This window comes from Gigantopelta aegis, chromosome 9 (assembly GCF_016097555.1).
Source record: "Gigantopelta aegis isolate Gae_Host chromosome 9, Gae_host_genome, whole genome shotgun sequence".
Lineage (NCBI taxonomy): Eukaryota > Metazoa > Mollusca > Gastropoda > Neomphalida > Peltospiridae > Gigantopelta > Gigantopelta aegis.
The window spans coordinates 27,077,206-27,221,384 of record NC_054707.1 but is presented as its reverse complement, the minus strand read 5'-3'; the positions used below and the strand labels follow the sequence as shown (position 1 = coordinate 27,221,384).

At 35.4% G+C, this 144,179-nt stretch overlaps 2 protein-coding genes across 3 annotated transcripts in view; one reads left to right on the top strand and one right to left on the bottom strand.

Annotated features, from left to right (window-relative positions):
• The window catches only part of LOC121382189 (harmonin-like), a 63,850-nt gene extending 14,426 nt beyond the window's left edge, over nt 1-49,424 (bottom strand). The window contains exons 1-17 of the mRNA XM_041511711.1: nt 49,286-49,424; nt 33,578-33,645; nt 32,061-32,144; nt 30,212-30,339; nt 29,556-29,629; nt 27,561-27,669; nt 26,648-26,672; nt 26,226-26,286; nt 24,070-24,164; nt 22,432-22,576; nt 17,182-17,238; nt 15,719-15,825; nt 10,323-10,510; nt 6,389-6,562; nt 3,415-3,524; nt 1,870-2,007; nt 1,153-1,206 (exon numbers count right to left, since the gene is read on the bottom strand). Coding sequence (XP_041367645.1) covers nt 1,153-1,206; nt 1,870-2,007; nt 3,415-3,524; nt 6,389-6,562; nt 10,323-10,510; nt 15,719-15,825; nt 17,182-17,238; nt 22,432-22,576; nt 24,070-24,164; nt 26,226-26,286; nt 26,648-26,672; nt 27,561-27,669; nt 29,556-29,629; nt 30,212-30,339; nt 32,061-32,144; nt 33,578-33,645; nt 49,286-49,321 — 1,653 coding nt within the window. The 5' untranslated portion in view covers nt 49,322-49,424. The remainder of the gene's footprint in view (nt 1-1,152; nt 1,207-1,869; nt 2,008-3,414; nt 3,525-6,388; nt 6,563-10,322; nt 10,511-15,718; nt 15,826-17,181; nt 17,239-22,431; nt 22,577-24,069; nt 24,165-26,225; nt 26,287-26,647; nt 26,673-27,560; nt 27,670-29,555; nt 29,630-30,211; nt 30,340-32,060; nt 32,145-33,577; nt 33,646-49,285) is intronic.
• Nucleotides 49,425-58,830: 9,406 nt separating this feature from the next.
• On the top strand, nt 58,831-143,239 carry LOC121380911 (sodium/hydrogen exchanger 10-like). 2 transcript variants are annotated; one of them, XM_041509942.1, is made up of 28 exons: nt 58,831-58,898; nt 69,950-70,092; nt 72,560-72,826; nt 74,638-74,775; nt 79,262-79,378; nt 89,262-89,423; nt 93,298-93,406; nt 95,159-95,302; nt 97,182-97,353; nt 98,051-98,132; nt 99,135-99,237; nt 103,292-103,370; nt 104,035-104,178; nt 105,516-105,613; nt 106,813-106,873; nt 111,578-111,619; nt 114,873-115,067; nt 117,005-117,206; nt 117,861-118,009; nt 118,689-118,814; nt 119,022-119,120; nt 126,901-127,032; nt 127,348-127,488; nt 129,330-129,438; nt 133,903-133,982; nt 135,419-135,613; nt 136,849-136,886; nt 140,422-143,239. In XM_041509942.1, exons 2-28 carry the CDS (start codon nt 69,957-69,959, stop codon nt 141,050-141,052), a joined length of 3,951 nt encoding a protein of 1,316 aa, XP_041365876.1. In that variant the 5' UTR covers nt 58,831-58,898; nt 69,950-69,956; the 3' UTR covers nt 141,053-143,239. The 2 variants fall into 2 exon arrangements, with proteins under 2 accessions (XP_041365876.1, XP_041365875.1); XM_041509941.1 differs by having other exon boundaries at nt 111,578-111,832.
• The last annotated feature ends 940 nt before the right edge of the window (nt 143,240-144,179 follow it).

Genomic DNA, 144,179 nt, shown 5'->3' with positions numbered 1-144,179 from the left:
GAACTGGACACCGACTTGCCAACTGACGGCAAGTCAGTATGGCGCACGACCCCGGAGGTTGCCACTGTGCTCCACCCATCCCGTTCACGTCTAATCATCCTCTCTTGACAGCTTCTTAACCTTCCACCCCCAAAAGACCTCGTATGACAGAGTAAGTAAAACAAAATTACAAATTAAACAATTTGACAAAAGTTTACTAGAGCAAAACTCAAACACGACTGCAATTCCGGACTTTGAATCAAAAACGAGGATATACGGTCTACCCATGCGCGGGTGTAGGTCATACATCCGGCAAGGGGAGATAATTCTGCAGTGGAGGTTATAACTCAGGGTCGTATAGCATTGTTGTTGTGCTAGTACGGTAGGTTGAATAAGACTATTAAATTCTAACACAAGATGGACAAGATGGATTAAATTCACTGTTGTTTTGTCTATCCTTGAAGCAAACTAGAAATATGTGTGTTATGGATATCAAAGCTATCGCTTGATCTTTAATTGCTTAATAGTTATTTGCTAACCATACCCAGTCATATGTAACATAACATCTAATAGCTAACCTGAGCATACATGTGCATATTGTACCAGATATGTTTGCATTCAGGTTATCTGGCCGAAGATGGCGAAGTGACAATAAACAAAACAATTAATGGCGCCATAATGATTGACAACGGTCTGGTCATCGGGTTTTTGGAATAACAAACTGCACTAAATAAAGAGTTTGGGACTGAATTATTTGTCCGGTGTTCAGTTTAAAGAGGTTTCTTGTTTAGAGAGGTAAACTTTAGTGTTAAAAGATGCGTAAGTCTTGGGACAATGGAAATTTTACGGTTTTGAGAGAATTCTGGTTTTGAGGAGGGTCCAGTCTTGAGGGTTTACTCTGTACTACATTTGCATGACATATTCTCACAAAAATCATGCAAACAATGAAAGTATAGAAAGGTCCCATCACCACAATGGTTGCATTCTGGAGATTGAAACATTGTTGACTTGTGATTATAATCACAGAATTCTCAATTTACAGTCAGTGTGCAGCTGAAATTAAGGCATTCTTCCTAAAAACATTAACAATGAATGTACTGCAAAATATTAATACAAATTGTGCATATGAATTAACCACTGACAATGTCCTCTGTTGAGAAACTTGGTACTCACTGTGATCAGTTCCACAATACACAGCTTCTTGCCTTCTACTTGGTCTTGGGGAAACTGAGGAAGAAAAGTCCGTAACTTACTGTTCATATCCAGGATGAATTAAATACAACAAAAATGCAACAGAATATACCCATCCCACCTCACATCCATACATGTAACTGTAATGAAAATTTAAAAAATAAATATTATAAATGCCAGATATGTGTATTAACTAATAAATGATATTACACAAAGAATTTTCAAGTAAAACAAATGGACGCAAAGTGAAGACTTCCTGCTTGTTCCAGTGCAGGTCTATCATGGACATTAATCAAGTATTAGGCCAGCTTTCCATTAAAACAATGACATGTGCAAGTTGATTGATATAGTGCATATCCACAGTACCTTTTCCATATAAGCATTTCTACACATGTTCCTGTCCCGAGTCGGGCTACAGATCTTATCGGAGGTTGGACTCGGGATGGGCTTGTTCAAAACCCTAGTGGCATGTTAAACTAGATATCTATCTATCTATCTACACATGGGCATTCAGTACACAGAACAAAAGCTGATCAATGAGTAATTTTTCGGGGAGTGAGTGTTCCATGTGACGACATCATTATACAAAGTGTTCATTACCAACTTAAAGTAAACATCAACAACATCAAACTTATATAAAACATCAAGATGTATAAAACAACAGATTAATACATGACAATGACTACATTAAATAGTTACCAAAGCATATGGATCATCTGTGCTGTCCATGTTGGCATGTGTCTGTACATCTGCCGCACCCAGGAGTGTTGGGCCTCCTTTAGCCAGTCCAGCCTGGCGTGCAGCCAAGATAGCACCACGACCACCAAGAACTCCAGGCTATGTCATACGAATTACAATTAACTGTGTAACCATGCATACTGCATCCAGCTCATGTATCCACTTATAAAAGGATTGAATGCAGACTAGCATGATCATGAATGTTGATGAAATGAAGAAAAAAGTGTCATAAAAAATACATTTTAATACTGGATAAAACTCATCATTTAATTTTTGTTACCATGACCATCTAGGTACTGTAACTTCTCTGTCATTACATATATACTCAGACCAGAAGAACAAATATTAGGTACTTAGTTTGTAATTATTACCCACCACTGGTCACTCAAATGGGGAAAGTATCTTTCAAATTTATTCCGTGATGATTTGCTGCTTACAAACCAATGACTTGTTGATACTAATTATGTTATCACGATTTAGCAAACGTACAAATATATATCACATAATTTACAGAGTTTGTACTTATGCCTCTTTGCTTCTACTGTTACATTTGTCCCAGTAATGTTAATTTAACCTTCTGTCTACTGCAGGTGAGATATCTCGCTCGATGTCATGCAAGCTGACAGTGTAATAGAGGATACTCCCTAAGTGTTTTGTGATATCATAATTTATCAGTACGAGTTGATCAAAGTATGAAATCCGAGGCTTGCTGAGGATTTTTATACTTTCTTCAACGAGTGCTGATAAATTATGATATTACAAGTCACATGGGGGTATTCTTTTTATATTCCATTATCATTCTTTTCATTTGTAACAATTGTAAACAATGTCAGCAATGTAGGCTGAATGTTACTATATTTGGCAGCGGTAGACTCGTTAACTAGCAGAACGACAGTTGTGTGACATCACTAATGATAGGTTTAGCATTGAAACACAGTTACGTAACAAAATAATGTCTTGTGACATTTGACCAAACAAGATTATAAGAAGCGATATCTCCAAGAAGAATATCGTAGGAGATATCGCAAATATCAGTGCCAGCGATATCTCCTACAAAAGCCTTTAATGGATGATAATACTGTATACAGTACATGCACTCATTCATATTTCCTACCCTTTTACACAAGACACTGACCGGAAATAATAATAGAACAACACTGATCGAGACTAATCATCATAATGGACGCTTAGCTTTCTGTTTTTGCATGAGAAATATCTTAGAATTTTGAGTTGAAAATGTATTTTTCGGCAAGTATTTTCACTTGACAACAATGGTGGAACTTTGCAGTTATTTTCAGGAATTGATAGCTGATTGTGACAGTTAATTTGATAATAAATTTGACCATTTTACCAACCAAGAAAATCATGAAATATTCGGATATGTCTTGTAGTTTATTTTCAAAAACAATTCTAGTCAGAAAAGCAGTTATTGTGAATAATGGTAAAGACAAGACACAAAACTAGTGATGTTTAACTGGAGACTGAAGACAAAGAACTGAAATAAACCTGTTTTCGATAAATGTCCGATGTCTGTGTCTCCTGTTTTGTACTAGTCTTCACATCTTCACTCTCAAAGGTCATCACCGACTCCTCAGGCTTGGAAAAATGGGTTATTCCTGCAAAATCAAACTAATGTGTGACTTAACATTATGTATATGATGTAAGCATTATACTGGGACGTAGCTTGGCAGGGCTAATATCTGTTTCCATTGAACATGCTTGATAAAATGATCACACTAACCAGAATTAATTATTTTACATTCCAAATAGTGTCCCACGACTAGTAGATTAAAGACCAGGATATATGAACCATCACGTTTCTCAGATCACTAACCCTCTAGTTCAGTGCCGTGTGATTTGTTATCTAAGGTGGTTCTGAGATCACTAACCCTCTAGTTCAGTGTCGTGTGATTTGTTATATTACATGGTTCTGAGATCACTAACCCTCTAGTTCAGTGCTGTGTGATTTGTTATATAAGGTGGTTCTCAGATCACTAACCCTCTAGTTCAGTGTCGTGTGATTTGTTATATAACGTGTTTCTGAGATCACTAACCCTCTAGTTCAGTGTCGTGTGATTTGTTATATAACGTGTTTCTGAGATCACTAACCCTCTAGTTCAGTGTCGTGTGATTTGTTATATAACGTGTTTCTGAGATCACTAACCCTCTAGTTCAGTGTCGTGTGATTTGTTATATAACGTGTTTCTGAGATCACTAACCCTCTAGTTCAGTGTCGTGTGATTTGTTATATAACGTGTTTCTGAGATCACTAACCCTCTAGTTCAGTGTCGTGTGATTTGTTATATAACGTGTTTCTGAGATCACTAACCCTCTAGTTCAGTGTCGTGTGATTTCTTATATTACATGGTTCTGAGATCACTAACCCTCTAGTTCAGTGTCGTGTGATTTGTTATATAACGTGTTTCTGAGATCACTAACCCTCTAGTTCAGTATCGTGTGATTTGTTATATAAGGTGGTTCTCAGATCACTAACCCTCTAGTTCAGTGTCGTGTGATTTGTTATATTACATGGTTCTGTGATCACTATAACCCTCTAGTTCAGTGCCGTGTGATTTGTTATATAAGATGGTTCTCAGATCACTAACCCTCTAGTTCAGTGCCGTGTGATTTGTTATATTACGTGGTTCTGTGATCACTATAACCCTCTAGTTCAGTGCTGTGTGATTTGTTATATTACGTGGTTCTGTGATCACTAACCCTCTAGTTCAGTGTCGTGTGATTTGTTATATAATGTGGTTCTGATATCACTAACCCTCTAGTTCAGTGCCATGTGATTTGTTATATTACGTGGTTCTGTGATCACTAACCCTCTAGTTCAGTGTCGTGTGATTTGTTATATTATATGGTTCTGAGATCACTAACCCTCTAGTTCAGTGTCGTGTGATTTGTTATATTACGTGGTTCTGAGATCACTAACCCTCTAGTTCAGTGCCATGTGATTTGTTATATTACATGGTTCTGTGATCACTATAACCCTCTAGTTCAGTGCCGTGTGATTTGTTATATAACGTCGTTCTGAGATCACTAACCCTCTAGTTCAGTGCCGTGTGATTTGTTATATAAGGTGGTTCTGAGATCACTAACTCTCTAGTTCAGTGTCGTGTGATTTGTTATATAACGTGGTTCTGAGATCACTAACCCTCTAGTTCAGTGTCGTGTGATTTGTTATATAACGTGGTTCCGAGATCACTAATCCTCTAGTTCAGTGTCGTGTGATTTGTTATATAACGTGGTTCCGAGATCACTAACCCTCTAGTTCAGTGCCATGTGATTTGTTATATAACGTGGTTCCGAGATCACTAATCCTCTAGTTCAGTGTCGTGTGATTTGTTATATAACATGGTTCCGAGATCACTAATACTCTAGTTCAGTGTCGTGTGATTTGTTATATAAAGTGGTTCTGATATCACTAACCCTCTAGTTCAGTGCCATGTGATTTGTTATATTACGTGGTTCTGTGATCACTAATCCTCTAGTTCAGTGTCGTGTGATTTGTTATATACGGTGGTTCTGAGATCACTAATCCTCTAGTTCAGTGTTGTGTGATTTGTTATATTACGTGGTTCTGAGATCACTAACCCTCTAGTTCAGTGCCATGTGATTTGTTATATAAGGTGGTTCTGAGATCACTAATCCTCTAGTTCAGAGTCGTGTGATTCGTTATATTACGTGGTTCTGAGATCACTAACCCTCTAGTTCAGTGCCATGTGATTTGTTATATGACATGGTTCTGTGATCACTCACCCTCTAGTTCAGTGCCATGTGATTTGTTATGTTACATGGTTCTGAGATCACTAACCCTCTAATTCAGTGCCGTGTGATTTGTTATATAACGTGGTTCTGAGATCACTAACCCTCTAGTTCAGTGCCGTGTGATTTGTTATATAACGTGGTTCTGTGATCACTAACCCTCTAGTTCAGTGTCGTGTGATTTGTTACATAACGTGGTTCTGAGATCACTAACCCTCTAGTTCAGTGTCGTGTGATTTATTACATAACGTGGTTCTGAGATCACTAACCCTCTAGTTCAGTGTCGTGTGATTTATTACATAACGTGGTTCTGAGATCACTAACCCTCTAGTTCAGTGTCGTGTGATTTATTACATAACGTGGTTCTGAGATCACTAACCCTCTAGTTCAGTGTCGTGTGATTTGTTATATTACGTGGTTCTGAGATCACTAACCCTTTAGTTCAGTGCCATGTGATTTGTTATATAAGGTGGTTCTGAGATCACTAATCCTCTAGTTCAGTGTCATGTGATTTGTTATATTACGTGTTTCTGAGATCACTAACCCTCTAGTTCAGTGCCGTGTGATTTGTTATATAACGTGGTTCTGTGATCACTAACCGTCTAATTCAGTGTCGTGTGATTTGTTACATAAGGTGGTTCTGAGATCACTAATTCTCTAGTTCAGTGTCATGTGATTTGTTATATAAGGTGGTTCTGAGATCACTAACCCTCTAGTTCAGTGTCGTGTGATTTATTCACAGAGAAGCTTGTGATTCCTTCCTCTGCAGTGTCAACAAGTGGAGGTGGGGGTGGTGGAAAGTCTGGCTCTACAGTTGGTGATGGGGGAGGGGTCGATCGAAAGACAGTCGGTTCAACATCAGCACTAATATTCATTCTGTGACCTATGAAGGAAAGAACGATTGACAACACATGTAGTGTAGATTATTTAAATTGGAATCTGGTTTTCTATATTGGTATAAAACACTAAACAAAACCACATTAGAAACAAAAACATTGTCTGCTTGAGAAAATATTCAAAATTTTGTAATGTTGCCAGTCCTGTACCCTTGATATATGCAGTGGTATATGAATGTTTAACCACACCCCAACATGAAAAATATATTGGCTATTGAGTGTCAAGTTAAAGTAAATGCAAAAATGAAGTAATGAAAAATATCAATACAAAAATTCATGAGTTAAATTAACACACAGTGGATGCATATGTAGGTGTACACAAACACACACACATATAAGGGAAAACTTGTTTTAAAGCATCATATTAGGGTTCCTTTAAAAATAAAAAATAATCTATTGACGATCCACTTTTTCTAAAATGCTCACACACCCATACACAAACACCTGGATATTTTGTGTACATGTCTGTAAAAAAAGGTCTGCAACAGTATTATTACCCAAATGGACAGATAGATGCAGAGCAAAATAAGATTTTTCATAATGTCTTTTTCATTATTATAGTGCTATGATGCTATACCTGAACCAATTTTCATTCAACAGTGGTGATGGTGTTAATGTCTTTGCGGGCTGTCAAATCCTGTTTGACATCACACCAACACTGGTTCTGGTGTGTCAGTACTTAAAAACAAGCATGTTATTGAATCACACTGATAATATTTCACCATCTCTTGTTCTCTGCATGACAAATTTGTACAATTCAATACTGTTTGAAAATAAGTTATGGGAACCTGATTTGCAACACGTACCACAATATATTGTGAAGATCAACTCTCAATTATTATAAAGTGCTCTAACTTCATGTACATGCACATTTTGTATAACTTAATCAAATGATACACCAGTCAATCAAGATGTGTTCCGAACAAGGGAAGCTATTGTTTCTTTTCTTAAGCTGGGTAGGTTTTGTTTAACAAAATAATTGTCAAAAATAATATGTGTGACTAAAACACATACAAAATATATTATAAGCACAATATACTGGTATGCTAGAAAAATATAGCGATATGTATTGTTTGAAATTTATATAGTGGTATACCAGTATACTAGTTATAATGTCCAGAATGACAATGGGTAATAAACAGAATACCCAACTCATTATTCTGTAGTACTCTTCATCTTGCAATCCCAATGATGTTCAATTCTCTCATAAAAGACAAAACAGTATTGCCTCGTAGGCCTCTGAATACTTGATGTGAAAGCTCGGCACACTCTAGATCACTTTTTACACAATTATGCTGCATGAAAGTCAAGACTAGAATTCAACACTTAGTGTTTATTAATTTATAAATGTTGTAGCAGTAAAACACCTTTCAAATAGTAGTTACAATACTGAAGAACATAACAGATACAATCAGAGGAATGTTATGAGTATTTGAATGAGTATTTTTTTAGAACTTAAAACAAAAATACTTAAAATAATTTTTAGAAACTTTGGTTCAATGGTATGAAATGGACTACCAAATAACACATCCAATTACCAAATGAATTTGGTTTTTAATACAAACTAAAACTATATTTGTTACATGAATAGAAAATATATTGACAATGCATGCATTTAATGTTTTTCACTTTTGGTATTAATTTTGTTCAAATGACTTGTTTTGTACATCGTAACAATGAAATATGTTTTTGATATATTTTTTGTTTAACCTTCTGACTACTGCAGGCTAGGGATGGGACAGTTCGTTTTTTTATTTTCGTTTCGGTCTTCAGTTTTTGGTCCACGGTTCACGTTTTACAAGTAGTACAAGTACACCAATTATCATACATACATTTTTATAAACTATTTTAAGAGCTGATCAAGAAACGAAATACTTTACGGATCATTGGGATTACCAGCAATGTGCGATAACATTTATGTATACAATACCATTTAATAAAAAGAACAAAATGAACCAGTTTGCAAATTGGGCGACGGTGCACTGAACCGTGGGCCTAAAACCGCATTTTTTCGGTAACATCGAATAATCGTCCCATCTCTACTGTAGGTGAGATATTTCGCCTGATGCCACACAAAATTGACACACTGTACACTGTATACAGTGCATTCCCCACTTCATATTTCCCGCCGTTTTCCACATGGCACTCACCGGAAATAATAATAGAACAACAGGAAATGATAATTGAGACTATGGCAGCTTTAGTTATTTGTTTTTCAAATACCTGGGAATATTGAGTTGAAAAAGTGGTTTTTGGCAAATATTTTTGCTTGACAACAATGGCGGAACATCGTGGTCATTTTCATGAATCGATTGTGACAGATAATTTGATAATAAATGTTACTGTTTTACCAACAACAAAAATCACAAAAATACTGGGATATTGTTTTTAAAAAAAATTATAGTCAGAAAAACAGTTATTAGGAATAATGGACATAAATACTGGACATCTGGCCACAAATGCTCATAAATAAACTCGACTTTTTGCTTAATTTTAATCAACAATAACTAATCTAAAATATAAAAATGAGAAAAGAGAAAAGCCTACGAAAATAATACTTATCGATTCAAATATAAACTTTAATTTTAAATGGAGTGTTGTTGTTGTTGTTGTGAGCAATGTACCTCAGTGGCCGACCGTCAGTTTTGTTCTTACTTACTAACAAGAGCAGCCTTTATTGCAGCAGTGTGTTTGCTTCAATCATTAGCAGTGGCGTAGGAAGATGCCAAAAAATGTGGGGCACACACACACACACACACACACCCATCGCTGCTGATCAAGAAAAGTGGGGGGACACATGCCCCCCTTGCCTCCCCAAACTTCCTATGCCAGTGCTTAGCCTTTCTTCCTCAACTTATTTTTGTGCTTATATCCAATTAAAGTTTAAGCACGCTGTCCTGGACACACACCTCAGCTATCTGGGCTGTCTGTCCAGGACAGTGGGTTAGTTGGGATGTTTTTTTGTTTTTTTAGTGTTTTATTTTACGACGTACTCAACACATTTTTTATTATAGTTATATGGCATCAGACATACGGTTAAGGACCACACAGTTATTGAGAGAGGAAACCCGCTGTCGCCACTTCATGGGCTACTCTTTTCAATTAGCAGTAAGGGATCTTTTATATGCACCATCCCACAGACAGGGTAGTACATACCACAGTCTTTGATATATCAGGTGCACTGGCTGAAATGAGAAATAGCCCAATGGGCCCACTGACGGAGATCAATCCCACACCGATCATGCATCGAGCAAGCGCTGTACCACTAGGCTACGTCTCGCCCCGTGGGTTAGTTGTTAGTTGTTAGTGGTTAGTGAGAGAGAAGAGAGTGTAGTGGTTAGTTGTTAGTGGTTAGTGGTTAGTGAGAGAGAAGAGAGTGTAGTGGTTAGTTGTTAGTTGTTAGTGGTTAGTGAGAGAGAAGAGAGTGTAGTGGTTAGTTGTTAGTGGTTAGTGAGAGAGAAGAGAGTGTAGTGGTTAGTGGTTAGTGAGAGAGAAGAGAGTGTAGTGGTTTTACACCTACCCACTGAGTCATTAAAACTCACTCTGGGTGGGAGCTGGTACCAGGCTGCGAACCTTGTACCTATCACCCTTATGTCCAATGGCCGGTGTGTGTAGCCAATAAGCACTGCCGTGTGGGCAGATAATTCCAAAACCATACGCAAACCTTAGTTGGATATGTACACAAAAAAGACCTACATCATCACAATCATCAAACTTAACCAAATGTCCCACACAAACAATATTTACCATCCATATGTTTGATGACATCACTCTCCTTCCAGCTCTCCCTGTTATTCTCCTTCCAGCTCTCCCTGTTCTTCTCCTTCCAGCTCTCCCTGTTCTTTTCCTTCCAACTCTCCCTGTTATTCTCCCTCCAGCTCTCCCTGTTATTCTCCCTCCAGCTGTCTTTTTCAAAGTCTCCATCATTATCTTCCCTGAAACATTTTGAAGTATATTAAAATATGTCTAACTGGAAACTTCAAATATTATTATTACATACAAATAAATTTATTATCAATAACAAATTAAGTAAAACCATTTCGATTATAAATAACTTTATAGATGCTAAGCAAATGGCTAGATAAATTTATCAGTGTTGTCATGCAGCTAATCAATACAGACTTATACATGGTGTTTAATTGTACAATATAACACACAAATAGTTAAACATTTTCTGTGTATTACAGTATATTTATCATTTTAATGTTTATTTATACATTTACATGACGTATTTGCATGCTGAATTTAAATGAAATAACATTTATTTGAGGCCATAATTGGCTGCAATTGTTTTGGGTCCTGCACAAGAATCCAATTTGTATCAGTCATGTAATTCAATAAAAATAAATAGCATGCCCATTTTCGATATTTAAAATTCCAAAATTCACATATGGTTTAGGGTAAATTTTGGATAGATCCAAAACACATAATATTACAAATTTAGAATGCATAAAATAACAGTTACTATATCAAGATCCACAATTAAGAATAAAAATGGAAAAGAAAAAGTACACTAATAAAGAAAAATTAAACAGCACAAATACCGATACTTCACGATTTAAGGAAATTATATATATATCAACTGCATAATTTAGTCAGTTAACTATGCTATTTTAGTAATACATTAGTTTTAACATTTAGAAGTACCAAGGTTAGATGTTAATGAACTGCAACTAAAGAATGTGCGAGGTATGTTACAAATTAGAATAAAAATACTGTGTATGACAAGACTAAAATTAATCAATGTAACAGTGTAACTATATGTATAAATGTCCAAACATTGCCAAGCTTTTTTTTCTTTTTAAAAAGAATTTCTTTGACTTCTCTCCATTTCAGGAACCATTTCCCAATACATGTTATTTGTGGGTACATATACATATAATATAATGGCATAATGATATTGTGTCCTTTCAAATAATGTCCCTGTTTCAAAAAGAAAAATGTGTTGCTTAACATTAAGCTAAAAACAATTTTTGAATCTATGAACAATTTAAAAAGGAAACTACTAAATTATTAAACATGTCAGAGTCTGTGATATTCACTATGTATTTGAAATGCTATATTACTGTATACGCAAATATTTACGTGAATAAAATATACCGCAAAAATCACGGACATGTTAATAGCACCACAAATTTAATTACATGCTCCCCTTCATAGTCCATTCCTTGACGTGGTGAGGGGGCTTGTATGTCTCAGTGACCCAGAGAGCTATGCCAGCAGGAGCTTTGGCTTTTATTAGGGACATCCAAGCTGGACTGGTCAATGGGTAGAGGCTAGACTGATATGGACTAAGGGTGAGGTAACCCTAACAGAAACCTCCAGTGCTGAAGTCAGAGGTATTGGGCCGCACGAACAGATGACCGAACATGTCATCCAAGACTGCATAACCTACAGCAGCTGAGGGAGACTACCTGGACAACTACAACAACTCTCCAGAAGAAGCTGTACAGCACAAGAAGTGATCTACATAGAACAGTATCGTTCATAGTCACTGCTGGCCTCGATGTGTAGTCAAAAAGCGAACGAAAAGAAGAAGATTACATGATAACTTATTTCCGATTTAGCATAATGTTCAGACTGACCATGGATGTTTATATATATGTGAATGTTCAAAGTATTTACATTATAATATATATTTTTATCTCTATATGCCCACCACATATCAGAATCAAGCGGTCGAAGGTGCCTGTTAAATTTATACCAAGTTTCATAAGCACTTTTTTTTTACAGCCAAATTATCTGCAAGGTGACATAGTTCTGTAAACCTGCATGGTCACGTGGATTTGTTCTAAGTAACACACAGTTGGTTGTAACTCTGTTGTTAAGTAATCTGTTTTCTTTGTTTTCTTTGTAAGCCTTAATGGAAATTTGTGGATACCACCAATAATTACAAGTTATTTCTTCTGATATTTGCATTTTTCAAGTTTCTGTATCACATATATCAGACAAACATACAACAATGACGTCCCACTTACAACATGGTGAACATGTCCAAGTGTGTGCATGAATTAAATCATCATTGAAAGGAGTTTGGCAAGCGAAAATAATTCCTCGTGAAAATGTCAAATGAAAGCCCAATCGCAAATTATTTTAGCCACGAAAATGTTTGTTCATACAGTATTTTAAAATATACAACAAAAAACTAAAACTAATCACATACATAAAAAATACAATTCTGATTACTACAGAGCAGTAAATAAAAAACAAACATTCTGAAAAACCAAGAATGTCCAATTTGTAACAAAAAATAAACAAAAAGTGCTGTGGAGTTTGTAAACACGGTTGTACTTACCCAACATATATAACTTTTGTTCACGAGACATTCGTAACTACACGTACATGAAAAACGCTTTCTAAATTTTTACACATTTATTTAAATTTCCATAACAAAATTTCAGTGTTCTGTACTTTTCATGCCTGGATTCTAAAATCATGTAATTGAAAGATTTTCAAAATGCTGTCACATAAGAGTTTCGAAATAGCTGCCTGCAAAAAGCAGTCAATTGTTTTAGACCTAGCAGGTGAAACAGAAATTCACTTGCTAAATCCACCAAAACATTGCAGATAATTTTCAATAGAGAGATGCATGTATGATTATTTCACCTGGTATATAGCTCATGATTGTGTTATATTTGAATTCCATAATGGTGTAAAATACATCTAGGTCCTAATTTCTCACACACCCATCCCCTTTTTCAGCAGGCCATATTTGGTTCATAACATCTTCACTCTGTTCCATAACACCAGCTCCTCCTTTCTGTTTTTAAATCAAATATTTCAAAGTTCATTTCCATGATGTCGATATCGTAACTTCAAGGCCATGTGAATCTGTGTCATAAGTTCAAACTGACGTACGTACAGTTGTATACACATTCAATTAAGAAACTGGCTGGTTGTCAATTAAAGTCGGTAATCGGTCATATGTTCAGTGATGACATATCATTAACATAGTAACAAAAAATTGCACTTATAGCCAAGACTAATAAACAAATTCAGTATTATTTTATTTCTATACATGTAGGTATATGTGAAAAGAAAGATAGCATGACATATGAAGGCCGTAGGAAGTAGTAAGGATGATCAGGTCCGAGCCTGACCAATATTTAATCTGATCTTTTATTTAAAAACAAACCAAAATAAAAAACCCACCATACTGCATGGTGTTGTTAATCCTGCTCCAAATATGAAATCGCAAAACATTGTTAAAGAAACATATACTTTTCTGCTTCAAAATGCAGCACAAATCATCTATTTATAAACAAAACTATGGGTGGATGATCGAGTGGCATTATTTCACATGCCCAATGCTTGGCGGAGTCAAAATAGATCTTACCTTCTGACCTTCCTAAGGGCCTACATATACTAACAATTCTTAAATGTTGCAAAACATTCAAGAAATAGTGTTATGATTAACATGATATATTATATACTAACAATGTTCTTGATAGTTGCAAAATATGCAGTAGATAGTGTTAATTATCATCCATTAAAGGCTTTTGTAGGAGATATCACTGGCACTTTTATTTGCGATATCTTGATTGGTCAAATTTTAATCACAAGACAATGTTTTGTTACGTCACTCTGTTTGTTTCAGCGCTAAACCTACCATTAGTGACGTCACACCACTGCCGTTCTGCTAGTTAACGAGTCTACTGCTGACATTCAACTTACATTACTGACATTGTTTACAACTGCCGCAAATGAAAAGAATGATAATGGATGATAAAAAGAATACCCCCCTCATGCCTTGTGATATCATAATTTATCAGCACTCGTTGATAAAGTATAAAATCCTTGGCAAGCCTCGGATTTCATACTTTTATCAACTCGTGCTGATAAATTATGATATCACAAGACACTCGGGGAGTGTCCTCTAAATATACTAACATTCTTGTTAATAGTTGCACAAAAATCTTTAAAATTTCAAACATCACATTTGCACAAATGCTGTAGTGTTAGTTGAACCATGTTAATACTAATGAAACGTGACGTGTGTATAAACTGTTACCTGAAATGTACATATTAGCATTTTCTGCAAATAAATGTTTGTAATACTTTGATGCCTTATATTCTAAAATTAAATGACAGTGAACACAATATTATACTAATATCTTCTGCAAGAAAATTTCTTAATGGTTTCATGCCTTTTCATCTCAAATGAAATATTTATTTTAAAAAGTATGATAATAGACATATTTTAACAGTTCCTCCAACAAAAATACAGTCAAACTTCGATAACTCGATCTTGAAGGGGACGAGGAAACAGTTCGAGTTTCATGGAGTTCGACTTTTCGAAATTAATATACGAGTTCAAATTTGAAACTGTATTGCACCTGGATGATGTTATTATTTTAAATTATTTAAAAAAATTCTTTTAATTATTTTAAATAAGAATTAAAAAAAAAAAACACTAATGCAAATCAGAAACTACTATTTATTAAAAAAACAAACACCCAGCACTAACCATTACAAGTGCTCTTTGAAGTTAACCAGACTGTAAGTATGTATTATGTAGCGAGGCCCTCTGCCATATACAAACACCAACAACCAAACACCATTTCCTTCCGGTTTATCCTTGACAGCCCAGACAGCCTGAGACAGGCGTGCTTCATCTGATTGACCTGAATGACCTGACTTACCTGATTGACAATTCATTCGTCTTTAAAATACTATCGGCAACAATAGTTTGATCAATCCACATGCGTCGAGTTTTTGAGGTGCATAATCTATTAAATCTTTATGGCAGGACCAAAGAATTAGGTCGAGAGATTGAGTTTATTGAGTTTTTGAAGTTTGAGTTTTCGAAGGCTGTTATTACCAGTTTGTATAGCAATTTGCCCAGGACTGTCACTTCAGGTCGAGAGATTGAAGGTGGAGTTATCGAAGTTTGGCTGTATATACATAATGCTTTCATGCTTTATTCTCTAAAAGGAAATGTTTATAAATAAATGTATGACAATGAAGATATACTAATATTTCCTGCAATTAAGTGTCTAATGAAAACTGTTCACTTTCTCAATGTTCAGTGACGATGTAATATATAAGATGAATAAGAAATGTGAGAATGTTTTCAGTATAGGGTGCCTGTATCGGTGATATCTTGAAATGTCACTTTGTGACTTTTAGGCGCTGGTATGTACCTTGGCACAGAGATCACAGTTTTGTTTGGGCCTGGTGCTGGTTTTGGATCAGTCTTTGGTACACCAGGTGCCTGAGACTTCCGTCCCTGCTGAAACAGTGGCAGACCCTGAAAAGCACATGGATTTATAGGAATGCCTTTTTTTTAAAATAGAAGTTATTTATTTCTGAGCCGATTGCTTTCTAAATTGCATGCAAAAATAGGTGTTTTCTTGTAATTTCAAAAACACTTTTACTTTTCTTCTCATGTCAAACCAAAATGAAATTATTTGCAATTTAAAAAAAAAAAATTGCAGGAGGGTAGGACGAACTATAGGTCTAAATTCATAAGTCAGATTACACATATGTTTTACAATCTACAAAGATTTATTGAAAAATTTTGAATATCTTTTTTAATAAACATGAAATGGTATATTTTCATAAGCAGCTTTAGTAGCATAGAAAAATAATTACTTTCTAATGCAACCACAGTCATATTATTTTGTACTGTAAACATTTAACTGTAAATAGAATGCCGTTAAGCCATAACATCACTTACATTACATGTGTGTAACATTATATAACATAATGGCTGCTGGCTTTGTTGTAGACTGCAGAGGAACGTTTACATTAAAAATCAGTTAAAACTGACGATGGGTATACCCAGGGGGCAAAATGAACAAATATGGATCCGGCATGCTGCAAAAGGTTTGCCACCTAAATTCATATCTACATATATCTAGGATGGCAACCTAGGTGGACAACCTTGACAATCACCTACTGTGATTTTTGTTTTAATTTGCTGTTAAATATGATGCCCCTCTGTGAAATTCACGTAGTGTTTTCCATTTGCTCAATAGTCAGTCTCTGATTTGGTCTCTTTTTGGAAAGTGTTTACTTTATGTTTGAAGTTGATTCCAAATGGATTTGTTCCAAGGAATCTGATGGTGCAAACCGATTTTTGATAAATTTGTGTCCAACATGACCCCTCAGACCGCCCCCCCCCCCCCCCCCACACCTCCAATTTTTTGCTAGGAGGTCAACATGAAAACTTACTTATGTATGTAAATGTTGGTCAATTTGGATACCTTTTGCATTGATTTATATCAATTCAACTAGCATCCAGGAGTCTTTAATATACCCCGTGTCACAGACACATCAGCACATACCACAACATTTATCTCTCACAGAATACTGGCTAATACCGTGTAAATAAATAACTGTTTTAATGAAGATCCACTTTAACTTAAATGCTATGAGAAATACTTCAATGTTCAAGCCATAAAGTTAAGCTTATCATGGCGCTTAGTGAAAGATTAGTGTTTACAGAAAGTTTGATCAATTTTATAAGACATGTTATCTAGTTGAGACCATGTTTATCTACAATCATTCAAATATTGTAGTAAGAGTAAATGATAATAATCCATGTGAATATTTTAAAAGTGTGTGTGTTAAACTAGTGTTAAAGCTGAGTGTTTATACTTACAGTTTTCTTCTTGATAACCATGTGAAGCTGCTTGCTGCCCTTCAGGTTGACAACAGCCTGCAGACAGACCACCAGAAAATACATCACATCAGTGACCATACTAGTTGGTGAATTATGGAAACAGTGCTAATTCTTACAGTGTAACAACATAGTACTCATCAGAACAGAGTTGACGGATCAAGGGAAATGATACCCATTTGAAAATTCAAGCTGAAATTTTCAATGCAACAACCATTTTTCAGATGGAGGACGGATGGATGGATGGATGGATGGATGGATGGATGGATGGATGTGAATGGATATGGATGGATGGGGATGTGGATGGATGTTGATGGATGGATGGATGGATATGAATGGATATGGATGGATGGGGATGTAGATGGATGTGGATGGGGATGTGGATGGATATGGATGGATGGGGATGTGGATGGATGTTGATGGATGTTGATGGATGGATGGATGTGAATGGATATGTATGGATGGGGATGTGGATGGATGTTGATGGATGGATGGATGGATGGATGTGAATGGATATGGATGGATGGGGATGTGGATGGATGTTGATGGATGTGGATGGGGATGTGGATGGATATGGATGGATGGGGATGTGGATGGATGTTGATGGATGGATGGTTGGATGTGAATGGATATGGATGGATGGGGATTTGGATGGATGTTGATGGATGTGGATGGGGATGGGGATGGATATGGATATGGATGGGGATGGGAATGAGGATGGGGATGGGATGGGATGTTGATGTGGATGGGGATGGGATGTTGATATGGATAGTAATGAGGATGGGGATGGGATGGGATGTGGACAGATATGGATGGGGATGGGATGTGATGTGGATGGATATGGATGGGGATGGATGTGGAATGGATATGGATGGGGATGAGGATGGGGATGGGACAGGATGGGATGGGATGTATATGGATATAGATTGAGATGGGGATATGGATGGGGGTGGGGACAGGGATGGGATAGGATGGGATGTGGATGGATATGGATGGGGATGGGATGAGATGGGATGGGATGGGATGTGGATGGATATGGATGTGGATGTGGATGAATATGGATATGGATGTGGATGTGGATGTGGATGGGATGGGATTGTATGGGATGGGATGTGGATGAATATGGATATGGATGTGGATGAGATGTGGATGTGGATGGATATGGATGTGGATGGATGTGGATATGGATGTGGATGTGGATATGGATGTGGATGTGGATATGGATGTGGATGGATGTGGATGTGGATGTGGATGTGGATGGAATAGGATGGGATGTGGATGGATATGGATGTGGATGTGGATGTGGATGGGATGGAATGGGATGGAATGGGATGGGATGTGGATGAATATGGATATGGATATGGATGTGGATGTGGATGTGGATGAATATGGATATGGTTGGGGATGGGATGGGATGGGATGTGGATGGGGATGTGGATGTGGATGTGGATGTGGATGTGGATGTGGATGGGATGGGATGGGATGGGATGGAATGTGGATGAATATGAATATGGATGGGGATGTGGATGGGGATGGGATGGGATGGAATGGGATGGGATGTGGAAGAATATGGATATGGATATGGATGTGGATGTGGATGTGGATGTGGATGTGGATGTGGATGTGGATGTGGATGGGATGGGATGGAATGGGATGGGATGTGGAAGAATATTGATATGGATGTGGATGTGGATGTGGATGTGGATGTGGATGGGATGGAATGGAATGGGATGGAATGGGATGGGATGGGATGTGGATGAATATGGATATGGATGTGGATGTGGATGTGGATGAGGATGAATATGGATATGGATGGGGATGGGGATGGGATATGGATGGGGATGGGATGGGATGTGGATGGGATGTGGATGTGGATGTGGATGTGGATGGGATGGGATGGGATGGAATGTGGATGAATATGAATATGGATGTGGATGTGGATGTGGATGGAATGGGATGGAATGGGATGAGATGTGGATGAATATGGATATGGACGGAGATGGGATGGGATGTAGATGGGGATGGGGATGGGGATGGGGTTGGGGATGGGTTGGGGATGGGATGGGATGGAATGGGATGGGATGGGATGTGGATGTGGATGTGGATGTGGATGTGGATGTGGATGGGATGGGATGGGATGGGATGGGATGGGATGGGATGTGGATGAATATGGATATGGATATGGATATGGATATGGATGTGGATGTGGATGTGGATGGATGGGATGGGCAGACCTGTCAACCCTCCTGGATTCCGTGGGAGTCTCCCGGTATTTGATCAAATCTCCTTGCTCCTGTGCGGGAGACAGTTTCTCCTGTTAAATGACATTTTTGTAAGCATAAAAAAAAAATCGATCCTCTTTTGTCAAAATAACATAAGGGAAGTAACTCTACCTTTTTTTTCTCATTCGGAAAATGTCTGAGAATGTAACAGGCCGAATTGTCCCGACTGTTTAACCTTTGCCGAAGTGAGAATTGTGGGATAGCCTATTTATATTGTTAAAAAAGCACATGGAGTTTATAAAATGACGTGTTATTATTATTTTTTTTTTTTTTTCTCTTTCACAATTTAGACCAATAGTCCAGTCTGTAAGATAAAATGAGCTGTTTTTTCCAGTTCGCCTCTCTTTCCATAGAGTTTGGTGTGTATGGCAGTTTCGGTTGGCCACTCAGCTTGTCTCAGGTCTTGATGAATTGGACACGCCTGTAAGATGTGTTCTGCTGTTTGGTCTTCCAGGCCACAACTGCAGGTTGGTGTTGCTGCAAGTTTAAACTTTCTGAACATGTGAGCATTCAGTCGGTTGTGGCCTGTCCGGAGTCTCAACAGAGTTACTTGTTCCAAGCGACTGAGAAGGTGGTAATCATCTTGTTCTGTCCTGGGTCTGTTGGCTGCCTTTATCAAGGTTTTCTTCTCTGAGAAGCTAATGTTGTTGCTGGGCTGTACATGATTAGCTCCTAGCTTGGCTAGCCTGTCTGCTTCCTCATTTCCTGGAATCCCACAATGTGCTGGGATCCACTGTAGAGCTACTCGTCTTTCCTTTGCTACCTCTTGCATGGCTTCATTCAGGTGAGGAAGTTTTTCCCCTTGCAAGGCTTGTAGGACTGAGAGAGCATCTGTGAGGAAGACAACTTGTTGACAGTCTTCTTTTGCATCCTTGATCATTGTAGCAGCCTGAATAAGTGCATGGGTTTCTGCATTGTAGTTGGAACTGTGGGTGCCGGTTGGTACTTTTGCAGTTAGGGTATTTCTTGAAGGGAGCTTGATAAATATGCCTGCCCCTCCATTGGCCACAGCATTTGTTGACGAACCATCAGTGTATGCATGGATCCAAGATTCTTCTGGGTACCGGTCACTGATCATAGCCATTGCCAGTGACCGTTTGACCAGGTCGTTTGGGAGTCTGCTGAAGCTAATTGTGGGACAGACATGCTGATCTGTAGATTGGCTTGTTCATCATTCCATGGTTGTGGAAGATCTGTTGGGCAAAATGGAAGTGTCTTTGGTAACGGGTTAGCTTGGTGTTCTCTAGTAAGTCTTCTGCTTTGGTGGATGAAACTGCTACGTTTGAGACGATTCTTTGTCAGACCATCCATTCTTTGTTTCATTGGATGATTGGGCAGGTACCTGAATTTCTCTGCCTGGATCATGATCTTGGCATCTCTCCTCTCACCAAGGGGTTGTATTGCTGCAGTTTTTTCCATGTCTTTAATGGGTGTAGACTTCATGGATCCCGTTATGATTCGCAGAGCTTGGTTTTGAACCTTGTCTAAAGCTTGCTGGTTGGTCTTTGCAGTGGTTGACCAGGCTGATGAACCGTATTCAAGATGCGGCCGTGAGAATTGTGGGATAGCCTATTTATATTGTTAAAAAAGCACATGGAGTTTATAAAATGAGGTGTTATTATAATGTTTGTTGTCATCGTAATGGCTACGAAGCGTGTTGCCGCTAATTCAACAGGCTGTGTATTGACATTCAGTGTTGCATATATAAAAAAAAAAACTATCCAATTTAGTTCTAATAACACCTCTGAATTGTAAAATGTCTTCCCACTGGATTACATAATGCAACTATGATGAATCTGAACTGCCAGACTCCGAGCTGACAGCGATACACACGATGCATGTTAAAATCACATGTCACAGCAAGACAACGAAAAGACCAATTAGTTGTATAAACATACTTGTGTCAGTTAATTTTGTATGTTTGTGCAGTAAAATGTTGGTTATAAGGGTACTCTTCAAGAAATTATTTTTGTACAATTAAAAAATGTTGTGTCTGACATTGACATAAAGTTACTCACGGAAATGGGTATAATTCCGGTATATTTCACGCGATGTCCGTAATGAGGTTTTACTTATGATTAATGAAAATACAATGTTTATTACATCATTATAATGATTTTAAATAAGTACCACGCCACCGTTCCTCATTATAGTAACAACTGAATATTAATTTATAAGATTTATATAAATTTGTCTTTGGTACTTAGGTACACTAACCACAAATAATGTAACGCAACCAGTAACTGTAAGGCTGTAAGTGTAATACCATAAATGTACTAATTAAATTTTTTATTTCTTGTTCATGTTCTTAACATTTTTGGATAAAATATTATAATTTTTTTAAATATGTATTAAATCATAATAATATTTAAACTTTAAAAAAGAAAAAGTTGTTTTTTTTTTGTTTTTTTTTTTAATGCCAAGATCTAAGGTTAAGAAGTATGTATGACATTATATAGTATTCATATAACTTATTGTAATAATGTTTTTTTTAAATCTTGCGATTTTGGGTTAAATTGTGTGAATTAAAAAAATCCCCTGCTTTTTGACAAAATCTCCTGCTTTTTCAACACACACCTCCTGCTTTCTCTTGACTAAAGGTTGACAGGTCTGGGGATGGGATGGGATGTGGATGAATATGAATATGGATGTGGATGTGGATGGGATGGGATGGAATGGGATGGGATGTGGATGAATATGGATATGGACGGAGATGGGATGGGATGTAGATGGGGATGGGGATGGGGTTGGGGATGGGGTTGGGGATGGAATGGGATGGGATTTGATGGGATGGAACGGGATGGAAGGATACAGATTGATATGGCATTGAATAGAAACATCCAGAAAAAAATTCAATGTTACATTGGAAATTACAGCAAAATTGATCCAACAGATCAGCTGAAATGAAGTAAAAATAAGCTACAAAATATGAGAAGAAAGATGACCATACCTCCTTGTGGCTGATGTTATCGAAGCTGGTTCCATTCACCTCAATAATCTGGTCACCCACTTCCAGGCCAACCTCCTCTGCCAGACTCTGAGGCCGCACATTCTCCACAAAGATCCCAGGGAAATGACGCGGCCCACTGACAATCCTGATGAAGAAACAATGCACCAATATCAAAGTCTGGCTACACTCAGGTCTGTCCCACAATTTATTACATAATTTAATTAATTTTTTACTAAAACCAAATGTGACCCGCTCTGGCGAAATCGGTCGCATGTCGAAGTTGCCGATTTTGCGTAATTAGTGAAAAAATATACTACCTGGTGAAAATTTTGACAGAAAACAATACCTACATGTTTAAGTTATCATTTCAACTACCCTCGTTTAACTTAATAATGTCTAAATACTTTTCATTACGATTTTTAGTTGGGGTTATTATTCAGAGAATCGAAACAATGGTCCGAGTTAGGCTGTTCTTTGTTCATTTTCACCACTTTGAATTGCGGTAGCCGTTTGGTGAATAGCTTCATATTTGGTATCAAATTGCACCAAAATAATTCCTCTACACCATCCTTTCAGTGATGTGTGGGTATGACTTAGCTGTAAGCCAATAGGAATCGAAAACTGACCATACACAAACTAGTTTGTCACTAGGCAGACATCTTAGCTAAGTGATATACGCCTTTTGAATGGTCACTGACAACGTCACTGTGGCTTTCTGGGTAATCAAAGCATTCAAGCTTACAGTGGTTCGCCGAAGGAAAACACAAAGGAAGAAAAAAAAGATGTCTGTTCGAAGAGCAATTTTTAAATGTGAATTTATGTACCATTCCAATGAGTTATTTTACTTTGTGATGATCTTAAAGTGAGTAAAAAAGACGCTCTTCTTGCTAAAGCTTTCAGTGAACTGAACAATCTATATTTAAGTGGAGCCAATTCGCTTAACGAGTGGACAAATGTAATTTCCGATTATTCCTGGGATGTGGACGATCACGATGACAGGACGGAATTTGAAACCAAAATTTGTTCCTGAGTGACCCAGGATGTGACTTTAGGAAAATGACGTTAGTCATTTCAAGTAGAAAAAAAAACAAGACCAAAAAAAAAACCTGACATAAATTATTTAATTTTATTGTATTTAACCACCCTTAACCTACAAAACCTTTTTATTCATATAGTTTATGATTTAAACTTAATGTGTGCAAAATGTGAGAGCTGTACCTTCATTTTAAGTATATTGTTGCTATGGTGTTTTGATACCAGTGACCAAAATCCAGGACCTTATCTTCGGCGGCCATTATTTCAAAATAATGATCTTACATATCACCGAAAAACATTTGCTCAAACTCTGTCAAAAATCAATATATTTTAATAATTTTTCCACCACATTGAAGCTGAGATTCTACAGGTTAATAATATGCATAAAAGTCAAATTTAATTTTTTGCAACATGTGACTGAATTCGCCAGGGTGGGTCACAATTAATACATAGAGAAAACGTGAAGCAGATCCATGAGGCATATACAATAATTACAGTGCTTTCCCATGTCATTAATTTCATGTCAGGTGATTGAGTTGACAACCTTCTTGTGACCTCCAATTTGTACATTAAAGAAGTGAGATGTAAGTGAACAACACATACCCACAACCAATGGATGAGGTCCCAGCAGTGTTGATAAATATTTTAATTTCATTTTCTTTTGTTGGTTTCTTGTCAGGGTCTTCTAACACTTCTTGCTGTTAAAAGGAAAATAAAAATAACATCTCATGACCAGTGTTGGGGAAAAACGGTCTGGGACCGATTCTTGATCTCCGAGATCAATATTTTTTTTTTAAACGTATGTTTGCCAGTCCCACTTCTGTCATTCTTGTCAGTCCAAAGCATGTGTCCATTTTTATTATTGGAAAAAATAAAGATGTTTTTTGGCTATGCATCTGCACGTGTTTATTTGTCTACATCAATAAACTGATGTGCATTTTGATTCTTGAGACTTGAACTAGTCCCAAAGATAATAAAAAGTGGTCACTTGCATGCAACAGTCCACTAGGCTAGACATTCATTCAAAGCCGCTGAGCCGGTAATGAGATTAAACAGTCGTTAACAATAACACCATTTGTGGTGAGAACGGTATCAAGGCATTGCACTCTAATTAAAACAAAGGACTCAGAGTTTGCAACTGGTTACAATCATTGTCCTGTCTCGATGGAAGTGTCATTGCAATCAACACCTACACCAAAGTATGCAGCCCTGTCATGTCGAGTGTCAAGAGTTCGACAAAATTGCAAGAGGTCTTTGTGAAACAAACACTGCTTTAAAATAACATAAAATGTACTGAAATAATCTATAAATGTGTTTATTGTGGACTGTTCAATGTAATGTATCTAATAATTATAAAGGTCTTGAAATTTACAAATGATTTTTTGTTGCACACTGGTTATAACTTGAGCCGGTAGAGGTCAAGTGATTGGTCATCCAATCAGCGATGTGTCAGATCAAGCTGTCAAAAGCCTGAACAGTGTCATACCTGCTCCTTGTGAGTGTTTTGTACAATAAATTGCAATGAAATTACTGACTACTTTACATACATATATGGGAGTTCAAATTTATAACTTATATTCATTTTATTTTTTATTTATTCCACTAGGCTAAATGTACAAATGTGATCAAATGGTTTTTTTTCTTTTCTTCATGTTTTGATGTTTATTGGTCCATTCATGATTCAAGATAAACACATACAAATGGCAAAACACCACCGTGATGATCGTTTGTTTTACACTATTTGGCAAATATCACCTTTTAAATGTCATGTTATGCATACATGTATATTATTTATTTACATTATTTGGCAAATATCACCTTTTAAACATCATGTTATGCATACATGTATATTATTTATTTACACTATTTGGCAAATATCACCTTTTAAACGTCATGTTATGCATACATGTATATTATTTATTTACATTATTTGGCAAATATGACCTTTTAAACGTCATGTTATGCATACATGTATATTATTTATTTTTAAAACTTTTATTCCTTTTTTTCTTTTATAACACACACCCCCCCCCCCCCCCCCCCAGGATAGCCTAGGGATGATGTCACATGGGTCCGACTGACAATTTAATTCCCACCCCACCCTACCCCTGCTAATGACAATAAATAAAAAAAAAAAAATTAAAATTAAATCCTGCTGGAAATATAATATAGTCAAACAGTGTCAACAGAACTTACACATTTTTGTTTCAATGTCACAGAATGCAGCAAGAAATATCTATTGTGAAACAGAACAGAACATTGCAGACACTCCACATTTTGACCTGGATCTCCTAGAATTACTTCAGGCCTTTGGTCCTCACGTTATGTTACATTCACATACCCCTGTGTATTGGCCGTAATCAATAACTATGGGCCTCCTATAATAATGCATCTGTATACAAGTGTGGGCGGGATGTAGCCCAGCAGTAAAACATTTACTTGATGCACGGTAATTTTAGGATCGATCCCAGTTGGTGGCCAGGTGGGCCCATTGGACTATCTCATTCTAGCCAGTGCACTACAACTGGTATATCAACGGTCATGGTATGTGCTATTCTACCTGTGGGATGGTGCATATAAAAGATCCCTTGCTACTAATGGGAAAATGTAGCAGGTTTCCTCTCTAAGACTATATGTCAGAATTAACAATGTTTGATATCCAATAGCCAATCATTATTAAATCAATGTGCTCTAGTGGTGTTGTTAAACAAAACAAACTTTAAGCGAATACAGCTGAAAAAAGCCTCTGTGACACTCACCAGCACTTTAGATGAATCCAGCATCTGAACATATTTCCAAGCCACGTTGTCTGTAGGCTGGCTATAGCAGATATAAAAACAAACTTATTAGTTTGATCATCAAATTTGAAAATTATGCATATGGTAACTCAATAGGGATTTTGTCTTAGAGAAGGATGATATATTAAAATATTACAATAATGGGCCCGAATTAGACGTACATGTACTAGAAATTGATATCAACATGATATAATGTCTATCTACCAAAAAAAGGAAATGTTTTCAATTATAACCTATTGTAGCAACATAAAAGTAGAGTTTCAAGTTCAGACCATTTTTTTTAAAGCAAGACAAAAACAAAGTACTGATTAAAATGAATTATGGATTTTTGTCATTCTGTAATTAAAAACCAATTAATTTAAAAACTGTTATTTTTAACTTACTCCTTGAAAGGCAGCATTCCAATATCTATAACACAAGAAAGAAAAAAGAAAAAGATATAACATTGTAATAAAGACAAGAAATATGAATGAAGAAATTTACTAAATACTTCAAAAATACAAAACTCAGTACATTGAGTTTTTTACAAAATGCTTTCACCTAATTAAAACTAAAAGAGAAATAGAGGTAATTATTAGAGACAGCTTTTGTCAAAACTTTGTGCACTAAAATATATATACATATATACAGTCGAGCACCGTTGTGTCGAACTTGTGAGTCGATATATCGCTTGTGTCGATATGACTGGCCGGTTCCGGCCAAAACGTGTATTAACTATCATGTTTTTATCGAAGTTGAGTCGATATGTTTATTTTGCGATTACGTTTGTGTCAATGTATTTTTTGGTCCCAGTGTAGACTTTTATATTGAAAAATGTCTCTATGGGTTTTGTTTTTATCAAAAGCATGGAATGCACAGAAAGATCGGTAGAATTAAAAAAAAAATTCCTACTCATCTGCCTGGATCTCTCCTCATTGGCCATGATGCCCTCTATTTTCACTTTGTACCCTAAATGCTTTCTTTAACATATTTTTCATATACATATAGCCACGGCAACTTTTATGACTTCATTTGTACCCACAGTGTAATTATGCATCACACTATTATTATTTGAGGCAGCCCAGCATTATTTCTGGTATAGATGGTGCTGTTGTAGCTACCGCGGGAAATACAAAATTTAAAAAAAAAAAATGTTGACATGCAATAAAAAATAATTGTGAACAAACTAGATATGTACTAAATTGATAACAAAAACACCTAAAAATCATGTGTGTATAATATCAACCCTCATAACAAAGCATACCACATCCTCATAACTCCTTAAACGCTGCATACAGAGAATAAAAAGATCATTACGTGTCACTTTAAGCACTATTTCCTCTCTCGACTTAATTAGATTCAGCACGTCATCATGGATAGCCTCAGCAATTGTAAAACCATTGACACGGACAATTTCATCTCCAACCTGTTGGTAAGTAATAAATATTAAATATCACTGTCACCTCAATAATTTGTCAAGAGACAAGAACAATTGTTTAAAGTAGATCAATCAGAATTCAGATACTGTAGATTCTGAAATTCATGTGAAATGCAAGTTTGTGTTATTCACATTAATAATATTACACATTTATTTCTATCTTTTGTCCAGCAATAATCCAGCAATCTATGTGTCACACACTATTAAAAGAAACAAAGATTAAACTTTAATACATTTATAAAACAACTGGAGCACAATTCATCATAGGCAAGACAGACTAATTGTGCAATAGTCCAGCAAAAGCCAATACGATTCATTGCACATGAATGGTATTAGCACACTCATCCTGAGGTCGACTGTTTCTTTGTTTTTACTGTTTGCTGCAACTTTGTCGACATATCTTACGAAGATACCCTTGCAATGGTACATGTATGCTAATGTTTAGTCAGATTTAGATAACTATACATGTTATGTAAATGATTGAGGCAAAACATATGCCTCGAGTTTATCTCATCAAAAACACTAGAGACTAAACAGGTTAACTGATGTGTACACTGACATGTTAATGAGTTGATCTCATTGAAGATGCCTTAACTCGGATATAACTAAAAAATAGACAGACATGTGTTATCAGGAAAGTAGTATTTCAAAGGGATGCCACTCGGATTAATTTCATGTTGCATTTAAGTCTGCCCATCATCACACGCATTAATTTAGGGCCGCGTTAATTTCAGGATCTACATACCTATACTATATAAAAATACAAAGATGATGCTTTACAAATATTTTCTAGTATCATAGATATTTTTATATATTTGTTGGTAACAACACTGCAATGAGAACAATAACTAGAAATATATAAACTTTATAGGGAAAACGATAAATTAATACCTATATGTACATACAAATCAGAAATCAGTATCACCAACTTTTATTAGAAGCTCCCATTATTTGCGTAATGGGAACGAACATACAACAAAAGTGTAGAAAGAGAACTGAAAATGACTGAATGAATGAAATATCTGGAATTTTGCAGGCTTTTGACAAGTTGTGAGTAACCATGAGCTTATCAAACATTAAACAGGAACAGTTTTCAGATAAAGGTTGTTTCAAAACTGGTTAGAGGTGTGGGGCAAGAGGCAACTGTTTTAGTATATGCACCACTCACAAAATAAAACTCAATTTAAACCAAATATGTGTAGAGAAAATAATTATTACGTTCTGAATTCAAATATACTAAACTTTGACATCCTCAAGCATACATAACTATGAGGGCTCATTCACACTCTATGTGCCACAGTGCATGTGGTGCTGCCACAAAAATGAAAGTACAATATTTCTGATGCGTCCAGTCCCAATGAAATAACATGCCACATGAAGCCATTATATATTAAGCCAATGTTATTTAAATATTTTAACAAAATAGTCAAGTGCAACGATATTTCACCTTTTAACATGAACATATGAAACAAAATCATTCATTGCAAAGCTATAGTAAGATATTTACTGTATGATAACAAACCATACCATTAATTTATCAAAATAAAATTTTGCAAACTCTTTAAATGTCAATACAAATAATATATCAAAATATACATAGCATTAATAAAGATAGCATAAACACACACCTCCACTTTTAATATGTTTAATATAAAAACACAAAGCAGTAAGCTTAACTGTAGTCAGCATGCAGCTAGTAAATGCTCTGAACGTATGTGTCAACAGATGCAAGAACCAGACCACACCAAGAACCAGACCACACCAAGAACCAGACCACACCAAGAACCAGACAACACGACATGCTCATGTCACATCCAGTATGAATGAGCCCTATAACCATGTTAATCATGATACAGTCCAGCCTAAGCAGTTACCTTTAGTCCACGCTTTTCTGCTTGAGATCCCGACTCGACACGAGAGACAAACACACCAACGCCATGTTCGAAACCTGCACAAACAACACTCAACAACAATACTAGAAAACACTTCATCATACATAGTGGGGCAATTTTACCCTTTAACTCAATTATCTTGACGAGTACAATTTTCCCCTTCTCAACATTTTGACTACCGGTAGTGCAATTTTTCACTTTTCTGGGTTTTTTAAAAATAAAAGTCTGGATTACGACAATTACATATTGCAAATATTTTACGAATCCTACAATATGCTGAAAATAAAATGAGTCTTGCAGTCTTTAGTTTCTACAAGTATATGTTGTAAAAGAAGAAATATATTGAAAACTGAGCTAGAAAAACCAAAGATAATCACAAATAATCAAATTCACACTTAATTTTGTATTTACGCCAAAATTCTTAAGAAAAAAATTTGATACTACCCCATTGTTAACTTACCCATGTTTTGGACTTGGTTCTGAACTCTAAGTAGATATATAAGTTAATGATTTAGACATTTTATATAAGCTTATGACTGATTATGCTACACCTGTTTTTCCTAGTTACTTCTCTAGCTAGTGACCATGTATCTTTCAAACTGACATGATCAACTAAATCAATCTCCTAGACTACCAACCTCCACGGACAGCGAATCCAATACTCTCCCCTGGCTGTCTTTTCAGGCGAATCACTCGAAGTTTCACTCCCGGCATCTGAGGTGACTTGCGACTATACTCAATCTGGTGTTTTGGCAAAATCAGAGGTCTAAAAAATTATATTCAAATTTATTTCAGTTACAATTTTTTAAATACTGATAGGGTGTGAGATTTTATTTTTCAGGTATTTTTTTAATATCAATAATAATAACTGAACACAATTTTTATTTATCATCACTTGAGACAGGATTCTTAATTGTAGTAATAATGTCATAGGAGGCTAAAATTAATAACATTTACATATGAGTATACGTATAAATATATGTATACATGTGGGGGGATACCTATGACTAAACATTCAATATTACATGTAATGCAGCTGAGAGAATGACACTTTAACCAGTGAATCTATTTCTAAATAATAAAAACATAATATGACACATGTAATAGAACATGCAACAGCCCAAACATGACACTGTCACAATGTTTTAGGAACAATCAACATTTGCACCATAATTACCATATATTCCTGTCGCAACCAGTGCCCTATGACTGGTATATTAAAGACTATTGTATGTACTATTCTGTCTGTGGGAAAGTACATATAAAAGATCCCTTGCTGCTAATAAAAAAAAAATTGAAGTGTTTCCCCAAAGAATGTATGTCAGAATGTTTTACATCTAATTGCCAATGATAATAAATCAACGTGTTTGAACAAAACAAACTTTTTATTATTATCATATATATGGGAGATTCGGGTAATTGCGGACATCGGCAAAATGCGGACAATCTCGACCATATACTGTTGCTACATTACATTTTCGTACATTAAACATTTCATTTTATTGTCTGCAAATTGTAATAAAACTACAGACAGTTCTTGAAAATCCATGTTTCTATTTTTATCCCGGTGTCACTTTAAAAACAAAACCAAACAACGTTCACAAAAATAGTATCTTACGTCACATGCACACTGGCATCGGTCACGTGATATAATTTATTTCTTCGAACATTTTCACTGGAGATGTCTACCAAATTTCGAGTAAAACGTTTCAGAATGAGAGAATACATTTGTGTATTTTAAGAATCTTTTATAATATGATACATAACTAATTTTAAAAAGCCAAAAACAATCATATTAACAATAATAACTGTTTGATAAAATTAATAGAATAAACTTGTCCGCAGTTAAACGACTACATAAACGGCAGTAGTTTAATTGCGGACAACATAATTAATACACTGCAGGGATGATCTATTCTAAATAAATATTTGTTTCATATAATAATAAACTCATTTTTATTTCATTTCAATTGTGTTTAAAATAGCAACATTTGGATCAATGCGATTTGAATGGCATAAGAGACAAAAACTTGGGTTCGGAAAATAACTTTAACCTAATTGTATATAATTACTGTTTTACTCGGTATATTTCTTCAGAAAATGATAAAAGATAATTTTGCAGATTTACTAGTTTAATTATTTATATTTTGTAACAAAATAAATGTTTAAAATGCTGTGGATTAAAAGAAAATTGTATCCATTGACCATGTCCACATTTTGCCGACGTATGTCCGCATTTCGCATCCTCTTACCATTCGTATTTTATTATAATTTACAGTAACAAAATAGAATCTACCCAATGGCTGATTGTGATATAGTGACATGAAAAACAGCCAATCAAGTTCATTTAAATTTTAGATAGGCGTTATCGTGTAGTGTTCTGTTTCCATGTGGCAAATACAGCGGAAGCCAGTGTGTCCGCAATTACCCGAATCTCCCCCAACTACATTAAAAAGGATAAAATAATGTTGTCTATGATAACTGTACCTGATGTGTTCATACAATTCCAGTTTGTGAGGTTCATTAAGCAGATGGCGTAGCTCAGTCACCAGACGTTGTAGGTCATTGGTGCTGTAAGAAAACCAATCAGATTTACTATCACAATATTCAGAGTTTTATACACTTTCAAAATAATACATATTATTTATATATTACTGCTGTCAAGTCTACATATACACATGTACAGCCACCCGATTTAAAAAACTACATGTGGTTAAAACAATATTTGCTGTTAAAGATGCAATCTCTACAAGTTATTTTTTTTAATTAAAAGAATTATTCACACACTTGCTAAATCCCTGACATTAAATTATGTACCTGAGAGGGGAATGTACTTAATGAATTATTACTTTTTCCCAATCCATTCAACTAAAATAAACTATTATACAATTTTTTTTTTTTTTTTTTTTTAAATTATAAATGGTATAATAAAATAAATGTCAACATTAGAAAGAACATATCTGAAAATGTTTTATACAATAAGTATAAACTGAAAATAATAATATATTTTGTCTATCAGATAGTGTTTTCTTGTTTTTGTGAGAAAAAACAACAACTTTACCAACCAAGATTGTTGTGCTTTGTCTGATGCTATGTAATGTGTATATAATGAAATGTTTTGGTAAACGAGATCACATGCTCATACAAGACAGATTTATACTGTATGGGTCGAGGTCATAGAATGTGATGTCTTGCACAGCTAGGGATGGGAGATATATTTTTCTTCCCATAATACATCTTTCCATCAAAACCTTCTTTTTTGGCAGTCAGTAATCTAAGACACATAAAAATGTATTAATTATTCATGAACTCTCAAAATGTGAGATGCCTTTCCAATCATTTAGTGTATCAAGGTATTAAAAACATGGCAACGAGAATTATTTATTGTATTATAATGCGGTTGATCATATACATTGATAACAAAAACATACAAGTTCATTAAGACTGTAATTGTGTTCTTTTGATTTAAAAAATAAGATTACAAAGTTGGGAGATGATTGCTAACACTTATGACTGATAAACTCACAATGATTCACCTACAACTGATAAACTTGCAATGATTCACTTACGACCGATAAATTCTCAATGATTCACTTACGACCGATAAATTCTCAATGATTCACTTACGACCGATAAACTCTCAATGATTCACTTACGACCTATAAACTCTCAATGATTCACTTACGACCTATAAACTCTCAATGATTCACTTACGACATATAAACTCGCAATGATTCACTTACGACTGATAAACTCGCAATGATTCACTTACGACCTATAAACTCTCAATGATTCACTTACAACCTATAAACTCGCAATGATTCACTTACGACCTATAAACTCGCAATGATTCACTTACGACCTATAAACTCGCAATGATTCACTTACGACCTATAAACTCTAAATGATTCACTTACGACCGATAAACTCTCAATGATTCACTTACAACCGATAAACTCGCAATGATTCACTTACGACCGATAAACTCGCAATGATTCACTTACGACTGATAAACTCGCAATGATTCAAACAACTGCTCTCGGTCAGCTTCATCTCCTATGATCTCTTTTACCTGAAACAATACAGAACAGAACTAGTGTTAGAATCCACCAAGAAAGGTACTCACTGGTTATTACCTGAAACAATACAGAACTAGTGTTAGAATCCACCAAGAAAGGTACTCACTGGTAATTACCTGAAACAATACAGAACTAGTGTTAGAATCCACCAAGAAAGGTACTCACTGGTTATTACCTGCAACAATACAGAACTAGTGTTAGAATCCACCAAGAAAGGTACTCACTGGTTATTACCTGAAACAATACAGAACTAGTGTTAGAATCCACCAAGAAAGGTACTCACTGGTAATTACCTGAAACAATACAGAACTAGTGTTAGAATCCACCAAGAAAAGTACTCAAAGCCACAGCCACACCAGTAATTTGTTATTCATTCATATTATTGTCTTCACTGTAGATAGTTGCATACATTTGATTTGTATCTTATATTTGAATAACACACAGTTTATGAATATTAGCTGGTGGTATTTTTTATTAATACATATGTAAGTAGTATTTTTTTAAATGTACAATTTACATTGCAACCAATCACTGATTAATTTCATATCAACAAAAAATTAAATAAAAAACAAAACAAATCTACACTTGTACACATTTTTTCCTTGGAAAATATCTGGCAACTGGCACATTTCATCAGTTATTGCAATGCCTGGTTTCGACATCGGCAAGATATTTTATAGTCCGTCTCACAGGGAATGCCTTTTTTCATGCTATAAAATTTATTGCAAGCTATTTATTTCTGACCTGATGGTGTTCTAAATTACACACAAAAATAGTATTTTTATTTCATTTTCAAAAGACTCTCTCTTTTACTTTTTTTTCTTACGTCAAACCAAACGGAAATTATTTACAAAAAAAACCTACATTTTTGTAGGAGGATGGGATGGACTATAACTTTCTGTAACAACACACTATTGTGCTAACAGTAGAATAGTTTTCAAGACTCTACAGGTGTGACTGCATAATAATTCACACTTGTGAAGAATGTACTTTGTCTGTGTTCAGGTCAGCTGGGAGTGAAACCTGCACAAACTCAACTGCACTTGTACGTAGTAAACATAAGCGGTGTCTAAGATTACAAAGCCACACATCTGCATCATCAAATGAAAGAGTAATTTACACCTTTTAAATAATATAGTAATATATTCTGATATATAATGAAGATATACTGTCAAATACTATTAAATCAGCAATCATAAATTACATATTTTTGTGGGGCACAAAATAATTTGAGTTGGTAAATGTAGCTGTGAATGTGGTTAGCAATTGTGGCATGTTTAATATATGTTAACTGTTCCTACATACAAATAGGGACATTATTTCCTTCAGCTTGCTTGACAAGATACCTTAAATGGATGTTGAGAATTGTTACACTGGTGTTTGTGGGAAACTCTAGTAATCATGACAAATGTATTTTTGGGGGGGTTTTCACACAGTACAAGAATAATTAAATAATTTGACTTTATTTGTAAAATATTTTAATAATAAAAGAATCCTTGTGACCCAGCAAGCTCCTAAGTTTTTTGTTTTTTTTAATTCCCATTCATTCTCCATGTAAATATCTAAAGTAGTAGCAGACTTTGCCAACATGCAGAATACTAAATTAGTTTCTACAGGATACCATTTATATTAAACATGTAATAAAAACAATATCAAAAATTATATTACATGTATTTAATTTATTACAATGTGCTTCATTGCTTTGTATAGTATTTTAATTTTCTTTGTTGGGCACAATATTGAAGGAAAGCTGTACACATTTCTACAGTTAAAAATGTATTTTGTTTAACGACACCACAAGAGCACACTAATTTATTCATAATCCGATATTGGATGTCAAACATTTGGTACAATGTAATTCCGACGGTCTTAGAGAGGAAACCTGCTACATTTTTCCATTAGTAGCAAGATACCTTTTATATGAACCATCCAAGACAGGATAGTACATACCATGGCTTTTGTTATACCAGTCGTGGGAGCACTGGCTGGAACGAAAAAATAGCCCAATTGGCTTATACTGACGGGGATTGATCCTTATAGACTGGCAATGCATCAAGCAAGTGCTTTACCACTGGGCTACATCCTGGACCCACACTACAGAGTAATTATTCTAAACCATACTCCTCTTTAAATATAACACTTACAGGTAGTATTTAGGTCTCTGCAATGTCATATACACTTTGTAGCTATCAAAATATATGTATAACTTACAAAAAGATAACTGAATTTTTACTGATTAGTTAAACTACAATTTATTCAAATATAAAAGAAGGTTATCAGTCGATATAACATTATTTAACTGTCTCAACTTTTGTACAGGAGTAAAAGTAATTTTGTTGATCAGCTGATCCAAAGACTTATCCCATTAAGTGAAGTATAACAAATATCTAATGGGCATTGTTCCCACTGTAGTGTAAACCTAAGTACATATACATGTATTCACCGTATTTGTGCTGGTTAAATTCACTTATCGTTTCCATGTGATTACATGTACATGTCAACAATACACAAACAATAAGAGTTTGTAATTAATGCCCTATTCTTCACATGTACTAAAATCTTTCATTACGTCAGGTTGGTTTATTTACAACATGTAGGTAGGTCAGTGTGTTTTTATTTTGGGGTTGGGTTTTGGTTATTGTTGAGGGTTTTTCGTTATTGGTGGGGATTTTTTCAATTATTTATTACCGTAAAACATATGAATCCTTGCATGTCAGATATATGCAAATAAAATCTGTATTTAAACAACCACCTATCATTTCCTTCTAATTTATTTTCATGCAAGCTTTAAATATTCAAGCATGCTGTTCTGGACTCACACCTGTTATCTGGCTATCTGTCCAGAGCAAAAATTAATGGTTAGTTGTCAGTGGTTAATGAGAGACAAATATAGTGGCTGTACCTTCCTATTAACTCGACTATTAAAAGTCATTTTGGGTTAGCACCAGTAATGAAGCATGAACCCAGTGCCTGACAATCAGCCTTAATACCGCTGACTTAATCACTGTCATTGAGGCTAGTAGAACTACATGTACCATTTTTGTTACATTATTTTGTTATACATGTAATGCATAGACTTAAACTAAGTTAAAGAGATACAGTAGTACTGCATGACTTCAGTCACACATATAACATATGATACTGGCCAATAACAAGACCGTACCTACATGGTTTTCAAGCAAAATATCACACTTATATTCCTAATTAACACATATTAATATTAATCTTAACAGAAAATAAAATCTGGAAATTTTAATATTGGTAGTTGGATACTTGGATTTGCCCTAGGGTTGGGGATACAAAATGGTCTAAACTGGTCGCCCTCATTAAAAAAATATGCAAAGCATATTGAAAGTTTTGGACAGAGAATATGGAAAATATTGGACATACAGTGAAACATCTGAAAACACTGTACAAACAGTTAAAAATCCAGAATTGCGGATAAATACAGAAACCTTTCATCTCCGATATATAGTTAATAACCAGCAGGGTTGAAATTCAGCAGTCGCCAGGTCACCCGTGGTGATCTTTATTGGCTAAGGGCAACTACAAATTTGACAAAAGTAGTCCAATGGGTGACCATTAATTTTCGGGTCTATTATGTTACCAATCCAAAAAGAAGTGAACTGAGACTGAATCGAATTAGGAGATAACCATATCAAATTTTTTGATTTGCAGGTGTTATTGTCTATTTGATCCCGCAAATGTAATTTTTGACCGAAAGTGTTAGCTTGAGGTTAAAAATGAAACATTTGCAGGCATTAAATAGACAATAACACCTGCAAATCTAAAAACTACATAGGCATGATATGGTTATGTCCACCGTAAATTGAATCTTTTTTTCTACGAAACTAATTGTATAATTGGTATTTCTTGAAAAAAATACCTGGCTACAATCTAACTGTAGACCCATGAACCGTTAACTTGGCCTGTTCCAATTGCTAATGAAGTTGTTTTCATTTGATCCCAGAAAAAGAATGTAATTAACCAATCACAATACAGAACACACTTGCCATCAGTTTACAATGTGACAAAACAAAGAGCATCTGTGCTGGTGTGAATTACAGACACAGTAACAGATGACATAGAACATGTGCTATATTTTGAGTGCCAGACTCACCAGACCCAGCTCATATGGTTTTGGGCCAGGGTTTTCTACAAATAAAGCTCAAAACATATTGCAGACACTGCATGTATTTTGTTAAATCTTGAAGTCACCGTGTTATTGGAATGGACTATGTACACCATAATTATCTGGTAGATCTTCTTTTTGACATTATTCAGTGGACAAAATCAGTCTATCTGTTAGTTTTAACTCACACTAACTTGAGTGTATACATACATATAAAAATAACAAAGGAATTTTCCATTACTACAGGAATTATTCCAAAGGTTGTTGTTGATTATTCCAAAGGTTGTCTTTGTTGGTATCGTTTTAAGTTTAAGTGATTTGCAAGAAATAAGAACAGGTCAGATATAGTCTTGACTTACATGATGACATAATCGGCCAAAGATTACTATAATAAATGTTGTTGGAGTTGGTATGGTATGTTTAAAACTTAATATGTTTTTATATGAATTTTAACTTTATTCATTATGAAGTTACATGCCAATTCATTGTATGTTTTTGAAGCAAAAGGACTATGTACGGTGAGCACATGGTTTATTATTGAATAAAAAACATTCTAGGTTTGACTTTGGCAGTGCATTTAACTTTGATGTGATACGTGGAGGACAAGTTCAATTTGAGAAGGCTAGTGAAAATTTTTCTTCAACTAGCCCCACTGGTGACCATGATTTTCATGTTCATTTTCAATCTTGAATCAGTAATATCTGAAATCTATTATGCATTGATTCAGAAAATCTAATAAGCAAAAATAAACAAATGTTTTATAATCAAGCTGAATGTGCCACAAAAACAACTACCAGTAACAAAAACCAGGCTTTAAGCTGTTAATTTGCAAAGCAACAAATATTTAATAATGTTTGTTAAAAAATAACATGTTTAATAAACTTTTGTGTTGTTGACAATAACAATGTTTATTGTCCAGCTTAGACTCAGTAATCACAAGATCAATCTAATTCCTGCAAAATACTGTTTGAATCATATTATAGCTGAATGTCTGGTGTTTTAGTAATTTTGCTCAGTTGTATACTTGTGTACAAATAACTAATGCATAATACATATTAATGTGACATTATTTGACCAGAAATTGATGAAACTCCAAAACAATATGTCAGTAATAAGTCATTTTAATGGGTATAATCACCATTACTGGCAGAAACGTGTTAATATGCACCTACATGTGTAAGTAGGTAACCGGCTTTTGACTTGAAAGACAAAGTTTGTGGTATGTGGTAGTCCAGATCCTGTTACCATTCCAATGAAATCTTTGCACATAAAAAGTCTATTAATCATTCACATGATAGTAAACAAATTTTATTGTCTTACAAATATGTATCAGCTTTGATAATTCAAAATTTGTATGAACCATCCCAGAAGAAATTTTAAAATCGGTAAACTGAAAACACCACTATTAACCAGGTTTGTCAAAATGTGACGGCAGTTAGAATATTTTATCAGTTACTTTTACAACAGTAACAGTAGTATGTGAATGACTACCGTAACTAAACCTATTTATTGAATGTATTTATTACAGATAGGATGATAATCATACTATGTGAAAAACAAATTAAACATATTTATTGAATGTATTTATTACAGACAGCACATTTTTGATGAACTAAACATATTTATTTAATGTATTTATTAATGATAGTATGTGAAAGACTAACTAAACATATTTATTTAATGTATTTATTACAAATAGTATGTGAAAAATAAACTAAACATATTTATTTAAAGTAGAGCTAAACTTAAAAGTTGATTACACCAGTACCACCACCACCACTAATTACATGTATCTCTCACCTTTGTTATGGCAACAAATTACATATTAAAAAAGTATAAAAACAAAACAACAAAGGACATAAAGTTATTGTAATGAATTGTGTTATAAACATGTTATGTGAAGTCTAATAATAAATGATTTGAATAATAATTTTTTTAAATGATAGAAAATGTGTAAGAAAGAAGAATAAGGAAAAACATGCCCATAAAGATTTTTACAAGTACATGTACATGTAGATTGCATGTAAAAGCTGTTAGCACCAACCAGAGCAACAAGGCAAGGTGAACCAGTGTTTGACAATTTGACAGGTTAAGTATCACCGGTGACCAATGATGTGATCACTGACCTTGCAGAATAATGACGAACTTTATTTACGTGCTGGTAGTGTTCACTTTATTATTATAAAAACTTAATCTTTTTTTTAGAAACATGTTTTACTTTAAGCTTCTTCTTTTTTTCATGCTATATGAATAATTAAATGATATCTACATTGTAGATAATATAATAGAAACACAAATGATTTCAAAAAAGTTTTAATTGTTTTTGACAGAAAATTTCACAAGACAGTAAATTTCTAATAGTTACATAAAACATGATATACTAGTAGATCATCATGTCAAATATTTTGAATAACAGTAAAATCAGTAAACTAATGTTCTCAGCCAAAAAGTAATGAATGTTATAAGTTTGTTTTGTTTAACGACACTACTGGAGCACATTGATTAATCAATCATCGGCTATTGGTAATTCTGACATGTAATCCTCATAGGAAACCTGCTACATTTTTCTATTAGTAGCAAGGGATCTTTTATATGTATTTTCCCATAGACAGGAAAGCACATACCATGGCCTTAGACCAGTTGTGATGCACTAGTTGGAATGAGAAAAAGCCCAATCAGTTGAATGGATCTACCGAGGTGGTTCGATCCTGTGATGCAAGCACCTCAAGCTAGCACTCAAACCGACTGAGCTAAATCCTGCCCCATATGCAGGTATGAATAACAACACAGCTACATGTACCAGTGTCAAAGGTAATACAAAGTTTTAAAAACCCTTAAAATAGGAATACCAATTAAGCATATGACAGAAGATAACTGATAACAGTATTAAATCTCAATATTGTATGTACTTTATTACTAAATCAAGAGGATGGGGTTTTTGGAGGGGAGTTTTTTTTATTATTATTATTTATTAGTCCTTTCAAAATTAAAATACATTTGCATATACATACATGTACCAGTAATGTACATTTACTATATACATAAGCCATACGTCTCATTTTATCAAATTTATCTTACCGTGACAGTAAATTTAGCTCCATCAAATCCAGGAGTTACAATGTCTAACATAATGAAAGAAAACTTTCCTTAAAATGTATGCCAACAGGATTTAATATTAACACCAAAAGGTACGGCTAAAGTCCTTAAAGAGAAAATGATAAACAATTGGGACACTGATACAGGTATCTTTAAGCTGTGATTAAAGTCAATAGTAAAGCCTGTTTCAAAATCTCTGTCATGTATTGTGGTTCAAAAAAAATAAAAAATTCATTGGGCTGTAACCAAAGTGATGATCAATTATAGAACCTATAATCAAATGTTGTGGGAAGTGTTAACTGTACTTGTGCCTCCACTTTAGATGACTGAATTGATGCAAATTATGTTGGGGTTGGGGTTTGTTTTCACATATGGATCTTTCTTTGAAAATGGTACCTTAATGTGTGTTTTTTAAATATTTTCATTTCTGTGACAAGCATTTCGATAAGAATGCATAAATTAATATGCACACCATGTTGTTTCAACAAATCGAGCCATGTAGAAAAATAAAGTCTTGTGCTAAACTGTCTGGCTCATAATCTGTACATAATTTTGGTGGACACCACTGGTTACATATGGAACCCCAACTTAGACTGCAGATTCTGTCAAAATCCGGCCAGATGCATCACAAAAATCAACATAAACATCAATTTTAAAATCTATTCTTTATTAACAATTGTTAATAGCATTAAAACAATGGCCATTTTAGATGTCCCAATTTTTTTCCTAATGTTTTGCCAATTATTTTGTACTGTTGTTTTTTTAGTTTCTCCTAAATTTTTCCTATCTATTTTACATTTATCAAGGGAATATTTTAGTGAGAACTAAAATTAAATTACTGTCCAGTTTTGAGGGAATTCCGGTTTACAGAGGGTCTGGTTTTGAGAGGTTTCGCTGTACTTATATTTACTTTGTGACAGTTAACGATCTTATTAAAATATTTAGTTTAATAAATCATGCATATTCATTTTATAACAATTAGGTATTTCATTAAACTATTAAATCATAATATAAATAAATAGTAATCAGTTATAACAATAGTAGTAAATCAAGCATTTTACTTCTTGACATTTAAATATCTTAATAAAATATTCAGTTACAAGTATAAGTAAATCTGCCACATTCACTTTCAAACATTTGAAATCAATATGATATTTCATTATTAATAAACCATGCATATTCAAATATGAAAATTCTTATTAAAATATTTAGGTATAATTAAGGAAGCCATGCATATTCCCAAAAAGATATTTAATATTTTATTACTAATTAAATTATAAATAAACATTGCATATTTTCTTTAAGGTATTTAATATTATAATAATATATTACCATAAGTTATAAATCAACTATGCATATTCCCTTTATGAAACCGTCTATAGTTTGTAACAACAGCTGTCTGTTCCCAAGCGTCTGCAATCAATGAGATTAAACTGGCTGTGTCAACAATACAAAACCAACATTTACTTGTTGAGCTGGGATCATACTACATCGTTTGATATGTTGTTGTCGTTCACGAACTTCAATAAGGCACATCCGTTTCTTAGTCAAAGATCACAGGATTATGTACACTGTTTGCTTTTTTCTACTTTTCTTATTTCATAGGTGTATTATCATTTTTAAAAGCAAACCAAAAAACAAGCATTGAAGAGGTAAAATGTTTTATTATATATTTTTTTAATATCTCAAATAAAATAATTTATTCAATTAATTTTTTTTTTTTTTTTTTTTTTTTTAAATCAGCCTAATTAACTTATTGGCATGTATGTCACATAGTCTACCTTTGTGCTTTTTTAAAACATTGAGTAAATATGTACAGGTAGTATTTTTCTTTTTTCCTTTTCAAATATTGGTTCTTACATTGCCCACTTTCAAGAAATTATTAAGGATTCAAGGATTTAGTAATGTTCACTTATAATGCCTAAAATGAAAATTGTTTTAAACCAGTACTGGTATTATGTGTTCAACATACCAATAACCATATTATAATAATATATACCAATTTTATTATGGTAATTTACATATTCAACTTCAACTAATTATTGTTCACTATTGTATTACAGGTGCAAAATTGATAAGTAAATAATCACACCCACAAAGTTATGCGTACACATTTTATTAGCTTAGACAAAATACACTCTGTCAAAAAAGAAATGCATAGGTGATAGGTAAAGAAGAAAAGTGTTTGATTTTACAAAATATAGTTTTTTTGTAGTGTTCTTGGAATGGGGCAGCATGCCCAAATGCACCCTAAAACAAATTTAACACACGTTGTGGCACGTTGTGCGACAACTGCACGAAATCAGCGTGAAATGGTCAGATTTTGGCGATTGCATGTGAAACTCCGGGAAAAGATTGGGGTAGTGATGGGTATTTAAAGCTGCAATGCTCACAATGATGCCTCATTTCCATTTTGACGTAGACGAGTTACAAGATGCCAAGACTAAACCTGCCGAATTGAAACATTGCAATAGGCTGCCTCCAGTTAGGTAAATCGCAGTCAGGAGTCGCACGCCACATGAACGTCCATCAGATCACCATTTCACATCTCTGGGATAGATACCAGCAGCTTCAATCAGCTGAAGACCAACCCAGAAGTGGAAGAACTCACATAACAACTGCAGCATAAGATCGCTACATTCGGGTTCTGTACTTGTGCCACCGAAATGCCACAGCAACGAACACTGCTGGACGCATACCTGGTTTGAGAAGGGTGTCTGCACAAACCATTCGAAACCGATTCCAAGAAGCTGGTTTACGGGCTAGGAGACCGTATGTTGGCCCCGTCATGCGATGTTAACATCGACATTTACATGTTCGCTGGTGCACGAATGTACAGGGGTGGAACTTGGCAAACTGGCGACGTGATTGACGGCAACATGTTTACAGATGCCACAATGAACGTTTTGCCAACAAATGCGTCGCCCAAGTTGACAGATTCAGTGAAGGGAGTGTCATGATGTGGGGAGCCATCTCATACATCGACAGAAGTGTACTTCTGTTCATATAAGGGAACCTGACAGCTGTACGCTACCGGGATGAAATTCTTCGCCGCCACATACTTCTTATTTTGGATCGACAGAGAGAACTCTTTTAGCAGGACAATGCCAGGCCGCATACGGCATGTGCAACAATGGATTTCCTACAGAATGAGAACATTAATGTGCTGCCATTGTCATCAAAATCGCCAGATCTCAACCCCATTGAATATCCATGGGACAAACTGGACAGACGTGTATGTCAGCGTAACCCGGAGCCTCAGACGCTTCCACAACTGTCACATGCATTGCAGGAAAAATGGGCTAGGATTCCACATGCCCGGATTCAGAGACTCATTTAGTCTATGCCAAGGAGATGTCTTGCAGTGATTGCTACTGCTGATGGCAACACAAGGTACTGATTTCAGCGCCCTCGTGCAATGCTGTTTGGTGACGAAAACACCTTCACTGCTGTCAGTCCATAGCAAGAACATTGTCACATACTCATGTCAAATTTTACTCTGATACAATCATAAATAACGAAATTATGCCACTTTGTATTAAAGAGATAAATTCCATGAATATTTCACCTATGCATTTCTTTTTTGACAGAGTATATAAGGGTTAGATTCTGCTTCAAAGTATGTACCAAAATGCAAACAAAATAATGATTCATTAAACATACAAATTATTAAATAGGGTCATTAAATTTAAATTCCATCAATTTGGTGAACAGCTTAAACCCTCAAAATTTATTTTGGACAGATGGAAACCATCTTTACATCTGAAATTTAAATCTGAGAACAAAAGTTAGAAATTAAGAAACAATTCTAGAAATTAGTCTCAAAATTAGACTTCTTATTGACCAAAACAGTTATTGAGGAAAATGCAGATAAAAGCTGATAGTTGATACACTTACTCCTTAAAAGAAGGAATTCTGGATATGTCAGGAATACTGTCAAAAATAAGATGGCAAGCAAAAGCGATGGTGAAATCGATTATCAGAATGTAAATGGATTATGTCTACTATTTGGTACATAAAATAATTGGTTCAAAGGATATCCTGAATATACCTATCAATATTTTATATTTTAAACCTTTTATAACGTGTTTATTGTTGCATTGTATGTACCAGAGGAGTAGATTAATCTGCTGTCTACTTAACGGCCACAGACTTGGGCCAATCCCTTTAATATCAAAACACTTGAAAATAGTTCATGTCCAGCAAAACAGACATTATTTTAAGATTAACAGGTGCAGTGAAAAAAACAACCACAAGTGGTTTGTCTCACAAGAATAAAAACCCAGTACATGTACATGTGGCATCATAGTGACACCTCTGTTTATTAGGTCCTACAACAGAACCTAATAAGCAACATTTATACTGAGCAGCATGATAAGACAAATGGTATATAATTTATAGTTAGACAGTCTGTCACCCAAAGGCAAAATCTCTCACTGTTTGTTCATATTTGAGATAAAACAAGCATTCTGAGAATACTGCTAAAGCAAGACATGTCCCGCACCAGGCCCAAAAAAATATCATATCTCCTAAATACAAGGGCCATATCTCTAAAGCAAGACATGTCCCGCACCAGGCCCAACAAATTTTCGTATCTTCTAAATTCAAGGGTCATATCTCTAAAGCAATACATGTCCCACACCAGGCCCAACAAATTTTCATATCTCCTAAATTCAAGGGTCATAACTCTGTGAAAAATTGTTAAGTCACCCTGAAAGGTAAACATGATCTGTAACAGTACATGATAAAGCTATATATAACATTTTATTTCAATATTTTCAAGCATTGCCAAACATATCTAAGTCCAGAATACAAATTTTCATATCTCTTAAGTTCAAGGGCCATAACTCTGTCGCAAATGGGTAAATCACCATTAAAGTTAAACTTGATTAGTAACAGTACATGATAAAGCTATACATAAAATTTCAATATCTCACATCATTGTTAAAAAAACCATCCATAAAACTATATGTTGGACAAGCAGATGGACAGACAGACAGACAGACAGACAGACAGACAGACAGATGAACAGACAGACAGACAGACAGACAGACAGATGAACAGACAGACACAGACAGATAGAGTGACAGATGAACAGACAGAAGAATGTAGAAGAAACCTATAGTCCCCTCCGGTTGGACCAGTCAGGCATCGAAATAAGTCGAGAACGGTCGTTCAGGTTACCGGGAGGTTACCACATGTACAAAAGTCGAGAACGGTGTTTCGTTCTCGACAAAAATTTCAACTTAACAGTAGTTTCGCGTCTGAACGTATACCAGGCTATGCATTCCGGACTTCCGCGTTTCATTTTCTCGTAAGGAATTGCATCGATGTTCGCGCGCACTTGTGCAATTGCAAGCAATTATAGTCATTCCGCGTTTAAGCAGCGTCCACTAGATAAATTTACTTCCGCGTTTCGTTTTCTCGTACGAAATTGCACCAATGTTCATGCACACTTGTGCAATTGCAAGCAATTATAGTCATTCCGCATTTAAGCAGTGCCCACTAGATAAATTTACTTCCGGAGTTCGTTTCTCGTACCAATGTTCGCGTGCACCGATACAATTTTAGAACGTCCGCGTTTTAGCCTTAAAAGTAGTAGTAGGAACAGAAAATCAATTCTAACTTTCATGTAGTTGTGGTAACCTATAGGTTACCAGGCTATATTTTGTGGTAACCTGTAAATGGGTTACCAAACACAATGCTTATTTCGATGACTGCCAGTTGGGAACTAATAAAAAAAAGTATATAATTTTTCAAGTTACTATACATGTACCTTTTATGACCTAATTATTTAAATATTTATGGTTAAACCATTATACTAACTTTATTACAAATACAATAGATATTTAATTCTGAATTATAGTGTTGATAATTTCTATATTCAAAACATGCAAGAGTTGTTGTAGAAATGACCTAACACACATAGGGGATGATCATAATAGTGATTGGTAAGCAATATTAAATGTTTTCCTTTAAAGGCAGTGCAAAATAATTTTGATTAGGCTATTCAATGAAAATAATAAAATATATATATATATATATATATATGTATATATATTATTGTTTTTTAAAAACAATTTCCAGTGGGTTGCCATGATCACAAGGCATGGAACTGAAAAAGAAATTTTAAATCCTAAGCCTTCTTTTTATCTCTTTTTTTTTGTTTTGAGGTACCATATTATTTTTATTTTTTTAAATATTTATTATTCATTTTACATACATAATATTTTATCTGGACTCATAGGGGTGAATGTAGTAAAAAACAACAACCCCAAAAACATTTTAAAGCTGACCTACCCTACCAAAGGCCGATTACAGTCACTTTTCGTACTCTTGTTTTGGCTTTGTACACAATAAATAGAATATATCTTGCCGTAATTTCACTTCAAATCCATATTTTGTAAATAATATTTTTTTTCTTTCTTACAATGTTTTTTTCAAACACAGTCAGGTGCTTTAGTAATTCTCAAACAAACAAATTTCAACAGCAGTTTTGCTTGGAATTTGCTAGCATTCTAAAAATGGAAACGCTAGTACGGGTAACCAGTTTATTGTTATTGTAAGGCTATGCAAAGTGATGTCGTTAGAATACTGACGTCATTCAACTTGAAAAGTTAGGTATATTACTACAATGCCTAGCCACATTAAAATAAAAACCGATCTACTTACCCTAACTCCTGTCAAAATTGTTCCAATTTAAGTTTTATATTGAGCAGATAATGTTGTTTACAGGTCGGAATGTTTTTATGATTCATAAGTTTAGACTAAATATTAAGTTTAAGTTTTAAAAGATGAAAGAAATAAAAAGTATCTTTTGTCAAATATATCATATAAAAAAATTACCATTGGATGTGCTATATTTATTGTGTATGAAGCCAAAACAAGGGTGCAAAGAGTGACTGCCATCAACTTTAATTTTTTACAGCACATTTTCAGAAACATATTTTTTAATGGCCGTATTACAGGTTTTTTACCATTAAATTACACATTACTTAAAACTTTTTGTTTAAATTATCAATTTTAACAACTCCAAAGTGTTTTTAGATGTCCATATAAATGTAATAGCTAAAAATGCATGTTATGCCATTTAACCAAAAAGGTATGGGTACACACACACACACATATTATAGTTGGGTACTACCGTTTTGTATCTGCATTGTTGTAATACCTATTTAGGGTACCAAGCATATCTCAAAATACAGAAATTTCACAACATTGAGAAATATTATTGCTATTAAGTAAAACACTATAAAAAATATATATATAAGTCAGGGCTCACACTGAAGAAAATTAGGTTGTCATGCCATGTATATATACAGTGACCAAAAGGTTTGTAATGTATAGTTTGCCACTGACACTGATCAGATATAATAAATAAAATGTACTGATAAAAAAATACAATAAAACACATCTGTTCTTGGCACTTCTAAAATATGCATACTTTTATATTATATCGGTTTTGTTTAACTTATCTATTTTCATATTTTTATTATATAAGGTTACATCCAAAGGGCCTAACTGCACAAGAATACTGAATAATTTGGAACCCATGTGCTATTTTCTGATCATATGCACTCTTGCATCTTTGTTTTTTTTAATACTTAGGAGATCCAAGTGGTAAAAACCATGTGTCATAAAGACATAATTTGATGTTTTAGAGAACAATAATATTTAAAAGTGAATCCAGCAACATGAGTAAGGAAACTGCATAGCATCACAGAACTGCTATAAATTATTTAGTTGTTTGGCGGGCTAAGCGTATATAATAGAAATAAGTTGCCCGACTGAATATTACATCAATACATGGCCTAATTAATTCACTACACTCTCACAACTTTGCAATCTCACAGCACACTGCAATTTAAAAAATAAAACATGCAAGAACAATGGGATGTTGCTAAAGAGATCTGTGTGAATTAGGCCACTCAGCTATAAAAGGCTGGAATCATGAATCATTTCACTGGTCTCAGGGGTGTCACAGTTAAGCCATTGGACATAAGGCTTGGTAGGTACCAGGTTGAACATTAATTGGATATAAGCACGAAAATCAGTTGAACTAACTGAACTGAATCATTTCACTGTAAAATTGCAGTTTGACATTTCAATTTTTTGGTTTGATGCTTGCAAATGTGGATTTTAGTTTTTTGGGTGAAGGTAAATTTAATATAAAAACTCGTAAAATTTACCATTAAAAAAAAATGAATCTGTTAAAAAAAAAAAAAAATGTGTGTCATTTACTGTGTTCGATGTCAAAAAGGATGGTGCCACGCTATCCTTTAGGCTTTAGGGGGAATTAAACGATCGGAAACAGGTGCAACAATCAATGAATCATACTTTACGATTGATTAAGGTATGTTTACATGGTTAGAGCTATTTTACAAAGCAGTGTCGGTTGGTTATACCTGTTCATGGAAGTACTTTGCGAAGGTTCTCTCCATAGCTGATTATAGCTGTTGACTAAATGGAGTATTTGGAATAAAAAATTGTTCTTAGAACCTAGTTGTGGAACGCGGAAGTAACATGTATTATTTATTCCGGTACCATCGGAAGGGATGCAGTCGATTCGTCCACTGGACGATTCGTCCACGTCCACTGAAAATTCGTCCACTGAGGAACTCGAGACGATTCGTCCACTACACAAAATCAGTTCCGGACGATTCTTCCACTGGGGTTTTATTTCCCCAGTACATTTCGTCCACGGCCTAAATAATGTGTACTACATGTACGTGGGGGCTAAATAAATTATTAGATATATTTTATCCCGTATTTTTTTTGCTGTGTCATAAATTTACAAAGGTAAAAATAAATTATATTGCATTAGATTACGCTTGGTAGATGTTTTTGTAACAATGCTCTGCAGACATAATTCTTTGGTGTTTCTATTTATTCGGTTATTATTTGTTTCTATAATGTACGCCTTTCACGCTACATGTCGTAGGATGTTTTTAGTACAATATGCCCAGTAAAGATAATCTTTAGCCCTTCCCTTTCAACTTGTTTGGTTTCTGTTTGCTTTACCAATTAAGTGTACAGGTGTACGCTATTGTGATATCGTGAAGTAATTAGCAATGCAGGCTCATTACTGCTTAAGCTTGTTTCACCAAGTTGGATCCAGTAGCGTCTAAAACAACACGCCTTATTTCAAAGCTGCACCACTAACTACCTGTATGGACGGAATGAATGAATGAATGTTTAACGACACCCCAGCACGAAAAATGCATCGGCTATTGGGTGTCAAACTATGGCAATGCAAACAAATAAGGTGATGATCAATATCAATATAAAAATTCAAGATTTAAATAAAAACAGTGTAAAGAATTGTGCAAAAATACAAATATCACAGATAGATACTGACTTTTACTCAAAATTTCAATTTGTGCTGTATTGGCCATTCTCAAAGAGAATGTTACACCCCTGCACCACGGTGAGGTTACAGCACGCTCAGGGGTGTATGGACGGATGCAACGGATGCAACGGCTGAAGCATAGGACCCGGCAGGAAGAATTCTTTGCCATTTGGAGACGCTACACCAATGACGAAATTACTGCCAAAGAATTGATGCGTGCTGTTGCGAGATTATCCATTCATTAGTCGGCTGACTGTTGGACTTTTCTCTTCCAGTGATATTTGAATGGATAATCTCCTACAGTGATTTGTGCAGTTAACAACGACGAAATACCATTCATCGATTCTACACTGATTTAATTGACCAAAAACATTCGCTTGTGTATTTCTACTACTGTCAAATATGTCAAATATGTTAACTTTTGAATGACATTTGGAGGGTACAGTGGATAGAATTTACGCCATTGAAGGAGAACATGACCGGGGGAGGGGTGGGGGGGGGGGTAATGAAGTCTTCCGACGCGGAGGCTTGCATTACCTATTTACCACATCGTGTACGAGCGAGTGGACGAATCGTCCGTGGACGAATCATCCGCATGATAATGAATACAAACAGTTAATAAAAACTGGATAGTAATGTTGAATTCTAACTCTATTTTACTTTTTTGGTTATAGTATACCACAAAATAATGTTAAGGATCGATTACAATGTCAAAGAAATAACTATTAATATGTTTGAAAAAAATGAAGTCATCGAGTGGACGAATTGTCCGAGGTGAGTGGACGAATCGTCCGTGGACGAATCGTCCGGTGGGCGAATTGTCTGTGGACGAATTGTCCAGTGGACGAACCGTCTGGAAAGCCATCGGAATATATCGCCATTTTCCGCTATTGTCAACGGAGAGACACGATATCTTCCGATAATTGTCGTTGATTCCATGTACTTTTCAAGTTGTAAAGAATTCATATCTCAGACCCGTATTTATCCCGCAATCACTGTATACATTGGCAAGATATGATGACTTGACAAATCTCTATATTTTTTGTCAGTAACCAAAAATATAGGTCACGTGACATAAGTCCGACTCGACTCGAGTATTTGGCCTCAGACCACAATTAATTTCGCTATATGTTTCTATATAGCCTTAGTGGCTATAACATTTTTATTAATATCAGCAGGCCCGTGAAGTTTTGTATGTACCTTTGCCTGCATGGGGGACACATACCCTGAAAAGGACAACCCCTGTTGTCCAGCTCTTTCTCCCAGCATATTGGTTTAAACAGACACACCCTCTAAACCAGGCCGGAGTACACCCATTTTACACAAAAAGCACTACTTTTGCATGGGCCGGAATTACCACAAACAAGTCTTCAATGTCAACAAGTTACACATGTTTACAAACTACATGCTATCCCCTGTCACTTCAGTCAAACAGTTGCCACTTCATAGCTGTCTGCCATGAAATAATCACAGTCAAACAGCAGACTACTTGCGCGGTCAAATTTCCGGATTTTCGACAACCAAATGGGAAGATAACTGTAACCTGAGGCCATTTCAGAGTATATTTAGAAGGACTTTCCTTTGGCACTGTCACTAACCCTAACCCTAACTATTAATGATAAGTATTAACATTTTATAATGTTCTTTATACATGACAGTGCCAAAGGAAAGTCCTACCGTATATTTTCAATAAACAAACTCTTTAAAAATTATTTGTTAGCCTTGATTTATGAAGATGGGGGTCGGGTGGTTCGAACCCTCCTGCAAAAGCTGTGGTCTACTTTTTTTCTTCTTTCTTTTTTTTTGATTGTAACTTTTGCAACTCTCTCATAAAACAATATTTGGCATCTAGCACACCTCTAACCAAAGCTCCGTGTACATTATTCAGAAGTCCACCTTCCATTGATATGACAACAGAAAGTAATACTGTTCATGCATTGATCTTTATACAGAGATTCAAATGGACACTGGCTTCCATAATTATATGTCAAGCAATATCTTCTGTCATTTTGGCATAGAAGTTTCTTTATCATGCCAGTTATTTCCAAGTATTTCAAAACGTTTTACAGCCAATATGTAGATGCCATTTTGATGATATGACGCATAAGTGACAAAAATTAAATGGAATGCAATACCTTATGCAGTACCTTTCATGCATGTGTTGGCGGTGATTTGTGATGATACAGTTTTTAAGAAAGTAATGTGTTTAATTTTTCATAAATATGTTTATTATTAAAAGAACTGATCATAGTTCATGTACCTTTTCTGCTACGAAGGTTATAATAAGCAATTAATTGCCAAAAATATTTAATATATACCTCTATCGAGATCGGGCAGGGGCGTGCGCAGGAAATTTTGCTGAAGGGGGGGGGGGGCGGGTCGAAATGTTGAAAAATTGACCCCTTCTAGGGCTATTCTGAGGTGTTTTCTGCTGGCTAGCCGAGCTGCTTTCACAGGAATGTAAAAAATCGGGATATGAATTCTTTTTTCGCCATGAGCAGGGGGGGGGGGGGGGGGTTCGACCCCCCCCCCCCCCTGCGCACGCGCCTGATCGGGTCAATACTCTCAACTCCTGTGCTAGTTACCATATTATAACATCATGTAGGCTACAAATGTGAAATACAAGCTCAAATGCACTTTTAAAAAAGTCGTGTGTGTTCGCTATGAACGGATATCGTCAAACGTATACGCTTGATTCGTTGCCTGTGCCGCCATAGCTCGGCAAAGCACAAACGACAGCCTATTGTCAGTTTCAGTTAACACGTGCGTTTGCCGATTTCAAATTATAGGGTTCGTCTCAAAAAAATTAAAAGAGAAATCTTGCGCTGTACGAAGAACGTTCGATTGAGGATACGGTACTAGAGTCTTTAGTTAAAACCGGTTTGATCTTGACAACGTATTATCGACAGTCGTACTTTCAAAATTTCAGATATTTTATAAAGCGTTAGTAGAACTTTCAAAGTTTAGTTTGTATACTAGTAACACATTAATCATGTATATATTTTTAAAATAAAATATACTAAAGTAGACAATGAACGTTTTCACTTCTTAATTTTACGTGTTAAAATCGACAAATTCAAATAAATATTATTTCGTTTGGTAAGGGTAAAGTTGGGGGGGGGGGGGGGGGTAACGACATCAAAGATAAAGCATATTGATTTAATAATCATCCGACCCCATACAACTGTAAATAAAATGTGTTGAGTGCGTCATTAAATAAAACATATCCTATCCTTCCTTCCATCTGCTGTTGGATGTCTAACATTTGGTAATTTTGACATATAATCTTAGAGAGGAATCGGGTGCATGTGCAGGGGGAGGGTATTGGAGGTCGAAACCCTTACTTGCCTAAGCTTAAACAAAATTGAAATGTATTTTTGGGGGGAGCATGGCCCCATATAAACTTCGCTCAATACAGTCTATAACCCCAACCCCGCTGAAATCCCTGCACACGCGCCTTGGAAACCCGCTACGGTTTTTTTTTTTTATATAGCAAGGGACCGTTTATATGTACCATCCCACAGACAGGATATCACATACCATGGTCTTTTTGTATACCCGCCGATGGGGATCGATCCTAGACTGACCGCGCATAATGAATAAAACTAACATATAGTCTTGAAAAATGTTACGTAAATCGAACACAGTACCCTCTTCCTCTACCCCTAGAGCTTTACGTAATTAGTAACACCCCCTTGCATGTAACGCGTATGCCAACAGCTGGCCACTGTCAAAATTTCAAGGCAAATCCCCCACTCATCGACCCCTGGAAAGGCGTTGTACCATACCTCTATGGATATAAATATGTTTTGGAGATATGAGACGACCCCTCAATCAAGACAGGTAAATTTGTTCAAAAATTGCGAAATCTCACGTGATCTCTTGTTGGGGAATTCTATACTTGTGATAAGCCAATGAAAACCGAGATCGGTACGAGCCCGTCAAAAGTGTCCTACTTTCAAAATACTGGCTTTGTTTTTGACCTTGATAAGCCAGCGTAGTGAAACCAATACAGAGTGCGGCGTCATATAATATTATGCGCCAAACGTAATTGGATTTTCTGTTCTATATGCTTAAATAATAAAAATATTCAAGGGAATGTAGTTTTAAAAAATAGTAATAAAATAAATAAATAAATAAATAAATAAATAAATAAATAAATAATAATAAGCATTAATAACAAAAATACAATCTATAAGATAGTCAAAAATATCAATATTAAGTTCCAAATGCCAGGAAAACGCGTTTTAGGCTTTCATATATTTAAAATCTTCAGGGGGATCATGCCTTTGGACCCCTAAACAAAGCTCCGGCATTTCGACCTCTCGGGCAATGTCGTATCCAAAATGCCTCACCAAATACCTAGTCGACCCCCCCCCCCCCCCACACACACACACCAACACACACACACACACACCAACACACACACACACACACACACACACCAACAAACACACACACACACACACATACACTCCACACACACACACACATACACACACACACACACACACACACACACACACGCATACGCACACATTTGAAATTCGAAATGCTGGCTACGGGCCTGTATCTCTTGGTCTAGCCTGGTACAATGATCAATGTCATGACGTTCTCGTTGATGACGAGTGAGCGAGTTAACACGTTTCTAAATATTCAATTGTAAATTACATGGTATTTAACAGACACGGTTTCTCAAACACCACGTTAAAATACATATATATGTCGTCTTTTTCCAGATAAAACTTGCTTACTTGACTTGCTCTTGAAATTGATTTCAGTACATAGTGTTAATTTCTGTGGATGATTTGGCTTTGACATATAGGTCATTACGACGTAGCAGCCAATCAGATGCCTTTGAATCAGTCACTAAATATGTTGGATATTGCCGGGTGATATGAGAAATCTCACACAGTGTTCGCTCAAATGGACGTGTAAGGCCAGGAATAGGGTTTGTATATAATAGTCACTGCTAATGAAAACATGTGTACAACCACTATGTGTCATCATTATGACACGGAGTATTATTTTTATTTTTACATTGATTCACGTGCGTATATATTAATCATCTGAACGCGTTCTATATACGTGTGAACTCTTTACAATTATCTAAGTTTTAACAGAATAAAATTTTGGTGCATATAATGCATTTAATGAGAGAACTGAAGTGTGTGGCTAGGACAGTGTTTCAACCTGGATTGAATATCCCACAGCCAATGTGAAAAACAACCCATTGAAAAAACAACAACTTTCGTATCAAACAGATTGAAAAACTCAATCAAAAAGTAGTAGAATACATTCAGGAGCACGTGCCAATAGTTGTGAGCTTATTATCCCACCTTCCAACACAAATGTCCATGGATATATATTGAAATGCGTTCAGGTTTAAAATAACTTGGGAATAGAGTACATGATAAAACACAAAAACAGAAAGAAAACGTTTTGTTTAACGGCATCACTAGAGCACATTGATTATTTAATAATCGGCTGTTGGATGTCAAACATTTGGTAATTTTTATATATAGTGTTAAAGATTTTCCATTAGTAGCAAGGGATCTTTTATATATACCATCCCACAGACAGGATAGCACATACCACGGTGTTTAATATATTACCAATCGTGGCGTACTGGCTGGAAAGAAAAATAGCCTAATGTGTTTACCAACGGGGATCGATCCCATACCGACAGCGCACCAAGCGAACACTGTCTTTTCCACTGGGTTACGTCCAGCCCCCGATAAAAGACTTATGGAAGCATAGGGATAAAAACACCATAGAACTAAAACTTGCTTGTGGTTACTTATTTTGGTATTGGAATAAAACATGTATACTCAACAATTCCATTACAAGTGCATGTACATGAAGTGTATGCCTAAATTTAAAAGATACTAGTTCAGCAGTTTTAGGAGACGCTGGAAATCCTCCAGTTGCTGGCATCTTCCGACGCCTGTTATTTACCCTTATTATGTATACTGACGATCAAAAGAAAGTATACAGAAACGTTTTTACGTGAAATCGCACATTTTGCCACTAGTGCTGTTAGCGAACTGTGATGTTCACATTTGATGGTAATTATAGTGTATTAAGTGTGCATATTTCACCAAATGATTATACTTTCCAAATAAACACTTGCATTAACTGTCGTTTTTACTGTTTCTAAAATCTGATCAGTATATACTTTCTTCGATCGCCAGTATATTTTTCACACCCGAAGGAACAAATATACAGTGGGTGCTAAGCATGAACAAAACAAAAAGGTGTACAATATACTCGGGCGATCTGGCAGATAAACTATTGTAAGAGAGATCTTGTGAACAAATAGTTCAGATTTGTACTAACCCCAGTAATAAAATCCTCACAAAGTGTAAACATGTATGGTGGAAAGGAATGTAAGTTTAACATTACGGCTTCTTATTTTACGTGAAAGACAATGAAGATACATCTGATATATCTGGTGATTAAAGAAACCTCTAACTTTTGGAAGTTAAATAGTAGAAGAAAGTATACAATGCAAAACAGTGGAATTTTGCTCTAAAGCTGTTTCTTGTGTTGTGTATTAATGGTAGGCCTACAGTTTTCGTTTTGGAATATGTCTTACTTTTTAAATGGCGCGTGATACAAAACGAGGTGTCAAAAAGTGCTATACCAGTATCAGAAGCAATGGCCGCTTGGCCCACGATTTTCTTCTCCTTTTTTTTGGCTAGAGTGGGGTTTTTGGTGTGTTTCTGCCTCAAACATATCGAGATTTCCTTTTAAAGCACTTCTACTAATGAATTTGTTCTTACGACCCCTGTCGAATTTCTCAGAAAGACAGTCCCAAAAAAGGAAATTTCGAAACGTTGGGGCAAAAGTTACACTCGAATGAATAAAGAAGTTTGTTTTATCATAGAAACAAAAATATGTGAAATGTGAAAAGAAATGGTGTGCTAATCGACCATCGTTGGTAGTGTTGTGTACGGTAAATGAAGATTCTGTTTTTACCATTACATGTTGCACTGCGCGCCATTTTCAAAGTAAGACATGTATCGAAATGAAAATGTTACCGTCAATACACGATATAATAAACTGGTTTTATGCAAAATAGCATTGTTCTATTTTGCAAAATGTTTTTGCTATTCAATCTTAAAAATAGGGATTTTATTAATAGCCCGATGTATTTTAAAAAATAATAAACTTTATAAAATCAACATAAGCCACACTCACACATACTAGCTCGAGTTACCTCCAGCCCTACCCCTTATTGATATTAATATGTGGGGTACCCCACACATCAATATCAATCAGGGATAGAGCTGGATATGACTCGAGCTAACACGCACGCACGCATGCACGCATGCACGAACACACATCCACCACCACCAAAAACAATAGTAAACAAACAAAAACAATACCAGAAACAATAACTTGAAACGTTTATGGCATAAATTGGTCATCATTTAAATAGTGTTCGAGACAGTTAAAGTTTGTTTTGTTTGCTTAAGTACACCACTAAAGCACGTTGATTAATTCATGATCAGCTACAGATATTCAAAATTAGGTAATGCAACAACGTAGTTATCATAGGAAACCCGCTACATGTTTCCTAATGCAGCAAGAGATCTTTTATATGCACTTTCCAACAGACAGGAAAGCACACACCACGACCTCTGACCAGTTGTGGAGCACTTGTTGGAACGAGTGCTCGAGACAGTTATGCTTGGATACCACCTAATATAAAGTAATCTCTATGCTAGTGCCAGACCATCGCCGCCCCCCCCCCCCCCCACACACCTTCAAAATTGTATCCCATGGATATGCTGGTATGTTTTGTTTTTAATTTTGAATGTGAAGAAATATATCATTGTATATACTAAAGTATCGGGAACGAACCATTGTATTAAAACATAACGATATGTGAAATGGCGTAACCTACGAACTACGTAACCCCCCCCCCCCCCTCCCTCTCTCTCTCTCTCTCTCTCTCTCTCTCTCTCTCTCTCTCTCTCTCTCGGGGGCGGGACGTAGCCCAGTGATAAAGCGCTCGCTCGATGCGCGGTCGGTCTGGGATCGATCCCCGTCGGTGAGCCCATTGGGCTATTTCTCGTTCCAGCCAGTGCACCATGGCTGGTATATCAAAGGCCCTGTCTGTGGGATGGTGCATATAAAAGATCTCTTGCTGCAAATCGAAAAGAAAAGAGTAGCCCGTGAAGTGGCGACAGCGGGTTTCCTCTTTCAATATCTGCGTGGTCCTTAACCATATGTCTGACGTCATATAACCGTAAATAAAATGTGTTGAGTGCGTCGTTAAATAAAACATTTCTTTCACTCTTTTTTTCTTTTTTCTTTTTACATATAGTAGAACAAATAAAAAAGAGAGAAAAAGTTTGGGTCTTTAGTGGAGGGACACAGCTCTCCACCCCATCCCCATACCTCGGTTTCTACAGGCCTGTAAACACATATTCTCTCAATGTCGTACTGAACTTAAACAGCAGCATTTTAAAATACATGGTTTACTCAGAAACAAATAAATATTCGTGTCAGGTGCGTGGAAATAAAACATTAATCATGTGACGATTGTATAAGGGGCATGTCTTTCTGCCTAAAGCACACGAACATTGTAAACTCGATTGTCAGTGGAAGCGGGTTAACTGGACTGGCTTCGTTAATCGGTCCACAACCCACGAGTTCAGGTATGTTGCTTTTACTTTTTTAAATAATGCAATAATGTCACAAAACTATGTGTATGTGTGCGTCAGCATATATGTATGGGTGTGGGTTTGTTATGTATACATGTGTGTATTTGTGTGATTATATATACATTATATTATTGTGTATATGTGTGTGCGTGCATGCGTGTGTATTTTATATATTTTTGTATGTTTGTACACAGGTCTATGTTATATAGTTACATTGTGTATGTATGCGCGTGTGTGCATGCGTGCGTGTATGTTTGCGTGTACACGTGTGTCTTCATGACCATCTAGTACTATGAACATATCAGATATGTCCATAAATAAAAATTAAGTTTGGGACTCTTTTTGTTTTTCTTTCTTTCTTAGAAACATCATTCTAAAGGAAATGTTTTATCTAACAACGCACTCAGCACATTTTATTTACGGTTATATGGCGTCGGACATATGGTTAAGGACCACACAGATATTGAGAGAGGAAACCCGCTGTCGCCACTTCGTGGGCTACTCTTTTCGATTAGCAGCAAAGGATCTTTTATATGCACCATCCCATAGACAGGATAGCACATACCACGGCCTTTGATATACCAGTCTTGGTGGCTGGAGCGAGAAATAGCCCAAACTGACCGCGCATCAAGCGAGCGCTTTACCACTGGGCTATGTCATTCTAAAAGGCTGATGTATAGTAGTATTTATAAGATAAGGACGAAAATGTACGTTTTATGTCCTACTCTATGTAAATAAAAATAAAAACCTGGGTTCGCTTTCCTTCAGTTTTCTTCTGAATATAACTTATTTTCGGCTTTATGCCCAAGGCCCAAGCACGCTTTTCTGGACACGCAGCACGTTCCTCGGTTGTCTGGGCTGCACCGATAGAAAAATAATAATATGTGAACACACGGTACTGTAGACCAAATTTATTTCACTACCAGATTATTATTGTCTGTGTAAAATACAAATATGTAATAGGAGGTTAAATTTCAGCAATACAATTATATAATGTTCAAAATAAGTAGGGGATATTCAAATATAACGCAATATAACAGAGATTTTTATTGCAATATTAATTAACGGTAAAACACAAGCACTCATGTTGCCAGGGATTGGCTTTAAAGATTATAACCAGGATAGTGATGTAGGTCCGGAGGAGACACAGATTGGCAACAGGGGTGGTGCTTGTCAGTTTGACATTTTCAATATTTGCATAGTAACGGGTAACATTCCCGCAGTGCGCCAAGCACGCACGAATCCGACGGGGCATGCTTCTGATTAAACGTCCAATAACATTTTGGGGGATCCTGTCCAATTCGTTTTGGAGAGCGGTGCCTAATTCAGCCAAGTTGGTTGTATTGGCTGACGTTGACGTTCTCGGAGACATCGTCCGATGATGTCTCACATGTCCTCAATGGGTGAATTAGGCTTAGGGATGGCCACGGAAGTGTGGTGATGTTCTGTTGCTGCAGATACGCAGTGACCAGTTGACTCTGGTGAGTACGGGAGTTGTCGTCCTAAAAAAACAAAATGGCGTCCAGCCTGACGCGCGAAGGGCACAACGATCGGTGCAAGGATGTTGTCACTGTAATACTTGTCACTGTAGTACTGCCCAGTGACCCTCCCATGAACAATATGCAGCTGGGTTCTGGCAGTCATGATAATGCCACCCAACACCATAACGGACCCTTCTCCAAATCGGTCATGAGGACGAACGTTGACGTTGGCGTTCATTGGGACGACGCTGTCGTCGATCATGGAAGTCTATTGTGAATCTGGATTCGTCTGGAAACATTACCCGAGCCCAACGCCTGTCAGCCCAATGCCAACGATGTGTACACCATTGACGTCTGGCAGTAATGTGTCTCACAGTCAAATGTGGGTAACGTAGGGTCAACATGTTACTTCTTTGTAGTCTGTTACGAATAGTATGACCAGACACTTAAACGGTGATTGTTACACGGAGTTCTCTTGCGATTTGATTGGCTGATTGACCTCGATTATTTTTAACAATGTATTTTAGATACTATGGATAATGGTTTAGATTGCAGTAATTATTTATTATTAGCTACTTCTGATGTCATCTCTTATTTCTTTCCATCAGTATATATACACCTGGAAAAAAGTCAAACACCCGAAAAAGTAAATCAATGTCGTGCGTCCGTGAATGTAATTGGTAAACTAACTTTATTAATGACATGAACAGATATCCATACAATACGCCATATAACCGTAAATAAAATGTGTTGAGTGCGTCGTTAAATAAAACATTTCCTTAGATATCCATATAGCTGAGATGTGAATGTGGGCTATTTGAGGATTTATCTCGAAGCAGTCGTAATGTATATTTTAACATTATGTGTTCATCAAATAACTTTAGTTGCATAACCAGACTATTAGGTTTGGTTTCAAGCATACACGAAGCTCGAGGAATAAAACTTTAAAGTTCGTTTTGTATAACGACACCACTAGAGCAGATCGGCCTATAATATACCAGTAGTCAGACCTGATTGGGATGGGAAAAACTCAATCAGAGAATGGGTGCATTCAGGTGGTTCGATCCTACGATACCAGCACCTCAAGTGTCCGCTCTACCGACTGAATTAGATATAGCTCTGAACGATTTCATTTATAGTTATTTCCGTGCTTATTTCCAAATAAGGTTCAAGAACGTTGCCCTGGGCACACACCACAGCTATCTGAGCTGTCTTTCCATAACAGTGGGTTACTGGTTAGTGAGGCAAAACTCGGTGATGGGGCCCTACCCTTTGAGTCATTAAACTCGCTCAGAGTGGGAGCCGGTACAGGGGTGCAAACGCAGTATTACCAGCCTTAAGTCCGATGGTTTAACCATTAATCACCGAAGCCGGTCTCGAAAACGATTATAACCGAAAAGTTTTATACATTTCCAACAAGCGGGTTCAGTGAAATCCGTAGTGCTTGCAACACGTACTGACAACAAACGGCTAGTATGTACTTCAGTGGTAGAATTGACCGCCATCAGTGCATTCGGGTTTCTTCCCCGTCCAAGTTAGTGTCTCACGACTAGTACGTTACAGGCTATGTTATGTGCAGTCCTGCATTCTTCCCAGTCCAAGTTAATGTCTCACAACTAGTACGTTATAGGCTATGTTATGTACAGTCCTGCCTTCGTCCCCGTCCCAGTTAGTGTCTCACGACTAGTACGTTACAGGCTATGTTATGTACAGTCCTGCCTTCTTCCCCGTCGAAGTTAGTGTCTCACAACTAGTACGTTACAGGCTATGTTATATACAGTCCTGTCTGTGGGGAAGTACATATACATATCCCTTGATTAACCTTGTGAAAGGACCGAGAAGCCTGTATAGCAGTAACGAGTCCCCCTATCTCTTCCCCTCCCTGTCTCTCTGTCTTGCCCTCCCTTTCTCTCTGTCTTGCCCTCCCTTACTCCCAATCTCTCTTTCTTTGAGGTATCGTTAAACAAATGTTATTTTCCTTTCCATAGAAGTACGGTTTTTTTTTGGGGGGGGGGGGGGGTTTGGGGGGGGGTATCTTTCTTCTTTTTTTCTTTTTTTTGGTTTGGGAGTATGTGGGTCGGAAATCGACATAAAAATTGTTTTAATTGTATGGAGTAATTAATGGTGGTGTGGAACCTGTACGTATTCTTACATAGATTACAATTAATATTGTGTGTAGAATGATGGAAATACACGGTGAAAAGGTATCAATCCGGCCAACTCATTTTGCCTGAATATTTCTATAATTTTTACCCGAATTCGAATATTTACTCCAGCATTTGCCCACACCCATCCGCGCCAAACCACCCGTAAATTGTACAAACAAACGTTGTTATCCCGATTCTGGCATTTTTGTACATTCAGAGCAAGCTGTTGTAGCACACGCCTGTCATGGGCGCAGGTGTCGACCTATGCCGGCTTCTCCGTCCAGGGCAGGAAAGGCAATTCAATAATGCTTGGCATATATATTATACAATCTAGATAACATTAATTTAGGGTTCGAATCCTACCATCCTTCATCTATTTAATGACAGAATGATGTTACGTCCATCCTAAGGCAAAGGTTGGTCAAGAGTAGAACTCAATTTAGTGGCAAATATAGAAATTAACGCTTCTAATTGTGTAATAACGCACCCGCGACTTGTTGAAAGTCGTAAATTCAAGCACAATTTAAAGTATTCTTAAATATGGCACATAAAGCTGTTTCCTAACCGGACGCGAGTGACGCGATAATATTTATATCCTAACCAGACGCGACCATAAAGCTGTATCCTAACAGGCCGCGAGCGATTATTTTAGAAATCGTTGCTTTCAAGTGCCGCATCCTAATCGCACGCGTGCGACGCGACATAATTATCTGTCGCGCCGTACGCGTGCGTTTAGGATACGGCAGTTGAAATCAATAATTTCTAAAATAATCGCTTGTGTCGCTCGCGGCCGGTTAGGATACAGCTTTAATTTATAACGAAAACCAGGAATCTCTGCCTACCACCGGATTGGCAAGATTCTCGTTCTAATACAAAAATAATCCTATGTTTGATGTTAAATACCTTTACAACGATCATTTTCCAGATCGCTGACTGCAAAGACTGTAGGCTATATATTAATCACTAATTACTACACTACAGGAAAAAACACGCCAGGACCTACGTTATTAACCGGAACATTGTTGAAAAGGAGTGCGGTCGTGTTTCTTCATGTAGTATGTGTATTAGTGGTTAATGTGTGAAATATTAATTTTGCTATTTGACGAACTCGAAAATGATGAATGTAATAATATTTAACGTCAAACATAGGTATATTATTGGTGTATTAGAGCGGGGATCTTTGCCTACCAGGTAGTAGGCAGGGGTTCCGTGTTTTCGTTATGATGTTATCTCTTGACAGAGAGCGATTATTACCGTCCAAATGTTCATCTGACTCTCGAACGGCAGAGAACTCGGGCTAGAGATTATCGGACTGTGAAAGGTGGCGAGTAATAGGCATGATTAATGCAAGAATATCCTATAATCGTTTGGGCATCAGTCCGACTACCACCACTCGGTTATAAGCAGATTGGCACAGAACATCGGCAAACCAATGAGGTTAAGGACGGTTCAAGGTCTGGACGGCCTCGTGTGAGGTCAGCACCCAAAGACGGCGAACTGGTCCGCTTGGTTAGGCGGCAACCCTTTGCGACAAGCACCTTTCTGAAGAAAAACTGGATACCGTACAGATAGTAATTACAAACACCTAGAAATTGTCTTACATCAGCAGGTTTGAGGTCAAGGATGATGGAATGTCTTACGCCGTCAGATTGTATGCCGTTTAACGAGACGTGGCTGCAATCCGAGGACATAGACGAAGGTTGTTGCGTTTCATAGGCGGGCGTATTTGTGTCTGGCGGGGATGGGGGTGAGATGTGGTAAAAATAAACACAACACACACACACACACACACACACACACACACACACACACACACGGAATACACGTCAAGGAAGATTCGCTCCACAGTTGCCTTTGATGGATGATCAGTGATGACCGCAAGCTGGACAAAGTCACTGTGCAGGGGAATCGCACGGGTGACAGGTATAGGTGTCAAATCCAGCATCCGATAGCTGTAGCACATGTTGATAAGCACCCACTGGCTACCAGACCTGGCCCTGGTGGTGTAGTTGTTAAGCCATCGACTTAAGACTGGTAGAACGTTGGTTTGCATCCCGTTACCGGCTCCCACCCAGAGCGAGTTTAACAACTCCATGGGTAAGGCCACTTCTCTCTCACTAACCACTAACCTACTATCCTGGTTCCTGTTTTACGAAGCAATTTTAGCGCTAAGATCATCTTAAGTTCATGACTACCTTATAAATGCACTTAAAGTGATATTAGCGCTAAAACCGCTTCGCTACTTTCGGCAATTTTAAAAGTATTTGCCATAGTTAAAATGCTCTACTACGGCAATTTTAAAGGTTTTGTGATAAAATGCTCTACTTCAGCAATTTTAATGGTTTCTGTGATAGATAGAATGCTCTACTTCAGCAATTTTAATGGTTTCTGTGATAGATAGAATGCTCTACTATGGCAATTTTAAAGATGTTTGCGATAGTTAAAATGCTCTACTATGGCAATTTTAAAGGTTTCTGCGATAGTTAGAATGCTCTACTACGGCAATTTTAAAGGTTTCTGTGATAGTTAGAATGCTCTACTACGGCAATTTTAAAAGTTTCTGTGATAGTTAGAATGAACCACTACGGCAATTTTAAAGGTTTCTGTGATAGTTAGAATGAACCACTACGGCAATTTTAAAGGTTTCTGTGATAGAATGATCTACTACGGCAATTTTAAATATTTCTGCGATAGTTAGAATGCTCTACTACGGCAATTTTGAACCTGCCTACAGCAGTTTCACGTAGACATTTTTGAAACAAATAAACACAAAATTAAAAGTATGTTCTAGTATGCTCTTTTTAAAAAATATTTCTGGGGATCATGACTTCAACTTTCACTCACCAACGTTAAAAGCCCCCCCCCCCCCCCCCACCCACCCATCACGATTCCCTGGACACGCACCTGAGACGTTTATCATTCTCTCGCTATACGATTTGATCAAGGTAAGGACGAGAACAACAGTCATATGAGATTATGTATGTGCTGTTCCGTCGTGCCAAATGGCCGACGCCGTAAGTCAATATTAGTCCCACAGTATTGTATTTGTAAATGCATTTACTCTATTTTTAGTGTATTATAGTAAAACTGCTGAGTCATAAAAGTGTAAGTGCATTATTGAGAAAAACATGTAGCTGTCGTGGCCGGCGGCTATGAATAATATACGTGTTTGGTTTTAGTCCATTGTTATAAATGTCTCATAGCTGACCGCAACTAATTACCCACACACATGCATACCGCTACATATAAAACGTTATTGATGGTGTTTTCGTTTTTGTCATTTTTATTTGCAAACAATACATTCTCCACAATAGTAGAGCAATTTCCCCTTCTTCTCCCTCCCTCCTCCCCTGTTGCTGCAGCAAATCCTTGAATTCGGGCAAAAATGATCAATATATTCGGGCAAAATTATCGATATATTCGAGCAAAATGAGTTGGCCTGAAACCTTTTAACCATGTTTCCCCTTCATTCTGCCGGCCTCGGTGGCGTCGTGGCAACCCATCGGTCTACAGGCTGGTAGGTACTGGGTTCGGATCTCCAAACCCTGAGTGAGTGCTCCGCAAGGCTCAATGGGTAGGTGTAAACCACTTGCACCGACCAGTGATCCATAACTGGTTCAACAAAGGCCATGGTTTGTGCTATCCTGCCTGTGGGAAGCGCAAATAAAAGATCCCTTGCTGCCTGTCGTAAAAGAGTAGCCTATGTGGCGACAGCGGGTTTCCTCTAAAAAAAATCTGTGTGGTCCTTAACCATAATTATTATGTCTGACGCCATATAACCGTAAATAAAATGTGTTGAGTGCGTCGTTAAATAAAACACTTCTTTCTTTCTTTCCCTTCATTCTGCTATTAGCTGTAAACCATGTAAAATGCGTTTAATTCGTTAAAGTTTAAAGTTTATTTTGTTTAATGACACCACTAGAGCATGTTGATTTATTAATCATTGGTTACTGGAACATCAATACATACATATATGCGCTGGCCGCATTAAACAAGTGACCACTTATTACAGGTGCATTTACATTAAAAGTCGTTTGGGAGGAGAAAAATGGCCGCTTAAGGCAGGTGATCGTTAATTACAGGTTGCCGATAGGACAGGTTTGACTGTGTGTGTGTATATATATATATATATATATATATATATATATATATATATATATATATATGTATCCGGACAATATTTTGTTTTTAAATCGCTTAAATCAGGGGCAGTTCAACGAACCCTCTGTAAGGGTCAAATTTTAAAACTGTATTTTTTAGAAATGACGATTTGTAAAGTTCATTAGTATTGTCTGCTACATTCAAGAATGTGGCACAATAATGAATTTACTTACCAAAGAAACATTTTCACTAGTAATTGGTTACAGTAAACGTCTTTGTGAAACTGGCCCCGTGTCACCAATAGATTAGGTGTCACGGTTTTTATAAACCTTGTATATTAGACCTTAAAAGTTACATGGTAGGTTTCCCATAGGGTGGCTGTCTGCCACTTTTTAGGGTGTATAACAATATAATGTGTATATGAATTGTTCATTGTCCATTTAAGTTAACTAACAAGAAAATTCATCAATGGTTTAGAAAATGTGTCTTTTAAGAGATTATCCACAAATATTTTCAAAGTAATACATTTCGTTTTAACTGAACATACTTGTCTCACGTTTTCAGGAATAAACTAAAATGTTTAACATCTGGGACATGATTCATAGGTTCAGCAACATTTACTTTATACCAAGGTTACTGGGATTCACGTGAAATGAAGCCCATAGGTTTAAAAATAGGAACATTCGCCGCATTTAACACTATTGGCATGAATTCGGATAATATTTTAATAGAAATGTTCCCTGGGTTAATAAATGGCATCTTATTTACTGTGTAACTGGAGGAGAGATTTTAAAAGAACTTCAAGTAAAGATGCATCGTCATGTTTGTTCTCTTTAATAAATAATAATAACAATAACGATAACGATAACAATAACAATGAAATAAAATAAAATAAAATAAAATAAACAAATAAACCTACATATTAATCGATACCATACCTCATTTGTGCTTAATTAATTACTAGATAATGTGAAACCTGTACAGTGGCGTCCCAAAAAATCCTTACCCCAAAACAAACATTTTACATGAAGTAAACTCCCTTCATAGTCTTTTCCTTGACATGGTGAGGGGACTTGTATGTCTCGGTGACCCAGAGAGCTATGCCAGCAGGAGATTTGGCTTCTGTTAGGAACACCCAAGCTGGACTGGTCAATGGGTAGAGGCTAGACTGACATGGACTAAGGGTGAAACAGAAACCTCGAGTGCTCGACTTGGAAATTATTTTTTTCCCCTTAAACTGCCCTGCACACATATCACCAATAGTTGGGTAGGCATGTTACGAAATGTTTTTACATAGACACACAGAACTTTCCAGATCTTCTTCCTCAGTATAAGCAGTGTAGTTTTATTAATTATTATTAAATCTAAATTATATACAACATTGTGTGCCATTATAGGCTACACTTAAAATCCATACATAACTGTATACCGGTATATGTACTTATTAAAATATTCTTACTTATGTTTTAAAATGTGCAATGTTCTTTGTATTATTCATACATAAAGAAATAAAATTGTAAAATTGTAATTGTATATAAATATCTAAGAAATGAGCAAATGTAACTAAGCCATTACATCATTTAGTATTATAAAAAGTGGCTGAAACGTTACATTTCATTATGTGACAGTAACGAATCTTTCAAAAACTGACTTTCGGAGGTGAATAAGCTACTGTCACACCGGCCTTAAGACGTCTTAAGATGTCGTACGACCACCTGCGATGGGTGAATTGTGGGTGATCGCGGACCATCGGGGGGAGGGGGGGGGGGAATCGTACGTAATCGTGCGACGTTGCACGACGTCGCAGCCATCGGGGGTCCTCGCACGACATCTTGGCGGTTTTTGGTCATGTTCAAAAACCTGGCCGCGATTCCCGGGATTGTAGAGACGTCGCCGCTAATCGTACGACATTTTCACATGTTCTCACCTGGAAATATTATTTAATGGTCGTGCGATAGTCGTGCGTTCAACTTGAGATTTACTTTGTAGAAACTTCTCTCTGAACTTTTCAAAAACTGTGAACTACGGAAATGTAAATGGCAAACGATGTCGTATGACAGTCGACGACGTCGTGGGGCCTACGACATCAAGTGGGATCGTAAGACATCGTACGAGGTCGCACGACCATCGCACGACTTTAATCGTGTTCCTACGATGATGTCAGCTTCTCGGCAGACAATCATAGTGAAGTCGTACGACCTCGTACGACGGTCGTACGATGTCGTACGATTTCCTTACGATTGTCTCAGATGCGTCGCAAACCCATCATTTCCAGTGTGACCACACAACTAAGATTGTAACAGCGTAGCCGAGTCGGGGACAATCATAGATATCAAGAATCTCACCCCATCGCACGACGTCGTAGCTCGGTCTGACCAAAGCTTAACGAAAGTGGACGATTTCCAGATTTTAAAACCGAGTGACGATAGATCGTGGGAACCCTAGCATTTAATATCTGATGAATTACATGTAGTTTGCTTTTGCCTCGGTCACAAATGCACCGGTCGGGGGTAACCGTACGGCGTCCTGGCGTTCGCGACGTCAGTAAAGAATCGTAGGGTTATCCCAAAAAGCTTTGCCATGATCACATTAGATAGGCCTACGGTGTGTTTACGGGGACCCTACGGGTTGACACATTTTTTAGGGCCATCAAATCTTAAGGACATCGTAAGGGCATCGTAAGGTCACCGTACGATACCCGTACGTTGTTCCAACATCGTAGTGGCATCGTGTGGCCTCCCTGCGATGTCTCCAGATAACGCGGTGGGTTTCTGATTTTAAAAATCGTACGGTCTTAAAAAAAGTATAATTCCGCATTAAAAGTTTCCGATGTCCAAAAATCGGCCAAAAACTCAACGATGTCCATAGGATGTCACCGATGCCCATGGGGTATTCGTAGGATATCGTCAAAAACACACATCGTACGGGCATCTTACCCATTTAGGCTACGATGCATTTGTGACTAACGTCATGTCAAGCAAGAATGTTGTCATTAAATTACTTGCACTTCCGGTTACTTTTCGATTAATTTTTGTTGTAATTTAAAATTGACTTTGTTTTAGGTAAAACATGTGCGATAGATAGATAGATAACTACTTTAACGTGCTTATATACCACTAAGGTTTCAAACACGCCCATCCAGAGTCCGACCTGCGATAAGATCGGTGGCCTGACTCGGGGAAGGGGGGGGGGGGGGGGGGGGGGACCGTGTGCGAACTAACGTCATGTTAAGCAAGAATGTCGTCATTAAATTACTTGCACTTCCGGTTACTTTTCGATTCATTTTTGTTGTAATTTAAAATTGACTTTGTTTTAGGTAAAACATGGACCTCAACTTGACCATAGACACCAACTTCACTAATACCACTCACGAAAATGAAACGGATCATGCCACAGGAGAAAGAAAGTCGCATAACATAGTCCTCATTTTGTTTGTGTTCGGCAGCTGTGCCATTGGTGGTAAGTTCGGCACAGTCATTGGAAACTTGGGTTAGTAAATAAGACGCACACAGTGGCGTAGGAAGGTGCCAAAAATCGGGGGCACACTTTTATATTTACACACGTTTACGCTATTATAATGCAAATATAAAGCAAAATATCTGAAAGGTGGGGGACACGTGCCCCCTTATCCCCCCCCCCTCCGCTTCCTAAGCCAGTGAGTCACACTTATTTGTTTATTTTGTTTTTAAAAGATAATACAGTTCGTTTATAGTGACTTCAAATTACGAGTTCGGTTGTTTTTTCATGTACAGATTTATTGTTGACTTCACAAGTCAGAATCATTTTCATTAACAATAAAGTTTAAGCAAGTAAATATGGTAACATAACTATATTTTGACCAGGTATCGATTCCTGTTTTAATTCCTTATCAATCCACAAACACTAATTTGCAATGAGATGTCCTTATTGATAAGTTAAATCTGTCGATTTTAATTCCTTATTAACGATCTACCAACACCAACCAATTTGCATTGAGATGTACTTATTGATACAATGATAGGCCTACGTTACTGGTAAATCTGTCGAGCAAATTTTTAACACAGTGGAGTGGACAGAGAACATGTGCCTGCTTATGTCAATGTATCTGTGGTAAGGTATTTGTATATTAAAACTGTGTTTAATCAATGTTTTTCTTTTATCATGTTTATTTCTTATTTGAAAATCATTTCACCTAAACTTTAACTTCTTGTGTTGTGGGGAAAACACCATGAATGAGATATAGTGATACGAATAGTATTGTGGGTTGTGTATCGTGATAAATATCGGATCGTGTGATGGATGTATCGTGATACCCCTTCATACTGATAGGATAGTCTGATTTATTAAAGTCACTGACCCTAATTCAGGCCTCAGAAAATTAAATTGTGAAAACAGTTTTATTCCATCGTCACTTGCATAAGTCCTGTATAACCCATTTTACTTTTGTGCATTATGTTTAGGACATCATTATATGGTCATGACTGGTTACACAAAAATGGAATGAGTTCTCTATTTGTTTTTGTTTAACCCATAAAAGGTGCAATGAAGATGTATAATCTTGTTGTCAGACTTTACATTATTCAACTTAATGCCTATACAAAGACAGCGCCTGTAATGGACTAACTGCCGGTCACCAGGGTTGAAATTTAGCAGTCACCCAGTCATCCTTAGCGACCTTTATTTGCTAAGGGTGACTATAAATTTGACTAAGATAGGCCATCAGGTGACCATCGATTTTAGGGTCTGCAAGTTTCTTGGAAATGTACTTGATTGACACCAAAAACTTCACATTGATTAGTGAGCCAACAGCATGAATGAACTATGACCTTACTTGGGGAAGGTTTTCTTTGTAGTTTCGAAAGTGATACAACTAAATACAGAATTATTTTAAGGAAAGCTGAAAGTATTGTGTATAAATAAATGAGGCCAATTGTAAAGTTTGTAAAGCTAGAAAAATGGCTATTATTTGTCATTGCAAAAGTTCAAAATCTATTTTGTGGTTGGGAATTAGTGTGGCACACATATTTAAAACACGGCGGTCAGTAATTTAATTATTTTTTAAATAAATCTTTATTGTTTATTCATGTAAATTAGTGCTATAAATGTAGACTAGTTTTCATAAGTGTATATTGCTCATGACTTAAACAAAATAACCCTAAAACAACATGTTTAAACAAAAATAACTGATTTTGCTTGTTCTATTTTTATTTTTTAAATTTATTGCAATTATGGGGCTGCCAATTTTTACTGAGGGCTACCAAATTTTATAAGTTCAAGGCCTGCATGATGACATAATTGCCCCAAGGTTAGCATGATAATTAATATTTGTTTTAATTCTCAGAGGCCTGCAATTCCCAAGATACATGACTTTGTAAAAATATATTTTGAGCTATCAAAACAATAGGATGACCACAAACGCAAAAATTTGCCAAAAAGTTAACATTTATAGTATAATAAAATTATGAACCTACACAAAATGTTCCAAACATCTGAAAACAAGGACGACTTTTACATGACATTGTTTTAATCTTTTCACTATACAAAAATTGTTGAATAGTGAGAACTTTAACTCTTGGTCATTTTTCTTTTTGCCAAAAAGCAATTTGAATGAGGATTTTCTGTATTTTGTAAAATTGGAGAGAAAAAAAATCTTTATTGGAAATAACATGTGTAATGTCATCTCCTGATATTTGACTACAATTTGGCAAAATAAAATTTGTCTGGTTTTAACTTTACTTTATTGTAATGTTAACATTTATGCAAGAAGTTGTTGAGGAAACAGTGACAACCAAAAATATTTTACACAGCTAGCCTAAGAATTGAACTGACATCATAAATTATAATAATATTCATGATGGAAGCAGATGAAATTACAAGTGTATAAAATTCATGATATTTTATGTGATTCTTTTTCATTTTGAATAAATTTCTATGTTTGTAATTTCAGCGGCTGTTCGGCAGCTAGTTTGCATCATAAAACCGAAGTTGCCATATACGGTGGTGTTACTTCTGCTAGGTGTCGTGTTGGGAGTTGGTTCCAGATCTATTCATGCTGTTGAAAGATACTTGACGTCACACATAGCTGCTGCTGATCCACACATCATTTTGTTTGTATTTCTACCAGTGTTGATTTTTGAGTCAGCATTTGCAATGGAGTATCATACATTTAAGAAGTCATTCTTTCAAGTGTTAATTTTAGCTCTCCCAGGCCTAGGTAAATATTTTTAAACTTTTGAAGATTAGTTCTAAAAGTGATTGATTTGACATGGTATACCTGACAAGTTATCTTATTTGTCACCAATAGATGGGTTTATATACTGGCCAGTGATGTCAAAGTACTGTGGGCAGCCATGTTTAGAATCATTGGTCCGCCATTAAGGGAGTGAAACTCGCATAATAATAACATGTGAAGGCATTGCATCTGTTTGCATTTTCAGTATTTATGACCTTTTTGGTACAGTTTGTGAAAGCAAAACCTCTATGTTGGATAATTTAACCTTGTTTAAAGATTGTGGATTCATATCAAAGTTGGTGGGAGTGTGTTAATCATCAAAAATGCAAATAATACAGCACATATACATGCGAATACAAAAACATTACGAATAATTTAGACATATGCAAGCAAATATAATTTTTCTGGACACCTGTATAGCCTAATATATATATTGCACTTTTAAAAAATATATTTTAGCCTCAGCTAAGCGGGGTGTCAGATGACACCCACCCCCAGCCTATGCTTCTGTTTTATTTGTACTTGTCTTGGGTGTCACCAGGAAGGTTTCAAAGGGAGCTCGGCTTATTTGCCTTCGACATACTTAAATTGCCCATTTTATAATTTTGTAGGGCCCCTTCACAAAACTCTGGTATCCCCTTGGGGATCTGTTGGAACCATCCAACCCCCCCCCTCCCCTCAACACCAGTTTTATTTGTATTTGTCTTGGGAAGTTTCCAAGTGGTTCATTTTTGCAATTAACTGTACATGAATAGAACATTTTATGACTAATCAGAGACACATTTTTAGGGTAATTTAGTGTTGTATATTGTGGATGATTAATTTAATTTTATTTTTTTCCAAGAAAATTTTATTAAAAAATTAAAAATAGAAATAGAAATAAATTAAATGAATAAATAAATATATAAATATATAAATAAAATAAATAAATAAAATAAATAAATAAATAAATAATAATAATATATATAAAATCAACGGAAGAGCCAGAGGCTCGCATAATACAATTTTTATTCCTAATATATGATATTGACAATACTGAAAGACACTCTGGTAATAATCTCTCTTTATTTATAAAAAAGCGAAAGCAAAAAGCAAAGAAAAAAGAGCAATATTTTGCAGTGTGAACTGCATCCCACTTCAATCCCATGTGATCACATCAGGAATAGCCTAAAGCTAGTAATAGTAACAGCTAAATGTTGATACCTAAATCAAAGGTCAGTCTTTCTTTTTTAAAATGATGCACTACCTGTTTTCTACAAACATACATAACTGAAATGTTTGTCTATATTTTAGAATACATTCAGTAAAGTTTCACTTTTGTGTGATTAAACTATTCACTATGCTTTTGTATTGGCGTGTTCATGTATAGGTATTGCAACTAGATGCAATGCCTTCACATGTTACTGTGGCGTGAATTTGACTCCCTTAATGGCAGCTGTACGGATACACCATCTATCGACAACGTCATAAACTACTGGTGACAATCAGAAAAAACATATGTAGTTGTAACAGTATTGTGAGATAATTACTATAGAAATAAAAATAATAAAAGTAAAAAATAAAATATAAGTATTAAAGTTAGGTAGAGAGGGTGGGTTTATGAGGGGGAGGAAAACCATGCATGCATAACCACACAACATGCCCTCATGACCAATTTCCTAATTTTTCTCTCATGTTGAAATAATGTTACAAACCAAATAGCCAAAGCTGAAAATGTGCTGAGGTGTCGTTAAACAAATATTCCTTTCCCTTCTATTTAATGATATTTTCTCTGGATTTTTGTTTCTTTTCAGCTTTGGCCGCTTTCTTGACTTGTATTTTGTGCGTTCAGATGTTTAATTATGAATGGGACTGGATAATTGGTATGATGTTTGGAAGCATTTTGAGTGCCACAGACCCAGTGGCTGTTGTTGCCATCCTCAGAGAAACTGGTCAGTAAAATAATACACATTTAATAGTATTAAATGGTTCTTTTCATTATCATAATATTAATTTTTTGACTGAGCAGTCAGCCATTCTTCATTTCTATAAAATGACCTTTAACCCCTGAGAGTGTTTAGAAGTTGGGGAAAAGTTAGTCAAATTAGTAACAGCTCGACCTTAGTGATAGCCCCAGGGTTTTTTGGCTACCAACTTATCACTCGGTCTAGCAAATATCTAAATGCGGTAGTCCGCCTGGCTACTAGATTTTTTTTTTTGGCACATCCAGTTACTCCTCATTCAACAAAGCACTTAATTCGTCTATGTTTGAAATTCCACCCTTCAGTGGTAGGATTTGAAGTAATTTAGTGGCTAGAAAGAGTATTACCGATAACACAAAATTAAATATTCAACAGTTTATACAAAAATTTTAATTCCGAACACATAAAAATGGCCTCAATCATTATCAAGTTTAACTCTTGAATTATGTCAGTTTCGAACATCAAAGATATGGAAGCCAAGGTGAGGGTATTACTAAAGTGGACGTGAACAGACGGAATTTCTTGGAAATACCAAAAGTATCCCATTGATTGGTTGATTAGTGAGCCAGCTGCGTGAATGAACCATGACAATAACGATAAGGGTTGGGTTTTTTGTAGTTCGAAAGTGATACAACTAAAACAAACTACTGTAAATTAAGAATTTGGTTTTTTTACGTCAGATGAATGTATTGTTTATAAATATGAAGCCTAATTGAATTGTAAAGTTTGTATTAGCAACTAGAAAAATGGCCATTATTTGTCATTGCAAAAGATCAGTCTACTTTGTGTTTGTGAATTAGCATGGCACACTTATTTAACAGAGCGACTGATAATTCTTATCACGATGATGGCAGCACCATAGCAAGTGTTTAGCCACTATTTAATGATAAATCATGAATGCCCCTCGGAGAAGCAATCGGAAACCAAAACCATTGAGAAAAGAAGTACCTATAAAAAACGAAATGGCATAGAGGATTCGTGTTCTTGTGGAAGAAAGAGTTTTAGTGGGTTAACCTAAATGAAAAAAAGAAGTGACATTTTGTAACAAAAAAGGTGTTCTAATTTTAAGGAAAAGAAAACGAAAAAGCATTAATGCAGTGAAAGTCATGTAAAATTTCCATTTACTACATAATATATGGATTCTGTTTATTATTATTTTTATTTTTTTTAAACAAATCTTTATTGTTCATTAAGGTAAAGTAGGGCCTACTATAAATGTAGTTTTCATAAGTGTATATTGATCATGATTTAAAAAAAGCACCTAAAAGAACATGTTTAAATAAAACTAAATGATTTTGTTTCTCTCTCTGGGTGACTGTGGTGGCCATTTTGAAATATGTATGGTATGGTCCATGTTCACATTTTAAAAATATGTAACATTTTAACAAAAACAATGTAACCCGGAGCTGAAGTAATTACAAAACTTCTTGTGGTTCCAAAGTTTTATTTGTCGTATTGAAAAAACCTACAAAATATAATATAAACATTCCTTACTATCACAAATACAAACTTTCACACTTCCGCGCGCACACATAATATAAACTCTCAATTAAGATAAAATATCACTGACAACGTCCGAATATCAATATCCGAATTCTGCATGGTACCAAATATCTATTCTTAACTTTTTAAAAAAGTTTAATTTCATCAAAACTTGTATATTAATAGCTTAAAATGATTAGCAATATATTAGTTGACAGTGAGTTTTCTGTCTCATAATCTGTGTGGTCCTTAGTCATATGTCCATAACCATATAACCAGAAATTAAAATTTTGTTTCTGTAATGTTCATAGCATTAATACCAATAGTGATATAGAAACTATTATATTGTTTAGTTATTATTTCCGGAAGTGTTAATATAACAATACCGAGAAGGTATCCTTGGGTTTACGTTGTAGCCAAGTAGACGATAAGTCTATGTTCTCAGTGAATAAAAGTGACTATCATTTTTGAATCATTGAATCATTGAACAAGTTAAGTATAGTGACTGGGCATCTCCAATTGTACCTGTTTTGAAAGAAGACGGAAAAGTTAGGATATGTGGTGATTACAAAGTCACCATAAATCAAGTTTCCAAACTAGATTCTTATCCACTTTCGAAGATAGAAGATCTCTATCTGGAGGTAAAACTTTCATAAAATTGATCTCAAAAGTGCATACCATCAATACTCACCATGGTCTATTTTGCTACAATAGATTTCCGTTTGGAATTTCCAGCAATCTTTCAAAGATGTATTGGATAATCTCCTTCAAGGGATTCCAATGACATGTGGATATCAGGATGATATTCTGATCTCTGGTGAAGATGATGCTCATCATGTTCAAAATATTGAAACATTATGATGCAGGTATTTGTGTTAGGAGGACAAGTGTACATGTACTTTTCAAGCCAAAGAGGTAGTGTACATGCGTCACAAAACTGACGCAGGACTGCATCCGGTTCAAAACAAAGTCGAAACTATCACAAAAGTTCAGTTCACCTACTAATGTCATTGAACTCAAGTCATACCTTGGTCTTCTGAATTATTACGCAAAATTCCTTCCTAACGTTTCCACTGTGTTGGCTCCCCTGCATCTCTTGCTGAGAAAAGATGTAAAATGGCAATGGACAAGTGACCAAGAAAAAGCATTTTCCCCGAGTCGAAAAAACTGCTTCAGTCTTCCAGAGTGGTGAGGGGCAGGACATAGCCCAGTGGTAAAGCACTCGCTCGATGAGCGGTCAGTCAGGGATCGATCCCTGTCGGTGGACCCATTGGGCTATTTCTCATTCCAGCCAGTGCACCACGACTGGTATATCAAAGGCCGTGATATGTACTACCCTGTCTGTGGGATGGTTCATATAAAAGATCCCATGCTGCTAATCGAAAAGAGTAGCCCATGGAGTGGCAACAGCAGGTTTCCTCTTTCAATATCTGTGTGGTCCTTAAACATATATTTGACACCATATAACCGTATATAAAATGTTGAACCAGAATATTACAATTTCTATTTCTGTTTCTACTTCACAGCCACGGTCAGTAATATACTGAGTCAAATTAAAAACTTCACAATGTTAAATTTGAATAAAGTCAACAAGTGTTGAAAGCTGGTAGTTTTCAGGAATAAATATGGTAATGGCAATGTCAACACTCCATCTGAAGCCCATCACAGCCCATGTGACCCGGTCCATAGCACGTGCACAGAACCATTGAGGCAAAAGTGATGTTGCACATGCCACTGGTCACATGACTACAATAACACACGTGTTTTCATAGTTACTTATTCATAGTAGTCTTGACAAAACAAAAAACCATATTTGTTATGACCTGTTTCAATGCCACTCCTCACAGATGTGCAGCGTGAACGTGTTGTTGGCATGTTGCACTTGGGGAATGCAAGGGCATTTGGTTGCAGTCGATGGGCAGTTTATGATCTGCAGATACGAGTACAACAAACGGGCACCACAGTTGATCGTCCCCAACCAAGTAGACCATGTGTGATGTCACAGGCGTATGACCGTTATATCGTGTTATGACCATTTTATGACAGCTACAGCGACCACAAATGAACTTTTCAGACGTTGGGTGTCTGCGCAAACAATCCAAAATCGGCTGCGAACTGCTCACCTCCACGCACAGCACCCATATGTTGACCCATTTTGACATAATTATACCAATATCAACTGTGGGCACAAAAGCACTTGCAGTGGATTCAGAGTGAATGGAATAGAGTCGTGTTTAGAGATAAATCAAGATTCACACTGCGATTTTCTGATGGCAGGCAGAGGGTTTGGAGATGATGTGGTGAATGTCATGCTCAGTGTTGTGTCAATGAAATTGACAGATTCGGAGGCAGAAGCGTACATGGCCATCTTGACATGGGATTACCTGAGGAACATGGGCATCAACGTCATGGGGTGACCTTTAAGGTCGCCTGACTTGAATCCCATCGAGCACGTCTGAGATGTCTGAGACTTTATAGGAACTTGGTGCTGCATTAGTGGAACAATGGCGCTGTGTCCCTAATGCAGTCTTTACTCACATGCATGAGGAAGTCAATGAGGAGGCATTGCATTGCAATTATGGGTACACATGGAGGGCATATGTGCTATTGAACCTGTGATTCCATCAGTCAACCCCTTTTGTGAATTACTATTTCAACTGCTTCTGGTTTTGGCGAATGCTGTGGGTGCATTTAACAGATTTTGGACTCAAAACTTATTCCTATTCTTCCTTTGGACATCATACAATTAAAATATACCTTATTCAACACGTTTTTCTGTCATATTTGCAAATTGGCCAAGATGAAATGGTTGTGAAGTTTTTAATTTGACTCAGTATATATACATAATAATACTTATATAGTGTAACACTTTTAGTAGGATTAATTTCTATGCCTATTTCCTGACTAATCAGATTGTTGTGTGTTTTAATGGTAAGTTAGAAATTTAATTACAGGTTCCTTTCTATATCAACAGGTGCTTCCAAGCAGCTTGCCATGGTAACTGAAGGAGAATCCTTGTTTAATGATGGTGCAGCCATTGTTCTTTTCAATGTGTTTTTTGACCTAGCGGTCAAATCAGGTGGTACATCAGGTTTGTACGATTATTACAATGATCAGACAAAGTTGTCAGTATTTTTCAATATTGTGATATGTAGGACATATCATATCTAAGGTTGAGGAAAAACAATTTTCACAACATCATTTTGGCTTCTTATAGAACCAGACCCTGAACAAACATATCGGAATCCTGTCAAAACCAGCCAAATTGGTTTCATGGTCCTGAATTTTCTAAATCCTAAACACGACCCTCTATAAAACACCAAATTCTGTCTAAATCAGATAAAAGTTAGCATCCCTGCCTGATCCAGTTTAGACAGGTAACACTACTTACCATAATTTCACTTCACTTCATAAATGGTGCAGTTTTTTAAATTATATTTTTTCAAACATACTGTATATTGCTGTGTATTAGCCGACTCCTTGGATAAGCCGACCTTTTAATTTGACCCTATATATAAAGTACAAAATCATTGGCCACGGTCTCAGTCCAGTTGTACCTTGTATTGATTTCAATAATACTATCAACAAATAGACACGTGCTTTTCTTTTTCATTATATATATGTTTTCTTTAATTATTACAGACACAGTAATACGGAATAAATCATAACAGAAAAATAAACAATTCAAGCTGTAACAACATATCACTGCACATAAGTAATTAAATTATTCACTGGACAGCAAAAATTAAACTGAATAAGGCATGTTTAATCCCTATTTTCCCCCACTCAGAAACAAAAGATTCTGTGGTCCGTGACTATTATTCACTGTCATATGGTATGGAGTATTTATTGTCATGAAATTCATGTTGTTTTTTCAGTCGGTAATGTTAATAATAAGCTTAATTTATTTATGGCATTTAGTGGTGTAGCAATGCATTGATAGTTAAGTCAGCTATCGATAACTATCGCAATTGTTTGCTCCATTACTGATAGTTTCGATAGTATGCATAGTGAAATCCTTTGATCTTGTGGAGTGAAAATAATCAAAGATGTTTATCGTTATTCATCAAAAGTAAAGTTTGTTTTATTTAACGACGCCGCTAGAGCACATTGATTTTTTATCTTATCATCGGCTATTGGACGTCAAACATATGGTCATTCTGACACTGTTTTTAGAGGAAACCCGCTGTCGCCACATAGGCTACTCTTTTTACTACAGGCAGCAAGGGATCTTTTATTTGCGCTTCCCACAGGCAGGATAGCACAAACCATGGCCTTTGTTGAACCAGTTATGGATCACTGGTCGGTGCAAGTGGTTTACACCTACCCACTGAGCCTTGCAGAGCACTCACTCAGGGTTTGGAGTCGGTATCTGGATTAAAAATCCCATGCCTCGACTGGGATCCGAACCCAGTACCTACCAGCCTGTAGACCGATGGCCTGCCACGACGCCACCGAGGCCGGTCTCGTTATTCATCATTGCAAAGAAGTACCTCTGCGTCCCTGCTACATCGGTGCCCTCAGTGTTTTCAACAGCTGGTGATATTGTCACTGCACAGTGATCGCAATTAAAGTCAAAACACGTGGTCACGTTAATTTTTCTACAAAAACATTGGAAACCATAAAAAAAAAAAAATTCTGCAGAAACCTTCGAAACAATAAATAAGTTGATCTTTCTGCAAAAACATTGGACACCATAGAAAATAAAGCATAAAAACAACAATGTGATGTCTTTATATTATAAATTTATAAAATATGATTTCACTACCTTGTGACATTGTTACAAATAACTAAGTACAAACACAGACATACACACACACACACACACACACACATACACATGCATACATCAATACATACATATATATTGCAAGATTGAAAAACAGAAAGAAAGAAGTGTTTTATTTAAGGACGCACTTAACACGTTTTATTTATGGTGATATGGCGTCAGACATGTATGGTTAAGGACCACACAGATATTGAGATAGGAAACCCGCTGTCGCCACTTCATGGGCTACTCTTTTCAATTAGCAGCAAGGGCTCTTTTATATGCACCATCCCACAGACAGGGTAGTCCATACCACGGCCTTTGATATACCAGTCGTGGTGCACTGGTTGGAACGAGAAATAGCCCAGTGGGCCCACCGATAGGGATCGATCCCACACCGACCATGAATGGAGCAAGCGCTGTACCACTGGGCTACGTCTCACCCCTACAAGATTGAAGTAAATAGTTTGTGAAATATCTATTTATATTACTGTTATCAAGCTAGTAAATAGTTTGTGAAATATCTATTTATATTACTGTTATCAAGCTAGTAAATAGTTTGTTAAATATCTATTTATATTACTGTTATCAAGCTAGTAAATAGTTTGTGAAATATCTATTTATATTACTGTTATCAAGCTAGTAAATAGTTTGTGAAATATCTATTTATATTACTGTTATCAAGCTAGTAAATAGTTTGTGAAATATCTATTTATATTACTGTTATCAAGCTAGTTCAGAATTCACAAAACTATTGCATTACTATTACAATAGTACTATAACTATTGCAATACTATCGCAATAGTAGTTTAACTATCGCAGTATTATTGCAATAGTAAAGCTGACCACAATAGTCACCCCTAATGGCATTACTTTTCAGTTTGATGCACTCTCCAAACAAAACAATAATATTACAAATATAATACTTTTTTTAAACAAAAAGCACCGTTTTGTATCTTAAATTTGTTATATGAAAGACTGGTCCTGTCAAACAAAGATGGCGGATGGTTGGAAAGAACACGTTTTACCATTGAAATGACAATAAAACAAGTGAATTTTTAATTATTCATCAGACTTATAATGCATTCAAGAACAAAAAAGTACATAATATTGCATGATGGGGTGTTTTATTTATACTGTGCACAAATTATTGTTACATAAACTGAAAGAGTCTGATCAAAATTTATAAGTCACAGTCTGAAGTATTTTTGATCGGGATTTTATGAACAAATCTGTTGCCTCCATGTATAAGCCAGATCTCTTCTTTAGAAAGTATTTCTAGACTTCAAAACTCGGCTAATACACTGCATTCTAATACAACTGTCATATAAGCCTTTTTGCCATTGGTTAATTTTCGTGATAAATCGGATGATAGATATACGCTGTCATGGGCAACCAGGATTTATCAGAATGATAAAATATTAAAAACTCATCCGATATACTGTCACTTGACCTCATGTGTGGTGTCTTTGTTAGTACAAATGTATATTATTTCCATGCCTACCATTATATTTAAAGGTTGTTATAAATAATTTAAAAAATATATTACTAACTTCAGATCAAAATGATGTTATTGTTCTTATTTTATTATTATTTCGTGCCATTGTTATTTTTAACACTTTGTTAGCAGCAATGAACACCCACCCTCCCCGAGTAAGGTCCGGTCCCTGGTCCATCCCAGCAGTCAATTCGATCATGAGTCTTATTGCCTGCTATTCTAGTCTGTGTTTCAAAAATGGCACAAGCAGGTTCAGCAGAAATAATTGTATCACAATCTGAAGTACACCATTTTTGTTTAGAACATACTTTTTGGGACAATAAAACTGATAAAGAAGACAAAATGGAAATGACTATCGATTTTATAAACTCAATTTTAAACATTTACTGTTTTAAAATATTGCAACATTTTGAAAAACTCACAAAAATAATGCTTTTACAAAATGTAAATGAATATAATTTTATGAATTTATAAAAACAATAAGTGAAAATATGTTAGTAAAGTTATAAACTTTTAGACCTATTCCATCAACGTGGTTCTTGGCCAAAATTAATCCAGACGAATTCCTCAAAATAATTCAATATGAGGTTGAAACACCACTTCACAAATGTAAAGTCCATGCAATCATATGCATATGTTTTGCAACAAAAATTAACAGCAAACGAAAAAATAGTTTTAGGTTATCCTGTATTACAATAAATCATGTTCAAAATACTAAGAAATTTGCCTTTGCTTCACTCCTAAGTCAGTGATGTTATGAAAGAAAAGAAGGAAAGAAAAAATATATTATGTCATACTTTTACTTATTACAAGCGTTTTCACTGAATATAGTAAGTAAGGAGAATAGATAATTAGGTTTTTAAGATTTGTGGGATTTCTTTAATAAAAACACAATTAAATGTCTTACACATATTCCTAATAGGTGTAGTATTAGAATAGGAATAATATCACTGCCTGTGTTTCGTTGTTAACTATAAGGATTTATCACAAAATGTTTGGATTTAGGGTTTCGCCTCGACCCTAAATCCAAAGTTTTTTTTATAAATCCTTATAGTTAACAACAAAACACAGGCAGTGATATTATCCCCTAAATATACAGTAGATATTTGCATTAGTAATATTTATGAACCCAAAAAAACAATGTGCACACTGTATGACTCCAACTGAGTCTCATTACATTAGTGATGACTTTTTCCATTCATTTATTGTAATAAAAAAGTGAATTATTATGTGGTATCTGTGTCACAATTTTATTGCTTTTTGTATCTTTCATGTGTGTTTTCTTCAAAATATATAAGTACGATCGTGTGAATAATCTAGCTAGTTGCAAAAAAGTTGTGTGAGTCAAGCTGGGTGTAGGCATGGCTTAAATGTTTTCAGTTCATCAAGACTTGAATGCAAAAAAGTAACCACCTCTGGACCAATCAGATTGCCGTAAAGTGTATAGATGCAAAACAAATTTAATTATTAATATTTAAAAACAAATATTCTCAATTGACATTGAAAGTTATTGAAAGTTATCCATTGTTCTGAAAATAGAAATGTCATGATTGAGCCAGGAATACGGATGTCATTTAAATTCAAAAACAGCTATATTATTAATATGCTTTGCCACAAAAAAGAAGTCTGCTTATCTTCAACACTGATAATTTAGTTCAGAGTTCCATACTGGCAAGCAATGCTGTTTACATATATATATTTTTTTTTTATAATTTCAGACAAAATATTAAGTTTATAGGTTTAAAAAGATGCAAGATAAAAGTACCATTGATCAAATATAACATAAATAATGTACAATTGGATATGTTACATTTATTGTGGATGAAGCCAATGTGATTGTATGAGAAATGTCTGTCATCAGCCTTTGTTTTCTTATAGTTTAAATTTAAAAAAAAAAAATGGATTTTATTCCTTTCTTATAGTTTAAATAAAAAAAAAAATGATGGATTTTATTCCAAATTTTAGAGACTTGAATGAGTCATTCTTTGTTAGTGGTGATAGGGTGCAGGAAAATATGTAAAATTTAAAAATGTTTATGGTTAGAATTTAACCATTATAGTGAAACAATGACACCAACAAAGATGTTTTTGTAACAGTCCTCTTTTATATATAAACAGGATGTTGTGAAAATGCAAATAAACATATTCTGAGAAATGAAATAAAAATCCGGGTTTACAATTCTTATAATTCAACTATACCTATCATGCACCTTTAAATGATATCGCATTCTATTTACAACTTGAGATCACTTATTTTTTCATGCATACATGGATTACTGCTTCTTTGATGTTAACGTTATAAAACATTAAATATAAATTCTAAAATGAATTATGTTCAAACGTTCATTATGTTACACAGGTAATAATTATGTGATAGATGTCATTACATTTGACCGATCAGTCAAATGGACTTAATTCTTTCCATTATAATTATGTCTTGCATTTCACCTTGAAATAAAATAGTCAGTTACTTGTTAATAGCTACTACAAATAAAAATATTGTTCAAATATTGGATTATAATCTAACTGTTAGTATGCATGTAACTAAACAGATGATTTCTATAGTGTACCGCTTTGTAGTAAACGGTTTCATAATATGATGTCACATTAACGCTGAACAATTAAGCACTACTAGCCTATATAAAACTATCTTCAGCAATTAGGCACTACTATATAAAACTACTATCTTCAGCAATTAGGCACTACTATATAAAACTACTATCTTCAGTAATTAGGCACTACTATATAAAACTACTATCTTCAGTAATTAGGCACTACTATATAAAACTACTATCTTCAGCAATTAGGCACTACTATATAAAACTACTATCTTCAGCAATTAGGCACTACTATATAAAACTACTATCTTCAGCAATTAGGCACTACTATATAAAACTACTATCTTTAGCAATTAGGCACTACTATATAAAACTACTATCTTCAGTAATTAGGCACTACTATATAAAACTACTATCTTCAGTAATTAGGCACTACTATATAAAACTAAACTAGCATGGATAATTTCACAAATAATTAGGATGATGATAATACCTGAAGAGTGGATCCCTGTGGGTTTTGTTTACATTATGCGTTATGGTTCAACTGAAAAGATATCACGTCACTAACACAGTAGAAGAGCACCATGCTAAAGGGAAGTAACTTATCCTGCAATATACTCTATTTTCTAAACACTTACCAAAACTGGTTTCATTAGGGGATAACTACATGTATGTTGTATTTGACCTTTGAGGACGCTATGCTGGTTTTATGATTACAATGACTAAAACTAGCATTAACAATGGCAAATGGTCAAATACAACATAGTTATCTGCATTCTAATTCAATAAATGCATTTTCTTTTTTATAATCGTTTAAATAATAATGTTTTGGATTAGCGCAGTGTTAACAAAAACCTGGTCACTACGATCGTGTTTCAATCATCCGTCTTATAAAATAATTATAGTGCAACCAGACTAAAAAATATGTTTTTACGTGTAATACAACTGTTGCTCCTAATATCTTCTTTGTTTTCTTTTTTTTTCAATGACAATATAAACCATTATTACTAGTTTAACTTATTTTGAATACTCATCACAACAACTGGTGCTTGATAATGAAAGTTCATAATTCGGCATAGTTGCTGTTACTTACTTCCTCATTCCTGTCAACATCACACACATGACATCACACAAACATTTATAAACAGCATTTATGTCATAAAATTTAGAGGAGCATGCATTTTGCTTCAGAAAAAGGTTCAACATTGGTATTTTAAAAGTAAGAACATCCAACTAAACAGCAAGAAGTAGCATATGGATTTAGAAAATAACTAATGAGCTATGAAGAAATATGAATGATCTGTCCCAAATGAATGAATACAACATTCTTTCACAAGGGACAAATAATTTGCAACTCTTCGTAGCAAGTTGGTTATTCTCTTTATTACCAATTATCAATTTTAACAGATTTTTAAAGTAAAAATAATTCTGCAGTCTACAACAAAGCCATCAGCCATTACGTCATGTAATAAACGCATTACTCATGAATGGAAACATATGAATGAAAGTGAAGTTCTGGCTGTGGCAAGCAACCAACCAAACATTGTGATTTTTAAGCCAGCCAATCAGTGGCTGTAGAAGCCAATCTGGGTAATATATGTAAATTGGCTCTTGGGGATCCCCCAAATTTCTGACATGTTAATGCAGGTTTTACTGTCGCAAATGGATTTGATAAGCCAATCAAATTGCACATTATATGAAGAGTGACTTATAATTTGTAGGTTTTTTTTAAGGATGAATAGCTGCAAAATCCTGATTCATAGAAAAATAAAAGCAGCAGAACAAGTGGTTCCTATATAATGCGATGATTTATAACTGATAAGTGTCAAGTGTAACTTGAGTTGATAGTGACACTGCAGTAGCTGTAACAGGAGTGTTAATAAGCAAAGTAATATATTTCAGAGTGGATCTCTCAGAACACCTTGTTAGAAGTATGTAGTGACTAGTTTCACATTTTACCTTTTTATCAATAATGTTACACTTGCATCAAAACAATTTGTACAAAAATCATTGTGCTTTTACTGGTTTATTTATTGTAACCATTCAAAACACAATATCAACTGGTCATCACACTGCAGATATATTCATAGCAGAACACATTCAGTGTGTTTTGTATTTCCTTTTGTATTGTTGCCTTGCTATTCACGTTCTGTCTGTTTTTAGTTTTAGGAATTGAAGATGCAAAAAAATAATAACATTTCTGAGATAGTTACACAACATAATAAACAAATAACAATTAAACAACATTTCTCAGATTTCTATTTATCACAAACGAAAGTTCAAAATGTTACACTGAAGAGGCGACGAGTTCCACTTTTTGATTTGAACATCATGTTCTAATTAATGGTTGCCTGGATAAATACACACTCCTGTAGGTCATTATAGAACTTGTTGGTGATGATACATGTGAACAAAGATCAAATGTTAAATGCAACAAAAGCCAAAAGAATAACCCCAATAAATAGTACATCATGTCGAACCCCCCTCCAAGAATTATTTTTCTATATATTTTGGTGAAGCATGACCCAACCGCCCTAAACACTTTGCTTGTCAGTCTAAACCCGTCCCCCTTCCTGCACAATATGCTACACAGGTGCCTGGTGTAATAATGCACTAAAAAGCCTAATACAGACCTCGTATGTGAAAAAACATAAGGGGAGGGATTAGTTGCTCCCCTAACTTATGATGAGCCATTTAAAATATTACTGTATTGATACCATATAAATTCACATGCTAAGGGGAGCTAAAAGTTACTTTCCTTGAACTCGTCTCAGGGAGTGATGGGGAGCAAGAGGGATAGTTATACTGTATTCCTCTCCTACTAGTGTGCTACTTTGTCATAAGTGCTCCATTTTCAATAAGGAGACACATTAAGACTCAACTTTAGATTGGATGACCAAGAAATGTTTTGATTTTCAATAAATTTCTGGCTTTGCATGGCCTCACTTGCAAAACGTCACTTTTTGTGTGTGATTCGTCACCACTTTTTAGAGAGAATACCATGTAAAACATCACCAGTCGATGATTTTATGTAAAGTTCATCCTTCAACAAAACTTTGTGGGGATTACCCATAGAGTTGTCAACTGGAGGAACGTTTGCAATGAGCATAACTTACATTTCACTTGTGACATGGCGGACATTATGCAGGTTTTAAATCCACATAACTTCTCAAGACAAAAACTGATGAAATTGATTTGTTATTTTTTACGTCAGCTTTTAATTTTTACGTTATAAGACAAAGAAAAAAGTTAAAGTTTGTTTTGTTTAATGACACCACTGGAGCACATTGATTTTTTAATCATTGGTTATTGGAAGGAAACGGTTTATTTAACGATGCACTCAACACATTTTATTTACGGTTATATGACGTTGGACATATGGTTAAGGACCACACAGATATTGAGGGAGGAAACCAGCTGTTGCCACTTCATGGGCTACTCTTTTTTGATTAGCAGCAAGGGATCTTTTATATGCACCATCCCATAGACAGGATAGCACATACCACAGCCTTTGATGTACCAATCATGGTGCACTGGATGGAGCAAGAAATAGCTCAATGGGCCCACTGACGGGATCGATCCCAAACCGACCGCGCATCAAGTGAGCACTTTACCACTGAGCTACATCCCGTCCCAGGTTATTGGATGTCAAACATTTGGTAATTCTGACATATATTCTTAGAGAGGAAACCTGCTTCATTTTTCCATTTGTAGCAAGGGATCTTTTATATGCACCATCCCACAGACAGGATGGCACATACCACGGCCTTTATATACCAGTTGTGGTGCATTGGCTGTACAAGAAATAACTCAATGGGCCCTAGATGAACCGCGCATCACAGCACTTTGCCACTGGGTTATGTCCAACCCCTCGTAAGAAAAAATACAACAAATAAAATTCACATGGTTACGGTGAGTGTGCATAGTTATTGCATAATTGTGCTATTTGAACCTCAGTATCACCATTTTGCCTGACTCTAACAATTTTCTTCATTCTTTTGGACAGATTAGTAACACGACTTTAAAGCTGAACAGACACACCTATTGTTTTTAAATAAACAAGGTTTTTTTACCAACCCCTTATGGATACCAGTAGTGTGCATGGTTTGGCTGTCCAACATGACTCGAATATATAATTGATTTTGTTGCAGCTGGAGCCATTATCATCAACTTTTTGCGTGTCGCAGTCGGAGGTCCAGCATTTGGCTTTTTGATGGCGGAGATCACAATATTTTGGCTGTCCAACATTTTCAATGACACTATTGGTGAAATAACGATCACTCTTTCCTCAACATACCTTACATTTTACATTGGTGAGAAATTATTATTATTTTTTTTTTTTAAATGTATATATTTAAAGAGGTTATACCAGAGTGTGTTTTGGTAAAGTCAGTATCATATATTAGGAATAATGTTTATTTGTTTTTTATTCCTAATATATTGAGGAATAATTTCATATTTTACTTCATAATTTTTCATCGACATGATTAGTTCCCTACCGGTTCAACCAGAGGGGACTATAGGCTAAAATAATTAACTACCCAAATCACTGAATAATATTTAATTTTGTGTTCCAAATGGTGCATGAAAATGTCACTCTCTACTTTTTTTAATAATCATTTGAGAGTGATATAGTTTTTAAACGTCTACTAATAACCTGTAATTTTGTGAATGGATAGTAAAAATAAAGGATAAAGGACAACACTTTAATGTTAGTAAAGCCTTCTTTATTATTATTGTCAGGGCGAATATGGTAGTAATGATATGCTTAGTCAGATGGATAGTGAACACTATGATATATGTGTGTTAATGTATGTATATATAGGGAATGACTGGTTACTGTCTTAAGATATCGGCTTTATCCTGCGACGGTTAGAATGACGAATGCAGCCGATCTGCATTCGCCATTCTACTTGAGCAGGATAAAGCCGATATCTTAAGACAGTAACCAGTTATTTCTTTTATCCTGCAATCCCACAAGAATAGTCGGAAAATCATGATTTAATCCATTTTTGTGTACGCAAATCGAGTATCGCCAATCTAGCAAGGCTTTTGCAGTATGACGTCATACAAGATACATGACGTCATTCTTTGTAAGATGCTAACTACATTCTGTAACATTGAAACAGCATTTCCAAACCCTAATTCATAAGTAAATATACAAGTTTGGTATTGTTATCTCAAAACTTAAAGTTATTTGTATTTACTGTACTAAAACAAATGATTTAAATAGTATGTTTATTGAAAATCTAGTCTGAAATATTCGAGTCGAGTTGGGCTTATGTCACGTGACCTATATTTTTGGTCGGTGACGAAAAATATAGAGATTTATCTAGTCATCATATCTTGCCAATGTATACAGTGATTGCTGGATAAATGGATTTATATGTATGTGTATATATATATTATTGAATATGTGTATCTTTAAAAAGTTAATAAAGATGTGTCATCACTTATTCTCAATAAACCAGTGCATTTCACTTTCAAAATTTTGGTAAAATAAAGGTGTTCTAAATCAGAAAATGATTATTGTAATATAATTTATAGCATATGAGGAATATAAATACACAATGTATTTGGGTTTTAACATCATCAAAGTACTTTTCACTGGAGATGTTTTTGAAAATGACTACTCTTTTAGTGTTTTAGTGCATATGAAATAAAAATGTGTGTTATAAATTGGCAAAATATAAGTACATTTGTTGTGAAACCTGTTGAGAAGTTGAAGTAAATAGGCTTGAACATAGTTGTAATGTATACAATGAATTTGCATGAGATGTCCTCTGTGGTTGATGCTTTCTAGTGAAGATGAACATGCAAGACATATCGTAAAATGTGTTCAGAAAAGAAACACCATACAATTTTAATTTGTAAAATAAAAATAATCAGTAATATGGATTACTACTTCTAATCTGAGGGCAACATGATTATAACTGAACATGTCTGCAACAGTGTAGGTGATGTATTGAACAAATTTCAATTTACTTAGATGTTGAAGGTCCACCACCTGTTAAATACAACGGATCTTTCATAATATTATATCAAAACCGATTTATATTTCAACTAACTTTGGGAAAATTAAAATTGTACACATAGCTATAACAATGCTAAAAACAAACTGTAAAATATCATAAACGAAGTTAGTACGTTTTAAGGTATTTAAAACGACATCTGAAAGGTTCATTACGTACCCCTTGTTTAAATGCACAGCTTTGCCAGATCTCTCCGTATCGCGTTATATTGAAGACCACACTAACATATATTAGTGGCACATTTCATCCATGACTTTGTGGATTTATTAAAAAAGGTTCAAATTAGTGTTATTATAAATAAATGACTGAAAAAAATATTAAAGTTACCAATCTCTCCTTTAAAATATTTCTATGAACCAGTCTCTAAACTACTAAAATGAAAATTTGAAAACATAATCCATTCTTTTCCTCTCCTTGCTTGGCAGTTACATGGAGGAAAGTGTATAAAAATGCAACTTTTTGCATTAATACATAATTGTCGAACAGTGCCCAATATTGCTATGTTGGAAAAATGGAGCATAAAATGTTTTTGTAACTGGATATTGGGAATTATTGATTCTGAAACGTCCGTTACCATATTAACAAAAAGTTTCAACGTCACAAAAAAAAAAGAGTAAAATCATTATGATTTGTACTAACAATTTACTTTTGTAAAATAATTCTCACAGTAAAGTAATATATAACCTACATATATATATATATATATATATATATATATATATATATATATATATATATATATATATATATATATGATGAAACTACTGAACTTATTAACCACTTAACGGTCTGTTTTAAACAAATATTTACAAATGCAAAAATGTGATGTATTTTTCCATAAATTGTTTCATTTCTCTGTATAAATATACTTTGAACATTTTATATTAAAACTAGTTCAAATATAGCGATCTCAGATTTATCAAATACAATTTTTTAAAATATGAAAGATTCGTTACCAAATTTAACCAACATTTTCATGCTAAAAATATGTAAATTTTATTCTGAATAGACTGAAAAATAGCATAAATATAAGGTCTATAATTTCTTTTACTGCATATAATCTAAATTAACTAATTTAGAAGAACATTTGTCATATAATAAACAAGTCCTACACAAAATGTGTTTAACTGGAGTTTCATTAAATAAATTCGAATAAAAATTCTTCCTTCCTTACAGCCATATTTTTTTCAATAGCTAAAGTGACCCATTGTTTGCTACAAAAATTGGAGTTGGTTTTTCAAAAATTTTGTTTCATACATGTATTTCATGGTAATGAATCTTTCTATAACAAATATTTTTTCCGCTGAGGTAAAAAATTGTTAAAAAAACAAACTTTTCAGTTTAAAGCAGTCGTAATTGTTTTGTTAGGCATCATACACACTTGTACAAGTCCTGATGGGTTAATACGTTTAATATACTTACGTGTTGATTGGGGAAAATACGGGTAACGAACACTTCCAGTTTAAAATGTTAGAGCCAATCGAATGTATTTGATCCAAAAGAAAACATTTGAATGTGTAACATGTATATTTCATTCCATTTCATCTAATTCTGAATACTTTGTTCACATTAACCAACATTCGAATATAGTATACGTTCATCCTTATTTAAATTATAATCATGAATAAAGAGAGTAACAAACATTTCACAATAATTGGCGACACAATTTTTTTTATAAAACTTTCTTTGAAATAGATTGGCATTGGAACAGAGTGTTAAATCGTTTAAACTACTATATAAATATTTATGAAATGAGTAAATGAAATTAAGTCTGTTACATTATTTAGTATTATAAAAAGTGGCTGAAACTTTACATTTCACAGTAGTGACAGTAACAATTCTTTCAAAAACAGTGATATTCGGAGGTGTGTAGGGAAAGTGGATGATTTCCAGGTATTGAAACCAAGTGATGATAGATTGTGGGAACCCTAGCATTTAATATCTGATGAATTATTTTGCTGTCTGAGCTTAATTTTTTTTAATCTATGGGCACATCAAAAGCACTAGTTTATTGAGAAGGAGTGCATATATATTGTAAAATAATTCTACGGTGCACACACACCCTATAAATTATTAAACATGATTCAATTTGATTCAGTTGTCTCTTAAGTTATTATTTAAAATGATACTTAAAAAAACAAATTACCTTTTTCAGCGGAAGAGTTCTGTGAAATTTCTGGAGTGCTGGCAGTTGTTGTACTTGGCATTATTATTGGGAGTAAGAAGACCTGCATTAGTCCTGAGGTTGAATTGTTCTTACACAGGTAGGTGACTGAAGGATCTTATGACAGGTAGGTGACTGAAGGATCTTACGACTGGTAGGTGACTGAAGGATCATACACAGGTAGGTGACTGAAGGATCTTACACAGCTAGATGTCTGAAGGATCTTATACACAGGTAGGTGACTGAAGGATCTTACACAGGTAGGTGACTGAAGGATCTTATGACAGGTAGGTGACTGAAGGATCTTACGACAGGTAGGTGACTGAAGGATCTTACACAGGTGGGTGACTGGAGGATCTTACAGCTGGTAGGTGACTGAAGGATCATACACAGGTAGATGACTGAAGGATCTTACGACTGGTAGGTGACTGAAGGATCATACACAGGTAGGTGACTGAATGATCTTACACAGGTAGGTGACTGAAGGATTTTACGACAGGTAGGTGACTGAAGGATCTTACACAGGTGGGTGACTGAAGGATCTTACGACAGGTAGGTGACTGAAGGATCATACACAGGTAGGTGACTGAAGGATCTTATACACAGGTAGGTGACTGAAGGATCTTACACAGGCAGGTGACTGAAGATCTTATGACAGGTAGGTGACTGAAGGATCTTACGACAGGTAGGTGACTGAAGGATCTTACACAGGTGGGTGACTGAAGGATCTTATAGCTGGTAGGTGACTGAAGGATCATACACAGGTAGATGACTGAAGGATCTTACGACTGGTAGGTGACTGAAGGATCATACACAGGTAGGTGACTGAATGATCTTACACAGGTAGATGACTGAAGGATCTTACACAGGTAGGTGACTGAAGGATCTTATACACAGGTGGGTGACTGAAGGATCTTACACAGGTGGGTGACTGAAGGATCTTACACAGGTAGGTGACTGAAGGATCTTATACACAGGTAGGTGACTGAAGGATGTTACACAGGTGGGTGACTGAAGGATTTTACACAAGTAGGTGACTGAAGGATCTTATACACAGGTAGGTGACTGAAGGATGTTACACAGGTGGGTGACTGAAGGATTTTACACAAGTAGGTGACTGAAGGATCTTATGACAGGTAGGTGACTGAAGGATCTTACAACATACTTTTGAGTTATATTAACCCAATACAGTCAAACCTGTAGGTTAATGCATGAACAAAACATGGTACAATTATTTCGACTTGTTGTGTAGCCACTTTGTCAATGGTGGTTTATTTTTAATTGAAAAATAATATATACGTATTGCTGGCTTACTGGGATGGATATTATTACAGAATATTGCAATGCATCCACAAAAATCAGTTACACTTGTTTCTTCAGTTCTAAGACTAATTCCTAACATGACACGTTAGGTATTACGTAACCATCGGCTCGTCAGAGGGTGCGTATTCACTGGCATGGTACAAAACGGCTGTGCCCATTATATATAATAACCGTCACATTTAACCATTTTATTAATTAAATATAAGATTATACTTGTTGATATAAAGCAATAATGTGCATTATATATCGTTGAATATACATACCAGTCCAAAAGCCTTGTTTAAGCATTCCTTTAAAGACAAAATATTTTTGATCCACCTGTGTTATATTTTACTTGTTATTCTATTACAGTGTATATTGTATGGTAAAAGTGTATTTCTTTTGTAACGTCTCTTGCAATGTTTATTAAAAAGTTTTAAACACTAAACTTATTTTTACTTTAACATAACATAATTTTTAATAATACTATAATAGGATCCAAAATTTAATGGTGGTATATAAACTTATATGATTCTTATCTTTTTTATAGATTTTGGGAGATGCTTGCCTATCTAGCCAATACACTTATCTTCATTCTAGTAGGAGTGGTGATTTCTGATCGGGCTCTCTTTAAAGTTCACGGTGTTGACTGGTTTTACCTGGTTGCCCTCTATTTTGGTATTAATGTCATCAGGTATGAATATTTTTCATGTCACAAATAGGTTTCTAAAATTTTAAAGTTTGAGACTCTTCGATGAACTTTGATCTAATAAGATGCTGTATGGTACAGTGCTAGAGGAAGGAATGCCCATTACAAGAGGTTTATCAATTGCTTATGAGTGAAATTATTACATAAATGAGACCTGTCAACATTTAGTCAAGAGACAGAATATGTGTGTTGCAAAAGCAGATTATTTTGTCAAAAGCAGTAGATTTTCTAAATGCACATAGTTAATTTAAAACAAAATGGCAAGTTTTAAAACATTATTTCATTAAGTTATATGAACCCCATCAATGAAGAAAATGTTGAAAGCAGGTCACAGTCTTTCAGATAGCCACATTATTTGTGGTTTGTGAAATAGTACATAAAGTCAAATTTATATTAATCTTATAAATTAATATTCCGTTTTTACTAAATAAGGGACAGTGGTGTGGTACTTCTTCAAAATCTTCATAACAATGCAATAAACTTTGTATTTCCACTAATAATTAGTACATTGTATGAAATATACCGGAATTATACCCATTTTCATGAGTAACTTTATGTCAAACACAACATTTACTAATTGCACAACAATAATCCCTAGCTTGGAGTGTATTCTGATTACCAACATTTTACTGCACAAACATCAACTATTGTTTATAAATACAGCAATTGGTCTTTTCATTGACTTGCCTTGACATGTGATTATGTTTTGACGTGTGTATTCCTGCATTCACTGTCTGGGACTTCAGTAATTTGGGATCAAAAGAAGACATGTCATATAGTTGTATTATGCTGTCTAGTGTGGCAACGTTTTACAGGTCAGCGGTGTTATTAGGCCTAAATTGCATTGATCAAGTTTTGTTTTATATATCGCAGCACTGAATATCAATACACAGTCACAGTAGCTTGAATTTTTTTATGCTTAGAAAATAAGGATTTCTGGGGGAAAACGTCCTCCTGGGCAGGTAAACAGGAGATTTTATCAAATACCGGGAGTCTCACATGGAATCCGGCAAGATTGACAGGTCTGCTTAAATGTGTAGGAAATTTATGAATCATAGAATATAATGTTTTTCAGTAATTCAGTAATGTGGGTGATGATGGTATAAAGTTTTGTATTTAATTGAAAATTAAGGTTTACAGTGGAAATGGTATTAACTTTTAGCTTTATGTGTGCTTGTAATATAATCATTTCGATCAACTTATGACTTGATAACAGTGTCAAAAAATCTCCAGAGTTAATATATTTGAGCTGTAACCTCAGAAAAAAAAGAAGAAGAGTAACCATGACCTTTCGAATTTACAACAACAACAAAAATGATGATGAAATGTTTATTTGTTTTTGTTTTTACTGTTTCATTGAATCCTATTCTTTATGACTAATAATGTTCTTTTTCATCCAGTTTTTATTATAGTATTTTTATTTTTATTTTTATTTTTATTTTTTGAGTGTTGTAGATGTCAGACTTTAAACCATTTCAGCTAGTGCCATCTGACTGGTACATTAAAGGCTGTGTGGTATACGTGTGTCTTGTCTGTGTATGGAAAAGTGCATAAGAGATTTCTTGCTGTTATTTGGTAAGGGTAGCCTGTGTGATAGAAGCATGTTCTCATATATATACATGTGTATATATATATCTCTCTTCAAGATCTCAATCGCTCTGTACTAAATGTCAAAACAACAGTGAAGTATGATGTTATGTTAGACACCAAATAGTCTTGGGTTACATTATGTTGAGGTGTCATTAAACAACTACACCTTCACAAAAACTTACATTTCATGTGCTTCTGAATGTTGTTGTTTTGGGTTTTTTTTAAAGTAAAGTATTTTTTGCAAGATTTTTAATAGTTATTTTTTGACTTGCAGAGGCATTGTAATTGCTCTGCTGAGTCCTATATTAATCCGGATTGGCTATGGCATGCCATGGCGCGACGCAATCGTGATGACCTGGGGAGGCCTGCGTGGGGCAGTGGGTTTAGCACTTGCCCTCATTGTGGTGGAGTCAGAACAGCTGGAATTAGAAAAAATCCGGATAAAGGTAAAAATAAATCAATGGAAGGCATGTGTTGTATGAAGAAAGAGTGGCAGGTCGTTAACCATTATTAGTGAGAAGGAAGTCAGTGTAGTCATCACTGAGCCATTAACACTCACTTTGGGTGGGAGCTAGTATCAGGGTGTGAACCTGGGACCTACCAGCCTTGAGACCAATCATTTGACCACTATGGCACCAAGGCCAGTGAAAATCTTGGTAAGAAAGAGTGGCATGCGTGTATGTAGCTCATTGGTAGAACATTCGCCTGTGGTGTGATAGATTTTAGGATTGATTGTCTTTTATGGACTTTTTTCAATTTTAGCTGGTACTCCATTAGTTATACATCAAAGGTTGTGATATATACTGTTTAATGGGAATGTGCGTAACATAAAAGATACCTTGCTGCTTTTCGATACAAGTAGCCTGTATGATGTCACCTGGTTTCTTCTCTTTCTCAACTAAGTGGCAAAATAAGCAAATAATAGACACCAAATGGGTTAATAAACAAATAATCTGTCCATTCCATTCATCAGTGAAAAAAAGAGGAAATTACTTTTATTTATAGGCCTACATTACTAGAAATATAACAGTTTTATGTTATTCAGAAATATTGTTACTAATATGTTAGAAAAATGTTTGCCATTTTAAAAATAATTAATGATTTTATTTTCTATTTTCCTCACTAAAACTAAAAATTTTGCAGGTTTTTATTCATGTGTGCGGCATTGTGTTCCTCACTCTGATGATTAACGCAACCACAATCACGTACCTTCTACAGGTGCTTGGTGAGTTTGAATAATTTTCACAGGCATGAGATTCTTAAGATCTTCACAGTCAAATGTCAGGGAATTTTAGATGTTCCAGAATTCCTACAATTATCATTTTGAAAACTGCTGTAAAAAAATTTAAAACATGATGATAATCAACACAATTCAATAATTATTTAGCACCAGATTAATTTTATATACGGTAAGAATTGTTTCTAATTTTTTAGGAATTTATTGATGTATAAAAGTCACAAATGGTATAAAATCGCGTAGCGTAGCGAAGCGATTTTATACTACATTTGTGACTTTAATACATTACAAACAGTAATTACAAACAGTACAAGAAGTGTACCTTAAAACACTCAAAAATAATTTCTTTCGTTCTTACCGTCAACCATGTTTTGTAAATAAGCGTAGGAATACATGTATACATACTATTGGATGTTTTGGGGGTTTTTTTTAACAGAATAAAAAAAAAAATATATATATTATTGTAATTTTTATTTATTTATAACATGAATATCTCATCCAGTTTTCCTTATGTTTTTTAATCGAGAAAACATGTCACTTCCTTGTTCTATTTTTAAAACGATCGCCGAACTGGGTCATTGGGCTTCTCTCCCATCCAGCTAAAAATAGTTCCAATCGATCTTGGTCTTCTGTGATGACGTATTTTTATGAGGTTTATGGAAGGATAACACTTGGTTTTTTAGTGACATCACCCAATCAGAATACAGTAAATCGTATAAATTCGGAAAGTTTGTAATTATAATAAAGTGTTCGGACTTCGTTACTGATTTATTAATTCATTTGGGGTGTTGCAAGGAGGGGTGGACTTGGTGGGGTATATATGCTGTACCCACCCTGCTTTGCTGTTGGACAGCCCCTAACTTTAACAGATTAATAAGCACCCAGCTTCGTTTGGTTATTCCAGTTTTTAGTTCTAGCAAACAAAAAACCCCAAAAAGGTACCAAAAAGTTATTAATATTTATTTATTTATTATTATTTATTTATTTTAGGTATGAGAGACATATCTCAAGCCAAGAAAATGGCAATGGATAGTGCTTTAAGATTTCTGGAAGAACAACAGCAGAAAACTCTCAATGTTTTGAAAACTGACAGGTTAGCTATCAATATAACATCCCTCTCTCACACTAGCCATTAACAATTAACTTTAAATCTTTGTCCTAAAAAGACAGCCTTGATAGCTGTAGTGTGCCCAGGACAGTGTGCTTGTACCTTAAGTAGACATAAGCACTGAAATCAAGAAAACATATATAAATTAAAAAAATAATTGTGAAAAACGAAAGTAACCAACTGTTTGTAAGCAATGGGTTTGAGTTCTCCTGCTGTTTACCATGTGTTAAAAATTACCGTATTTCTTTTTTTTACATGAATTCTTAAACAACATGTTGATAATGTATTAAGCAACCATTAAAATTGTGCTTAGATATTCATTAAAGGTTTTAGCAATTATCTTGAGCACATCTTCCAATTTGCCTAAGGAATGCTCAAGATAGGGAGACAGTGTTTATTTTTTCGTCATAGTTTATGTCTACTATAATCTAACCTGTTAAAGGTATATTGTTCTCTAAGAACACTGTAAAGTGCTTCAAGTTGAAACTTGTGACCATTTCCAGGTGCACATCAAAATGTTAATGATACCGAGTTTTTGTATCCTACATAACTCACTTTTGCAGATATGATGTAAAATCAATAAAACACAAGGTTTTACAGGAATGAGTATAGTTTTATATATATATATATATATATATATATATATATATATATATATATATATATATATATATATATATATATACTCTTCAAAAGAAGAAACGCAAAACCACATTGTCGTAACATTTGGAGAATTTATTTAATTATTGAATGGTGAGTCCGATAATTACCAAATGTTGCAGGATTGTTCACAATTCACTCTAGTCCATTGTGAGTAAGTGATAGGACACACCACCAAGGTCAAGGTCATCTGGAGTCAATACCGGGTGTGGCCTCCGCGTGTGTTGACAACTGCCTGGCACCGCCTGCCCATTGAAGCAACCAGAGTACGGATGACGTCCCGGGGGATGGTGGCCCACTCGGTCTGCAAGGCTGCTGCCAGCTCGGGCAGGGTCTGGGGCTGTGGTTGTCGCTGTCGGAGGTGTCGGTCCAACTCGTCCCATAGATGCTCAATTGGGTTCAAATCCGGTGATATCGATGGCCAAGGAAGGACATTAATGTTGTTGTTCTATAGGAAAGCCGTTGTGAGACGTGCTGTGTGAGGCCTGGCGTTGTCATGTTGGAACACTGCGTTGGCGTTGGCCATAACTGGAACGATGTGTGGCCGGAGGATCTGGTCAATGTAGCCCTGTGCATTCAGGTTGCCCTGCACGTGGACCAGGTCAGTTCTGCCAGTGTGTGAGATGGCTGCCCACACCATGACACTACCCCCGCCGAATCTGTCCACTTCCTGCACGCAGTTTGTCGCATAACGTTCACCACAACGCCTATACACGCGACATCTTCCATCATGACGTCGGAGCAGAAATCGGGACTCGTCACTGAACCACACCTGTCTCCATCGCAGTTGAGGCCATTGTCGATGAATCTGGCACCACTGCAGTCGGAGTCGACGGTGTTGTGGTGTTAAGATGACACCTCGAACTGGACGTCTGGCACGAATTCTTACCTCACGTAGGCGGTTCCGTACGGTCTGGTCGGATATCCTGCGCAAACCTGGTATTGCTGCGGCTGTGGAGGTGGCAGTAGTCAATCGTTCCCGAAGGTGGCGTACCCGGATGTAGCGGTCCTGCCCGGGGGTAGTGACCCGTGGTCGACCGGATCTAGGGAGGTCACGTGTTGATCCATGTTGCTGGTAACGGTCCCACAGTCTGGAGATGGTGCTTGGGGACACATGGAATGCCCTGGCAACGGCCGTTCTGGATTCGCCTGTGTCTAGTCGGCCGATGCCATTGTTTCTCTGCGGTTCACTGAGACGTGGCATGTCCTGGATTGTCAACTGTCGGCCAGATACAGAGGCCAGGCAAGCGAACACCCTGCACTTTTATACTGTCGGTGTTCATGTTGCACGTGCAGACAACACACGTGCAGTGGTGACATGGTTTGCACGTGGCTGCGTTTTTGCGAATATTCACATTTTGGAACTTTATTGTACAGTAGCTGCGTTTTATCGAATGTAACCATGGGAATGTGTTTGGGACATGCAATGACCTTATATTCACAAAGCATGAACCGGTAGGAAACATAAAATCGGAGTTATAACCCATTTGTACCCTTTTGCGTTTCTTTTTTTGAAGAGTATATATATATATAGAGAGGTTATTACCAGAGTGTTTTTCGGTATCGTCAGTATCATATATTAGGAATAAAAATTGTATTATGCGAGCCTCTAATACATTATTTTTATTCCTAATATATGATATTGACGATACCGAAATACACGAGGGTAATAATCTCTTTATCATATAAGCTCAAGCTTAATACAACATGTTTTTGTAAACTGTGATATTCAAATGGTGTGGTGCTGTGTATTTTTGAATGGAAATGATGTCAAACTCGAATGACGTCATTTTGGATGTCCTTACATCAAAATAAAGTTATGTCTAACGTTTTTTGTTTTCTGAACGCTGGACAGCTTTCAGTGTCAAATTGCCATTGAAATGTTTTTATTTGATGACTATGAATGCATACGTCAATCATGGAGTGTCACCCAAGTACGTTTGCTTAAATGTCAATAAACCTAGTGCCGAGACCTCGACTAATTTACATATAATTTGCAAAGTTATCAAATTCTTAAAGTATGTGATCTGAAAAATATCACATACTTTGATTGCACTGAAAATGTAAGATATTATATGATAAATATATATATATATATATATATATATATATATATATTACAGTACACATAATTCAACAACAATTGAGAATCACTTCCTTCATAACTAAACAAGACTTTGGTGGTCACTTGATTTGGCTACTTTTCAGTGAAACTTTGCATTCCTATGCCACACAGGTTTACTTGTTGAAGATGACACGAAAAATACTATAAACCACTTAAATCAAAGTATTCACACATGTATTTTGTTAAATTTTATGCAGCTAACTTTACTTAAAAGAACTGACTACAAGTATTCTGCAAGTATGAATAGAAAGAAAGTGGTTTATGGCAAATAACTCAAGGGCTGTTATCATCAGTGGAAGCATCAGTGTAATAAATTTTATTTATTACCCAAGATGTAATTGTCATGAAGAACATGGCCACTTCTGCTGATTGTATATAAGCAGTTAGATCTCAAATCAAATGATTAGTTAATTTTTAAAGCCAAATTTGAAATGTTTTAATCAGAATGATCACAACAAATACTGAATAATACTATTTAAACAGGATTCATAAAAAGTTGTGGAATTTGCAAATGTCATTTCACAGACATAGAAAATTACAGAATTTTTATTTGGGTGATGGAAAGTCTGTGCAAAAGAGAATTGGTTAAACATACGTGTTTGGTCACAACTAAAAAACCAGATTGGAAATTCAAAGTTGTGTAAGCCAGTTAGGATTTAAAAAAAAATAGTTCTGGAGTGTCAGACAAATTTCTACACTTGGAAATAAATTTCATTTGACTAGATGAACAAAAAATAAATTTCAAGCAAGAACAAACTTGCTACAGTGTTGTTGAGGACCATGCACGTTTCAGGAATATCAAATGTAACCACTTAAGACAGTTTTGAAGATTGTGACTAGACTAATACTTGGTACTTAGGAAAATAATAGCAACTGCTAAGCATATGCATGTATCTAATCTAGAGAAGTTTATAGGCTTGTTTTTTCTTGAAATTAAAAAAACCCAGCAATGATATTTGGCTATGTAATGGGTGAATTAAAAGAATCTGTCAAAAATGTAGAAAGTGATCAGTTCTCTTCAGTGACTTTCATTTGGATTGATAGTTAAATTGTCTATTAAAACTAAAGTGCAGGGGTAAAAACTAACATTCACTCTCTCACTCAATAGTGGAAGGGGGGTGGTGAACTAGTGATGTTTCATGGGAACTAGTACCAGGCCTAAGGAAATGTTTAACTTTTTACTCTTACAAAAGTGTGTGAGCAAGTTTAACAAAAGCTGTAACAGTTGCAGTATATTTTGTTTCTTTTCTTTAGATTTTTGGCAGATGCTGACTGGGAGGAAGTTGTTAAAACTTGTGAGATTGGAGATCCGTATCACTCATCCAAAGATGAGGTAGATAAAAAGTATCTGTCATGAATATTTCTTGAAGACTGGGAAATCACAACCTGAGACATGCAAATTTCAAGCAAACTTGTTTTATCTTGAGGATTGAGGTTTTCTTATCTTTGACAAACCAAGAGTTTTTTTGTTTTTTTTGCATATACAACTACATAATATTTATTTCCAAAATATATTGAAATACTGGATCAAGGATGTAATTGAAAACACAATGGACATATTAAAAATTACTTTGTGTAAATGGGAACAAAAATATACAAATGTATTTATGACCACTTTTTGTATGAAACAAATAAAATAAACATGTCAGTAGACCTAATAAACATAATAGTGTGGCGTTATGAAATTCATGGCTACTGGAATATTGTTTTGAAATGCCGACAGGATATAGCTCAGTGGTACAGTGCTCATCTGATAGGAGATGGGTTATAGGTTGATACCACATCGGCAACCCATTCTATTCGCTGCTTCACGACTGCTATATCAAAGACCATGGTATGTGCTATCCTGTCTGAGAAAGTGCATATGAAATATCCCTATCTGCTAATTGGTGAGAATGGCCTAGATGTGATAGTAATGAGTTGTTTTTCTCATTGTCGAGACAGTCATGTGTGAGTACCTTATGTTACCTAATAGCCATTAGTACTTCTGTTTTTAGCTTCTTGTGACTAGTGACAGTCTGGACATTCGGCCAGATCTTACTTGTCCCGAGTGTCAGTGCTATCTGCCTTCACAACCCACAAAGAAAGAATTGCTGGAAATGACCAATGAAGCAATTTTAAGAATTCTCAAAGCTGAAAAGGTGATTTTTTTTATGTTACATTTTATTCTTTTCCCTGACAAAGGTTATTAATTTTGAATTGTATTTTCTCCAGTAAAACTTAGATCCATTTGCCTTCTTGTGCAACATATAAAAACTTGCTGAAAATAACCAATGTGGCAATTTTAAGAATTCTCAATGCTGAAAAAATTTTTTTTATTTTATTCTGTGGCAATTAGATTTTTGCTGCATTCTTGTGCAACCCTTAAAGTCACAGCCCCTAGTTTGAACCCGTAAAAATGGACACTAAGTTTGGCTAAGTTACAAACCTGTAATGCATTTGGATAATGTTACAGGAGAGTGAAACAAGAGTTTGTGATGTTGAAACAGTGAAATGTCGTTAAAAATAGAACAAAACTCAACTCCATGCATAACTCTTATTTCTCAGATGCACGTGTGTTTATAAAAATATGAAAAATGCAGAAAAACTTCGGTTGTATATGGAAATGGATTATCTAAATATGTAATGTTTTATTTCAGTTATCATAAACGGCTCTAATAGTAAAAAATATGCTTTAGTGTTTAAAAACTATTGTCCGAACCAAATTGTTAACAACTACGAAAAATTACTCTCCTACCTTTAATTGCCGTTAGATTTCCTCCAAAGTTTGTCCAGACATAAATCTTGAAAAAATCATTACAATGACACAGATTCCACATACCAGATGATAACCATGTCACCTATATCGACTTCGCTGAGAGCGCATAGGGAAAAAAGCATGTAATTTTGTATCAGCTGCCATTTTGACTTTTTATGGAATATTCTTCAAGAGGGGTGAAAGGATAGGACTTAATCTAACAACGTCCTAACATGTTATGATATAAAAGCAAACGTGATGACGTCATATAATTATTTTTTATTATTACTAGTATTATTATTATTTTAATGATACCACTAGAGATCATCGATTTCATAGTAATTGTGTGACATACTTTCACCCCTCTTGAAGAGTATTCCATAAACAAGCAACATGGCAGACGGCAGAAAACTGCATGTATTTTTCCCTATGCAATCTCAGCAAAGACGATATCGGCGACATCGTTGCAGTCTCGTGTGTGGAATCTGTATATTTGTAGTGGTTTTTTTGCGATTTGTGTCTGGACAAACTTTGGAGGAAATCTAACGGCAATTAAAGGTAGGAGAGTAATTTTTTGTAGTTTTGGTTCGGACAATAGGGTCTGTTCCTTTAAAGAAACAAAATGTTGGAAATGACCAGCAATTTTAAGAATTCGCAAAGCTATAAAGTGATTGGTTTTGTATGCGAGTGTTCTATTTTGTTTAAAAAAAGTTTTTAATATTTTAATTTTTTTATTTCAAGTTGAGCTATTGGAGACAGTTTGAACAGGGCATGTTGTCACGTGATGCCTTACAGAAACTGGATGAATGCACTGAAGTGGCCACTGACAAGCCAGGAACGTAAGCAGGGGTGGTCCACAATACATTAGCATGCTTTTTAATTATATATGACAATCTTCTTGAGACTAACTGTAAAAATAAATTCACTACATATAGACATGTATACCCTACAGTAATTTTGAATATATTAATCAGTATGTCTTTTTGGCTTGTTAAGATGACTGGGACACTCACGAACAAGCTTCATTCTGTTAAGCTAGTCCTGGAGAGTGGCAGTCCTCCTTCATGCAATGCAGGAAGGATGAAGTAGTCTTGTGCCATTCCGACATTGGCCATACATATTTGATGCATTCATTTGTTTTAAAGAAGGACCCTCCTCCTCAGTGTGAACATTGCCAGTGTACACTGATTGTGCAGCACATTTTGGTGGAGTGTGATCATCTGAAGCCGACAAGAAATGATATATTTGGCGACATAAATGTTTTGGAATCTTTTATATTCCACCCAGAATTAATCTTGAAGTTTTTAAAACACTTTGATTTCTATACAAAGTTTTAAAATCTACTTACCTTCATTTAATTATTCCCCACAGTTCCTTACATAATTATGTAAATAATATTTTCATATAATTACCTTTTGTGACATATAATAGCCGATGTCTGTATTTGTGCAGGGGTGTCGTTAAACATTGATTGATTGATTCATTTATTCATTCATATCAGTTATTGGCACAGTTACGCTGTATTGTCATCCCACCCTTTTGGATGTGAAATGTATCAGTTATTGGCACAGTTACTCTGTGTTATCATCCCACCCTTTTGGATGTGAAATGTATCAGTTATTGGCACAGTTACTCTGTGTTATCATCCCACCCTTTTGGATGTGAAATGTATCAGTTATTGGCACAGTTACTCTGTGTTATCATCCCACCCTTTTGGATGTGAAATGTATCGGTTATTGGCACAGTTATGATTCCACTCTTTTGGTTGTGAAATGTATCAGTTATTGGGATAGTTACACTATGAGGTCATATCTGTTCAGAAAGACAAGCTATGTTTTTAGTGGGTGTTTTTTTTTTTATATATATATCACCTTCTAGACCAAGGGTCACAATTAACATACATCTGATAACTAGTGATTTGATAGACTGAGTTTATAAATTAATACCTAACAATGGGCTGGCATTACTGAAGATGTCTAACTTAAGAAAGACATGTGAAATATATTTTTTTGTAAATGATGGTTTTCATTGTTTCCAGATTTATTGATTTAGAAGAAGTGAAATCTTCTTGGAATGTTTCCAGAGTGTTACTTAAGTTGGTACGTATTTGTTACTTAATTTCCACCTGGACCACTATACTATAACTATTCCAGTCATGTCCATTATTATGTAATACATTTTTGTCAATGAGGTGTTCAGTACAGTATCATACATACAAGCAACATGAAAGCTAAATCAAAACCCCTTAATAAATGCAGTAAGTACATACATATATTATATTATGTACCATTTAAAAATTATGCTACTGGGACATTTTGACAATAAAATAATTAACTAGTATGCAAAAGGACGTCATAACTAAATAAAATGACTAAATAAAATAAATAAATAAATAATAAAAATAAAAATAAATAGATAGATAAAAAAATAAAAACAAAACAAACCCACTGCACCCACATTCTTCCGTTCTTTCTCTCTCTCTCATCAGATCAAACGTGTTATTTGTTTTGGTGTTTTTATTACATCCGAATATGACCAAATCAAAACACAGCTTTAGGTTAACTATATGATTACAATTTTTTGACAGCCAGTTTAACAAATTATTCCAAAAGTTCTGAACAGTACTGAATTGCCAAAAAAGATGTTCTATAGATTGTTTACTTTTTTACAAAACATACATGCTTTAATGTAACGTCATATATTACCAATGATGTAATAGTCCCCATGTTAAACACTTTGACGTCATAGCCCATACAAGACAGATTTATTCTATATGGGCTGATGTCATGGAATGGGTCTGTCTTGCATAGCTAGGGATGGCAGAAATATGAATACCAGCCTCTGGCATGATTGATGTCCACTTATGTTTTAAAAATAAAGAAACATATAGGTGTTTTTATTCTCAAGAAAGTAAAAATAGGGTCATAATTATAAGCAGAACTCATTTAAAATAGTTTGAGATAACTTTTTGTATTCCCAAAATACATGATTTTAGGGGAATTTTTAATAATCTTCACAACCTTACAAACAACACTTAAGCAGGAGTTGGTGGATATATCGAATATTATTATGAAAACTTTATTTCAAAAATCGTCTTTTAAATAAAAGTTTAGCTATTAAGTTTTTTGTTTGAAAATTACCCAAATTGGTCATGCCCCACTTTTGTCTCATGGGAAACCCAATGCATGAATACCGAGCCTCATTGCAGCCAAATAGTTTGCACTTGGCAATCACTAAGCTTAACCAGTTTTTTTTAATAATTGGATTTCAAACATGGATCTGGGGTGGGACGTAACCCAGTGGCAAAGCGCCCGCTTGATGTGCGGTCGGTCTGGGATTGATGCCCATCAGTGGTACCTGTTGGACTATTTCTCGTCCTAGCCAGTGCACCACAACTGGTATATCAAAGGTCATGGTATGTGCTATCCTGTCTGTGGGATGGTGCATATTTAACATCCCTTGATACTAATGGGGAAAATGTAGTGGGTTTTCTCTAAGACTACATGTCAAAATTACCAAATGTTTGACATTCAGTAGACCATGATTAATAAATCAATGTGCTCTAGTGGTGTCATTAAACAAAACAAACATGAATCTATACAAAAGCAACAAGTAAGCTCTTCATGACAGTCCACAGGGGAGCTAACTGTATACTGCTAACTATGCAAAACAGGACATAGAACATTTTTCAGTGAAACAGATTTTCAAATTAGATCTATTATTTCCAAAAGTCAAGTAGTAATGGGCGACTTAGCTCAGAACAGGGGAGATAATAAAGAAGGTGGCGTGTCACTCGTCCAACAAACTCTGACAATAGCTGTATTTTTTCATTGCTTTGTCATTCTTTGTTAGCCTATACCAATATCATAACGGACCAAAACCGTATCGGCTCTGTACATGACGTTCCTACACAGCACGGTCTGCACAGAACGGTCTATAGTATACGCTGCAGTGAACGGTTACCAGTCGACATTTGTCTACACGTGTACTGAGATATGAGGGGGTGGGGAGTCAGTAATAATAAAGAAAATATATGTATAGTGTGGATAATAATCAGTAAAATATATATGTGCATATGTATCGTCAAAGTCCCTAACTGCGTTATGCTTCAAATTCCGTTCACTTTGTTTTCTCGTGCACGATTCGCGCAATCAACATTTGATTTGTTGTCATCGGTATGTCGTTCATTTATGAGGTTTTTCTTCACAGTTCAGGAACATTTTTATAAACAATAAAGTTGAGAAAAGTAAGTATCTAAATACAAAACTTTACAAACCCCTAAAACCATTAATTTTACTAAGTCGTTTTTGTTTATTCCTTAAAATTACCGATATCGGATCCACATGACTTGTAGAAATTGACTTAAAATGGAGAAAGACGAATTAACTTTCGATGCGTGTCACTTGACCTCACACGTGCCAGATCAACAAGGCCAATTTTTTTAATTTTTATGATTTTTAGGACCCCTGTTGTTAGAATTTGTTTTCAATTATTATATTCGATCTGCAAAAGGTATGCTACATTTCTGTGCCTCTATTGTAGTGAATAGTATTCATAATACATTCATAACAGTTGTAAATAATTTTGAGTATATAAATTTTGTTAATTTAGAATCAATTCATTAAAAAAAGTTATATTTTACAAACTATGTGCAGGTATGGACGTAATGCCTATCAGTATTGACATCAAGTGTGAGCAATGTGTGTTGATAAAACGCGGACCGAACCAGAACGCTTGACAAATAGAATTTTTCCTTTAAAATAAATGGAATAAATTAAGTGTTCGGCAACTGTGCATAATTAAGAAACATATATTTTTTCATGTAGTTGTCTTAAAAATGGAAAATGATGAACTGTACATGTACATTACGATACTTTTTGCAAACGCATGCGCCTGAACACAGTTAGAAACGTCGCACTTTTTCCTGTTTACTGTAGGGTGTTTCACTTTTGTTTACTAGAATATATTTGTTTTACATCCAAATTGTTGATTTTTTACGTTAAATGATTAAAATCTATTTTGTTTCACGTATCGTAGCTGAAAAATGTTGAATAATATTTCCGTAAATATCGTATTCGTGTTTTTGTTGTTAGGTGAACGCAGTTTGGGACGTCGATGGTATAACGTGTACGTGTGTAGTATTAAAACATATATATATATATATATATATATATATATATATATATATATATATATATAGTGATGACGGCTCTATACAGGACGTTCCTACACAGGGCGGTCTAGTATATTATATACTTAGATATGGTGGAAAAGACATTAACAGTAAAGGTAATAAATATATATTTTGTATAAGACTCAATGCGTTCGTGTTGACACTGTATAAAAACGTGTGCATGGGTACACTTTGCCGCATAAAAACTCAAATTTGCCACCCAAATGTTTTTTATGTACTTTTCCCAATTAGATAGACATTAAGAAAAATGCAACAAAGCACATTCTGATATTTAAAATATTACTTTACTGTTAAAACAAACTGATACGTAATTTCACTCAGTTGGTCACTTATAACCTGAAGCCAGTCAGAGACAAACCAGGTTTCTGGGACCCTGTCGATCGTCGCGCCATCTAGAATAGAGTTATCTCTACCTGTTTCAGCTAAGACGCTCATTGTAGTCATTGAAAGCAGATTCAGGTTTACCATTTGGATCCCAAGAACACAACACTTGTGTCATGTGATCATGTCAAGAACTTACTGTCCAGTATTCTGATGTCAGAAATGCAATTACTCATAGTTTATTTCCGTAAATATCGTATTCGTGTTTTTGTTGTTAGGTGAACGCAGTTTGGGATGTCGATGGTATAACGTGTACGTGTGTAGTATTAAAACACATATATATATATATATATATATATATATATATATATATATATATATAGTGATGACGGCTCTATACAGGACGTTCCTACACAGGGCGGTCTAGTATATTATATACTTAGATATGGTGGAAAAGACATTAACAGTAAAGGTAATAAATATATATTTTGTATAAGACTCAATGCGTTTGTGTTGACACTGTATAAAAACGTGTGCATGGGTACACTTTGCCACATAAAAACTCAAATTTGCCACCCAAATGTTTTTTATGTACTTTTCCCAATTAGATAGACATTAAGAAAAATGCAACAAAACACATTCTGATATTTAAAATATTACTTTACTGTTAAAACAAACTGATACGTAATTTCACTCAGTTGGTCACTTATAACCTGAAGCCAGTCAGAGACAAACCAGGTTTCTGGGACCCTGTCGATCGTCGCGCCATCTGGAATAGAGTTATCTCTACTTGTTTCAGCTAAGACGCTCATTGTAGTCATTGAAAGCAGATTCAGGTTTACCATTTGGATCCCAAGAACACAACACTTGTGTCATGTGATCATGTCAAGAACTTACTGTCCAGTATTCTGATGTCAGAAATGCAATTACTCATAGATTATTTTAGTTGAATATTAGTCTTCAAAAATGAAGCAGGGATATACAATGTATGACAATAGATCAGTTCCATGATGTTGCTAACACAGTTCTGACATTCTATCACAAACAATCCTTTATGTGAAATCTAAAATCTATATGTGACTGCCCTATAGATGTATTCAACTATGTCACCATGGGTTGTGGTACCTAGCTGTACATATCTACATATTCTTAACTTAACTAACATAATGCAAATTTCATTATTAAAAGGCTTTTGTTTTTCAGAAGCAAAATTATTGGTCACTTTAGGAAAGCTATCTTTTATTATTCATAGATTTATCATATCATAAAATAATGTTTATTATTTCAGAAAGCAGTCCTTAAAACAGGGTGTCGTAAGAGACCAGTCAAGGTAATACCACCCAAGGCACTGAGTGGTCTGTTTCATTTTATCATGAGAAAGGAGGTGTACTACTTTATCTATGCTGTGATTCTCCTTGATTGCGTGAACACCACTGTTTCGATTGTAGCGGAGTATGTTCCACTCCTGCAAGACGATAGGAATATTTTGCACATAATCAATCTGGTGTACGTCATCATCTATACAGCAGAAGTAGTGCTAAAGGTATTGTCATGGTGTGCCATTCTCTTTTACTCATCTATACAGCAGAGGTAGTGCTAAAGGTATTGTCATGGTGTGCCATTCTCTTTTACTCATCCACTTTCATTTAAGAATTTACCACAATTATTTTTTGGTTCATGCATGTATGAACTGAAAAAAAATGTGCACACAGTGTATGACTCTGCGTAGAGGGATTTACAAAGTGTGCAAATATGTTTTTCAGTTCATACTTGCATGAACCAAAAAATAATTGCGGTCAAATCTAATAATTAAATTTATCTGCATACTTCAACAATACATGACTGAATTTGGGTTTTTTAGCTTTAAATATGCCTGTAGTATTATTTGTGTAGACTTCTTATGTTGCATAAGAATGCAAATTCCAGGGGGTCATGGGAGGGCCAATTTTAAAAAGAGGGGTAATCCACAGTAGTGATTAAGGTAACAAATTTTCACATTTTTGTTAATAAAAAATGTTTTATTTTGCATTTAACATATAGACTAAGTGCAGAATACATGTGTCTTGCATTTTAAAATGTTACCAAGGGGTCGTAGAAGTGTGATGATGTCATATATCCCAAGACTTGTTTCCTTCTGTACATGGGGAAAAACATAGCAATCTAGCAAAGAATCAAACTTGTGTTTTTAAACTTGTTTTAATAATCAATAGGCCATATGCATTAAACAACTGTTGTGGGTCATTTTCAGAAATTCTCAGGGGTTATGGGGAAGGACAATTTGAAGAAAGGGAGGTAATCATTAACAGTGAAACCTATAAGCTTTTAAATATCAGCACTTTTGTGATAAATGTTTTATATTTGCCTTTAACATAATGACTAGGTGCTACAATATATTTGCATTGTATTTTATAATGACGATAAGGAGTTGTGTGGATGTGATAATGCAGACCTGTCAACCCTCCCGGATTCCGCGGAAATCTCCCAGTATTTGATCAAACCTCCTCCCGCAAATGACCCTGTTAAATGACATTTTAATAAGCATAAAAAATCATTCGATCTACTTTCGCTAAAATAACATAAGGGAAGCAGGCATTGAAATAAGTCGAGAACAGTCGTTCAGGTTACCGGGAGGTGACCACATGTAAGAAAAGTCGAGAATGGTGTTTCGTTCTCGACAAAAATTTCAATGTAACGGTAGTTTTGTTTCCGAACATAAACCAGGCATTGTATTCCGGACTTCCGCGTTTCATTTTCTAATAAGGAATTGCATCGATGTTCATGCGCACTTGTGCAATTGCAAGCAGTTATAGTCGTTCCACATTTAAGCAGTGTCCACTAGATAAATTTACTTCCAGATTTTGTTTCTCATACCGATGTGTCGCGCGCACCGATACAATTTCTGAACGTTCATAAATGCATGTATACTAAAATAATCATCTGGCACACATGTATGGGCGTTAAAAAGTAGTAGTAACAGGAATTCAATTTTAACTATAATATAGTTGTGGTAACCTATAGGTTACCAGGCTATATTTTGTGGTAACCTGTAAATGGGTTACCAGACACAATGTTTATTTCGATGCCTGGGGAAGTAACTCCGCCTTTTTTTTTCATTTGGAAAACATTGGCTAGTTTCCGAGAATGTAACAGACCAAATTGTCCCGACTGTTTAACGTTTGCCGAAGTGAGATATATTGTTAAAAAAGCACATGGAGTTTATAAAATGACATGTTATGTTTGTCGTCATCGTAATGGCTACAAAGCGTGTTCGAACCCGCTGATTCAACAGGCTGTGTATTGACATTTAGTGTTGCCATATATGTAAAACTATCCAATTTAGTCATAATAATGCCCCTCACTTGTACTCATAAGTTTTATTTAAAAAATCCAGGGGCTCACAGGGGAGGAACCAATTTGAAGAATGGAGGTAATCTGTAATGTTGAAACCTATAAGCTTATAAATATCAGCATTTTTGTTGATTTATAATCTCTTGTTTTGCATCTACCATAAAGACTAAGTGCCAAAATTAATTTTATTTACAGGTTTAACAGCGGTAATTATTTGTTGTACAAGTTGCATATCTTGGGAGAGTGACATCACAAAGGGTGGTCAGTGATCTTTGAACATGATGATTCTTTGGTGTCATTTGCATGGCTACAAATCCATGTTGAGTTTATTTGATGTGGCTTTGTGAAATACTGGTTATCTACTTATGCACAATATTGTGTATAAAAAAATAAGGGTCAAAAGGGTGGCAAATCTTTTGAAAAATAATTAATATTATTTGATTGGGCCACTTTATCTCTAAAAAGCTCCTACACCCTGACTATCCAGAGGTGTAATGGGTGAATAGACACCCCATCCTACTAGGCAGGCATTTAGAAACAAAAACACCTATATATTTAGATCCCCCATTTCCTTATACAATGGCATCAATCATGCCTTATTGGATCACACTATTTCAAAAAGTGCTGCAGATCAGAAACATGACATAAAGTATGAAGAGGTGTAATGTCATAACCAGTAAAATTAATCAAGTGGAAATAACTACTTATGTAATGCATATAGTCTACTGATACTAAAACAAGTTTAAAAACGAAGACTGTTATGCTATTTCCACTGTCTAGTAGTAGTAATTACATGTACAGTGAAACTTGTCTAAACCAGACATAAAAGTATCCCTTGCTGCTAAATTGATAATAGCAGAAGCCTATATGGGTTTTTCTTACCAAATCTCGTGTCTTTAAAATACAAAGGACTCCATGCTGTTAATCTATTAATTTTTTTTTTTTGTTGACCAAGTAATTTATACAGACTTTTGAAAAACCCAGGAGCTTGAAAAATTGCACTTAACAAATTGTTGAGGAGAAGAAAATCACACTTCACAAAATAATTGAGCAAGAGGGTAAGTGTGGTTTTGTTCAGAGTAGGGACACAATATTTTATACCACATTTTATACCCCATAGATTGATTTAGAGGCTTATACAGGAACAATCAAACTTCCTCGAAAATGAAGCAAACTATTAAAAAGGCAATGTGGTGAAGTGTCATTAAATAAACATTGTTTGTTTTTTGTTTCAGTTAATCACCCAGCAGAAGACTTTCTTTCAGATAATCTGGCAGAACATCAGTCTTGCTATAGTCATCCATGGCATTGCGGATGCTGTATTACAGTTCGCTGTGGCATCACAGAACGATGGCACCAACAAAGTGGTGAAAATCACGGTGCTTGTCATGATTGTAACTAGGTCCATCAGGCTACTGCGGCTGGTGGAGGTTAGTGGCTGTTGAAAACTTGTCTCTTCTTTCATTCAAACTACAAATACTTTTATTTTTGTTTTAAAATATTTCAACTACCAGGGTTGTCTGCAGGCCATAGGATTTCAAATTTCACGGGAAACACTTTTTCTGTTCTGTACCATGTGATCATGGAAACACATTGGAAACTGGTTTTAAAAAATAGCTATATATATATTATTTTCGTTGAATTGTCGTACTCGATATAATAATTATGGGAAACAAAATTTTGTTTGCATGATTTTACTAACACAGTACTGGAAACTATTGTTTGTGTGAAATCCGAGGACCTGTGTCTGTCGAGAACACTGGTTGATGTAAGAGAGATGTTGGCCTCGCACACCTCGCCAGTTAGCTGTGTACCCACTTTTGAGAACACTGGTTGATGGTTAGTAAGAGAGATGTTGGCCTCACACACCTCACCAGTTAGCTGTGTACCCACTGTCGAGAACACTGGTTGATGGTTACTAAGAGAGATGTTGGCCTCACACACCTCGCCAGTTAGCTGTGTACCCACTGTCGAGAACACTGGTTGATGTAAGAGAGATGTTGGCCTCACACACCTCGCCAGTTAGCTGTGTACCCACTGTCGAGAACACTGGTTGATGGTTACTAAGAGAGATGTTGGCCTCACACACCTCGCCAGTTAGCTGTGTACCCACTGTCGAGAACACTGGTTGATGGTTAGTAAGAGAGATGTTGGCCTCACACACCTCACCAGTTAGCTGTGTACCCACTGTCGAGAACACTGGTTGATGGTTACTAAGAGAAATCTTGGCCTCACACACCTCGCCAGTTAGCTGTGTACCCACTGTCGAGAACTGTGGTTGATGGTTAGTAAGAGAGATGTTGGCCTCACACACCTCGCCAGTTAGCTGTGTACCCACTGTCGAGAGCACTGGTTGATGGTTAGTAAGAGAAATATTGGCCTCACACACCTTGCCAGTTAGCTGTGTACCCACTGTCGAGAACACTGGTTGATGGTTAGTAAGAGAGATGTTGGCCTCACACACCTCGCCAGTTAGCTGTGTACCCACTGTCGAGAACACTGGTTGATGGTTAGTAAGAGAGATGTTGGCCTCACACACCTCACCAGTTAGCTGTGTACCCACTGTCGAGAACACTGGTTGATGGTTAGTAAGAGAGATGTTGGCCTCACACACCTCACCAGTTAGCTGTGTACCCTTTGTGGATTGGGCAGGTGGGTGTACATGCAAATTTGGCACTTACATGCCATATATTAAACCTGATGTATAGTCAGTATACGAGAGATATAGCTTAGTAGTAGAGAATTCACCTGATGTCTGAAGGATTGCAAGATTAGTTGCCTTCAGAATTGTTTTCATCCCAACCATGACTAGTACATTAAAGGCTGTGTGCTTATAAAAGATCCCATGCTGCTTTTTCGAAGAAGTAGCCTGGGTGGCAGCACTGGGATTCCTCTTCATCAAGTGTTGAAAGAAAGATAGTGCTTGTTATCATAAACTGTTGTTTCAAAAGCAGGGCTCAAACTTAACAGTGGTACTGATGGTAAATGCTGTTTTTGTGATATAAATTGCCGTAGGTTAGGGGTGTCACTGATGGCACTTTTGTGTCACTAGATTAAGACTACTGCCATCTGTGAAGCTCATCAATGACAGCATGTATACAACTGTGTACATTATTTGCCGATATTTAATAATGGATCTAAGTTATGGCCCATGAAAATGGGAAATATTACAATCATCACAACACCAGGTTTGTTTTATCGGATGAGTTTAGGTCCAAGTGCAGCCAAAGTAAGACATGTGGGTATGGTATACATCTGGTTTATCATAAACCATTATATTCACAGCTGTGTATTGATCTCGATATTTCATCCGTGTTATTAGAAGTTTGTAAAAATGCTACAATGTATTTGTTGTTTTGTTTTTCAGCTAATGATGCCCTGGATGTTGCTGATGGTGAAGCGGAGAATAATGATGCACTTGAGTTATGGCTTCGACTTGGGTCGTGGCTTCGTCATTGGAGAAGAGGAGGTGCGCAAGCTTATTGATCACGTGGTGGACAACAAAGACATCGCCAGACAACTGAAGAACCGCTCTGACAAAAATAGACTGGAAGTTATCAGGTGTTTAGGTATGCAGTTGTAGGATATAAAAGGCACCAGCCTAGTTATTAGGCAATGTAAAATACAGCATTTTTATTGTTAAAAGTGCATATTATTAACAGCTTCTTACTTCAATTATCAATGTAGGCAGATCTAATGTTTCTGGTTGTCTCTATCTTTGTAGTAACTTGAAATGCATTTTGTCTGAAAGAGAAAAGGTGCTTACCACAAAACCTAGTGTTATTTTAGTGCATGACTTCAGTAAGGAGCATCAACGATGGCAAAATGTATACACCTGGGCCCAGTTCCATGAAGAGATCTTAGCCCTAAGATCACCTTAAGTGCATAAGGTAGTTATGGACTTACGGTGATCTTTGCTCAAAGATAGCTTCATGGAACTGGGCCTAAGTTACATTATCTGTCAATATATAACATTTGCACATTTGAAATATGTCTACATACAGCAAAATAACCTTTAAGTCATGTTTATTAGCTGAAAAGGTGATTTGATTTTGAAACATTCCGTTGACAGGGTCAAAATTGACATCTGTGGGCCGTTTCACCCATGGCAAATTGTTTTTTTAATTGGCGTGGGAGACAAAAATGCTTATGTTCGAGCCCTGCATGCTGCTGAAAATTATGTGACACATGTGAGTGAGATGCTGATTGTGTTTGTTCACTAGCTCTACTGCAGAAACAACATCCCGATATTGCACTGGCCGTGAAGACGCGCCAGGCTACCCGGAGTGTACTGAACAGTCTGAGAGACAGTGCCAAGAAGCTTTGTGAGGAAGGCATCTTGGAGGATTCAGAAGCAGATAAACTGCAAAAGGTTTATATCTGGGACCAAAAACACTCCCACTTTATGTGTGCCATTTAATAAATGGCATAAGTAGAAGTACACACTTTGATTGCATTCCATACCTTTTGACGAAAGAAGGTTTGATTATCTGTTTGTTTCTAGATAAGTGTTAAAATTATTTTTATATACTCCCTTAGTATTGGCACTATTTTTACTATATATGTTAATGTCAAATATAGATGCCTTCTTTGGGAAATATATAAAATACTAGACAAGGTTGTCTGTCATGCCATTTTTATGAAAATTAAGTGAACAGTTTTGGTATCTGATGAGAAAATGCAAAGCGGATACCAATAGTCCATGTTTATGAATTTCATAAAAATGGTATAAACTTCATAATAAGGGTATGACAAACAAGCGAGTATAGTATTTTATTTATTACAAACCAACTGCAACCAAGCTGCAACTTGTAATTTTTCTACTAATTGGGTCAGCAACTAAAATATTGAGTGATTGTTATAACATGAGTAATATCTTACACTGGTGTGTAATAAAACTGGTTATTGAAAGACAATAAAACATTAACCATAAATTGGTTGTATCTAAAACATTCTTTTATTTTAATTTGTGAAGTAAATTTTTATCATTAATTAAATCAATTTTATTCATTCATTCATTCATTCATTCATTCATTGCCTCTGTGTTTCAGATGATAGAAGTAAAGATGAAGCAATTGCTGAATGCACCACACAGTATCACTCCACCCACAGTGGATAATGTTCTGCGGTGTGCCGCATGGCTACAGAATGATCCAGATGTTATTAAGTTCATGAAGGTACATGTACACTAGTTTTATATTTCAATTGTTGTAAGATAATGCTTTTTTTTTAAAGTAACATTCAATGGCTATAAAACAATACAGATATTAGTATAGTCAAATTATGATACTAAAGTTTTGTATTTAATGGTGGCGAAATGACCTGAGACTGGAGTATAAAAATGTATTGCTTTACATTGTCAAGTTATAATAATTATTTTACAGTCAAGATCCCAGATCGTCAACTACCACTTTGGTGAAACTATCATGAATCAAGGAGAATCATCAAATGGTATATGTACCATTGTATTTGGACTTGTAAGGGTGAGTAGAAGCTGGTTTTATGAATATCCTGGAAAAGGAATGCTTGTTTGTTTGAACCATCCATAATTTGAAAGTCTTCTATAGAAAATGTATAAATCTGTGTGAATTCTTGCCCATTGATATAAAAATGGAACTATCATTAAATATTGTAAATGCTGTAAAGCTAATGCAGCAGACATGGTATATACTGTGATGGCAACAATGATAAAGAAGGTTAAAACTTTTGGAAACAGTCAGAAGATTATGATGATGTCAACATGATGATTGAACATTGATGATGATATTTCTCTAGCTTGGTGCAACATGAACTGACAGAGGGTGTCATGCAACATGACATCGGTTAATGGTGATCATCTGCTCAGAAGTAACTGATGCCTATGTAGTACATGAAATGATGAAGATGATGAGACTGGTGAAGCAACACGCTGCACTAGAAAATAGGCCATAGAAACCGCTACAAACCTTAGATGCTACCTGCAAAACATTTTCAACATTAAGATGAAATGTTACAAAGTTTGCAACATTAATGGCTGTTATTAAAGTTGATTTCTTGAGCCAGACAATTGTTAATTACCAAATTTGGTTTTGAATAGTGATGCTTATTAAACTTTTTTATAAACTTACGTCATCGAGAGATAACCACAATGTAATATTCTGGCTCAACAAACTCAATTCAAAAATGATAGTGGCTTTTTTTCAAACTGAGAACATGAGAACTTGTCGTCTGCTTGGCTATGATGTAACCCTCGGGCATTGTTATGTTAACACTTCCGGTAATAGTAACTAAACGATAATAGTTTCTATATCTCTATTGGTATTAATGCTATATACATTACATTCCTTACACTCTAGGTTTAAAACATAATTCCTTGGAAATTTACTGAATGAATGTTACTGAATACTAACATGGTGAACTTAATCCCACATTAAAGTTCACTTTCTTTTGTGATGCAAATAAACTCAAATGTATATTTATCTGTAACAGTACATAGTATCTTAACACACACTGTTATTCATCTCGAATAGTTTTTAACTTGTTTATCTGACTAAAATTTTAACCTTGCAAATTAACTTCAGAGCAAACAACTCATTTTAGAACAGTACTAAAATAACACTGAAATATCTCTGCACTTAGAGATTCAGTCTGTCTGATGCTTTTGAATGTCTAGTAGATCTGCGAACAGGAACTGATGGGTTGACAGGCTCTGGAGCAGTCTGCTGCACAGGACTGAGCACAATAGGTTTACTGCGCTGCACAGGGTTGAGCACAATGGGTTGACTGTTTACCCGTGTGGTATCCATGGAATCCAGAATAACATAAGAATTCACAATTTCATTTGTGTAACGACGTTTCAAATGGTCATGGTATCTACGAATAATCTGACCTTCAAGTGTTTTTATGACGGATACCAAACTGGTTTGACTTAAAATGGTGCCTGGAATCCAGCGAGAACCTCTACCAAAATTTGTTGCAAATACCTTGTCACCAACAGAAAGAGTTTTGTTTCTGCAGTGTGTATCATGGTGAACTTTTTGTTTTGCTTGAACCTTTTTAATTTTTGCAGTCTTATCAGGGTGAAGGAGGTCAGGATGAGTTTTCAACTTCCTCTTCATTAAAAGTTCTGAAGACGACTTACCAGTCGTCGAGTGTGGCATAACTCGGTATCTGAACAGAAAGAGACATTTTTGATTCTATAGATCGCCCTTCAATTTTTTTTCATTGCTTCTTTGCACGTTTGGACACAACGTTCTGCTAGTCCGTTGGATCCTGGGTGGTAGGGAGCAGTCTTTATGTGTTCGATATTGTTTCGAGCCATGAATGCTTCAAATTCACTGCTTGTGAAAGCAGTTCCATTATTAGATACAATGGTGGTAGGTAACCCATGTGTGGCAAATGTCATTTTGAGTTTCTCAGTTGTAGCTTGCTGAGTTGCTGTTGTCATCACATGTACATTCATCCATTTTGAGAAAGCATGAACTATAATCAGAAACATTTTGTTCATGAAAGGACCAGCACAGTTAATGTGGATGCATTTCCACAGACCTTGTGGATACTCCCAGGGGTGCATTTCCACAGCTGGTGAGCTTTTCGCATTTACTTGGCACGAATTACACTTGTGAACTGTCATTTCGATTTCAGAGTCAATGTTTGGCCACAAAACATAACTACACACAAGGTTTTTCATTTTCATGATTCCAGGGTGAGAATCATGTAACATTATGAGAACACGTGAACGTCCCTGTGGATGTACAACTACTCCTGATCTCCACAGTACAGTTCCACCATGAGTGCTCACCTTATTTCATCAAATATGATAATGCTTCAATTCAGGTTCATCTGAATTCATCCAATCATTCATAATGAATCTTTTCACTCTCGAAAGAACAGGATCAGCACAAGTCGGTTTCTTAGGTGTAACTGGCAAAGAATCAAGAAAGTTAATCAAAAACACATTTTCTGCAGGGACAGGCACAGAATCAGGTTTCATAGCTTGCGGAAGTCTGCTCATGGCGTCAGCATGCCCAATGTCCTTACTCGGAATATACCTGAATGTTTAGTTGTTGGCAGAAAGAGTTAATGCTCATCTCTGTATACGAGCGGAAGCCATTGTTGGAATTCCTTTAGATTCCCCACACAGTGTTTGTAGTGGCTTATGGTCATTTGCAATGCAAAATGTTTGACCAAACAAATACGAGTGGAACTTTTTAAGGCCAAAAACTACAGAGAGTGCTTCTTTTTCAATTTGCGAATACTTTTTCTCAGCAGAGTTCAGGGTTCTAGAGACGAAAACTACAGGTTTCTCTATTCCATCAGGCATTTTGTGTGATAGTACAGCTCCAATGCCATACTGTGAAGCATCACAAACCAGAATTAATTCTTTATTGGCATCATAATGCACAACACTTAGGAAGACTGAAGCAGTTTTTTTGACTCGGGGAAAATCCTTTTCCTTGGTCACTTGTCCATCGCCATTTTATATCTTTTCTCAGCAAGAGATGCAGGGGAGCCAACACAGTGGAAATGTTAGGAAGGAATTTTCCATAATAATTCAGAAGACCAAGGTATGACTTGAGTTCAGTGACATTGGTAGGTGAAGGAGCTTTTGTGATAGCTTCGACTTTGTTTTGAACTGGATGCAGTCCTTCTGCATCAATTTTGTGACCCAGGTACACTACCCCTCTGGCTTAAAAAGTACACTTATCTTGCCTAACACAAATACCTGCATCACAAAGTCTCTTGAGAACAGTTTCAATATTTTGAACATGATGAGCATCATTTTCACCAGAGATCAGAATATCATCCTGATATCCACATGTCATTGGAATCCCTTGAAGGAGATTATCCATACATCTTTGAAAAATTGCTGGAGATGAAGAAATTTCAAATGGAAGTCTGTTGTAGCAAAACAGCCCATGGTGAGTATTGATGGTTGTGAACTGCTTTGACTTTTAATCAAGAGGAAGTTGAAGATATGCACTTTTGAGATACATTTTTGTGAAAGTTTTACCTCCAGATAGTGTGGCATAGAGATCTTCAATCTTCCAGTCACTATACTTAACTGGTTCAATGATTCCTTCTTTCTCAAGTCTATCCAATTCCATTTCCACTTTTGCATGCATTGCACAAGGCACTGGTCGTGGTTTGAAGAATTTGGGTTGCGCATTTGGATCAACATAAATTTTTCTGACTACCCCTTTAATTTCTCCCAGTTCATCTTTAAAAAAAATGTCAGAGTACTTGTTCAGGATTTGAGTGAGAGATGTAGCTTTTTCCACACGACAGATTTCGTTCCAAATCAGACAAATATTTTTAAGCAGGTCTCTCCCAAGTAGATTTGCTTCTTGACCTTTGACGATCATAACAGATGCATCGACCTTTTGTCCCTGATATTCTACACAAATGTCTATGACACCAGATACCTTATTTTTGTTCACGTGTGTATGTACGATGTAAGGATTTCGATTTCCTCATCGGAAGAGCTTCACGTTCAGACCACATTTTCTTATAGCATGACTCACTCGTCAGAGTTACACTAGCACCTGTGTCAACATGCAGTGTAACTGGTTTACTGTTCATACAGACATCCACAGTGATCGGTACAGATGATGATCTTTCACATTCATTTACATGGTATTCCTCATCAGGATTCACATGGAACGAACCATCATTGTCACTATCTGAGTTATCATTTTGCTGAACCATATTGGTTGTGTGAGTGGTTTGTCTAGCTTTGCGACGACAAGTTTTAACAATGTGCCCTTTTTTATGACAATAGTTGCAAATAGTATCTTTCAAATGACAAAATAATATTGTTGTTATCTCCCATGACTACACTTATTATAAACTTACATCATCGGGAGACAACAACAACAAATGTCATTTCAATTATTTATACTTTTTAAAAAAAATGAATATGCCTATATAGTGAGGAAAGAAGTAATTCAGCAACTTGTTAAACAAGTAACAATGAGAATTCAGTCATTTAAAAAAAAAAAAAAAAAATTCTACAAAACTAACCTTTAACTACATTTTAGCAAACACTCGGTATAATCTGTCTTAGAGTACACATAATGCTCAAAGAAAACAGATTCAATTTTCCATTGACCAATCTACGCACGGTGGAAGGATCATACTTTGATTCAATGGCACAAGTTGCACCAAGATGCCATGCTACATCCAGATATTCTTGATCCATGCAGACTTGGTTGGGATTAAGGGGTTTGGCATATGTGTGTCTGTGCTGTTGAAGGTGCAAACTGCACCAGAACCTGTGACAGAACTGATCAGATGCAACTGTGGTGTCAGTAAGTGTTCAGGTAGATGAACATTTAGTGTAAGTGACACAACCTTCAATGTACCGATGAGGACTGCTGCAGTATGCATACTATTACAAAATAGATGCCTAGTATGCCATTATGAATTATAATTTACAATAGGTATGTTCCTTTATGTCATTAGTTTTAAATATAGAACATAAAAGTAATTAGTATTGCAATATTTTAATTATTTCAACTAAAAATTTACTTTGGAACACAAAATTGCATTTGTATGTGGACTAGGAGAAACATTATTTGCCAAATAATTAAATTGGTGGTCATTTTAAATTGCCATATGGATGCCATTTTAAAGTTTAAGATGTTTGCCATGACTGGGTGACTATAAATCTAAGCAAATTAGATTTATTAACTACTGAAATGTACATAGACAACAAAATTGGATGACTATAAAAATTAAACCAACCGACAGACTACAGAAATGTACATAGACAAAACAAACTGTGCTTCTATGTTAACCTGGAATTGAAATATGTGAAAGATATATTTAAAATGGTGGTCATTTTGAATTTCAAGATGGTTGCCATGATTGAATGACTATATAAATGAATCCAACCAATTCATGAACTACAGAAATGTACAAGGACAAAAAAAATTAACCGTGAGTTGTGATATTTGACAAATATATTAAAGTTGTAGCCATTTTGAATTTCAAGATGGCTGCCAAGATCAGACAAGAATTTTCTTTTTTACAAAATAATCAACCTAGCACATAGATGTGTTAAATATGAGTAAAGATAGAACAAATTTTAATTTAATTGACGTCCATTTTGAATTTCAAGATGGTACCATGATCAGATGAATAAAAAATATATATCTTTAAATTCTCTAAGATAAAATATTTTAATAGACCCCAAAAATATGTTTCTATGTTTAATCATGCAACACACCAGATATGAATGTATAACACATGCTACATGTATGTGTTGGGGGGGGGGGGGGGTATTTTGTTGTTTTAACATTCATTTAATGATGGTTAATAAATCAGTATGCTCTAGTGGTGGCATTAAAAAACAACAACTTTAAAACGTTCTGTTACATTAACATTTCCTGGTGGTAAACTGTAGATACCAATTTTTTAAAGAAATTAAATACAATGAATACCCAGTGATTAACTATGGAATATACAATTAATTAGTTTAAACTAGTTTAAAATTAAAAATAGAATTCAATAACATCAACTATGTCACTTAAACATTTATATTTATCAGTTAGAAGGCAAATGCTAAATAGTAAACAGAAAGAGTATTATTTGTCTATCTACCGGTACATGTATAATTATTTCAAAAAACCTACAAATAACTCATTTGTATCACAGGTAGTGTAATGTCGGCTTGTTTAATGTGGAACTGACTGAATATGACATAATTCAACATCAAGCTTACAACTTACAATAGGCGTACGGACTCCCAGTTTGTATCACAGGTAGTGTAATGTCGGCTTGTTTAATGTGGAACTGACTGAATATGACATAATTCAACATCAAGCTTACAACTTACAATAGGCGTACGGACTCCCAGTTTGTATCACAGGTAGTGTAATGTCGGCTTGTTTAATGTGGAACTGACTGAATATGACATAATTCAACATCAAGCTTACAACTTACAATAGGCGTACGGACTCCCAGTTTGTATCACAGGTAGTGTAATGTCGGCTTGTTTAATGTGGAACTGACTGAATATGACATAATTCAACATCAAGCTTACAACTTACAATAGGCGTACGGACTCCCAGTTTGTATCACAGGTAGTGTAATGTCGGCTTGTTTAATGTGGAACTGACTGAATATGACATAATTCAACATCAAGCTTACAACTTAAAATAGGCGTACGGACTCCCAGTTTGTATCACAGGTAGTGTAATGTCGGCTTGTTTAATGTGGAACTGACTGAATATGACATAATTCAACATCAAGCTTACAACTTACAATAGGCGTACGGACTCCCAGTTTGTATCACAGGTAGTGTAATGTCGGCTTGTTTAATGTGGAACTGACTGAATATGACATAATTCAACATCAAGCTTACAACTTACAATAGGCGTACGGACTCCCAGTTTGTTTGGGGAGAGCAGGCTGATTTTTGCCCGAATTAAATAAAATGCTCCAATCTGGATAGCAATCTTTGTTCATATAAATTTGATTTACTGTCAAACAGCTATATAAGCTTTCAAACAAATCACTACACATTTGTACATGGATTACAACTTACATTGTGAATAGAATGATGGAAATGCAGTGTGAAAAGTGTTGTAGCTCATTTTGCCTGAACGCCAGTACTTGCTCCAGCACTGGGAGGGGTGCAGTGCACATATTCATCATTTTATTCTGCAACCACCGTTTCTAATGACAGAATATGATGACAGATAAAGAAAAGTCATATCTGTATAGTAGCAGGATATGACTTGATCTCACACACATAGCTACATTACATAATCACTCATTTGACACATACCACTAGGTCATGGTACAATGTGGCTAAAATAACAGAAATAATAGCTTTTCCCCTTAATTTTTATGATCTGCAGGATAAAGATAATAACTCCCAGTAGTTTATGATGTTGAATATTTGCTTTATCCTGTTCAGGCCGAATGAGAAATTCCCATTCTTACCTTCACAGGATAACGCAGATATCTGATGTCATCAACTGGTTATTCTCAATTTATTGCATCATTTTTTTTTTTGGACTTACTATTTGTTTAATTTTACATTAGAGACAGTCTACAGCTATACTTTATTTTATTTTTTTGTTATTTCTCCAAAAAATTATTTCCAGCCATGGGTTTATTGACAAAAATTACATTTTTGTTGACCAAAATAGATAAAGTTGGCTGATCTTAAAAACTTACTATCAGTGTGGTTGGCTATTTATTCTAGGTTGCACAGCTTAAGTTTGAGTTGTGTTGAATGAAAAAAGCAACAATACTTATTATTTATACATGTAGATCGAGGTTAGTTCACCTGAACAAGAAAACAAGCTGGTGGATTTCCTCACAACTGGCAGTATAATTGGGGAAATGGGTCTTCTGACCAAGAAACCAAGAGTTGCATCAGTTCGCTGTGAAACAAATGTTCAGGTATGTATGCCGGGCTTTTATCTCTGAATTTAACTTTACACCCATGACACTGACCTTAATGTATCATTTTAAAGATAGACAAAGACAGACATTTGGACAGACAAACAGATCAGATAGCCTCACAGACAGACAGATCTCAGACATGGTCTTGCTGTGTATCATTTATAATGACCAGAAAAAGATGGGGGGGGGGGGGGGTTCTGGGTGTGTGTGTCAAGAATGGTTTAAATGGTCTTGAAGCATTTTTAAATAATGGAGTTTTACCAAATGAGTTTTGCCTTGTCACTAAGTACAGATTTGATTTTCTTTTACAAGATGCTGTTTCTTAGCAATGAAGACATGGAGGAAGCAATGTTGAAGTTTGCACACCTCGAACCTCCACTTACGTACAGACTGTGGAAAGTGTGTGGTGTCCGCTTAGCTACCGGAATTCTCATGGCTCAGCCTGAGTATCATGTAATAGATGGTTTTTTATTATAATTACTCAAATAGTACTCTTTTTTTTAATATACTTACTCAAATAGTACTCTTTTTTTAATATACTTACTCAAATAGTACTCCTTTTTAAAAATATACTTACTCAAATAGTACTCCTTTTTTTAATATACTTACTCAAATAGTACTCCTTTTTTTTAATATACTTACTCAAATAGTACTCCTTTTTTTTTAATATACTTACTCAAATAGTACTCCTTTTTTTTAATATACTTACTCAAATAGTACTCTTTTTTAATATACTTACTCAAATAGTACTCTCTTTTTTAATATACTTACTCAAATAGTACTCTCTTTTTTTAATATACTTACTCAAATAGTACTCTCTTTTTTATTATACTTACTCAAATAGTACTCTTTTTTTTATTATACTTACTCAAATAGTACTCTCTTTTTTTTATTATACTTACTCAAATAGTACTCTTTTTTAATATACTTACTCAAATAGTACTCTTTTTTTAATATACTTACTCAAATAGTACTCTTTTTTTTAATATACTTACTCAAATAGTACTCCTTTTTTTAATATACTTACTCAAATAGTACTCCTTTTTTTTAATATACTTACTCAAATAGTACTCCTTTTTAATATACTTACTCAAATAGTACTCTTTTTTAATATACTTACTCAAATAGTACTCTCTTTTTTAATATACTTACTCAAATAGTACTCTCTTTTTTTAATATACTTACTCAAATAGTACTCTCTTTTTTATTATACTTACTCAAATAGTACTCTTTTTTTTATTATACTTACTCAAATAGTACTCTCTTTTTTTTTATTATACTTACTCAAATAGTACTCTTTTTTAATATACTTACTCAAATAGTACTCTCTTTTTTTAATATACTTACTCAAATAGTACTCTTTTTTTTAATATACTTACTCAAATAGTACTCCTTTTTTTTAATATACTTACTCAAATAGTACTCTTTTTTTTAATATATATATACAGTAAAGTACTCTTACAATGAACCGGAAAGAACCATGATAGTTAGATTTTATAGCAGTAATTCGTTGTACACATTTGCATAAGTTGGTCATTTATGATCAGTTCTAAGCATGTTTGTTACAAGTGTACTTTACGGTATTTTTTTCTTTTTTGTGGGGTGGGGGGTAAATTTACCATTCAATTAAAATGTTATTTATAAATAATTTCAGTTTGGTTTGACATAAGAAAAGTAAAAGTGTTTTGGAAATACAAAAAAAATACTATTTTTGTGTACAAGTTAGAAGACAATCAGCTCAGAAATAAATAGCTTGTAGTAAATTCCATATCCCTGTAGGAAGGACTAAGTCACAAATTGTATAAAATTGTGTAATGTAAGAAAGTAATTTTATGCTAAAGTTGTACATATTAAATACATGAATAAATTCACAAAACATTAAGATTAGTTTTTATAATTACAGTTCATATAGTTTGAAATACTCCATAAATAAATTTCTTTCATCCTTGTCATGATCTGTTTTCTTGACATCTTTTTTACTGTAGTGACATAATTTTTTAGCATTTTTTAAGGATAACATTTAGTTTTTAATAATGATATCCAAACAGAATTGAGTAAATGTACATGTATATATGTGTAATTATATACATCATATATTTAGATATTTTTCTTTTAATATACAGTTACTGCAGGTTGTTATCAAGGTGGGGGTTTGCACCTGATTGCTGTAATTTCTGCTTTTCCCCCATTACATACATTTAAAACTTGTCTTACATACATACTTACATACATTTAAAACTTGTACAACCTCTGATACAGAGCAAGTGTTGAACCTTTTGTTTTTTTGCAAACAGGGCTTATCAATAGACAAAGTGAAGATACGCCTTGAGAATGCCTACATTGTAGAAGTAATAGAGACGTTCTTTAAGGATAACACTATGTCTGACATTATTCTAATCAACGGTAAGACCATGTTCTATAGGGTCAGAATGTAGCCTAGTAATAAAGCACCTGCCTCAGGGGTGTTGGCTTTCAGGATCAGTAGTCTTTGATGGACTCATTACCCCCCCCCCCCCCCTCCAACCAATGCCTCACAACTGGTACACGAAAGGCCATAGTATGTACTGTCCTGTCCTATGGCAGAATGCACATAAAAGATCCCATGCTGCTTTTCCAAAGGAGTACCTTGTGTTGCAGCAACAGGTTTCTCCTCAATTTCTCTCATGACCAAGTGTTGAAATAACCTATGTTCAACACCAAATGGCCATAGTTTAAAATGTGCTGAGGTGTCATTAAAACAAGTAATCGTTTCCTTTGTTCTATCATAGAGTGGGATGTATTTAACACACTTGTGTTTGGTGCATTGTTTAGTCGGATCAGTCCTCTTCCCAATACAACCAGTGATCCACATCAGGGGCCGTATGCATGAGAAGTGGATAAAACTACATGCGAATAGCGGCTAAATGCAGATTGCTAAACGCGTTTAAATTTATTCACATATGATGTCGCGAATAGCTATCCGGCGGCGTTATTTTTAGATTGAGGGAACTCCTCGCCACACATGGCATTCTGGAACTGAACGTTGCGCTTGCAATGTACTTTTGTAAACAAAAAGAACAGTGTATCATTTAATAGTTATAAATAAATAAAATAAATAAATGTATTTATAAATTAAATTAAATTAAAAAAAATAATATAAAAATAATAATGAAAATAAATAAAATTAAAAACATAATTAAAAGAAAAAATATATATATAGCAATCCAGTTACTAACAGTCATTAAAAGTGCAGTATATATTTCGGAAGGAATGCAAATGAAAAAATAATAATAATAAAAAAGAGGTAAATAGTCTTGCCAAATAAATAAATAAATAAATAAAAATGGGGGACGAAGATATAACACCCAGCATACTAATAAAATGTAGAAATGCAGATCTTGAGGGAGTAACTGGGAATAGGTAGAACAAAACGAATAACATATTCGGGCAAAATGAGCTGGCCTTTAAACTTTTCACTATGTATTTCCATCAGTCTACTTACATAAAAAGAAGGAAGGAAATGTTTTATTTAACGACACACTCGACACATTTTATTTATGGTTATATGGCGTTGGACATATGGTTAAGGACCATACAGATACTGAGGGAGGAAACCCGCCGTCTCCATTTCATGGGTTACTCTTGTCGATTGGCAGCAATGTTCTTTTTTGGCATCATCCCATAGACAGGATAGCATATATCACAGCCTTTGAGATACCAATCGTGGTACACTGGCTGGAGCGAGAAACAGCCCAATGGGTCTACTGACAAACCGACTGCGCATCAAGCGAGCGCTTTACCACTGGTAGTAATGTTAAAATTAATAAACGTTGTTATCTAGATTCTGGTATTTTCGTTTAATTCGGGCAAAAATCAGCCTGTCCCCCTAACCCCCCCCCCCCCCCCCCCCCCCTCCAGCACACACACACACAAATGAGCCGGTATACCTACATGTATGACGCCAACAAATAGACCTCATCTTGGTGAAACTTTCATTTTAACTATCAATTCATTGAGTGCGTGAACAAAATTAGTACTAGTTTAATAATTATTTCTGTATCTAAATATATCCAAATGTCCACATGCCTATTCTTACCACTTACATCAACACGTACTCGATCAGTTGGTGATTGTATAAAGGCCCATTTTCTGTATTCTTTGAGTGAGAGAGAGATTGAGACAGATAGACAGAGAGCTAGAGACAGAGAGAGAGAGAGAGACAGAGACATATAGACAGGGAGAGGGTGAAATAACAGAAATATGCTATATATACATTCTTTACTCAATCTGATTACCTGCACTTGACGCCGATAATGTCCTTTTTGTCTGAATTTATACAAATAAAGAATCTTGGTTTTTTCATGTGGCTTGTAACCCCCCCCCCCCCCTCCTTACCCACACCCCCAACCCTACTACCACCACAACAGTCTTCCATTTGGTTCAGTATTTGAAATGGACTGAACATTTATGAAACTAAACACCCAGTGAAACACACTTAGGGTTTTGTTAAAATTAATTATGACACACAGTTGTCTAAAATATGTAGGGAGAACCCCCTAAAGAGAAAGAAAAACTGTTTTTAATACAGGGGCAATTTCCATTGTCATTATTTAATAGCCATACAAATGTAATACTATTAAAACACTAAATAATAGTTTTAAAACCCAAATCTGGAATAAAAGTTAGATTTTAAAATGTCATCAGTATTATCTAACACACATAAACAACTTTTAGAGGCATATCCAAGACAGAGAGGGAATGGAATGCTCAATTATGGACACCACAAAATGGAACTTTTAATTTCATTTTTCATTAATTTGTCATTGCTTTCAGTCAGCTCTACAAAGATTTGATTCGCATTACTATACCGAGTGTAAATAACATTAGTCCGTCAAACCAACTGTATCTTAAATAACTATTAATGTTAACTACTAGTATTTACACTTTTAATACATACCAGTAGGGACTTAATTTCATGTTACATGTATATATACTCTATCCCATGTTGAAACTTAAAATACCATAAAAATAAATGACATTTTGTTCATGATATACAAAATATACAGAGAAAGAAATAAAGGAACACTTAGTATTGAATACTATTATTGTCGTAATGTCTGTATAAAGTACGAATGTAATGTGAGAGTCACTGAATCGCTACACACCAGTGCGACCATTTTCCTTTGAGACTTATCCGGTGGATAGGTCTTTATACACAAAGAATGTAGCGAATAGTGTAATTCGTATTTAGGCTATTCGGAGAGCTCTATCCTGCTGTCGTGCATACCACATTTCCCCACTTATCCGGTGGATAGGCCTTTATACACAAAGAATGTAGCGAATAGCGTAATTCGTATTTAGGCTATTCGGAGAGCTCTATCCTGCTGTCGTGCATACCACATTTCCCCACTTATCTGGTGGATAGGCCTTTATACACAAAGAATGTAGCGAATAGCGTAATTCGTATTTAGGCTATTCGGAGAGCTCTATCCTGCTGTCGTGCATACCACATTTCCCCACTTATCCAGTGGATAGGCCTTTATACACAAAGAATGTAGCGAATAGCGTAATTCGTATTTAGGCTATTCGGAGAGCTCTGTCCTGCTGTCGTGCATACCACATTTCCCCACTTATCCGGTGGATAGGCCTTTATACACAAAGAATGTAGCGAATAGCGTAATTCGTATTTAGGCTATTCGGAGAGCTCTATCCTGCTGTCGTGCATACCACATTTCCCCACTTATCCGGTGGATAGGCCTTTATACACAAAGAATGTAGCGAATAGCGTAATTCGTATTTAGGCTATTCGGAGAGCTCTATCCTGCTGTCGTGCATACCATATTTCCCCACTTATCCGGTGGATAGGCCTTTATACACAAAGAATGTAGCGAATAGCGTAATTCGTATTTAGGCTATTCGGAGAGCTCGATCCTGCTGTCGTGCATACCACATTTCCCCACTTATCCGGTGGATAGGCCTTTATACACAAAGAATGTAGCGAATAGCGTAATTCATATTTAGGCTATTCGGAGAGCTCTATCCTGCTGTCGTGCATACCACATTTCCCCACTTATCCGGTGGATAGGCACTATTCCCAGATAGTGTACTTATCCGCCCCTCATGCATACGACCCCTGATGTGTTAGAAATGTTCCATCTGGAACTAAAACCACAGATAGGTTTAAGTGTACAATACTTTTATTAGTGGTCATTGATTCTGAACTCTTGTTTCTGTTTCTTTTTGTGTATGCTTGTATTAAATAAATGTTATAGCTTAAGCGTATTTTGCACACACTCGAGTCATCTGGGCTCATGCTTATTAAACTGTACATTTACATTTAAGTACAAATTATTTCTTTGGGTGAGATTTTATTAATACATTGATCTTAGATTCTGTAGAATATCCCTTTACACCTTAGCTGAGCGCTATATCCCTGAGCTACAATCTATCGTATTTTATACTAATTTTTAGTGCTAGCTTCATAATATACAGTCAATTCTTATTGGGTCAAACTCGGAAGGGTCGATTACACCGCAACGCTTGAACCAAAAACAAAATGCCAAATTACACCCCAAAAGATGAACGGTTCGTTAGGACTACCCAATGGGTCAAACACTTTCTCGAGCACTGATGGGGTTCAAGCCAACTGGATTCAACTGTACTTAGAAAATAACTATAGGCTGGGGTATTTTCACATTGCCCAGTGCATTTAAATGTTATACTTGTTTACAAATATTTGTCCAACCATCTCTCTCCAGAGCCTGTAGATCAAAATCCTTCTGAAGGTTTATCATTGTTTTAGCATTTGTATTAAAATGGTCTCCAGTTTTATGACATTGGTGCTGCTGCCATGTTGGCCATTCTATACTTTTTGTTGTTGTGTTTTAGGTACTGTTGAAGATACCACTGGATATGAGTATAAGGCACCAAGTTACATTCTTTCCAGCGTGCAAAGTCTTCATGCAGTGGTAAGTATCTGTGTGAGATTGTTATGTATGATGTTATGAATGAAGTTTCCAAAGGGAAATTTGTTGTTTTGACCCTGCTTTTTTCAACTTCATATTAACATAACACTATTTGTTGTGTGTAATATTTTTAGGTGAAGTCCTAGTGAGTCTTAATTACTCTAATAAAAATGTACAAGAGAATTTAATTAATATTTTAAAATACATAACGACTGTTGTTGTCATTGTTTAAAACATTTTCACTGACCAAGTTTATTTTCACTTTCAATCAATGATGAGTAATCCCAAACATCATCTTCTTCAAATTAAGTCCATATTATCAGTTATTATCACCGAATATATGCTTTAAAATATCTTCACCTTTCATTTGAGATAACCATATGAAGCTTTTAGATTTGTGGGTTTTATTGTCTATTTAATTCCGCAAATGTCATTTTTGTCTGAAGGCATTAACCCAAGGTTAAAAATGAAACATTTGCAGGCATTAAATAGACAATAACACCCGCAAATCTAAAAACTCTATAACTTGCCTTTTTATATGCCCGACTTTGATGGGTCATACTATGGTATGGCATTGTCCATCCATCCATATGTATGTCTGCAAACTTTTTATGTCCAGAGCATTTTTTTTGGTTATCAGTTCCTTTTTTTTTTTTTTTTTTGGTTATCAGTTCATATAATCCATATACTTACCATTTTTGTGCTGGGGTGTCGTTAAACAAACATTCATTCATTCAGTTCATATAGGAATATAGGATAGTGGTGTGTTATGTACCATAATTATATGTAGGTTACTGTGACGTACTTTTCACACATTACCTCACATTAAAGAAAATCCTTATTCGAGCAATATCTTCGTTATCAATTCATATAGGATCATCAAACCTTGCATTCAAGTACAACTTTGGATGGCTGTGTGTTGCATACCATAACTAGGTCACCACAACCTATTTTTGACGGCATATCATGTACATCACCGGTACTCTTGGTGTTAATGTGTAATGATTTTTTACTGCAACCTTTTGCATCTCGTGGACTAATTTAGTACCTTAGGTAACAGAATGCAGTGGAAAGCAATCAAACAACTTTTTCAAAAGGTAAATAATAGAGTGACATTCAGCAGTGTACTCAATTTATACTTCAAATAAAAAATTTATGTTGTAAAAATTATTTATGTTATTTTTGCTCTCTTACTTCATATTTTGGTGATGACTGTTCATACTTTATGAATTCCAATTTAGTAGTAGCTTTCACAGTAAATTATTTCATGTATTTTTATTTACCTGTATATAACAGCAACCTGTTCATAATGGCCACTTTTGCCAGGTCCCCTGAGTGGTCATTATATACAGGTTTGACTGTATATATGGCAAGCTTGTCAAAATTGACATTATGGAGTGTTGCATGTATAAAATCTCTATCTTTTTCAATATCTTTAGCAAGAGGATGGTCCAATTCCAATACTGCTGGTAGTTCCGAACATAGAATTCCTTCTAATGACAGGTAGAAGAGAATCAGTATCTCATGCAGGTAGAAGAGGATCAGCGCGATCAGCTTTACATGTAGTTGATAGTCGTCAGAAACGATTCTTAGCACACCCACATCCCACAGACAACACACAGGCTGATGACAAGGTATTTATTTGAATGTCACTATAAAATATTTTAGATAAAGCATGAAATTCTTTCACTGCAGGATCCCCTTAATGTAAAACTAAATAGGAAAGAAATGTTTTATTTAATGACGCACTCAACACATTTTATTTACGGTTATATGGCGTCAGACATATGGTTAAGGACCACACAGATTCTGAGAGGAAACCCGCTGTCGCCACTACATGGGCTACTCTTTCCGATTAGCAGCAAGGGATCTTTTATTTACACTTCCCAAAGGCAGGATAGCACAAATCATGGCCTTTGTTGAACCAGTTATGGATCACTGGTCGGTGCAAGTGGTTTACACCTACCCATTGAGCCTTGCGGAACACTCACTCAGGGTTTGGAGTTGGTATCTGGATTAAAAATCCCATGCCTCGACTGGGATCCGAAAACTAAAAAGGATACAAAATTATTATAATTAAGAAAAACTATTAGAGTGGTTTACCCATAAATAAAGTGATCTCTCTTTATGTAATAGTTTATACATTTTTTTAGACTCTTTATGTAATAGTTTATACATTTTTTTAGAAGAACCAAATGTTAAAAGTCATTTTTGTATTGTTTTATAATAAGCCTGTTAAACAAAATGTTTGGTCAACTGTTTCAAATAAATCTGTCAGTCTGTCAATGTTTCTTTGAAGTTTACCTTTTTCTCTTAGGGTTTTGATTGATTTATCTGAAAGTTGGTACAGTGATTGCTTGGGGCAGTCTACACAAACTAATAAAGATGTTTGTACTGATTTGAAAAAAATAGTATAGTTCAACATTGAATATTTTAAAGTCTATTGTCTCCCAGAGTTTTGATTGGATTTATTTAAAACTTGCTACATTGATTCTCTGGGGGAATCTTCACAAACTAATTGAAATATATATTATTTCTTTTAACTTAAATTTGAAGACTGACATTGAAATTTGAAGACTGACATTGAAAACTATCTCCTAGAGTTTTGATCTGGAGCAGTTTTTGTTCTTAAAATTAAAATTCATGTTTAACTTGAAATTTTAAAGTTCATTTTCTTCTAAAGATTGGTTAATTCTGAAACTTGGTAGACTACAGTAATTCTCTGGATCAGGCTTCACAAAGTAATAGAGAAAAACATTTACATTGATTTTAATTCCACACCATCAGGTGGTGCTTTTATGACCTACTGGACTGAATATTAAATGGAAATGCATATATTGTAACATACTCATGCATTTTATTTTATCAGGATAATGTAGGAGAAATGAGCAATCCGTCAAGTGAAAGGTGAGCAAGTAAACACCATAAGGGTACTGTATTTCTTTATACACTAGTTAAGGCACAACTGTCGCAGCACACAGATCAAACAAATATGGTGACCTGTGAAACTGTACATGCTTCATGGCAAGCGCATGTTCTCTTTAAAAGAGAACTATTAGTTTAACACAATACACGTTCGTTGTCTTGCCCTCTCTGGCTTCAAATTAAATTTGGGGTATATAGAAGTGTTGAAAAATGCAGTCCCGATATGGATGAATGAGCACAGTGAAAACACACCCATGTGTGTTATGTCATCGACCCTCAAAAATAGCTCATAGATCGACTTATATTCAGTGCACTTGATGCAATGCATGTGTAGTCACATATATGGAAAAGGTATTGTGTATATGCAATGTATCAATAAACTCGCTCAAAATTACGTCAATGGAAAGTTTGCCTTAAATGAACCAATTATGTTGAGGTACAGTTTTGGTAAATTTGTATCATCCGTTAACACAGTGTCAACACAAAAAAATGCAGGATGTTCTGATCAAGGTCACACCTAGTGGGAAGGGGCAGTTTTCAACTTGAAAAATATGGAAAATGACACTTTTAGATTAAAAGTGCCCGTTTGTCTAGCTTTTAAATACATTATATTACTGGTAATACTAAACCAAATAACATCCAATTGGGTCAAAGTTCAAGGTGCATGTAAATTTTTATAGAGCAGTTAATACCACAAGTTCTGCCATTGGTGATACATGTGACGGTGTTTTGTTGTAAAAAACAAGAGTACTGGCGAGGTACGTGGTACGCCCATCAGGAGTTTGATGGAAAACCATAGATATTAATGAATATGTTATGGGTATGATTCAATTCTAATTATGTGAAATTTTTGCAGTGAGATGGATGAGCAGTTTGTTTTGGTCCAATTATCCAGAAAAGTAAATGGTCCTGACTTCTTCAAAGGCTAAACAAGATTTTCCTATGATGTTCAGAATATACACAAATTATTCAGTTTATTTGTATCACAGTGACCTAGTAATTGTATGTAACACACCACCATCCAAAGTTGTTCCTACATGTGAAGTTTGATGGTCTGTATTGTAAGATATGGTCAGGACAAGGATTTACTGTTATGTGCAGTAGACCGTGAAAAATAGGTCACAGTGACCTAGTAATAGTGCACGACACACTGCTATCCCATGTTGTTCCTAAATGTGAGGTTTAATGGTCCTGTATGCAAGATATGGTCCGGACAAGGATTTACTGTTATGTGCAGTAGATGTGAAAAATAGGTCATAGTGACCTAGTAATAATACGTGACAAACTGCCATTCCAAGTTGTTCCTACATGTGAGATTTTATGATTCTTTATGCAAAATATAGTTCAGACAAGGATTTACTGTTATTTGCAGTAGACTGTGAAAAGTAGGTCTCAGTGACATAGTAATAGTACGCGACACATTATTTATGTTCTCTCATGCATTGTGTATTGTGCTTAAACAGTAAACTTTTTACATTTTGTGGCGAGCTTCCTTGGCATATGAGAACCAAATATGTGAATTTCACTTCCCGTGGTGTTGATGGCAGGGCCCAAAGAGGGATTATTAAGCCAATTTAAAAAAAAATCTTATTCTCTACTTCCAGAAATGCTACAACTGATTAGTCTTCATATACCTAAAGATCAATAGTTATACATGTGTGTGTGTGTGTGTGTGTGTATATATATTACTTTGTTTTAATGTTTGGTTCAGTAAATGCGTAGTATTGCACTTCAATTTTTAATGGTCTTCTTTTTTTTACATTTATGGTAATAATTTTGTCACATCCGTAATGGAGGTCAGTACCGTAATAGAGAATAAAATCACTGGTGTATGCTCCAAATTTTATTTTATTTCATTAAGTATTGGTATAACATCACATTTTCTACTGCATTAAAATTATTAAAGTATTAATTTTGCATGTTTTTCTAAGAAAGTGTCACCTTAAATTCATTATTTATTATTTAAAGCCACTAGAAAAACAAACAAGAAACTCAACTTTTAGGAAATCTTTCAGATTTTGTTGTGAATAAAAAGTTTTGACAATGTGTGTTTTGTTATTCATTTGTGATTAATTTACAATCATATTTTGGCACTGACAAAGTGTGTGGGTGACCTACTTTTGACTAGGTCATTTATTAATTTGTTAAAGAAAACTGCTACTAACACTGACTTATGATCCCCTGATTTTTATTCTATCAAGTCATCCAATAATTTCAACAAAAAAGTTACTTTTTATTTTTGAAAGTAAAACCTCAATTTTGTACTTTATCTGATAATGACACTATTATCCATGGGTGGGTATTGGGGATACATATTAACAAGAATGTTGCCAAGTAAACTATTTTGTAAAGTAAAAGTAAAGTTTGTTTTTATTTAACGACGCCACTAGAGCACATTGATTTTTAATCTTATCATCGGCTATTGGACGTCAAACATATGGTCATTCTGACACTGTTTTTAGAGGAAACCCGCTGTCGCCACATAGGCTACTCTTTTTTACGACAGGCAGCAAGGGATCTTTTGTATACTTAACATGACTTAAAAAAATTTTAATTTATTAATCTTAGCCAGTTGCTGGCTAAAGACTGAATCTATGCAAGGAGGCATACATAGCATATTTCAAAAGTGGTCAACATCAGACCAAAAAATTCAAATTAGCAGCTCAAACAAGATTTTGCCTTTACTAATTTTATACTTGTAAAAAAAACCCATTCTGTTTAAGCTGCTATAAACATTTGGAATACCAGAAATGCATGATGTACACACATTAATATTCTAAGCAACAAAATGTAATTAATATCCAGTTTCATGCAATAAAAGCCTTGTTAGGGGCATGTTTAAATGTTTATAAAGCCGAGAATGCTCCTTTAAGAGTTATTACTGCCATTTCGTAATGAAGTATAATGATAAAGAAAGAACTTTAAATATATATTTACCTGTAGGCTTGGTATAATGTATTCATTAACATTATACTGATAAAATGTATGAAATTTTATTTCCATCTGACACCAAAATATAATGTCCATCCAACACCAAAACTGAAGTGCCTATAGAACACAAAGGGTTAATCTGAGAAGTAAATTAGCTCATCTAGATTTCATATATGTTTCTTGGTTATGAAAAAACGTTAGTTAATCAAAGTTCCCTCATATACTTGTAATATAATGTTGACATCTTTGATTTTTATCAATGTCTGACATATTTAAACTTCATTAAGTGAAAATGGGTTAATTAAGGAATTTGTTATGCATGGTATTAATGCAGCCTGCCTCATACAAAACTATATTACCTTACTTCCTAATGTGAATGACTTAAATAAATATAAGGGCAAATATTCAAATTCCATGCGACACCAAAACTAGTATTTTGAAATATGCCCACATGACCAGTTGACAGAGATGACTTTTTTTTAAAGGCAATAGTCTAGTCATTTTTTTATATCCTATTTGTTCACCAGTTTCTTATATGTAAAATTGAAAGTACTGATAATGTGTGTATTGTTTTCTTTTGTCAAAGGAAAACATTGCCCACTGAGACAACGGACCGGCGGGGTGTCCGACCCAATGAACGGAACAAAAGTAACTCCAATACTGTTGGCATTTCTGCTGCCATTTCTGACCAGCACGATGTCAGCAGCAGCAATGCAATGGGTCTGTATGGCAGAGCCTACGGCCACAGTGAGAGCTGTAGCCGTCACCGCTCTAGCATTCGACAGGACCAAGTCAGTATATTGCCCACTATCTACCAAGGTGAGTGGGATGACTCTTTCGCATGTTACACTGAACCCATGATGCAGCCTGGCGACCCTGTTCTAGCAGCATCAGATAAAGGTGCCCACCTTCAGGGTACCTCCAACTCTGATGGCATGGAGATGAAAAACAGAAAGGCAATTGTCAAGTCTGATCAGATGGAAAATAGACATTCAAAAGCCAAGTCTAAGAGTTCATTGGCCAAGTTCTTGTTACCATCGAACAGGAGTCACTTTAAAAAGACAAAGGCAGTTAACAGTTCATCTGATGCCAAGACAAATGTCACTGATGGCAAAAGTAGCTCAGAAATACAACTTTTGAGTCCAGTCAAATCTCCAACATTAGACAGAAGTGGAGAGGAGAATACCTCATTTGTAGAAGAGTCTTCTCATATGTGAGGTTTCTCATTACATTAAGCTGAGAAAAATATGTAATAAATTGAAAAGAAGAAAATTATGTCCATGTGTTTTTTATGTCCATGTAGAGCACTATAATTTTTTTTTATTCATAACAGATTTAGTTTGTTCTTACAAGCTGCAATATTTAAATTATCACCACACATTTCAAACAGATGTATAATCTTTATTTTGCATTATGGCTATGTTTACAGAAACTCTACTTGTATTAATGTCAATTTAAGACCATTAGGTATAATATAATATGTTAACTAATTGCATATTTAATGTTACACTGTTAGGATTTGCTTTCAATGTTCAGACAAGGAAATCTATTTAGTTTTCATGTAAGCATGGCATTCTTCAGCTTCTAAAAAGACCAGCAAATTAATAATTCTGCTAAAACCCACCTTGATGTTAACAATAGTATTTCCATATGCATATGACAGAGATAACTGATCTCCACTGAAAATATCAATCAAATTTATAGTAATAATGCAGGGATCTGATTTTGTACAACTGGATGTATTCTGGTAGGAAAGCAATAACGCTAAAAATGTATACAAGAGTTAGGCTTATTGTGTGTTTTATAGCAACCTTGCACATGCGATAGCAATAACAACTAAAAATTGAGTGGTGCATTTTCACTGGAGTTCTGTGTATCATCTTTGACCAAAAAAGCATTGTGATGCTACTAAATATTTTTCTCTTAAATTGTTTTGTTTGTGGCATGTTCAAAAACTTTATAAAATTATATTTCAAAATAGTGACAGTAATTTTTACTGGCTTTGCTAGTCAGCATAATTTCTTGACAGTGGTGATACACAAATTTATTAATGGTGTCAGTCAGGTTTATCTTTGGTTGGGGAGGGATAAGACTTGGTATTAGAAGTCAATTTTGGTAGACATGAAAATCCTCTGAACCTTTCCAAATTTCAATTGTAACACTATCCAAAGACTGTCCTAGTTCTTGGATGAAAAGCTTATTGTGACATCATTTTTTTTAATAGCCTAGAGTTTTCTAGATTTTTTTTTGGGGGGGGGGTTCCATTATCATTTTTGTCTTTTTGTAATACTTCTGTAATTAGGCATTTATGTCAGTTTGATAATCAGACTCTGTTACAGTTGTTTGAATATACAAGTTTTTTGTGAATCCATAAGTAATGAAAATAATGTGTTTGCCGTGTCTCTGTTTCCATGCTATCCGTGAAGTGTACGTGATCCGTGTGCATGAATTTGGAATCACTTTTCAAGTGATTTTTCACGGATCATAGAATCCCACAAGAAATGATGTCATATGGAAGAAAGCATCATCATCAATATGGGCAAGAAGTTTAAACTGACCGATGTTTCTTCTTATTGTGTCCTTTCAAAATTAATTTTGGTCATTATGTCAGAAATGAAAATGATCAACATGGAAAACGAAGTGTAGCTTTAAGGAGATATATCATCCTCCGACAGACATTCTTTACAATGTAAATTTTGTGTATGGGTAATAAAACCACATTCTTAAGTGTGTATGTCAAGAATATATTTATGCAGGTTTGGTCACCAGAAAATATTATAAATAACTATATCTATTTTCTATTAATCTGAAAATTATGTATTTTCTGTATTTGCTTATGTATATTCACACAGTTAGATTACATTTACACTTGTTAGATAAACTGCTGGCACTTTGTTGTTACCACTGGATTATACCTATGGTATATTATGACACGTTTTTCATAATAAAAAATATACATCAGGCAGCATTTTCAGCAAAGTAATAATTTAATTACCTATATGATCTAAACTGCTTTAATAAAATTGTATTAGTTTACCAGGAAAAAAAACAAATGTATAAACTTACACAGCATTCTTGATTTTCTTCTCAGGAGAGTATATAGATAATATGTCCAACTGCTACATTTATCAGAAGTTTATATATTTTTCTGTTGTTGGAAGAAAATCCATGACATAATCAGGCAAAATGGGTTAGTGCAACAACACTAACCCATTAATTAATGTTTTGCCATGCATTCAGTTGATGCCAGTACTCTATGGTGTCAGCCTGTTTTTTGGTGCTTAACATTAAATGAATGTGATAGGAACAGTCAATAGTTGGTGGAAGGAAATGTTTTATTTAATGACACACTCAACACATTTTATTTACGGTCATATGGCCTCAGACACATGGTTAAGGACCACACAGATATTAAGAGAGGAAACCTGCTGTCACCACTTCATGGGCTACTCTTTTTCGATTAGCAGCAAGAGATCTTTTATATGCACTATTTCAGACAGGGTAGTACATACCATGGCCTTTGATGTACAAGTCGTGCACTGGCTGGAACGAGAAATAGCCCAATAGGCACACTGACAATAGTTGGTGGATGCTTGTCACAAAAGGTATGAACCATAATTGGAAAAAAGTATGATTCTTTTCTGCAATTAAATTCAAGGGTTGACATTTGGAGCTATATTTTTTGCAAGGTTATAGTTTAAAAAAAAACATGTTTTAATGTTTAAAAAATTCAGAAAAATCCAGAAGCAATTGTTTTTTCAAACTCTATAGCTTTGTACGACTACACATTTTGGAGTTGGCATTTAAGGTGTACTGTTAGTACAATTCAACAATACAACAAAGTTTCCATCAAAACACAATCTATTCCCCTTGAACAAGATGTTAATCTCTCGCTATCTATCTATCTCTCTCTCTATCTCTCACTCTCTCTATATATACTCTTCAAAAGAAGAAACGCAAAACCACATTGTCGTAACATTTGGAGAATTGATTTAATTATTGAATGGCGAGTCCGATAATTACCAAATGTTGCAGGATTGTTCACAATTCACTCTAGTCCATTGTGAGTAAGTGATAGGACACACCACCAAGGTCAAGGTCATCTGGAGTCAATACCGGGTGTGGCCTCCGCGTGTGTTGACAACTGCCTGGCACCGCCTGCCCATTGAAGCAACCAGAGTACGGATGACGTCCCGGGGGATGGTGACCCACTCAGCCTGCAAGGCTGCTGCCAGCTCGGGCAGGGTCTGGGGCTGTGGTTGTCGCTGTCGGAGGCGTCGGTCCAACTCGTCCCATAGATGCTCAATTGGGTTCAAATCCGGTGATATCGATGGCCAAGGAAGG

What these genes read in the sequence shown, in the direction of transcription:
- LOC121380911 (XM_041509941.1), top strand. Translation starts at nt 69,957, where the DNA reads ATGGACCTCAACTTGACCATAGACACCAACTTCACTAATACCACTCAC. An exon ending in CAGCAGAAGTAGTGCTAAAG is followed by an intron (nt 111,833 to 114,872) that starts GTATTGTCATGG and finishes TTTTTGTTTCAG; the next exon opens with TTAATCACCCAGCAGAAGAC. An exon ending in TTGTATTTGGACTTGTAAGG is followed by an intron (nt 119,121 to 126,900) that starts GTGAGTAGAAGC and finishes TTATACATGTAG; the next exon opens with ATCGAGGTTAGTTCACCTGA.